Source organism: Nycticebus coucang, chromosome 20 (assembly GCF_027406575.1).
Source record: "Nycticebus coucang isolate mNycCou1 chromosome 20, mNycCou1.pri, whole genome shotgun sequence".
Lineage (NCBI taxonomy): Eukaryota > Metazoa > Chordata > Mammalia > Primates > Lorisidae > Nycticebus > Nycticebus coucang.
The window spans coordinates 32,441,033-32,543,383 of record NC_069799.1 but is presented as its reverse complement, the minus strand read 5'-3'; the positions used below and the strand labels follow the sequence as shown (position 1 = coordinate 32,543,383).

Below are 102,351 nucleotides of genomic sequence, written 5' to 3'. Positions count from 1 at the left end.
ATAGTGTCATCTGCCCCAGTCTCTCCATAGCCCTACTAACAGGATAAATACATCTTTAAGGCTTTGAGACATGATTGACATTTGTAGAGTATTTCTTCCATATCGATTATGATTAGGAAAGCATGAAAAATATTTAAAGATACTGTCAGTCTTCACATATATAGATTTTCTCTATGAAATCTGTTATGTCCTAAAACGTGTAAGTACAGGTTATAGGATTCGACACTTTCTTCAGATTTGCATGGGTTTTCTCTGTTACAAATTTTTCATTTATAGAATGCTTTGAGAAGTTAAACATTTGTGAAATTCTTCATATTCATAGTTTCCCCTCAACGTGAATTCTATTGTTTACAGAAAACTGTGCCTACTGACACAAAGCTTTGCCACATCTTCATATTGTTACCATTTCTTTTCCTGGTATTATTTTGTCTTACTTTTACTAACAGCTAAAGAACAGTGAAATGCTCTACCACATTATTCACATTTGTAAGATTTCTCTTCAATATGAATTTTCTTATGTGTAGTAAGGTTTGAGCTCTGGTTAAAGGCACTGCCGCACTGTTCACATTAGTAAGATTTTTCACCAATGTGAATTCTTCTATTCTTACTAAGTTATGAACACCAGCTAAAGGTACTTCAACTTTCTTCATATTTGGAGCATTTCTTTCCTGTATGATTTACGTACAATGAGGTTTGAATGTGAGTAAAATGGGTTGCCACTCCATTAATATTTATAAGGTTTCTCTCCAGAATGAATTATTTTATGTTTAGAAATGTTCACATACTGATAAAAGGCTTTGCCACATTGCTGACATTTGTGGTGTTTCTCCTCAGAATGAATTCTTTCTTGTACAGAAAGGTGTCAGAACTGGTTGAAGGCTTTGCCACATTTTTCACATTTGTAGGGCTTCCCTCCAGAATGAATTATTTGGTGTTTAGTAAGGGTTCAACTACTATTAAAGGCTTTCCCTTATTATTGACATTTGTAGGTTTTCTCTCCAGAATGAATTCTTTCATGTACTGAAAAATTGGAGTTCTAGAGGCTGGGCCCAGTAGCTCATGCCTATAATGCTAGAATTTTGGGAGGCCGAGGCAGGTGGATTGCCTGAGCTCACAGGTTTGAGACCAGCCTGAGCAAAAGCAAGACTTCATCTATAAAAATAGCCAGATATTTGGTGGGTTCCTACAGTCACAGCTACTCAGGAGTCTGAGGTAAGAGAATCTTTTCTTTTTTTTTTTTTTTTTGCCGGGGCTGGGTTTGAACCCACCACCTCTGGCAAATGGGACTGGCGCCCTACTCCTTGAGCCACAGGCGCCACCCGGTAAAAGAATCTTTTGTGCCCAAGAGTTTGAGGTAGCTGGGAGCTACGATTCCAGGGGACTCAACGGAGGATGACAGATAGGAGTTCTGGTTAAAGGCTATGCCACATTCTTGACATTTCTAGGGTTTGTCTCCAGAATGATTTTTTTTTTTTGTCCCTTTGTCACCTGTCACCCTTGGTAGGACGCCATGATGTCACAGCTCACAGCAACCTCAAACTCTTGGGCTTAAGCAATCCTCTAGCCTCAGCATCCCAAGTAGCTGGGACTACAGGCACCCGCCACAATGCCTGGCTATTTTTCATTGTTGTTGCTGTCATTGTTTAGCAGGCCTGGGTAGGGTTTGAACCCACCTGCCTGGGTATATGTGGCTCATGCCCTAACCACTGAACTGTGGGTGGCGAGCCCAGAATGAATTCTTTTATGTCTAGAAAGGAGCGAGTTCCGGTTGAAGGCTTTGCCACATTCTTGACATATGTAGGGTTTCTCTCCAGAATGAATTCTTTTATGTACAGACAGGAGTGAGTTCCGGTTAAAGGCTTTGCCACATTCTTGACATTTGTAGGGTTTCTCTCCAGAATGAATTCTTTGATGTCTAGAAAGGGTTGAGTATTGGGTAAAGGCTTTGCCACATTCTTGACATTTGTAGGGTTTCTCTCCAGAATGAATTCTTTGATGTCTAGACAGGTGTGAGTTCCGGTTAAAGGCTTTGCCACATTCTTGACATTTGTAGGGTTTCTCTCCAGAATGAATTCTTTGATGTCTAGAAAGGCCTGAGGTGTGGTTAAAGGCTTTGCCACATTCTTGACACTTGTAGGGTTTCCCTCCGGAATGAACTCTTTTATGTACAGAAAGTTCTGATTTTCGGCCAAAGGCTTTGCCACATTCTTGACATTTGTAGGGCTTCTCTCCAAAATGAATTATTTGATGTCTAGTAAGGTGTGAGCACTGGTTGAAGGCTTTGCCACATTCTTCACATTCGTAGGGTTTCTCTCCAGAATGAGCTCTTTGATGTCTAGAAAGTGCTGATTTATGGTTAAAGGCTTTGCCACATTCTTCACATTTGTAGGGTTTCTCTCCAGAATGAGCTCTTTGATGTCTAGAAAGAGCTGATTTATGGTTAAAAGCTTTGCTACATTCTTCACATTTGTAGGGTTTCTCTCCAGAATGAGCTCTTTGATGTCTAGAAAGTGCTGATTTATGGTTAAAGGCTTTGCCACATTCTTGACAATTATACCGTTTCTCTCCAGAGTGAATTCTTTGATGTACGGAAAGATTTGAGTTCTGGTTGAAGGCTTTGCCACATTCTTGACATTTGTAGGGTTTCTCTCCAGAATGAATTCTTTTATGTTTAGAAAGGTGTGAGTATTGCTTAAAGGCTTTGCCACATTCTGCACATTTGTAAGGTTTCTCTCCAGAATGAGCTCTCTGATGTACAGAAAGTGCTGATTTACGGTTAAAGGCTTTGCCACATTCTTCACATTTGTAGGGTTTCTCTCCAGAATGAATTCTTTTATGTCTAGAAAGGTATGAGTACTGGTTAAAGGCTTTGCCACATTCTTGACATTTGTATGGTTTCTCTACAGAATGAATTATTTGATGCCCAGATAGGTGTGAGTACTGCTTGGTAAGTTTGTCCCATTCTTTATCGTTGTAGGATTTTCCCGCAGTATCAATAGTTTTATAGTTACAATATTTTGATCTGTGGCTAAGACATTTGCCATAATTTTCACACTTGTAGAGTTTCTCCACAGTATGAAATCTCTTATGCTTAGACAGGCTTGAGCAAAATTTGAAGACTTTGCTACCTTCTTTACATTTATACTGTTTTTCTCCAATATAAATTTTCCTATGTTGTGTAATGTGTGAGTATAGGTTAGAGGTTTTTCCATACTTTCTACATTTAAAAGTTTTCTCTACAGTATATACTGTGTTATGTTTATTTAGACTTGACAATTGTCTGAAGACTTGCAAACATTTACTACATTGGAGGACTTTGCCACAGGCACCTGTTAAACATTGGTCAAGTCCACTGGAACACACTTTCTGCTGCTTACACTCATACACACTTTCACAGTGTTTTGTTAAGTTTAAATTCTCAGGGCCACAGCTTTGATTTCTTCTCAGGATCATCTCTGAGAATAAAATATTTGTGTCCACCTCTTGCAAATGGTCCTGGATGGAATGATTACATACAGCTGAAAGAAATTTAAACAATAACAATTTTAGCCAGTGACTTTTTATCAGAATTGAGTAAATATACATTACACATTTTACCTGCAAAACCATGGCAAGAACATTAGGAAGATGGCATAATACAGTACAAAGGCAACAATTAACTTTTTGTTTTAAATTATTTAATCATCCTTACATTTCCCAAATATCTTACAGTATTATCTTATTTTCTTCTTCTGTTTTTTTTTTTTTTTTTTTTGCAGTTTTTGGCCGAGGCTGGGTTTAAACCTGCCACCTCTAGCATATGAAGCCAGTGCCCTACTCCTTTGAGCCACAGGCGCCGGCACTAATTATCTTAAATAAATGTTCCATGTATATGCTGCATTTTGGGGAATTCTACACACCAGGTAAGGATTTACATCAGAGCAGACAAGCTTAAGTTATAGAGCCAACATAGATGCTGGGCACATTGGCTCATGTTGGTAATCCTAGAAACCTGGAAGACTGAGGTGAATGGATCAATTGAGCACAGGTGTCTGAGATCAAGCTAAGCAAGAGTAAGACACCAGGCTGGGCGGGGCAGCTTGGTCCATGTGGCTTACACCAGTAATCCTAGCACTCTGGGAGAACAAAGCAGGTGGATGGATTGTTTGAGCTCAGGAGTTCAAGACAAGCCTGTGCAAGAGAGAGACCCTGCCCCTGAAAATATCCAGGTGTTGTGGTGAAGATCTCTATTTCCAGCTATTTAGGAGGCTAAGACAAGAGAATCACTTGAGCCCAAGAGTTCTAGGTTGCTGTGAGCTGTGATGCCACAGCACTCTACCAAGGCCAAAAACTGAGAATCTGTCACAAAGACAAAAAAGAGTGGGCTCAGTGCCTATAGCATATTGGTTATGATGCCCGCCACATGCACCAAACCCAGTCCGGGCCAGCTAAACAACAATGACAACTGCAAGAAAAAATAGCCAGGTGTTGTGATGGGCACCTGGAGTCCCAGCTACTTGGGAAGCTGCGGCAAGAGAATGGCTTAAGCCTGAGTTTGAGGTTGCTGTGAGCTGTGACACCACAGCACCCTACCAAGAGTAACCAAGACATAATAACCCTGTCTGAAGAAAAAAAGACAAAAAAAAAATGATACCCCATCTCTACTACAAATTCAAGGATGGTGGCACATTCAGTCCCAGCAATTCATGAGGCTGAAGCAAGAGGATCTGTTGACCCCAGAACACTGAGGATGCTGTGAGGTATGACAACACAGCACTCTACCCAGGGTGATAGAAACTCAGTCCAAATTAAATAAATAAATTTGTGTGTGCATACATTTACATACATATATATGTAAAAAAAATTACAAGGAAAAGTGTAGTAAAAAATAATTTAAAAGTCCAAATAGAAAGAAAAGTTTGTCATATTTACCCACCAAAGACTTTACCCCATTTTTGACAGCATGGTGCGTATCCAAGTAAAATTATTAACTTCAGCTTTGTCCCCATAAGAAAAATAGCATCATCAGGTTTAATCCTTCTTGTTTTAGGGTCTTTCCAAAAAGATGTTGGTGTCTCCCATGAATGAGAGTGATGAAAGAAATGGTGCTTTAGTTTCAGAGGTGCTGAAACCAAAGGGAAAATATCATTACAGCAGCAGAGAGACTCCAATACAACAGACAGATTCAGGTTTAGCAAGTGATGACAAGCTCTTAGGAGGAAATGTAGGAAAATGCTTCAACTAAAAAAAAAAAAACCCACACGATTCCACAGGCAAACCACCGTCCAAATGTAATGGTCCTCACTTTCTTAGTACAGTGTATGTCAGCATGTTGCAGGATAAAGCCATACCATAAAGTTTGTAAACGGTGGTTTTTATAATTCTCAAAAATAAATGAATGATTGTAACATGTACAAAATATTAGGATGACATAACCCAAAGAAATAAAATAATGTAGAATCATCCATAAAAAGACTTCAAAATTACTTGAAAACTTTATCTGAATAATGCTAAATGGGTGAAATTGGTATGATATAGACAAATAAGTAAAATCAGAAAAATGAAGATATCAAAAAAAAAAAAAAGGATAAGCAGAAATTCTGAAGCTGAAGAACACAACAAAGCCCCAGCTAGCTGGCGTCTGCCGCACCTCTCGGCCCAGACTTCAGGAGACCTCACCAAAATGCCATCTCAGATGGAGCATGCCATGGAAACCATGATGTTCACATTTCATAAATTTGCCGGGGATAAAGGCTACTTAACAAAGGAGGACTTCAGAGTGATCATGGAGGAGTTCCCGGGATTTTTGGAAAATCTAAAAGACCCTCTGGCCTTAGGCAAAATAATGAAGGACCTGGACCAGTGCCAAGATGGCAAAGTGGGCTTCCAGAGCTGCTTTTCCCTAATCGGGGGCCTCATCATTGCATGCAACGACTATTTTGTAGTACACATGAAACAGAAGGGAAAGAAGTAGGCAGAACCGAGTAATTACTCTGCCCTGAAAAGTGTTCTCTCAAAGGATTGCTTCAAACATCTGTCCCACAGCTTCTCCCTATATAAGGATTTCGTGAGCAGATCAGGATCCTTAGAATATATACAAATGAAATCCAACTCCCATTTGTCAAGCAGAGAAGAAAGTTAATTAAATGTCAGATGAGCTTTTGTTTTTTACATTGTTTGCCTCTCCTTGCCCCCAATAAACATAATCCTTTTTTTAGTTCAAAAAAAAAAATAAATAAATAAAAACCACAATGAAAATGACTGAGAAGTCTCAAATGTAAGAAAGAAGATATAAAATATCAAGAAGTTCACCATACTTCAGCTAGGAGAAGCACAAAGAGACCCACAAGTCAGATGAACATCAGGACTTGAAAGTTACATACAAGAAGAGAATCTTGAAAGCAGCAAGTGAAAATAGATGTGTCATCTCTAAGCAAGCTCCTGTGAGATTATTAGGAGATTAATCAACACAAACTTTTTACATCAAAAAAGAGTTTGGTGATATAGTCTATCGAAAGAAGAAAAACATCAAAGAACATATATGAAAGTGCCCTTCTAAATGAATAAAAAAAAAATGTTTATCAATAGAAATATATGCTGAAAGCTGCCACACAAGATATGTTAAAGGAAGCTCCTTTCACTGACAATGAAATGATGCTAGACAATAATACTAAATTACATAAAAATAAATAACTCTGGGAAAATTATGTACACCCACACGAAATTGTGTATTGTTATAATGATGGTGCACAGATGACTTTGAATCATGCTTGAGAGTTCAAAGACAAAAAGAGAGAAGTTAGCACTAAATCTCTGGTAATGGGTCTACATGTACAATATAACAAGATGTAATTGCTGATGTCAATAACAAAACTGACCACAGAGGTAAAAATAAAAACTTAAAAAAAAAAATAATAATGACTGCTCTTGCCAGTTTAAAACGTATTTTAAAAATGTATAATTGCCATGGTAATGACAATAAAAATAATTATAAATACACACAAATAAAAAAGCTTGTTACTACAAAAATCAGTGAGACACAAAGGAAGATGGGGGGAATAGATTCAAGAATCATAGAAAACAGGCAATAAACTGTCAACAATAAGTCCTCTTTCAAAAATTATGTAAATATTCATGAACTAAACCACGTTCAAATGACAGACATTAAAAAAGACAGGGTTTTACCCAACTATATACTACCAAAATGATACTCATCTTACATGTAATGAAAAAAAAAAAAAATTTGCAGGACAAGGCTGGGTACCATGGCTCCTGCCTGTAATCCTAGCACTCTGGGAGGCTGAGACAGATAGTTGGAGCTTATGAGTTTGAGACCAGCCTGAGCAAGAGTGAAACCCCCATGTCACTACTAAAAATAGAAAAACTGAGGCAACAGGATCACTTGAGCTCAAGTTGAAGGTCGCTGTAAGCTATGACACCATGGCATTCTACCCAGGGCAACAGCTTGAGACTCTGTCTCAAAAAAAAAAAAATTTTTTTTGTAGGACAGAAAAATATTTGGGCCAGGTTTATTGGCTCATGCCTGTAATCCTAGCACTTGGGAGGCCGAGGTACATGGATTGCCTGCGCTCACAAGTTCAAGACCAGCCTGAGCCAGAGTGAGACTGTGTCTCTATAAAATAGCTGGGCGTTGTGGCGGGCACCTGTAATCCCAGCTACTTGGTAGGCTGAGGCAAGAGGATCACTTGAACCCATGAGTTTGAGGTTGCTGTGAGTTAAGGGGATGTCATGGCATTCTACCAAGGGTGACAAACTGAGATTCTGTCTCAAAAAAAGAAAATAAAAATTCTGATTCTAATATTAATCAAATGAGATGAAGAGAAATTATAATAAGGAGATATGTATATATGTGTATATGTGTGTTTGTAAGTGTTATATACATACACATGTGTAGAAACAGAGTATCACACTATTACCCAGGCTAGAGTATCATAGCATCAGACTAGCTCACAGCAACCCAAAACTCCTTGGTTCAAGCAATCCTCTTAAATCATCCTTCTGAGTAGCTGGAACTACTAGTGTTCATAATAATGTTCAGGTAATTTTATCTTCTAAATATGTTTTGAGGCAAAACTGGTCTTATTTCATAAAATATACTTTAAGTATATTTTATACAAGAATACAAAATAACAATATAATTGGCTTATTCGTTAAAATCCTATAATTCATTTTTATTATTTTCAATATATATAAAATACATAATGAAACAAAATGTAGGACAGATATACAACGCTCACGTACATGGTCAAATAAAGAGCTATTTGCACACATATTTATTGCAGCATTACTCACATAATTCATTAGGTGAAAGAAATCCACATGTGCCTCAAAGAATAAATGGAGAAATATAATTTAGGATATAAAAATAACATATTAATTACTCAGCTTCTACAAATCAGGAAATCTTCCAACATCTCTAATAAAGTTAAATCTTAACATTATGGTAGATGAAATATCCAGGTCCTCTCCCAAACTAGATACATTTGAGTCCAATTATATAAAATAATGAAAGTAATGCATGGGATGATTCTTGCCTATAATCCTAGCACTCTAGGAGTCTGAGTCAGGTGGACTGCATTAGCTCAGGAGTTCAAGACCAGCCTGAGCAAGAGTAAGAGCCTGTCTCTAAAAATACTCAGGCATTGTGGTGGATGCCTGTAGTTCCAGCTACTCAGGAGGCTGAGGAAAAGGATTGTTTGAGTCCAAGAAACTGAGGTTGCTGTGAATTATGACATCGTGACACTCTACCAAGGATGACTGAGACTCTGTCTCAAAAAAAAAAAAAAAAGGAAAGCAATTAAATTGTAGAAATAAAAGAAAAATAGAGTATTGTTTGTAAAGGACCAGAAAATGGAAAAATGTTCTAGACATCAATATTTTTAACACAACTCAACTATGTAATTAAAATATTAAAAATTGTCAAATTTATGTGTTTTTATTTATTTTTTTGAGACAGAGTGTCACTTTGTCACCTCAGTAGAGTGCCATGGCATCATAGCTCATAGCAACCCAGAACTCTTGGGCTCAACCTTCCTGCCTCAGCCTCTTGAGTAGCTGGGACTATAGGCACCCACCACAACACTTGGCTATTTTTAGAGACATGGTCTCACGCACAGGCTGGCTTGAACTCCTGAAGTTATGCAATACACCTGCCTTGGACTTACAGAGTGCTATGTGGTTTTTACAAGAAAAAAAAAAAAAAAGAAAAACAATACCAAAAAGAGAGTTACATAGAGTTATATGGCCTTTCAAAAATTATCTTCAAGTTACACAAATGTTTTGCACAAACATACTATGTGTGTTCAATATATGTTAAAATTTAGAGAGTTTTCAGTCACCTGCAGGATAAAATAACCATTGGCCAGCAACCAAAAGAAAATGTATTATTCATAAACTAAATATAAGTAACAAATAGGCAAATGAACAGAAAGGAAATGAAATTGCCAGTAGACACATGGTTGATTTATATTTAACTTTTGTTCTCAATGTCTTAAAGTGTACAGAGTTGAATACTGTCATACAAAATTATAATATACAAAGTGTCCCAAAGTTACTCATGGATAGGAAAATGATATTATATTTTACATTTTTAATATTTAATTTTAACACTAGAAAAATATGATGGAAAATTATATAATGAATATTTTATAAATAATGGCACATTTAACTTTAATTTCTCATTTTCCCTATGCATGTTTGTCTGCAAATTTTGGGATACCCTGAAGAGGTAAAAACTACAAACAAAATTGACTGAGGTGACCTACTTTAAAAAATAAAAAAAGGCAGGGAACAGTAGCTCACATCTGTAATCCTAACTCTCTGGGGGAAGAACCAGGTGGATGGCAGGAGCTCATTAACAGTTTTCAAGGAAATACAAATGGCCATTAAGTAGTTGGAAAGATGCTCAAAGTACTAATTATTGGAGAAATGCAAAGCAAAATGACAAAGTGTTACATCATACTCATAATGAACACTAAAAAAATTTGTCAAGGATATAGAGAAATTGGAAACTTTTTGAAATGTTGGTGAGGAAAAATGTTTTAGACAGCATTAAAATGTATGAAAGTTTCTCAGAAGAGTAAAATTAAAAGTTATTTCATCCAGCAATCTCACATCTGCGTATATATCCAAACTATGCACTGCAGAACGGGGAAGATACACATTTTTACATTCATTGCAGCATGGTCATAAAAGCCAAGATGTGGCTGGGTGCAGTGGCTCAGTCTGTAATCTTAGTACTTTGAGAGGCTGAGGTGGGAAGATAGCTGGACCACAGGAGTTCAAGCCCAGCCTGAGCAAGAACAATATCTCATGTCCACCAAAAGTAGAAAAAGTAAACTCCCAGGAAACTCAAACTCCTGAGGATACTGAGGATCACTTGAGCCAAGGAGTTTGAGTTTTCTGGGAGCCACTGCCACCACAGTCCTTCCAGGGTACTTCTACCTAGGGCAACACAGTGACGTTCTTTCAAAAAAAAAAAAAAAGTCAACAGGTGGAAGTAACACAGATGTCAAAATATGTGGCATGTACAGACAGTGGAGTATTATCCAGATTAAAAGAGAACATCTTGCCTCATCCAAGCATAAGGGCAAACCTTAAGACTATGGTGTTAACTAAAATAAGCCAGAACAATGTGACAGCAAACAGTTACACTTCATATGCTGTATCTGAAGTAGTGAAATTCACAGAAACATAAAGCAGAACAAAGTATGTCAAGGACTGGAGAGAAGGTAAAATGAGCAGAGGTTATGGAAAAGGTACTGAGTTTTATGTTTCCAGGATGTAAACATTATAGAGTTCTTGTGCATAACAACGTAAATACACTAAATACTACAGAAATGCACTTAGATTGAGGTTGGTAAATTTTGTTTTTGACAAAATTAAAATTGTAATGGGATAACTAAAATAGTTACAAAGGTTCTCAAATACTACCTGAAAATTACAGAAGTTTTTTCCTCTTAAAAAGAGAATATAGATTCATCAATAAACACATATCAAGATTAAGACTATTGGGCATGGCTTGACGCCTGTGGCTCAAGCGGCTAAGGTGCCAGCCATATACACCTGAGCTGGTAGGTTCCAATACAGCCTGGGCCAGCCAAAAAACAATGATGGCTGCAACCAAAAAATGGCCAGGTGTTGTGGTGGGTGCCTGTAGTCCCAGCTACTTGGGAGGTGGAGGCAGGAGACTCACTTGAGCCCAGGAGTTGGAGGTTATTGTGAGCTATGATGCCATGGCACTCTACCCAGGGTGACAGCATGAGGCTCTGTCTCAAAAAAAAAAAAAGACTATTGGGCAGTGCCTATGGCTCAATGGGTAGGGCGCTGGCCCCATATACCAAGGGTGGCTGGTTTGAGCCCGGCCCCGGCCAAACTGCAACAAAAAATAGCGAATAGCCGGGCATTGTGGTGGGCGCCTGTAGTCCCAGCTCCTCAGGAAGCTGAGACAAGAGAATCACCTAAGCCCAGGAGTTGGAGGTTGCTGTGAGCTATGGGACGCCTTGGCACTTTACTGAGGGCGATAAAGTGAGACTCTGTCTCTACCAAAAAAAAGATTAAGACTATTTCCATGACTATTAGCCTAGATGGGACAAAACAACTACTGAACATCATTCAGAAAAAGAAATATTCAAGACAAGACATAAACAAATTTGGGGTAATATTTATAGAAAAATACATAGCTATCAGTAGTAGTATACATACAGTTAATTCATTTTTTAAATGAACTGCATATTAAAGTATATATAAGAATTGAGGTTTCATCAAAAATTGTAATACACACAAAATTGTAAAACAAAACAAAAACCTACCCTAATAACATACACACTAACATGGAATTGCAAAACAAAAACAAAAATAGTAGACATTAAATTCTGCATACAACATTGCTATATCATTTTTAAAAATTTCAAGGTCACCTGTTGTGGGTCACACCTGTGATCCTACCACTTTGGGAGGCCAAGGTGGGAGAACTTCTTGAGCTCAGAAGTTTGACACCAGCCTAAGCAACAGTGAGACACAGTCTCTACTAAAAGAAGGAAAGTATAGGAGTTGTGGTGGTCACCTGTAGTCCCAGCTATTTGGGAGGTTGAGGCAGGAGGATCACTTGAACCCAGGCTTGGGAAGTTGTTTGAAACTGGGATGATGCTACAGCATTCTAGTCCAGGCAACAGAGTGAGGCTTCATCTCAATCAAAAATTCTCTTTTCTAGATAATAACAATGTTCCACTGTGACTGTGGACTGATTGATCCAAAGCAGGTATTTTTCTTAATATTAGTTAATATTTTATTGAATGAGAGCAGATATACTGGATATTTTACGCAGCATGTGGCAATTAAATTTCATGGAAAATGTCCAATTTATTAAAATGAGGTATTTAACAGAAAATGTTAATAAATCAACATTTAAAAACAGCTAAATTCATTTTTATTATGTTATTAACATATTGCTGCTATTCTTACAAAAAGTGAAAAGGTTTATTTTACCCTTTAGAAGAAATCAAAAGCTTTACATTTATAAATAAAATAAAAATATAAACTTTGTAAAATACAGTAAGTCATAGTATGTAAAATAAGCATTAGGGAAAAATTAAAATATATTTAGATACAGGTTGAGAAAAGTAACGACAATTCTGCTGATTTCTTTTTGCCCACAGTAAACTAGAACTTTCAAGTGATCCTTTTGATAAATATGAAATGCCTACTCATTATCTAAATTACTTGTTACATAAGGTGATATTCTAACACATAGTTCTAAACATTTAAATCTAAAGTTACAGCAAATTTAATACAGAATAAAATGGAATATGAAAACATATATACAGAAAAGCAGAAATTCAGTAGCACAGAAGTCTCATGTTCACGTATTCCCCTCATGGTAACAAAAATTTGGGAGCCATCTATGGGGGAAAATGCTTTAATGATACCCCAGCACAGTGACTCACACCTGTCATCTCAACTACTTAGAGGATGAGGTGAGAGGATCACTTCAGTTCAGCAGTTTGACACAAACCTATTGCTATGCAGTGAGATGTCATCACAAAAAGTGATTTCATGAGAGCTTTGGTATCCAGGGAGGAGGTTGTGAAATTTTTCTATGCCCTTAAGGAGGTCATTTATAGAAGGCAGATCACATAAACATGGAAAGTTCTTTTATTCTCACTGTAACCAAGAAAAGCTATCACTGAAAAGTAAAGTCCTTTTGGAGATTAAAACCAAGAACAGGCATAGTGGCTCACAACTGTAAACCTAGCACTCTGGGAAGCCAAGGTGGGAGAATCGCTTCAGCTGAGAAGTTTGAGACCAGCCTCAGTAAGTGAGAGACCCCCTCTCTACCAAGAAAAAATAGAAAATCATTAGCCAGGATCATGGAGAAATCTATAGTCCTGGCGATTGGGAAGCTGAGACAGAAAAAGCACTTAAAGCCAGTAGCTTGAGGTTGCTCTGTAGTATGCTTATGCCATGGCAGTCTAGTATGAGGCAAGAGAGGAAGACTCTGTGTGAATACAAAAATAAAAATTAAAAAATAGGCTCAGGAGCTGTACATCAGTCGTTATGGTGCCAGCCATAAACACCGAGGCTGGCGGATTCAAACCCAGCCTGGGGCAGCTAAACAACAATGACAACTACAAGAAAGGTATAGCCAGGAGTTGTGGTGGGCGCCTGTAGTCCCAGCTACTTGGGTGGCTGAGGCAAGAGAATCACTTGAGCCCAAGAGTTTGAGGTTGCCGTGAGCTGTGACGCCAAGGCACTCTACCAAAGGCGACATAGTGAGACTCTGTCTCAAAAATAAATAAATAAATAAAAATAAAAAATAAAAACAAGAACAGAGGTGCCCTTAAGTAAAAATAATAGAAAGAGGCACTGGCCCCAAATACCGAGGGTGGCGGGTTCAAATCCAGCCCCCGCCAAACTGCAACAAAAAACAGCTGGGCGTTGTGGCAGGTGCCTGTAGTCCCAGCTACTTGGGAGGCTTAGGCAAGGGAATCGCCTAAGCCCAGGAGTTTGCCGTGAGCTGGGACGCCACAGTATTCTACTGAGGGTGCAAAAATGAGACACTGTCTCTTAAAAAATAAATAAATAAATAAAATAACAATAATAATAATAGAAAGAAACCTAGGCTTTAAAAAATCATTTCCACTGGGGCTGAACTTCCCTTATCACACTTTATTATTTGGTTTTCTCCTTGAATTTTGGACCTCTCATCAGTGTTTTCTGCTCCATTCCCTCCAACCTACCTGGGGGCTTGACTACTGTCTGGTGTATCTTCACCATCCAGGGTTCTTTGCTTTGCTCCAAACAGGTAATGAGGTCTGGTTTAGAGACAGCTAGGCCTGTTTTATTAGAAAAAAGAACATGATTCTTGTTAGATTCTCTCATTGAACATCTAGTAGTACCTTATTAAAGTAGAGAAAGGAATATTTTAGAAGATCCTGAAATACTAATCCCCAAATAGAGCTTCCTAAAAGAAAATTTGGAATATATAAAAAACATTTAAAGATGGAGAATTCTTAACTCCCCTACACAGTACTACTGAAATAAAATTTGGTGCTAGAAATCAGACTTACAGGTATAGGTAACAATCTATGCCACTAAATTTCTGAAATTACCATTAATCTAGTGAAGGATATAAATAAGCTCAAAAATGAGTAAGATTAATGCTAAAACAAAATGTAGCCAATACTTTCTTTTCTGTATCAAGAAATTTTTAAGTTTTCCTCAGAAACAAGAATCTGAAACTAATGCAATCAAAGAAACTCAGCTCAGCGCCTATAGCTCAAGCGGCTAAGGCACCAGCCACAAACACCAGAGCTGACAGGTTTAAATCCAGCCTGGGACTGCCAAACAACAATGACAACTATAACCAAAAAATAGCCAGGTGTTGTAGTGGGCACCTGTAGTCCCAGCTACTTGGAAGGCTGAGGCAAGAGAATCGCTTAGTCTTAACACAATAACTAAGAAAATGCCAGGAAGGCTATGTTAATCAGTTTGATGAAAATATTTCAAATTGTATATAAAAACAGTGCATGGTACCTCATGATTGCATTAATGTACACAGCTATGATTTAATTGAAAAAAAAAAAAAGAGAGAGAGAGAGAATGAGAATCGCTTAAACCCAGGACTTGGAGATTGTTGTGAGCACTCTACCCAGGGCAACAGCTTGAGGCTCTGCCAAAAAAAAAAAAAAAAAAAAAGAAGAAGAAGAAGAAGAAACTCTATAAAAACATTCTGCAAATAGAGAATATAAAATGCTTAATGTAGACCAGGAACTGAGTATTAAAGTTATCCTCACCAAGGAAGACCAGGTTTCTGTAGTTCTCTAGCATGATATCCTGATACAAAGTCTGCTGAGCAGGGTTCAGGCAGGCCCACTCATCCATAGAGAATTCTATAGACACGTCCTTGAATGTCAACATTCCCTGAAAAACAAACATATTTACCAAGAAGCCAGGGGGAGACTGAATTTCACGTTTAGTTAAATGAGTGAAAAGAACTGTTGCTCATTTATTTGAGTGACTAGAATTACCAAATAAGATAATAAGTATAGAAGAGATATTCCCTCATGTGTTATCTAACTGAAGAAAGGGGATGGCATAACATCCACAAAACACTATAGTGTAGACACTATACTTTTCTGGCTGACACTAGAAATAAAAGGCCAATAATACAGGCATGTATATTTTTGTGCCTTATTTACAGGATACAGTATAAGTTGCATATATTTTTATACGAAAATGTCATGGTGAGTTAAAAGGTACCTTAAATTTTTTTTTCCTGGCTATAAAGCTGAGAAGAAATAAAGTTTCTTTGCTACTTGCCACCAAGAAAGCTGGTTAGTCACTCCTTATTCTATAATATTTCAAGTTAGCAGGTCTATGTTCTGCATCACCAACCACCAGTGAGGAACCCTTATGCAACATTTCCAGAGACTCAACCACAATGGGATTCTTGGGTATTCACATTTTCCCATTTTCAAAAGGCAGAAAAAGAACATTTTTGGTATTGCAAAACAATTTTTTTTTTAAATGGTAGAACATGAATTTACAGTGGAAATTCTGCAAGGCACATGTGACCCTGTTTAGAGAGAATGGAAAGAAGACTTTACTGTATAGATAGGGGAGTATGATTTTTCAGAGCCTCTTGACTATTATAAGAAAAGGGCAAAAAAGTATGTGAAACAAACTCATTAGGCAGGAACATCATAAGTAGATGTAAAGGTGTGTAAATTCTAAGAACATGATATTGCAGGACAAAATGTGGGCACAGCCCTGGACCTTCGACACATTTACCCAAGAAGCAATCATTTCTTTCTCCTTCTTCCCTTGATTTCCTTCTCAGAAGAGATTACCTGCATATATTCCACCTGCATCTTGATAATATGCCTTTAAAGACATATTATCACTACCCCTTCACCAGCTACCACCATATCTACAGGCAGAGGAACCTCGAAGTACAAAAAAAATTTCACTCTTTTTGATTGTTTATAACAGGAGAAAGTGAGGAAGAAGGAGGCTCCACATAAAGACCAAAGTATGAGTTTCATATTTCTTGGCCTCCAGTGCCATCCCCTGCCAGCAATTTCTGCTATGCAAATGGAAATATGGGCCCTGTGACCTCTTTCTGGAAAAAAAAAAAAAATTCAGGTGTCTTAAATTTATCTGGAAACCATCATGCTTGACACAGGCCTAACCTTAGCATCACATGGGGGCACTTAATTAAAACCACATGGATGACACAACCTAGACTAATAGAATCTGTGGGCAGGCAGAATCACAGATGATGGTACTCCTTCGAACTGGCCATGGAATCCTAACTGGAAGCCTGGGCAGAGGACTACTTTGCTAATCATCACTTCTCAGGCTTTAATAAGCATACAAGTTATATCACATTATGCCTCCTCTATGTATCTGATTCGAAACAGCAGCAGTTTATCTTCAAGTAAATAATCATTTTTTTTTTTAATTGAGACAGAGTCTCACTTTGTCGCCCTCAGTAGAGTGCTGTTACATCTCTGCTCACAGCAACCTCAAACTCTTGGGTTCAAGCAAATAATCACTTTTTTTTTTTGAGACAGTCTCACTATGTCCCCCTCTGTAGAGTGCTGTAGCATCACAGCTCACAGCAACCTCAAACTCTTGGGCTTAAGTGATTCCCTTGCCTCAGCCTCCAAAGTAGCTGGGATTATAGGTGCCTGCCACAACACCTGGCTTTTTTTGGTTATAGCTATCATTGTTGTTTGGCAGGCCAGGGCTGGGTTTGAACCCACCAGGTCCTATATATGTGGCTGGCACCTAGCTACTAAGCTACAGGCACAGAGCCAATAATCACTTTTTTAAAACAATACTCACTTATGTTCTTGCTTATGAATTTCAGAAAGTAGACTGGCCCATGGCTTGTGCCTCCAGCATTCTGGGAGGCGAAGGTAGGTGGATTGCTTAAGCTCACTAGGCTGAGCAAGAGTGAGAATCTGTCTCTTAAGATAGCTCAGTGCTGTTGTTTTGGGCACCTGTAGTTCAAGCCACTGGGCAGGCTTAGGCAAAAGGATGGCTTGAGTCCAGGAGTTTGAGGTTGCTGTGAGCTATGATGTCACCACACTCTACAGAGGATGACAAAGTGAGACTCTTTCTCAAAAAGAGAGAAAAAAAAAAAAAGAATTTCAGGAAAGGTTTTGAGCCATTAACTATAGAAGCAAGATTGCAGAACTCCCCATGAAGGAAAAGAGTGAGCAGCTAACCCCCATTTCTGTTTCAGTCTACCTCATGGCAGTCAGACTGCCAGACTACTAAGAAACCATTTCATGAGACAGCTATACCTACACATAGAAAGCTCCTACACATAGTTTCCCAAGCTCCTTTCCTCTTTCACCACCTTTTGTTCAGCTGAGGAACATCAGGTTCTCTTTGCAATAGTCAGCCATCTCCTCATGTTGCTCTGAAATAAACTGCTTTTTCTTCCACCACCAACTCCTTTATTGTGATTTTGACTTTTCAGGAGAGAATAGTCAACCTTGGGTTTTGTTAAAATTTTGCAGGTTTTGAGTGAGTCTAGGAAGTGGCTTCTTTAACAATCCCCCCTATTGCTACTGTTACTCCTTCTAGACGATAGCAGCACTCAGGTGAAGAAAGGAAACACAGCACACAGTCCCCTCTGCTCAACACAAATACATTTGGTTCAAGGAAGACCAACAATCACAGTCTTGAAAAATGACAGTTTGCTGGCACTTTACAGTTTCCAGTTATCAAAGAAGGCAGCAGTGTCTGAGGAAGGACCTAGACTCAGAATTAGGACCTACAGATTTGGGTCTTGCACACGTGAGGATTCAGTTAGTGCCCTGTGTACATTCATGAGACTTTCAGAAACAGAAAAATGGGAATGGGGACATTCTCAGGTGTACTCAATGCACATCTGTGATCCAGGTTGAGCTTCTGGCCTCCCAGTCTCTGGATCAGTTTTAGGTCTAAAGATATCAGGATAATTGAAAGACAGAGAGAGAATGCCTGACTGCTGCCCTATAAAGGTAGTTGGTAAAAATTTACAGGTTGTCCCTAAAGTCACCATACATACGAAAAATTGAAAATTGTAGCTGAGTTTACATTCACAAAATATTCATTACAGAAATTTACAAAGAGATGGCAACACATAGAGAATAGTTTGCAAATGTTTTCTAAACTTTTCTTGTAAATAAAAGTACATGTAGCTACAATTTCCCATTTTCCCTATGTATGATGATCATAGGGACACCATGTACTATAAATGCTCAAGAAGAGAGAATGACCTTTGTAGCTTCATTATTTCAGACTGCATGCACTCTGCTATACAACTGTGTGTTGTGACTCGAAGGTTGAGATGGAAAAGCACCATCTGGACTTACACTCGGTGGGCATCATCTATGTTTATGTCATATCTGGTAATTCTGGATGGCTTGTAAAAACACTTTATAATTAAAAAGAGTCATTTCCAATTTCAGAATAACCCACCACAATAGTAGACCAGAAAAGAACTGTCATATTACAGAACTAAACCATAATATGATGTGCATCTCAGACAATCTAAGAGATTACAAGGATGAATTAAGTCACCATAATTAGTCCTCAATAAGAAGACTTGACAGCACCATCATTCCTACAAGGTATCCTTAAAGTTCATGTGCAATTTAAAATAGTAAAACCCAGGATGGTAGAGTTAGACTCTGTGTCAAAAAGAAAAAAATAGTCTGGGTGCGATGGCTCACAACTGTAATTATAGCACTCTGAAAAGTGAAGGCGGGTGGATCATTTGAACACAGGAGTTTGATGCCAACCTGAGCAAGAGTGAGACCCCCGTCTCTAAAAATAGCCACATGTTGTGGCAGGCACTTGCAGTACCAGCTACTTGGGAGACTGATGCAAGAGGATCACTTGATCCTGAGAGTTCGAGTTTGCTGTGAGCTATTATCCCACAGCACCCTACCAAGGGCGACAAAGTGAGACTAACTCCATCTCGAAAAAAAAGAAAGAAAAAAGAAAGAAAAAAGGAAAAAAAAAAAAAGACACAAAGAGGGTGGCACCTGTGGCTCAAAGGAGTAGGGCGCCAGCCCCATATACAGGAGGTGGTGAGTTCAAACCCACCCCCAGCCAAAAACTGCCAAAGGGGGAAAAAAAAAAAGACACAAAGAAGACAGACAAAGGGCAAGAGGATAGTGGTGGGAGATGTTTGGGTACATAATTTATCCTGGGAAGAAGCTCTGATTAAAAAAAGTCCCTATGCTCTGTGTTCTCAAGATCAGCCCACTGCAAAAAGCAACCCTTCCCATGATGACTTAGGTGACACTCTGTTTTACGTATTGTAATAGACCAACAGCCCCCTAAAAGACCCAAGTTTGTCTCAGCCTGTCTCAGTCTTAATTCCCTGCATGCTCCCTGCCCCGCCCCCCCAGATTAATTCCGAGAACAGTTTTCAGAACAAGGAAGTTCCCAAGAAGTCCAAGTCCCTGATAACCAAACAATGGGAATGTACCCAAGCTGAGTTTCCGAAGCTGTCCCTGTGCCAACTGCCACGCTGTAACCCCACCCCGAGCTAACCATAACGTTCTGCTTCTGTACTTACTTGCTTGCCATGCAGCACAAAAAGGGTATAAAAATCAGCCTGCTCCTCACTTCGGGGCCACCTTCTCTTTAGAGTTGCAGTCCCCTGCGCAGGTGTAATAAATCACCATCTGATTTTACCTAAGTGGGTCTGAGTCTATCTTTACAGGCTGCAATGGGTACAACACGTATATCAAGACCACACACAGACTCTGCAAATTCCCATTTACTGCTCATAAACAATTAGCTGAACAGTTCTTTCTTCAGAAGTCAGAATAAAATACTTCTTCATCAAATTTTGCTGAAGTTACTCTTCTTCCCCTGGGCTCCTGATCTTTGCCCAATTCTAAGTCTGACTTCAATATCTAACCCCTCTTTATGCCCCTCCTAAGAACTGTCTGACTGCAGTATGAAACATCTCCTGACCTGGCAGATTATTTATTTACTCTCCATTCTGCCCTCATTTCCCACTTTGTTTCTAAACTTGTGTGCTCCTCTCTATGAAAAAGAGATGACCCCGACAAAACAGATGCAGTGACTTTACCCAAAGTCATAGCTCAGGGAGCACAGTGAGGAAGTTGTGAGCTGGATACAGTGTATGACCCTCTGTGATGGAATTCTGATGAATTAGGTAAGTCATTGCAACAGGTTGAGATCAGCTGCCCCCCCAACAGAGGTCTGGGATGGGAGTAAGCCTTTCAGGAGTTTTCAGTGGTTGGAGGAAGCTGAGTATTGAGTGGAAAATTTGGAAGAGTGGGTGGTCTGGAACAGCATACAGTAACCAGATTTGAATGCCCATTGGAGTAAATTTGCCATATGTTTGGTGGTTGGCAAGGCAGACATACTGAGGTCTCAGCAGCCCGGGTACTGCCACTTTGGGAAAGTCCTGAGAAGGTCTTAGCAGGGGCCTAAAGCACAGCTGTCTTAATTCCACCTGCTGGGATCAGAACTCTACTCTTGGGACAGGCTGTGGGACTCCCACACTACATAGGAACTGGAGTCAGGGGGTACTGTGAGACCTGCACTGAAAAATTCTTGTGAGTTTTAAGATCCCAACCCAGCAGGGTCTGAATCCTGGGGAAATAATCAGGCAATCACAGAAAGAAACTAAGTTTGTAATAAGGACCACAGAGTTTTCTGGCTATGTTCTCTTACTCTAAAAAAAAAAAAAAACACCATCCAGATGACATATTGCAACATACTGTCATCAAGACTTCTGTTTAGGCTCAGCACCTGTACCACAGTGCTTACGGAGCCAAGGCTGGCAAATTCAAACCTGGCTCAGGCCACCTAAACAATGACAACTGCAACAAAAAAATAGCCAAGTGTTGTGGTGGGCACCTGTAGTCCAGGCTACTTGGAAGGCTGAGGTAAGAGAATTGCTTTAGCCCAAGAGTTTGAGGTTGCTGTGAGCCATGAAGCCATGGCACTCCACCGAGAGTGACATAGTGAGACTCTGTCTCAAAAAACAAACAAACAAAAAAGATAATAAAAGGAATAGACAAAAAAAAAAAAGGAAAGACAGAACCAACAGTCAGATGAGAGATATGTAGAATGTAGAAAGGATATCGTAGAGCTTAAGGAAATAAAGGAGACAACCAGGAATGTAAAGATGTAGTAGAAAGTATCAAAAATAGGTTAGACTATGGAGAAGAAAAGCCTCAGAGATAGGGGATAAAATTTTTGAGTTAACTCAAAACAGGCAGTTAAAGAGGCAGAAAAGAAGAGAGCAAAAGCAGAACAGGTGCTTAGAGAATGAGGGGACTCTAAAATCCCGAAAAATAGAGATTCCTGAAGGGGAAGAAGACTGTTCCAAAGGTATGGAAGCCCTACTGGAGACTGTCATAAATGAAAACTTCCCAGGTCTTACCAAAGATACTGACACATTCCTTTCAGACGGATATTGAACCCTGGGTAATTTCAACTCAAGCGGAGCCTCTCCAAGACACATTGTACTAAACCTGTCCAAAGTCAAGATGAGAGAAAATTTTGCAAGCAGCCAGAAATAAGCACAAACTGACCTACAGAGTCAGAGAGAGCCATTAGGATGACAGCAGACTTTTCAAGTGAAACCTTCCAAGCCAGAAGAGCATGGTCATCCACCTTCAACATTCTTTTTTTTTTTGGTTGCAATTTGGCTGGGGCCAAGTTTGAACCTGCCACCCTTGGTATATGGGGCTGGCGACCTACTCACTGGCCCACAGGAGCTCCTCCACCTTCAACATTCTTAAACAAAACAATTTTCAGCCTAGAATTCTGTATCCTGCTAAACTAAGCTTTAAAATGGATGGAGAAATCAAAACTTTTACAGATATACAAGCACTGGGAAATCTGACACAAGACCAGCTCTACAGGAAACACTTAAACCTATTCTCAACACTGACCACCACAATGGACCACCAACAAAGTAAACACCCAGAAGCTAAAGGTCAAAACATAGCTTCCACAATGGTGCAAAGGATAAAACTACACAATGGACTTTCACAAAACAAGATGACTAGAACTCCATTACACTTATCAATTCTCTCAATAAATGTAAATGGACTGAGTTCACCACTAAAGAGGCACAAGTGGACTGAATGGATAAAAAAGCACAAGCCACCCATATGCTATCTCCAGAAAACACACAAGACTCAGGGTTAAAGGATGGAAAAAAGTATTTCAAGCAAATGGAAATCAGATGAAAGCAGAGGTTGCAATTTTATTTTCAGATACAAGAGTTAAAGCAACTAAAATTAAGAAAGACAAAGACAGACACTTTATACTGGTCAAAGGAACAATAAAATACAAAGACATTTCAATTTTAAATATTTATGCACCCAACTTAAAAATTGTCCCAGGTTTATAACACAGACCTTGATGGGTCCGAGAAATATGATATTCCATAACACCATAATAGACAGGGACTTTAACATCACTTTGACAGAACTGGACAGATACTCTAAACACAAAATAAACAAAGATACAAAGGACTTAAATGCAACCCTAGAACAAATGGGATTAATAGATATATACAGAACACACCATCCCAAAGCTATGGAATATACATTTTTCTCATCAGCTGATGGTATGTACTCCAAAGTAGACCACATCCTAGGATACAAATCAATCCTCATCATAATTAAAAGAATAGAAGTTATAACTTGTATCTTCTCAGACCACAAGGCAATAAAGGTAGAATTCAACTCCAACAAAACATTCATCCCCACACAAAAATGTGGAAATTAAAAAAACCTCTTGCTAAATGATAGTTGGGTTCAGGAAAAAATAAAAGAGAAAATTGTCGAATTCCTCAAACATAACAACAATGAAGACAAAAGTTACCAAAAGCTCAGGATAAAGCAAAAGCAGTCTTAAGAGGGAAATTTATTGCATTAGATGCCTACATTTAGAAAAACAGAAAGCACATAAACAAACTCATGAACCATCTTATAAAATTGAAAAAAGAACAATCTAATCCCAGGCCCAGATGAAGAAAAGAAATAACGAAAATTAAAGCAGTGATTAATGAAATTGAAAGCAAAAGAATCATTCAGAAAATTAACAACACAAAAAGTTGTTATTTTTTCAAAATAAATAAAATTTACAAACCTTTGGCCAGATTAACTAGAAACAGAAAAGTAAAATCTCTAATAACCTCAATCAGAAATGATAAAGGGGAAATAACAACAGATGCCACAGAGATACAAGAGATCATCTCTGAGTACTACAAGAAACTCTATGCCCAGAAATTTGACAATGTGGGGGAAATGGATAAATTCCTGGAAGCACACCCTCTCCATAGACTTAATCAAGAAGAAATAGATCTCTTGAACAGACCAATTTCAAGAACTGAGATCAAAGAAACAACAAAAAAACTCCCCCCCCAAAAAAAAGGCCTGATTCAGATGACTTTACACCAGATTTCTATAAACCTTCAAAGAAGAGCTAATACCCATACTGTAGAGATTATTCCAAAAAATTGAGTAGGAAGGAATCTTCCTCAACACATTCTATGAAGCAAACATAACCCTGATAACAAAATCAGAAAAAGACCCACCTAAAAAGAATTTCAGACCAATTTCACTAAAAAATATAGATGCAAAAATTTTCAATAAAATTCTAGCCAACAGATTACAGCAACACATTAAAAAAAAAAAATCTCTCATCATGATCAAGTTGGTTTCATGCCAGGGATGCAAGGCTGGGTTAACATATGCAAATCCATACACGTAATTCACCATATCAACAAAAGCAAAAACAAAGACCACATGATCCTCTCAATAGATGCAGAAAAAGCATTTTATAAAATCCAGCATCATTTTCTAATTAAAAGCCTTCTACAACAAACCCACAGCTAATATTGTACTAAATAGAGTACAACTGAAAGCTTTTCCATTCAGAACTGGAACCAGAGATTATCCTCTATCACCACAACTATTCAACATAGTACTTTGGAAGTTCTAGCCAATATAATCAGGCAAGAGAAGGAAATAAAGGGCATCCAAATGGGGGCAGAGGAGGTCGAATTCTCGCTCTTTGCCAATACCATAATTTATGCTTAGAGAACCCCAAAGACTCAACCAAAAGACTCCTGGAAGTGATCAGGAAATACAGCAATGTCTCAGGATATAAAATCAATGTCCACAAATCAATAGTCTTTGTATATGCCAATAACAGCCAAAATGAAAAGCTAAGCAAGGACACAATTCCTTTCACAGGAGCTTCAAAAAAATTGAATTACTGGCTCAGCACCTATAGCAGTGGTTATGGTGCCAGCCACATACACTGAGGGTGGCAGGTTTGAACCCAGCCTGGGCCAGCTAAACAATGACAACTGCAAACAAAAAATAGCCAGGCACTGTGGAAGGCACCTGTAGTCCCAGCTACTTGGCAGGCTAAGGCAACAGAATCACTTAAGCCCAAGAGTTTAAGGTTGCTGTGAGCTATGACACCACAGCACTCTACCCAGGGTGACATAGTGAGACTCTGTCTCAAAAAAAAAAAAAAAAAAAAAAAAAAGACTGAATTACCTAGGAATATACCTAACAAAAGAGGTGAAGGACTTCCACGAAGAAAATTATGAAATCCTATGAAAAGAAACAGCAGAAGTTATTAACAAATGGAAGAACATGCTCATGGCTAGGAAGAATCAACATCTATACTACCCAAAGCAATCTACTAATTCAATGCAATCCCCATTAAAATACCATCATCATACTTTCAAGATTTGGAAAAAATAATTCTTCATTTTGTATGGAACAAAAAAAAACTCTGCATAGCCATGGCAATTCTTAGTAATAAAAACAAAGCAAGGGGTATCACCCTACCAGACTTTAAGCTATACTACAAGGCCATAATGATCAAAACAGCATGGTATTGGCACAAAACCAGAAACATTGACATTTCGAACCAAACAGAAAACCATGAGATGAAACAAACATCTTACAGTCACCTGATCTTTGATAAAGCAAATAAGAAAACACACTGGAGAAAAGAATCCCTATTCAATAAATCGTGATGGGAGAAGTGGAAAACATGTAAAAGACTGAAACTGGACCCGCACCTGTCACCACTTACAAAAATTGGCTGAAGATGGATAAATGATTTAAATCAAAGACATGAAACAATAAAAATCCTTGAAGAAAGTGTGGGGAAAACTTAAAGATAATCAGCCTGGGAAAACATTTTATGACTAAGACATCCATGCCAATTGCAACAACAAAAATAAACAAGTGGGACTTAATTAAACTAAAAAGCTTCTGTACAGCTAAGGAAACAACAACCAAAGCAAACAGACAACCTTCAGAATGGGAAAAGATATTTCCATATTATGAATCGGACAAAAGCTTGATAACTAGGATCTATTGGGAATAAAATTAATCAATAAAGAAAGACTCAACAATCTCATATATCACTGGGCAAGAAAGATGAATAGAACCTTCTTTAAAGAAGACAGACGAATGGCCAACAAACATGAAAAAATGGTCATCAACCCTAATCATCACAGAAATGCAAATCAAAACCTCCCTGATATCATCTAACCCCAGTGAGAATGGTCCACATCACAAAGTCTGAAAGTTGCAGATGCTGGCATGGATGTGGAGAGAAGGGAACACTTTTATACTGCAAACTAATACAACCTTTTTGGAAGGAAGTATGGAGAATCCTCAAAGAACTCAAATTAGACCTCCCATTATCCTGCAATCCCATTACTAGGCATCTACGCAGAAGGAAAAAAGTCTCTTTGCCATAAGGACACTTGCACTGGACTGTTTATCGCAGTTCAATTTACGATCGCCAAAATGTGGAAACAGCCTAAATGCCCACCAACCAAGGAATGCATTAACAAGCTGTAGTATATGTATACCATGGAATACTATTTAGCCACTAAAAATGATGGAGACTTTACAGCTTTTGTATTAACCCAGATAGAGATGGAACACATTCTTCTTAGTAAGGCATCACAAGAATGGAGAAGCAAGAATCCAATGTACTCTATTCTAATGTGAAGGCATCAGATGAGCTAATAGAAGGGGGTGGATAGGGGAATAAGCAAGTATGAAGAGGGGAGGAGGGAGGCAGATGGGGGTCACAGTGTATGGCACACCTCTTGGGGGTGGGGCAGAATTATAAAAGGAACTTTATTTAACAAATGCAATCAGTGTAACCTAATTCTTTGTAACCGCAATGAATCCCCAACAATAAAAAAGAAAAAATAATCTTAAAAAAAAAAAAAAAAGGCTGGGCACAGTGGCTTATGCCTGTAATCCTAACAGTCTGGGAGGGCAAAGTGGGTGGATTGCCTAAACTCACAAGTTCAAGGCCAGCCTGAGCAAGAGCGAGACCCTGTCTCTATAAACAGCCCAGCGTTGTGGTGGGTGCCTATTCTCAGCTACTTGGGAGGCTGAGGCAAGAGAATCGCTTGAGCCCAGGAGTTTGAGGTTGCAGTGAGCTGTGACAACACAGCACTCTACCGAGGGCAACAAGTGAAACTGTCTCAAAAAAAGAGAAAGAATTTAGGGCAGCGCCTGTGGCTCAGTGAGTAGGGCGCTGGCCCCAAATACCAAGGGTGGTGGGTTCAAACCCAGCCCCAGCCAAACTGCAACATAAATTAGCCAAGCATCTTTAGTCCCAGCTACTCGGGAGGCTGAGGCAAGAGAATTGCTAAGCCCAAGAGCTGGAGGTTGCTGTGAGCTGTGACACCACAGTACTCTACCAAGGGTGACAAAGTGAGACTCTGTCTCTAATAAAAAAAAAAAAGAAAGAATTTAGATATCTAACCCTATCATATGATCTGACTTGGCATGATTTATATGTCATTCAAGCAGGTCTCAACCAGGCCCAGATCTATGTCAAAGATTTATGAAGAACAGACCACACCCAGTTAGAGGGAGCTAGAGCCATCCACCAGGAAGACCCCAATTGAAATTAACAAACTGACACCGCTAAAGTCTCCCTCCGTAACCACATGGTCCAGTGTCTCTTTAAGGGATTTAAAAAAGCAGCACATAAGGCATCAGTTATGACAAACTAAAAGAAATAACTTAGAAATGGGATGAAAATCCTTCCCAGTTTTTAGTTCATCTTAATGAAGCCCTCCATCGCTATACTACCCTATTGTCAGAGAGCAACAAGGGCAGGCTTATTATCAACATGCATTTTATCTCCCAGTCTTCAGCCGATATCCAAAAACAACTCCAAAAATTCCCCCCAGGGCCCTAAGACACCACCCAAAGAGATCTCGTCCACCTGTCCTTCAAGGTCATCAATAACCGAGACGAGGTCTCTATGCCGCAGCACCTCTCAGAGCTCCAGTTATTGGCTTCTGCCATTAGACAAGCCCCAGATACTTCTTGAAACTCCTCTGGACAGTCCAGAAAAAGAAAAACTTCCTCAGGACCATGGTTTAAGTGTGGTAAAACTGGCCACTGGGCTAGGGAGTGGCCAAATCCAAACCTACCACAAGCCATGTTCAGCCTGTGAAGGTCCTCACTGGAAGACTGACTGCCAAGTCCTTCTGAGGATCTGGTTTGCAGTCACTCCCAGGACCTGGCTGAATTCCCCAACCTCTTGGGTTTGGCTGCTGAAGATTGATAGTTCCAGGAGATGCAGAAGGCCCCTTGGATGACCACCAAGACTAAGCTCTGGGTAAATCTAATAGTGGAGGGTAAATCATCTCTTTTCTCATTGATACTGGGGCCACTTACTCCACCCTACCCTCCTAAAAAGATCCTTTACAACAAACAGAGATCTCGGTGGTGGGGATTGATGGCTACACCTTCATGGTACCCCACCCTTGTGGTCCTCACTTTCTGGACACTTTTTTACATTCATACCTTATCATTCCTTCACGCAGCATTCCTCTACTAGGCAGAGATACCCTCTAAAAACTACAAGCAAACCTGATGATTCCTGCCAGCTCCTGACTCTCACTACCCATCCTACTCCTTTCTACCCCCTCCCCTACAACCCTCCTTTCTTTCTCTCAATTCAACCTCCTCGTAGACCCCATAGTGTGGGATACCTCTCTTCTTTCTATAGCCTACCATCTTTCACCCATTCTCATTGCCCTTCAACCCCAACATTCATATCCTTCCCTTAAATAATACTCAATCCCTATGGCATCCCCTGGGTATTCTCAAACCTCCTAAATCCCCTACAACACTCCCATCCTTCCTGTAAAAAAAAATCTAATGGTTCATATCAGTTAGTGCAAGATTTACAGGCCATAAATAAAACTGTTCAGCCTGTTCACCCAGCAGTCCCCAACCCTTCTATCTACCATTCCTTCTAATACTTCCCATTATATAGTTTTAGATCTTGAAGATGCCTTTTTTACTATACCCATCCATGAGCTTTCCCAACCCCTTTTTACCTTCACATGGACCGACCTTGATTCCTCCACCAGCCAACGATTCACCTAGACAGTTCTCCCACAAGGATTTACAGATTACTCATTACTTTGGTCAGACACTTCAGGCTGAGCTCCAGCAGTTAACTTTACCAGAAAATTCCACAGTTCTTCTGTGAGCAGATAACCTTCTCTTATGCAGCCCGGCCCCAACTGCATCCCAGCAAGACACTATTCACCTACTTTCTTTCTTTACCACCAAGGGGTACAGAGTGTCTCCTTCCAAAGCCCAGTTAACATCACTGATACTTTGATATTCTCTTGCAAGAACGAGAAAAACTCATTCCCTCTGATCACCTTCAAGCCATCTCCTCCTTAACCCCTTCCCCAAACAAAAACTGACCTCCTCTCCTTCCTGGGCATTCTAGGATATTTTAGAACCTGGATTCCCAATTTCACAGCCTAGGCTAAAACTCTATACACCGCCAGTAAAGGCCCCCAACCAACCTCCTAGACCCACACCAGCTTTGGTCAAGTTCCTTCTTCCCCTTACAATCCTCTCTGTCCCTAAAACTCTCCCTCTATTCCCTGAACCCCACTGTCCATCTTACCTCTCAACGTCAGAACACCAAGAATGTGTAGTAGGAGTCCTAACACAGAAATCTCACAATAATCACCTCCCAATAGCATTCCTCTCATTATAGACAGAAATCACAGCCCTAGGCTGATCCCCTTGCCTTCAAGTAGTGGCAGCCATGTCTCTCCTTTTCCTGGAGATCCAGAAACTTACCTGCCATGCCCCCACATATCTACTTACCCCTCATAACATTCCATCCCTTTTAAAACACCAACACTTATAATCTTTACTTTCCATGCCTTGTTTACTCTAGATTCTAATCTTCTTTACAGAAAACCCAAACCTTTACTTTCTCCCTTGGCCTGCATATAATCCCTCATCTCTATTAGCTGTCCTCTATTCACACGACCCTTATACTTTTCAGAACTCATTCCATGATTGCTGGCCTTTAGTCATGGTAACATTACCCACATTTCCTAATATCTTCCTCTTTCCCTTATCTAAACCTAAAGACACCTGGTTTATCGATGGCAGTTCTTCTAAGCCCACTGCTCACTCCATTGCCAAGGTAGGCTTTGCCATTGTGTCTTCTTCCCAAATTATTCCTCTACTACTCTGACTCCCAACACCTCACAACAGGCAGAACTCTTAGCTCTCACTAAAGCCTTACAACTTACAAGAGATCACTCCATTAACATATACACCCATTCTAAGTATCCTTTCCACATAATCCATCACCATGCAACCATGTGGCAAGAAAGAGGATACATTACTGCTCAAGGCTCCTCTGTTGTAAATTCCGTACTCATTAAAAACCTTCTGAATGCGGCCACACTCCCAAAGGAAGTAGCCATCATCCACTGTAAAGGCCACTGGAATAAAACAGATTCAATTTCCAAAGGCAACCAAAAACCCGATATAGAAGCCAAATGGGTAGCTCAATGCCCTTACACTCCCCCAGCCACCCCAGAAGGCCAGTACTTGTCCTTCAGTAAATTCTTTCCAGTATATACATCCGAAAAATGGGACAATTACCGGCACTTTCCCACATGGGGAGAATGGTTCTTTTAACAGAGAAAACTTATTTTTCCTTACTCCCAAGCAGAAAATATCCTCTCTTCCTTCCACAATAGCTTTCACATTGGCTTCAAGCCTCTTTATACCTTTCTTTCTCTGCTCCTTTCTCACTCACGACTATCTTCCCTTTTAAAACACATAACCCAGGATTGCACAATCTGCACCCATGTCTTACCCCAGAGGGCCCTAAAAACACCCTATTTTCCCACACATCAGGCCCAGGCAGATTGACTGGCAGATTGACTTGACCCACATGCCTCCTGTGTAATGATATAAATTTCTTCTACTTTGGGATCGATACCTTCTCAGAGTGGGTTGAAGTTTTCTCCACGACAGGCAAGAAAATCATGAAGTTGTTTCCACATTCCTCCACCACATTATTTCTACATTTGACCTGCCCAACTACATTCAGAGCAAACAACGACCCAGCTTTCATAATGAAACCTCTTCCAAACCTCACAAGCCCTAGAAGTTCACCAGTGCTTAGAAGTGCCTTACTGGCCCCAGTCATCAAGATAAATAGAACAGGCTCAGGCTCAGAATGCAGTGGTTATAGCACCAGCCAAATACACTAAGGGTGATGGGTTTGAACCCAGCCCAGGCCAGCTGAACAACGACAACTGCAACAAAAATACCCAGGCGCTATGATGGGCATCTGTAGTCCCAGCTATTTGGGAGGCTGAGGCAAGAGAATATTTTAAGCTCAAGAGTTTCATGTTGCTGTGAGCAGTGATGCCATGGCATTCTACTGAGGGTGGCATAGTGAGACTCTGTCTCAAAAAAAAAAAAAAAGAAAAAAAAAGAAAGAAAGGAAAAGAAAAGTAGAACAACTGAACAACATTCTTAAACAACATTCCACCAAATTAGTGCTCCAACACAAGCAAGATTGGATTAAGATCCTCCCCACTGCTTTACTCTGCATTTGTTCTACCCCTCGCAAACCCCTTTTATAGCCCTTTTGAAACAAAGTACAGCAGAACTATTATTCTGGGCCCTGGAACTCCTCCAGACTTTATCATAGGGAAGTATTTTCCTATTCTCCAGGAAACCAGGGACAAACTTAGAAAAGCAATAAACCAGCTCTCACCCCACCTCTCAGCTGAGAAAGTCAGGGACCAGTTGGCAGAATGACCAATTGGCAAGTTTTCCTCAAATCTCCCTAGACTACAGAATGCTATCCCCTTTCTGGATAGGCCCTCACCATTCTCTACAGCATCGTCCCCTCAGCCATTTACTTCTTGGATCCCCCAGTCTGGATCCACTGATCCTGAATAAAGCTGTGTCCTACAGAAAACCTTTCAACACTGAAAGACCCCCACTGGAAATTGCAAGTACTATCTACCCCCCACCATCTTAAAACTCACCAGAATCCCCAAAGAGTCCACTTCCTCATAAATGTGTAACATTCATCCTCAATTCTTCCCTTTTCTCCATAATTTTTCTCAAGATGCCTGGCTAATCTCACACATTCAAAGTCAAGATGCCCTCTTTGAAGCCTTTAAAGTTCTGTTTGTATAAGACACCTTACAAGACTTTGGAATTTTCCTCTTCCTACTCCTTTTCCTCTGGCTACTCCTCCTGTCAATTTTGGCCCTTCATCCCTTACCATCAACCCTGATGGAATGCACAGGTTGTCTTAAAACCCAAATCTTGTATCTTCGTGACTACCTTATAAACCCTTACTCTCATGTCAACTATGCCAGACTCTTACCTCAGACTGCCTCCTTGACTAGCCACACTTATATGTCAGTGCACTCTTATGATGTTACCAAAGCCTCTGAATGTTCTTATGGAAGAAAGAGGTACTGGATTGGCAAAAAAATGAGCACTGGATACTCTGGAAGTGAAGTTGGGAGTATTGTCTGCTGGACATATCTCACACATGTAGGATTATCAGATAGAGTTGGAACCCAAGACATAACACATCAGAAAAAAACAGGACAACTCATAAAAACACTCATCTCAGCAGTGCTTGTGGCTCAGTGAGTAGGCCGCCGGTCCTATATACTGAGGGTGGCAGGTTTGAACCCAGCCCCAACCAAACTGCAACAAAAAATAGACAGGCATTATGGCCTGGAGTCCCAGCTACTTGGCAAGCTGAGGCAAAAGAATCATCTAAGCCCAAAAGCTGGGGGTTGCTGTAAGCTTTGATGCTATGGCATTCTACCCAAGGCAACACAGTGACTCTGTCTCAAAAAAAAAAAAAAAAACACTCCTCTCTTGCAGAATAAACCCTCCACCCTATAAAGAATTAGATCTCAGCTCAGTGCCTGTGGCTCAAGCGGCTAAGGCACTAGCCACATACACCTGAGCTGGCGGGTTCAAATCCAGCCCAGGCCCGCCAAACAACAATGACGCTGCAACCAAAAAAATAGCCAGGTGTTGTGGCGGGTGCCTGTGGTCCCAGCTACTGGGGAGGCTGAGGCAAGTGAATCACTTAAGCCCAGGAGTTGGAGGTTGCTGTGAACTGTGATGCCACAGCACTCTACTCAGGGCGACAGCTTGAGGCTTTGTCTCAAAATAAATAAATTAATTAATTAATAAAGCTGATTAAAGAAAAAAAAGAGTTAGATCTCACTGAAGGGGCACAGTCCACTGCACCCTTGTAGGTGAATCAGTCTCATTTGTGCTCCTTGAAGTTACGAGACCCTGAGAAGAGACATTTCCAGTACTTGGGCTAGGTGTGAGTTTTGGGGGATATTCTTCCCCAGCTAACATAAGTGGCTTTGCTGAAAAATGCAGGTAGTCATGCCTTAAAGGAAAGAATATCCTGGATGCTCTCACCAAGTCATAGCTGGAGACAGAGCGTCTGCCTCAGGCAATGGACAGTTGCACTTAATCCCCTACCTCTATTTACACAAAAACTTTCAGTTAATCATATAGAGAAGTAGGCAAACAGAACTAACAACCCAGCCCTTTGTGATTCATCTCTATTGTTATTTATCTCTAGATATTCTTGGTTTAGAATGGTGTGTATGTACTTTGCTGGATTAACTCTGATAAGGCATCTTTACCTTTTGTCTTCCTTGTTCTTGGATTATTTCTATCTGATAATTTTGGGTATATAAGAATGTGAATAAGAATGGCAATTTGCTGCTGTGCCTGAGCAAGCACCAGCCATCCCTTAATAAATCATTTGTTTCATCTGCAGTTTCTGCCTCCATGTCTCTGACTAGGCCAGTGGACAGCAACATCTGGCGCAGAGAGCAGGGTACAGCTGGACTGAACCTGGTTGACTGTCTACTGAATCTCTGGTCTCTGACCTTAAGGTAAGAACACTGAGAACGGGTGAAACTGTGAGGACACGACTGAGCTGAAGGTACTCTGGACTCCCAGCAAGGCAAAATTAAGGGATCATAATGGGAAGTACAGCTTCCACAGAGGAGGAATATGTTCAGTTATTGAGATCTTTGTTAGTTTCCATGGGAGTGTCAGTTAAGACTCAGTCTTTTCGCCATCTCTTTGACACCATTCGAAAATGTTGTTATTGGTTTTCTCCTGACTCGAAAAATCAGTTAAATTTGTCTGTTTGGGAAGATACTGGACAGGATATGAAAAGCTTTCATTAGCAAGGGAATATTATTAAAAAAGATGGGACTATCAACATTCTCCTCATGTCTGTGATGAACCATAACCTGATATTGGTAGACTCACTGTTAATGATGAATCAAACCCATTAAAATCTAATATTGGTAAACTCACTGTTAATGATGAAATAAAACCATTTTAGCCCCTGAGATTGAATCGGGTGAACCAGACAAGGAAGAGTGCCTCTTTCCTTTTCTGCTCAGTCTTTACAAGACAAAATGACCAATTTGAAAAGTTTTTTAAGGGAGTGTAATGAACTTCTTGATAACTTAAAGCAGAAACCTCTCAAATCACCAACATCACCTATTTCAACTGAGATGCTGTTTCCTCCTCCACCTGAGGAATCTGAGCCTTTGTGCTCTCATCCCCCATCTCCGGAGGGACTAGCAGGAAACTTTTATCCTGTTACCAGTGGTCCTGTTCCAAATGCTCCTCCATATGAATATAAGAGCTTGCTGGCAACTAGATTAAGTAGACGAGTGGTAATTCCTAATCCAAAAGACAACAAAATTCTTATTGAACCTGAAATTTCTATGGAGGGCTCTGGTTCTCACAGCCAGGACCTTGAATTGATCATGCCTGTCTCTACTAACCTAGAAGGTGAGAATGAAATACAGTATGCTGAGGTTGATTTGAAATTTCTTAAAACTTTGAAAGATGCTGTTACCGCCTATGGCCCTAATGCTCCTTATGTTCAAGGACTTTAAAGATCATACGTGGGGATCGATTTTTAACTCTAGAGATTGGGAAAGAATTACTGAAACTACCTTATCCCCTGCTCAGTATCTCCAATTTTGTTCATGGAGAAATGAAGCACATAAATGACATGAAAGTAACCCTAATGTTGCTTATGATCATCTAACTGGGACAGGAAAATTTCGCTGCCACCAGAGGGAAATCAATCTTCCTGATAAGGTTTATCTTCAAATCTGAGATGTTTGCATGCATGCTTGGGCTCAGCTTGAAGAGCCTGGCGGTGAACGATTTTTTACCAAAATTTTACAAGGAGCAAACGAGCCATATGCCGAGTTCCTTGTACGGCTCTACTCTGCCATTAAGCGTTCAATTCCAGGAATTGCCATGCAAGACATGCTCTTGCTTTCCCTTGCGTATGAAAATGCTAATGATGACTGTCGGCGTATTTTGGTTGGCATTAGAAATGAAGAAAATGCATCTATTGATAAGTTCATTCGAGCTTGCAGAAATGTGGGCTCTAGTTCTTTTCAGGCAGCTTTAATTGGAGATCAGATTGGAGTCCACATGGCCACTGCTCTGAAACAACGCAGCTCCCCTAAATGCTATAACTGTGGACAATTAGGACATTTTAAAAAGGACTGTAGAAAGGGTAAGGAAGAGAAGGTTAATGACCCTCTTCCACTGAGGATTTGTCGAAGGTGCAAAAAGGGGAAGCATTGGATTAATGAATGTAGATCCACAAAGATAAAGATGGTAACATTCTTCCTCCTTGAATTCGGGAAACTCCTCAGTGGGCCAGACCCGGGGCCCAGATTCAAACAACACAGGGAAACAGTCAGATTTATCCAGTGAGCCGCGGGATAGTTCAGGCTCATGCTCAGACTCAGGAACCTTTCGACCTATAAGGTCTGTAAAAGTTGATTTTTCACTGACTAAAAATCCTGAAAGTTCACCAGCTAAAAATACTGAAAGCCTTTTTGTCTCAGACTTATTTTATGCTACTTATAATAGTGCTACTTTCGACTTACCTCTTGTTAATATGTTTCTTTGGTACCCCGTGACCTCCCATACTTTTGGCTACTGGAGTACAGGGGCCTATCCCTGAGGAAACTGTTGAAATTATATTAGGATGAAGCAGTTCCTCTCTAAAAGGACTTTACGTCCACGCGGGTGTAACTAACACTGATTATCATGGTGAAATTTCGGTCATTGCCTCTGTTACTAAACCTACGTCTTTGACCTCTGGACAGCGTATTGCCCAGCTGTTAATTTTACCTTATCACAAAGGAAAAGCCACACCAATTAAAAGAGAGGGTGGCTTAGGCAGCACTGGAACTCATGTTTTTTGGCATGCCTTTTTAAATGATTTCCGGCCCCGATGCCAGGTTACATGTTTTGATGATACTAAATTAGAGGGTCTAATCGACAGTGGAGCTGATGTATCTATAGTAGCTTCTTTTGCCTAGCCTCAACAGTGGCCAAACAATGCATTAAAGCTACCTTTGTCAGCCTTGGAACCATGTCAGATATTGAACAAAGCACTGAGACATTGTCATGTCGGGGACCTGACAGGCGGATAGCTAAGACCATATGTGGCTCTCATTGCCATTACTTTATGGGGAAGAGACATATTACAACAGTGGGGAGCCATGTTATCTATCCCAACAATCTCTTCCGCTGCAAGGAACATGATGTTTGATATGGGATTTGATTCTTCTCTACTCCAAAGCCACCAGAAACTGTTAGAATGGGAAAAGACTGTTCAGGTCTTGGCTTTCCTGTTTTTCCACAGGATTTACCATAGAAGCCATTGTAGAGTGCCTCACCATTCCACTTGCATCGAAATCTGATACCCCTATTTGGGTTGAGCAGTGGCCCCTCCCTAAGGAAAAGCTAGAGGCGCTTCATCAATTAGTTGATGAGCACTTAAAACTTAATCATATAATCCCATCTGTAAGCTCCGGGAATTCACCTGTATTTGTCCTTAAGAAAAAGTCAGGACAATGGAGGATGTTAACAGACCTGAGAAAATTCAATTCAATTATCCAACCAATGGGACCCCTTCATTCGGGACTGCCATATCCATCCTTAATCCCTCATGATAATTTTTTAATTATTATTGACTTAAAAGATTGCTTTTTTGACATTCCTTTAACTCCCAAGGATTCTGAAAGGTTTGCATTTACAGTGCCTAGACTAAACAATAGTTCTCCTACCTTAAGGTATCAGTGGCAGGTTTTGCCACAAGGAAACAGTCCTACTTTATGTCAAATGTATGTACAACAACCCTTACAAAAATTAACTTTGAAATTTCCTGATGGAATTTTTTATCACCATATGGATGATATATTATTTGCTTGTCCAGACCAGTCCATTTTAAATGATATTGTTAAACTTGTCAACTTTTTGATACTTATGGGCTTCACATTGCACCTGAGAAAATTCAGAATTCTGACCCATGGAGTTATTTAGGTTATAAAATAACAGCTCAAAAAATTATACCTCAAAAAGTACAAATTAGGAGGAATTTTTTAAAAACCTTGAATGATTTTCAAAAACTGTTAGGTGATATCAATTGGGTCCACCCCTCATTAGGAATTCCTACTTATTCCTTAACACATTTGTTTTCTATATTGGAAGGGAATCCTAAATTGGACAGCCCTTGAACATTAACTAAAGAAGCCGAAAAGGAGCTTCACTGGTTAGAGAAACATATTCAGGACACACAGTTAGATCGAATTGTTACTTATCAAAACTTAATTTTCTATGTCTTTCCTCTGACCACTCCCCTACAGGATTACTAACATAAGAATCTACTTTTATGGAATGGTGTTTCTTACCTCATAAAGCTACCAAGAAATTGCAGACTTATGTCCAAAAGACTGCTAGTCTAATTATCCGAGGTCGCCATAGACTTCGTCAATTAGTTCAACAAGATCCTGAAAAGACTGTAGTGCTTTTAACAAATAAACAGATTTCAGATCTATTTGTACTATTCCAAGATGGGCAGATAGCTTTGGCTGACTATTTAGGTTCTATAGATAATCATTTCCCTCCAGACAAACGTTTATAGTTTTTAAAGAAGACATCATGGATTCTTCCAAAAAATATTTCTCTTCATCCAATACCTAATGCTCAGAATTTTTTCACAGATGCTAATAAGCTTGGTATGAGAGGATATACAAATGGTCATATTAACAAAGTACAACAATCCCCTTTTAAATTGGTTCAAAAGGCAGAATTATATGTTGTCATATTAGTATTACAAGATGTCCCTAGTATTCCTCTCAACATTATTACTGACTCAGTGTGTTCTACTTATACTGTCCAAAATATTGAAACTACCACCTTGTTTAATGATCATACAGAATTATTTCATCTGTTTTATATTCTTCAGAATTTAATTCATAACAGAAATGTTCCAATTTTTATCACCCATATTCGAGCTCATTCTAATTTACCTGGTCCTTTAACTGCCGGTAATGAATCTATTGATCATTTGATTGGCACTGTTCAAAAGGCACAAGAGGAACATGCAATCCATCATAATAATGCTTCATCTTTAAAACAGAGATATTCTATAACTTGGAGAGATGCTAAACAAATTATTCACTCTTGCCCACTTGTCAAGTAATTACAATTCCCCATTTGCTTCCTGAGGACAAAAGCCTAATGAAATTTGGCAAACGGATGTAACACAATTTCCTGAATTTGGTAAATCTAAATATATTCATCATTCAATTGATACTTATTCTAGTTTCTCATGGGCTACTGCCCTTACATCAGAAAAAGCTGATTCTGTTATTACCCATTTATTAGAAGCATTTGCTGTAATGTGTGTGCCATTGACTATTAAAACAGACAATGGCTCTGCATATGTTTCTTGAAAATGTCAACAATTTTTTCAAATTTACAATATTAAACCTATAACTGGAATACCAGGTAATAGCACTGGTCAAGCAATTATTGAAAGACATAATCATACTCTTAAAGAAATGTTGCTTAAACAGAAATGGGGAATGGCATATAATGGGTCCCCCAGAAATAGATTACATTCAACGTAATTCACATTAAAATTTTTTAAATTCAGATACTGAAGATGATACACCTGTTTCTAAATTATGGGTGAAACAGCCACCTTCTCCAATTAACCAGCCTGTTTACAACCACTTTTCGTGTGGTTAAAGGGCAATGTTGTTTGGAACAAAGCAACAAGTGAATTGTTTTGTTCAACTTGTACTATGCATATATGCATTAACAATTTTGGTCAGTTTGATGTTTCCAGAGAACAGTTGTATCTTTTTTTTTAGTATTCCATTGTGCTTTTTTTTTATTATTATTTTTTATTGTTAAATAATAGCTGTGTACATTAGTGCAAGTTATATCTTTTAAGAGCAAAAATGGGTGTGTAGTTGCCAGTGAAGCTGACCCACCCATGACAGGAGTCCTGCCATCTGAGATAGGCCAGGAACTTGGCAGTATGAATGTCCTCCCTGACACTGGAAGACAGGGAGATCCAGCAAAGCCAACAACCTGTCTGGAGGATGTGACACAGGAGAGAGCAGACCTTGTTCCCTCAGATGACATGGAGAGGACTTTCTCAACTAGGCAGGGAAGCACGAGCAATAGTGACGGTGAGCAACCATCCAGCAACTCCCCGGGCACTGTTTCTCACAATGATAGCCATTCTTAATGTTCAGGTAAGTGCTAACCCAAATTATATTTATTGGAGCTATGTCCCTAACCCTCCTTTACTAAGAGGGGTCTCCTAGTTTGAGCCTTCTGTTTCCATTTATGTTAATGAAACTTCTTGGCTTCCTGGGCCATATGATGATTGCGGTCAATTTAAACCTGAGGAAGAAGGCACAACTCTTAAGAATTACTCCACAGGAGTTACAGGACCTCCTATTTGTGTTGGGCCCGAGCCCCCTTGTTTATCTTTTGGGGCTCAGCAATGGGTCAGTTTCAGTAATACTTCCAGAAATAAAGACATGTACATGCTTTCTACTATGACTTTTACTAAATTAATAGTGACACAACATTCTTTGTTGCCTCATCTGCCTCACTGCAAGCATCATGTGTTTACTGATATTGCAGATTGGACTCATTGGTCAAAATGTCAAGGGTCTCATTTGTATGCCTTCCAGCAAACTAAATTTGAATCTATTGTTGACTGGAGACCTTCTGCTTATTATGCTAAGGGAGGACTTTAAACTGGTGACAGTTATCTTACTACAAGTGAAATGCAACTGGTATTATGTACTCATCCTGAAAGGAATTAGTGTGGTAAGAGAGTGGTTTTTCGCCACCAGCCCCAGGCCTTTCTGGATATGCATCCCAACTTGATTTATGGAAAATTGGACTCTTTTTGGCCTTCATGCCTGGAGGGGCTTTGACATTTATAAACCGCACCATCATTCCCAACATACTTTTCACTTTAAATTGCAAGAAGTGCATTTCACTCAGGCTTGTGTAAAACTGCCTTTCGTTTGGCTTGCGGGCAACATTTCATGGAATGAGAAAACTGGAGAGATCTATTGTCCACGAACTTGTCAATTTTTTACTTGTCTTAATGTTTCTATGAGATTTGATTTTTCCCAAGATAGGATCTTTCTTCTGCATGTCTGGCCTGGGGTCTGGCTGCCAGTGAAGATGATAAGACCTTGGGAAGAATCCCCCATGATTTTGATTCTCGAGAATCTGGATCGAAAGCTGATAAATAAGACCAAGCGGTTTATCGGTCTGCTGATAGCAGCAATTCTTGGAATTATAGCTGTCACTGCTTCTGCAGCCGCTGCTAGAATAGCCCTTACTGAATCTATTAAGACTGAAAAATTCGTATCTAACTGGCATAAAGATGCAGAAAGGTTGTGGGTTACTCAAAAACAAATTGACACAAATTCATAATGAGTTAGCTGATTTAGAACAAAGAGTAATTTTGTTAGAGATCAACTGTATAGTCTAGAAAAACAAATGAAATTGAAATGTGATTGGAATGTTTCCTCTTATTGTATTACTCCTGTCTTTTGTAATGAAACTTTATTTCCTTGGCATAAAGTCAGGAAACAATTGTGAAACCATGAAAATTTAACTGCCGATATTGTTTAATTACATCAGGTATACAGCACGTTTGAACAAAAATTAGAACAAATGAATGGAGATGAGATATTATAGACATTTCTGATGGAATTGCACAACTTAACCCATTAGATAAGATTCATGCCTTGTTTGAGGGTACTATGTTCTTGTTTTGCCTCATAATTTTCATACTTCATATCATTTGCAAAAAAGTCCAACAGATAAAGAAAACTAGTGATCATAATGCTGCTGTCTTTTTGGCAATGACAGCAGTGTAATTAGAAAGGGGGAAGTGAAGGGGCACAGATAAAGAAAACTAGTGATTATAATGCTGCTGTCTTTTTGGCAATGGCAGCAGAGTAATTAGAAAGGGGGGAGTGAAGGGGCACAGTCCACTGCACCCTTGTAGGTGAATCAGTCTCATTTGTGCTCCTTGAAATTACGAGACCCTGAGAAGGGACATTTCCAGTACTTGGGCTAGGCGTGAGTTTGGGGGATATTCTCCCCCAGCTAACATAAGCGGCTTTGCTGAAAAATGCAGGCAGTCACACTTTAAAGGAAAGAATATCCTGAGGGCTCTCGCCAAGTTGTAGCTGGAGACAGAGCATCTGCCTCGGGCAATGGACAGTTGCCCTTAATCCCCTACCTCTATTTACACAAAAACTTTCAGTTAATCATATAGAGAAGTAGGCAAACAGAACAGACAACCCAGCCCTTTGTGGTTCATCTCTATTGTTGTTTATCTCTAAACAAGATAGTCTTGGTTTAGAAAGGTGTGTATGTACTTTGCTGGATTAACTCTAATAAGGCATCTTTACCTTTTGTCTTCCTTGTTCTTGGATTATTTCTATCTGATGATTTTGGGTATATAAGAATGTGAATAAGAATGGCCATTTGCTGCTGCATCTGAGCGAGCACCAGCCATCCCTTAATAAATTATTCATTTCATCTGCAGTGTCTGCCTCCGTGTCTGTGACTAGGCCAGTGGACAGCAACATCTCACTGTCCTATAAAACCTACAACAACACTCCCTTATTGCTCAGCCTTTTTTTTTTCCTTAGAGACAGAGTCTTACTTTATTGCCCATGGTAGAGTGCTGTGTCCTTACAGGTCACAGCAACCTCCAGCTCCTGGGCTCAGGCAATTCTCTTGCCTCAGCCTCCCGAGTAGATGGGACTAAAGGTGCCCGCCACAATGCCCAGTTATTTTTTGTTGCAGTTTGGCCAGGGCTGGTTTCAAACCCACCACTCTTGGTATATGGGGCTGGCACCCTTCCCATAGAGCTACAGGCACTGCCCTTACACAGCTTTTAAACACCTCCTTCTAAGCTGCCCTGAACTCTTCCTCTCTCCTCTCCCCTTCAGGATGCTGAATGTGCCTTTCTTTCTTTCTCTCTCTCTCTTTTTTTTTTTCAGACAGTCTCACTATGTCACCCTTGGTAGAGTGCTGTGGTGTCACAGCTCACAGCAATGTCAAACTCTTGTGCTTACACAATTCTCTTGCCTCAGCCTCCCAAGTAGCTGGGACTACAGGTGCCTGCCACAATGCCTGACTATGGATGCACCTTTCTTCATGCCAACATCTTTTCAATCATACACCCACACCTGACACATATAACTCTTCCTTTCTGGCAGAAAATAGCATAGCTCTGTTCAGCCCCAAAACTATGGGCTTTCCACTCCTAGCTACCCACATTTAACCTGCTCAGTCTCACTGGTACAGGATATTCTGTAGGCTTTATAAAACCTGATCACTGTTCCCTCAACTCAATTTTTTTCTTCATTACCTCCTCCTGTGCCCCTGAGGGAATAGTTTTCTTCTACAGCCACTCCATCTATTTATTGGTGCTTGCACAGTAACCACTCCAGTCTTTGCACCCACATTTTCCTCACACCCACGTCTCTTTTGTGGATAATTCCTCCCTAACTCAGTCCCCGAGGCATTCCCCTACTTCCAGACAAAACAGAATCCTTTTCCTCCCTGTACTCCTTACAACAGGCATAGTGGCTGGACTTGGTATGGGCATTGCAGGCATTAGTACATCAACCCACTTTTACCACCGACTCTCTTTATAACTTAATGAAGATATGGAAAAGGTAGACTATTCTTTAGTCACTCTACAATCCCAAATTAATTCTTTAGCTGCAATAGTCCTCCAAAATCACTGAGTCTTTGATTTACTTACAGCAGAAAGAGGAGGCACATGCATTTTTCTGAGTGAACAATGTTGTTTCTTTGTCAACCAGTCAGGAATAATCACAGGCAAAATAAAAGAACCCTAAGAATGATCAGAGACAAACAAATCTTGAATCATCTAATCCCTTGTCCTTATTCAATTCCTGGCCTCTTCAGTTACTTCCACTTTGGGACCACAAATTATGATCTTTCACATTCTCAGTTTCAGATCAGTAGTCCTCCACCTCATCTCCTGATTTATTGACCAGGCAGTCACCCACAAAACAACCTGTTATCGCCTTGCCCTAGACAGATATCAACCAGTTCGGATTGAAGACACTTCCCTTAAACACCACCTTCTCCCTCCTTCCATTTTTTCCTTATACGCAGCCCATGCCAACTCTCAACCCATAGGAAGCAAAGAGACACCATACCCATCACTCCACCTCCTTTTCTTTCTTTCTTTTTTTTTTTTTTTTTTTGAGACAAAGTCTCACTTTATTGCCCTCAGTAGAGTGCTGTGGTTTCACAATGCTCACAGCACCCACCAATTCCTGGGCTTAGGTGATTCTCTTCCCTCAGCCTCCCGAGTAGCTGGGAGTACAGGTGTCTGCCACAGCCCACTTTCATGCAAGTGAACAAAGGCCACATTGCCCACACAGAATCTGGACTCAGTTTTCTTTGTTCACATCTTGGAATAACCTCTCGTCCAGCAGCTGGGATTACAGGTGTCTGACATGACCTCCCACTCATTTTTCTATTTTAAACTAGACATAGGTCTTCTTTTATTTTTTTGAGACAAAGCCTCACTTTCTCATCCTGGGTAGCGTGCCGTGGTGTTACAGCTCACAGCAACCTCAAACACTTGGACTTAAGCAGTTCTCTTGCTACAGCCTCCCAAGTAGCTGGGACTACAGGCACCCACCACAATGCCTGGCTATTTTTTTCTTGCAGTTGTTTACCTGGCCCGGGCCAGGTTTGAACCTGCCAACTCAGGTGTATGTGGCTGATGCCATAACCACTATGCTACGGGCACCATGGGTCTTGTTCTTGCTCAGGCTGGTCTCCAACTCCAGAGCCCAAGCAATCCAACCACATTGGTCTCACAGAATGCTAGGATTACAGTCATTGTGGTAGAGAAAGACAATTCTTTTTTAAGGTTTTTGTAAACTTAGAATGCACTTTAAAACTTGTAAAGTATTAATCACTGGCCAGGATGTTCATAAATGCCTAAATAACACAATATTAACACTGAACCATTTTGCTGAAAGGTGCTACTGGGTATAAAAGTAAAAAACTCATTGCTCGGTGCCTGTGGCTCAAGCAGCTAAGGCTCCAGCCACATACACCTGAGTTGGCAGGTTTGAATGCAGCCCAGACTGGTTAAACAACAATGTAAGCTGCAACCACAAAATAGCCAGATGTTCTGGCAGGTGCCTGTAGTCCGATCTACTTGGGAGGCGGAGGCAGGAGAATCCCTTGAGCCCAGAAGCTGGAGGTTGCTGTGAGCTCTGATGCCACAGCACTCTACTCAGGATGACAGCTTGAGGCTCTGTCTCAAAAAAAAAAAAAAAAAAAAAGAAGTAAAAAGCTCAAATGTCAATGCAGAAAATGAAATTTCTTGTGTTGCAGGAAGACAAGGCCCAATGCAGAAAGAGCACCCAAACATCTCATTTATAAGAGGAAGGGCTTTATTCACGAGCCCGGAGCTTATGGCATAGAATTCCAAATGTCTACACTACCTGACTGCCTTGGTCTTTCCCTTTTTATTGACAGTCAAAAAGTTTCACCCCACAGGTACCCTTCTCATTGGCCAGTTTGAATCAAGTGAGAGATACTATTCCAGCCCCTACATAACTACAGGATTTCACAGAACTTGGAAATTTCCAAGTTTCAGGAAGTTAAGTTTATAAATTCCCAAGAGCTGAGTCACCATGGAGAGGACTCTGCAGGTGTATCATTGTGGTCTCCTTGAGAAGACCTGTTCTAGACCTCATCCTTCTTGGGTATCCTCTCTTATTCCCCCATTTTGAGACTCCAATATACTTTAATTTGGGGTCTCAATATCAGCTTGTTTCTGCAGGTGCCAATATTAATTACTTTTTAGCACTGAGGTTTTAAGGTAGAGACTGTGACTTTTCTTGGGTTCTCTACTCAGGTCTTAGTAGTACTGCAGTGGTGGGCTAATATACATACAAGTTTTTACTTTTTCCTGTGACATTTTCCCCCCGTTTCCCAAAGTTCCAAGTCCAATTAAGACAAGTCCCTCGAGGAGTTTCCTCAGGCTTCAGCCATGCATTGACCAGTTAGCTTCCAGTATGTGGCTGGAGCAGGGCATGTTGATTGTTTTAAAAGTTACCTTTACTTTCCAAAGGGCAGTGAAGCCTTAGTCAGCCAGCCATGATGACTCCAGGTGAGTATTCCTTTTATCTTCACTGCTGTGCATGTGGTCAAGATGATGGTGTAAAGTCCTTTCTACTTTGGTTTCAGGGGGACCAGATTCTGATTCTGAACCTAGACTTGGTCCCCTTGATCCTCCCGAGAGAAAGGATGTATAGACACAAAAGACTAAACAGAACACAGCTAATTATCCCAGTGGAGATTTTCCTTGTTACTCTTTCTAGGGTTCAGTCTTTCCCAGTTCTTTCAGGAGTTCCTGCTAAAAAATTGCAGAGAATTGACAAGAGGCCTCTTTGAACACCAGTGGCAAGGCCTGCATCCAGTTAAGCTTTGCTTCCTGGCAGAGTTTACCAATTTCTGCTCTTATGGTTCTGTACATGCACTTTAACCTGTCCAAACTTTGAGGCCTATAAATTATTCAAAGCTTTAGCTTATTATTTGCACTAGTTTTGCTGTGAAGGCTAGCCCATTGCCAAATTTAAACCAGAGGGGCAGCCTAAACCATGGGATGATTTCTCTGGGCAATACTTTTACTATTTCAGGAGTTGTTTTTATCCCAGTGCAGAAGGCTTTTACCTATTCTAAGTCTGATAGACTATTACCAGCAAGTACTTGTTCCCTCTTAAACCTGGGCATTTCAGTAAAGTCTACCTGGAAGTCCTTGAAGGGCATTGCTCCATATGACTGGATTCCTGGTGGGTACCATTGGTCCTTAGCATGTGTTGAACTGGCTGCAGGTGACACACTGTAGACTGAGAGTTTTGTCCAGGGCTACCAAGTGGGAGATGTAGAGGTACTGGCACAGCAACTTCATCAAATATTCCTGTCACCACAGTGGCTCCTAGAATCTGGGAGGCTGCTACTTGTCCACCTGGCATCTTTATTTATCCTTCCTCTGCTTCCTGGATGCCCTGCTGCCAACCATTCCTTCTCCTCCCAGGACAAGATAAGGGTGAGCTCCAGAACCCACAGGATGTGGGGAGCCACTCGTGACACCTGGTACAGTTTTGGATGCAGTCCTTTTTGCCTCAGTATTGACCCTAGTGTTCCCTTTAGTGATGGTGGAAGCATTTCCTTGATGTCCATGACAATGCATCACTGCCACCTTCTGGGGTTTTCATACTGCCTCTAGTAACGGAATTATCTCCTGCTGATACATAATGTCCTTTTTCCCAGAATTTAATAGTCCCTTCTCCTTACACAATGTCCTGCGTACTTGGAGAGTCAGAAAAGCATACTTAGAGTCAGTGTAATATTTACACTTTTTCCTTGGCTTAATTCTAAGGCTCGGGTCAAGGCAATTAACTCAGCCTTCTGAGCAGATGTTCCTTGAGGTAGGGGCTTACCCTCCACAGTCTCTGTTAAGGTGACCACTGCATACCCAGCCTGCCACTCACCTTGTGCTGTCATGTAACTGCTTCCATCTACATACAAGTCCCAGTCTGCATCTGTCCAGGGCTGGTCATGCAAGTCAGGTCTGCTAGAGTACACATTATCTATGACTTCCACACAGTCATGCTCAATTTCTCTTTCACTGACTGGAAGGAGTGTGGCTGGATTCAGGGTGTTATATACTTCTACTGTTATGTGCGGGTTACCACACGTTAAGCTTTAGTACTTAGTTAATCTTGCATTAGAGAGACAGAAATGTCCCTTCATGTTCATCAAAGTGACCACAGAATGGGGTACTTTCACTCTGAGATCCTGCCCTAGAGTCAGCTTATTGGCTTCTTGCACAAGGAGAGTAGCAGCAGCTAGAGCCCATAAACAGGGTGGCCTTCCTTTTGCCACTCCATCCAACTGCTTAGAGAGGTAGGCTACAGGCCTTGGCCAGGACCCAACCAGCTGGGTTAACACACTCACAACCATTTTATCTGTTTCTGAGACATACAGAGTAAAGGGCTTTGCCACATCTGGCAGTCCAAATGCAGGTGCAGTCATCAGCCTCATCTTTAGCTGGGAGAAGGCATGTTGCTGTTCTCATCCCCACTCCAAGGGCTCTCCCTCCTCTCCTTCACTTGCCTCACACAAGGAATTAGTCAAGACAGCAAAGTTGGGGATTTAAAGATGACAAAAAACGACTGCACCTAGGAATTCCCGAACATGCTTTCGGCTCTTGGGGGTGGGGAGGTGATTAATGATCTACCTCCGTTCCATACCTACATTCTTCTCCTCCTGCTGAATAGTAAGTCCTAGATAAAGTACTTGCTGCTGGCAAATCTGGGCCTTCCATTTGAATACTAAATAGCCACGTACCACTAGATGTCATAAAAAGACAGTCCATGCCTCGGGTGCAGCCCTCCTGGGTAGGGTGTCCTGAAAGGAGGTCATCGACATATTGGAACAGCACACATTCTAATTCCTCAGCTGGGAATTTCTGGAGGTCACAAGCCAGCACTTCTCCAAAAATTGTGGGTGTTTTGAACCCCTGTGGCAACCTGATCCATGTGTACTGCATCCAAGTTTCCATGTCTGGTCTCTCCCACTGGAAAGCAAACAGCTCTGGCTTCCCAGAGCCAGCCTTATACTGAAAAAGGCATCTTTTAAGTTCAGGCAAATGGGCCACTTGGTTTCTGCTGGCAGCAGACTCAGCAGAGTATATGGATTAAGCACAGTAGGATGCAGTGTTACAGTTACAACATTTACAGGGAAATTCTTATTTTAGTTTTTAATTTTTCCTGAGGTATCTATAGACACAGTAGATAACATTTAATACAGTGCAAATTTTTTCAGTGTAGCCAACAGGCAACCTTTGTGGAATCTTAAGGCTTCAGAGTAAATGTAACTACTGTATATAATTCTATACTTTTTGGCCAGTCTCTTAGTCCCATTTACCAGAAGAATTTAGTGAAACAGTTATGTCTCACTTTATGAGTTGACAGGGTAGTATAGGCTGGGTTTTAATACAGATAAGCTACAGTCTTTTTTCTCTTTGAATCATTTTTCTCTCTCCAATTTCTCTCTTTACTAAAGGCAAATTATAGTAGAACTAACTTATTTGCCAAAATAAACTGTATCTTCAGTATACGAGGTCTGATTATTTGCATAAAGTGCAGTAAAAATAACTGATTATTAGTCATCTAATTCTTCTTTTCTTTAAAATTGGCTTTGCTAGAATCTTTTATAAGGAATATCAGGCTGGACTTTCTGAAAGCCTTTCAGAGCCCAGGTTTCATCTGTGCCAGTAGATACCTGTATGCATTGGGTAAATCCCTCTTGAGGTCCCCAAGCACAATTCGATTCCCGGACCTGTCAGCAAGCGGACCTTCATTACTTACCACAGATCAGGAAATGTTACTGATGTATCCGGCCAGTTTTTCAAAGGGCATTTTTTATTGGCTTTATAAAGTCAACCTTAATTCCTTAACACAGTCTGGACACCTCTAGAGGTGCTATTCCAGCCAAAGCCTTGGTAAAATAATCAGTGCCTTCATCATGTCCTATAGAACAAAACAGATTCTTAATGAACTTATGCAAATAACTGTATTGTCAGAAATTAAGAATACTTATAAATGGCTTTCAAATTCTGGACAAATCAAGGAGAGAGAAAAGTAAATGTTTCAAACTCTGCTCATAAGTACATACATTGCTTGAAAAGCTACAAATAGCTCAAAAGACAGAAAATTATTTTCTTGACTTCTAGAAAACAGAACACAGAAAGAATCAACAATATTTTGAACAAAAAGCCATTACAAACTAGCCCAGATCGATGTAATTGATTTCTGTTCTGTTGAAGTTAGGTTAGCATACTCATAGACATGTTAACTTTCCAATGAAAGTTCTAAAAATCTGCTTTTTACTCCAAAGCTATTAAAATTTCAAAGACATCAGAAATTTGAATTTGAGAGAATTCATTAGCCTCTCTTAATATTACATTTTCTTTTTAGGATAAATTTTGGACTCAGCCAGTTACATAAAAAAACACTTTCTTTTTTAGATGAATTAAAATTATTACTGACAATATATGTTAGGACAGACCAAATGCTTTATACTATTGGAATACATAAATATCCATAATCCATACAAAATTAATTACCATTTTATATTTGACAATGTTTCCTATATATTTTTAATAAATCAAATAAGTTTAATGTGTTTTCCCATGACTTTCAGTGGTCTTAATATTTTAAGAAGACCAAATTTAGAGTTGTGGTGTTTTTTGTTTTTGTTGTTGTTGTTGTTGTTGTTGCTCTTGTTGTAGTTCTTGGCCTGGGCCATGTTCGAACCTGCCAGTCTCAGTGCATGTGGCCAGCATTGCAACCACTGCCCTACAGGTGCCAAGCCTCAGATTCAGAGCTTTTTATTTTGGAAGGTTTATCAAATATCAAAGGCCTAAAACATTTGTTTAAAATAAGTTACAAGCCAAAAGATTTTAAAGAAAATACATAGTTAACTGTATCACATGTAAATTCTTTCACAAATTCTCTTTTATGAGCTTCATTTAACCTGCACTGATCATTTACAAATGTTCAAACTTTAACTTTTGCCCTGCCTTCCACTTTCTTACACAACCATTCTGTTTCAGGACAAAATTTATCACACAAGATTCTTTCTTCACACAATGCCATTCTCCTTTCTGTCTAATTTTCCTTACTCTCAAAAACTCACTTTCCACAAAACAGGAGCTCAGTTCACTATGAAGTCACACATTCACTCAGCCAAATTGATAATAAGAAGTTTTAAAAAGCAAGAATCTTATACTTTGAAAAAAGACTCAGTTTCCCCAACAATTTAAATAATCAAATTATTACATTTTAGAAATGAGAGATGTTTTATGAGATGTAACATTGATACAGGATTTTCCCACTCAGTGCAGGACAGGAAACCCCCATTTTTCAGGCTCAGGTTAGCTCAGACGTCAGATTCCCATCTCCAGGTACAAACCCTCTGATCCCCAGCAAGGTAATGGACAAAGCAGCCCAAAACCTTTTGGATGGCTCCACCCTAAGAAGCACACACCCTAATCCCCTCCTCAGACAAAAACTGCAGCAAAGACCTAATAACCTTGTCCAAGGTGAGGCACTGCATTCATTCATTCATTTGCTAGAACAACCCTTCAGTTTGTAAAGGTATTTTTCCATCTACCAAATCCTTGCCAAAATATCTCTCAGGGCCAATTATTTACCCCTAGAAAAAGCACTTATGCAGGAAACCTCTGATCTGGGCCTCCTCCTCCCTTTCAGAGGCTGTTCACCTTGGAGACCTGTTGCTTATATGGATACAGCCTTGTCCAGCATGAGATTTACACTCTCTTCCCCAGATTTTCAAGGACCATCCACAGCTCACTGGACTGCCTGAACCACAACACTTTTCAAGTCATAACCACTCTGCCAATAGCTCTGGCACTCTCCACTCTCTCTGCATGCCCCTCAATTCAACAAAATGCCATTTTATCACTGATCTGTGGCCCGCAAGCTCAATTCTCAAATTCCTGAGACCAAACACTCAGTGAACAAATTCTAGTAACAAAACTACAACAACATCCTTTCTAATGTCTTTTCATTTTCCCCTAAGTCCCACAAGGCCACGTGGCCACCACCAAAGACAGAAAGTGGAAAACCTGGAACTTTCAGTTTCTCTCAGAATAGCCAGGGGGCAAAGTTGGAGCAGGGAAGAAGGGCACACTCACACATTCGTTTCACCACATGAATAGGGAGGGGGCGAAACCCCAACCTTTTATTACCCATCGCAATCATTCTCAAAGCACTCATATGCACACAATTCCAACCATTTCTTAACCTAGGCAGCCTCAATTTCCCACTGGAGCGGCCACTTAGCCATAGGAGGCAAACCAACACTCCCCTAGGCCCTGTGAAGGGAGGTCCAACTCCACCCTCGGAGTCTCTCAGTTACACCACATCCACATACTGTCACACACCTCTCAACAGACCTGCCGGCGATCTAATGCCCAAGGAGTTGATCAAGCCCAGATCAAGCCCAGATGGATTTGATGCCCAGATCCATCATACCTTGCCTTAGACATCTCCCTGTGTAGATACCCGTTCCTGCATACCAGTTCCTCCTGGTGTTTACCTCCTTGAAGATCCACTGCTGGGGTCCTTTCTCAGCCCAGTCGAGGCATCCACACAGGGAGGCCAAACTGTCTCCCTGGCATGCTCAGTGGTTTATGTCACCCAGGCTGATGAAGGGCCCCCACATAGGTGTCCAGAGGATTGAGGGCAACTACCAAGTGCTTCGCTTCCTGGTCAGGGAACCAAAAATGTTGCAGGGAGACCAGGCCCAATGGAGAGAAAGAGCACCCAAACACCTATCTATAACAGGAAGGGCTTTATTCACCAGCCGAGAGCTTACTGCATAGAATTCCAAATGGCTGCACACCCCAACTGCCTTGGTCTTTCCAATTTTATAGATAGTCAAAAAGTTCCACCCCACAGGTACCCTTCCCATTGGCCAGTCTGAATCAAGCGGGAGATGCTATTCCAACCCCTACAGAACTACAGGATTTCACAGAATTTGGAAATTTTCAAGTTTCAGGAAGTTAAGTTTACAAATTCCCAGAGCCAAGTCACCATGCAGAGGACCCTGCAGGTGTATCATTGTGCTCTCCTTGAGAAGACCTGTTCTTCTAGGAACAGGATACCTGTTCTCAGGTATCCTCTCTCACTTGGTTTTGAGCTACATCCTGGACAAGGTAGCCTATGAAAAAAATATTATATTTTCCAATCCCTGCAGCAGCTTTGGGGATTTCTAGGTACGACAATTTTCTATCAAGTATGAATTCCTAACTAAGGTTTAATTTCTAAACCCTTATATTAAGAGAGGATACCTGGGAAAGGTGAGGTCTAGGAGAACAGGTCTTCTCAAGGAGACCACAAGGATACACCTGCAGAATCTTCTCCATGGTGACTCAGCTCTTGGGAATTTGTAAACTTAACTTCCTGAAACTTAGAAATTTCCATTTCTGTGAAATCCTATAGTTCAGTGGGGGCTGGAATAGCATCTCCCACTTGATTCAAACTGGCCAATGAGTTAGTTACCTGTGGCTTGGAACTTTTTGATGGTCAATAAAAAAGGAAAGACCAGGTGAGGCCTGTGGCTCAAAGGAGTAGGGCACTGACCTCATATGCCAGAGGTGGTGGGTTCAAAACTATCCCCAGCCAACCCCCCAACCCCCGGCAAAAAAAGAAAAAGACCAAGCCAGTCGGGGAGCTTGGCCATTTGAAATTCTTCTATGGTGTAAGCTCCCGATGGTGAATAAAACCCTTCCTCTTATAAACATGCTGTTTGGGTGCTCTTTCTCTCCGCTGGGCCTCATCTTCCTGCAACAATATGAGGCCTTGAAAATACAGGAAAATGGGTGGCGCCTGTAGCTCAAGTGGCTGAGGTGCCAGCCACATACACCAGAGCTAGTGGGTTCAAATCCAGCCCAGGCCTGCCAAACAATGACAACTACAACGAAAAAATAGCTGGGTGTTGTGGTGGGCACCTGTAGTCCCACCTACTTGGGAAGCTGAGGCAAGAGAATTCCTTAAGTCCAGGAGTTTGAGGTTGCTATGAGCTGTGACATAGGGCACTCTACCCAAGATGATAGCTTGAGGCACTGTCTCAAAAAAAAAAAAACAAAACAGAAAATACAGAAAAATTCACCTCTGTATCAAACTAAGGAGTGCACTAAAGCCTTGTAGAAACTAAGGCCTCGGCTTTTGGCCTGTCTAAGCTATTTCTGTATGTGCATAAAAGACAGAGACAGGGGTTTAGTCTTGGAGTACTGATAGAAAAACTTGGCACTATTCCCAGACCAGTAGATGTGTTGTCTAAACAATTAAACTTCTTTTTTTGTTTGTTTGTAGAAACAGAGTCTCACTTCATTGCACTCTTTAGAGTGCCATGGCATCACATAGCTCACAGCAACCTCCAATTCCTGGGCTTAGGCAATTCTCCTGTCTCAGCCTCTGGAGTAATGGGGAATACAGGCACCCACCACAATGCCTGGCTATTTTTTTGGTGCAGTTTGGCTGGGGCCGGGTTTGAACCTGCCACTCTCGATATATGGGGCTAGCATCCTACTTACTGAGCCACAGGTGCCACTCTAAACAGTTAAACTTTACAGCTACTAGGTAGCCTGCCTGTCCTAGAACCCTTGCTGTGACTTGTGATCTTTCAAGTGAAACTGAAAAATTCACCTTGGAAGAACTATGGTTCATATCCCTCATCAAGTCTTGTTTTTTCTTAAGCAAAAAAGAAATTTCTAGTTAACTGCAGAGAGCATGAAAAGTTACCAAGCTATTGATAAAACCAAGGAAATTTCACGCCAAAATATCACTCCTTGGTATAAAGATTATTTTGAATTAAAGGCCATTCATGTTCAGAAAACATTCAAAATTTTCCTCTATCTATAAAAACTGATTCACCTGATTGGGGAACAAAAGGAGCTGCAGACTTCCTTTTCTGAATGCTAAGGGACCTGTCCCAAATCCTTTAAAATACAATACTATCTCTCAGGTTAATTTACATGTGAATCTGTTTACCCCCATCTACATACCCACTCCCTAGCAACCACTTGCTGCACCTATACTTTGCACAGTATCCACCCTCCCTTCTAAAAGGCATCTATAAAAGTCTCTGACCATCATTGAGCCACTGGGTAATCATTCTTGCAGTTCACCTCTTCTGCATAGTATTTGGAAATAAACCTTACTCTTAATAATCTGCCATAATTGTGAACTGATCTTTCAGTGAAAAAAACAAGGGAAAGGGCAAGTTTTGCTGTGCTCCCTACACTATATTACTTACTATCCCCGAAATACAATTACAAGTGATAGGTGGACTGAACCCAGCCACTCTAATTCCTAACATTAATCAAGAACCAAAAGAACATGAACGTCTAGAGTTAACTGAACAAGTCTTTTCTAGCCAAAGAGATTCTGTCAGACAACCCTTCCAAAGAGGTAGACTGGACTCCATGCATATACAGAAGCAGTTATATTGAAAAAGAAACATGAAGGGCAAGTAATACAGTAGTGATTGCAGAAAGGTTGGTAGAAATGAAAGCCCTTGCACCAGGGACATCAGCCCAAAAGCTGAACTAATGGCCCTAACCAGGACATTAGAACTGTCAAAAAGAAAAACATTAAATATTTACATGGACTCCAAATTTTCTTATCTAATTCTTCATACTCAATATACCATGTATAAAAAAATAAAAGGAGATTACTAGGGCAGAGAAAAATACATGTTAAAAAAGTTTGCTTTGGCAGTGCCTGGTGGCTCAAAGGAGTAGGGCGCCAGCCCCATAAGCCAGAGGTGGCGAATTTAAACCCAGCCCTAGCCAAACAAACAAAAAAAGTTCAGTTTTACAACTATTAGAAACTGCTTTGTTTCTCTGCACAGTGACAGTCATGCACTGCACAGGACACTAGAAAAGACTTAATCCTGTGCCAACAGAAAACCAGAGGGTGACACTGCACCAAAGCAAGCTGAAAGACTGAAAATAACAGCCCCCTTAATGCCACCTCTAAACCTGTCTGATTTCGATCCCACCTATAAAAAAAAAAATAAAAACTAAAACAGAAAAATTCATTGATGAAAAAATAGTTGATCCATCCACAGCCAAGGACGATTCATGCTACCTAGAAATCTAACACTTCAGGTAATAAAACGACTTCATGCCATGACACATTACTGCAAAACAGCCTTAACTGAGTTCCTTCCACAGTAACTTGTAAACAGGCAACTCGCCCAGACAATCAAAAACAAATACTCAGTGTTTGCTTTGTATAAGAAAAAAACCCCGAGGTGGGAGCAAGATGGAGGCCGAGTAACAGCTTTCTTGCATCTGGGCACCATGAGTCTGGGGAGATAAGACTCCAGGCATTTCTGGCTGGTGGGATCTACCGATAATCATCCCTTTGAGGATACAGGGAGTCAGCAAGAGACTTCTGGACCCAAGAGGAGGACAAAAACAGTAGAAAACTGGCAAGTAGTTGCGTGTGTTCAATCAACCTAATCCTGCCAGCAGGTGTGAGTACAGTCGCTGTACTGCAAACTGGAAAGTCCTTACCTGTGAACTATTTTGGTGTTTTTGGACTTGGCACTCAGTTGAACTGCCTTGGGGAGAGCTTGAGCAGGAGCATGGAGAACTTTGGGCATAGTCTAGGGTCCCAGACTGAGCCGCTGACTTAGACAGAGGTAATAGTGTTTGGCTGTGGGCCACAGGGAGCCATTAGGAGAGAACTGCCCCAGCAAAGTCCGCCCTCAGGGTTGCACAGCAAGGATCGGGTGGGAGCTAGTAATCTAGTGATGAGCAGCCTAAAGGCAGGGACTGAGCGGCCTTACAGCCCTAACCCTACAGCAGAGTAGACCAGTTTTGGCACACTGGGTAAGTGGATAGCCACTTCAGCAGTGATTCCAGCAACAAGAACTTTACTGGGAAAGTTTCTGCTTAGCAAGTTTAGAAGTTTAAAGTGCCTTTTAAGAGAGCTGAAGAGAGATTTAGGGTATCTACCCTGTGGGGTTTGAGAAATCAGCAGAGGCCTCCAGACGTATCAGCATTGTAATTAACATCTCATACCCCAGAAGACCACCTGTTGCCCAGACAGTATTCAACAAGATATATATATTGCTTTGTTCCTGGTTGGTTTTCTGTTTGTTTGTTTTTTGTTTATTTTGATGTTGTTGTTTTGTTTTTTAATTTCAACTTTTTCAAGTTTAAATACAATTTCCCATTGTTGCCCTTTTCAATAACTAGAACTTCATTTTTGCTAGTGTTTCTACCCCTATTATTTGGTTTTTCACCCAATTTTACCCCATAAAATTTTCTGTTTGCTTGTTTTGGTTTGATTTATAGCATTTTTCTCTTTCCTCTCTAATTGCTGGAGGTGGGGTACTGTGTCTGATCAGGTTAGCAAAGAGTTATTGACCTCAAGGGAACCACCCAATCGGGCTCCCCCAGAGGTTGGGGTTTTTTAAGGTTGTGTCAAAGTACCCTACTGTACACCTATATTGCTCTGTCTCCCTCTTTCTGTGCCTCTCTTCTTTTTGTCAATATTTCTTTTACCCACCACCTCTCCTTTCTCTATTTTCTTTTCATTCTTTCCTTCTTTCTTTCATCCCTTATTGCTCTTCAAACTTGTCATCCTTCTAGTCCTGTACCAAAAGGACTCCGAAACCTTATTTCACAGACACGGAAACTTAAAGAGCAAGAGGAAATAAAAGAAAAATTAGGGCAAAAAAAACAGATAAAACATAGAGCAAGAATCAGCAGAAAACTCCAGGCAACATGAAGAACCAGTCCAGAACAACTTCTCCAAGGGACCATGAAGTAGCTACTGCAGAGGATTCCACCTATAATGAAATGTTAGGAATGACAGAAAGGGAATTTAGAATACACATGATGAAAACAATGAAGGAAATGATGGAAACAATGAAGGAAACTGTTAATAAAGTGGAAAATAACCAAAAGGAAATCCAAAAACAAAATCAAATAAGAGATGAACGATATGAAGAATATAGAAAGGATATAGCAGAGCTGAAGGAACTGAAACAGTCAATTAGATAACTTAAAGATGCAATGGAAAGTATCAGCAACAGGTTAGACCATGCAGAAGAAAGAATTTCAGAGGTAGAAGACAAAGTTCTTGAGATAACTCAGATAGTAAAAGAGGCAGAAAAGAAGAGAGACAAAGCAGAACATTTACTGTCAGAATTATGGAACCTTATGAAGCGTTCCAACATACGAGTTATAGGAATGCCAGAAGGGGAAGAAGAATACCCCAGAGGAATGGAAGCTATACTAGAGAATATTATAAATGAAAATTTCCCAAATATCACCAAAGATTCTGACACACTGCTTTCAGAGGGATATCAGATCCCAGGTCGCCTCAACTCTAACCAATCTTCACCAAGACACATTGTGATGAACCTGTACAAAGTCAAGACAAAAGAAAAGATTCTGCAAGCTGCCAGGAGTAAATTCCAGTTGACCTACAGGGGCAAATCCATCAGAGTGACTGCAGACTTCTCTAATGAAACTTTGCAAGCAAGAAGACAATGGTCATCTACCTTTAATCTACTTAAACAGAACAATTTCCAGCCCAGAATTCTGTACCCTGCTAAGCTAAGCTTCAAAATTGATGGAGAAATCAAATCATTTACGGATATACAAACATTGAGGAAATTCGCCACAACAAGACCAGCTCAACAAGAAATACTTCAACCTGTTCTACACACTGACCATCACAATGGATGAGCAGCAAAGTAAGAACTCAAATAAAATGACAAAACCTAAACTCCACACTGATGCAAAAGATAAAACTAAGCAATGGACTCTCACAAAATAAGATGAATAGAATACTACCACACTTATCAATTATCTCAATAAATGTTAATGGCTTAAATTCCCCACTGAAGAGACATAGATTGGCTAACTGGATTAGAAAACACAACACATCCATTTGCTATCTGCAATAAACACACATGGCTTCAGAAGACAAATTAAAGCTCCAAGTTAAGGGTTGGAAGACAATTTTTCAGGCAAATGGAATTGAGAAGAAAAGAGGAGTTGCGATCTTATTTTCAGATACATGTGGATTCAAAGCAACTAAAGTCAAAAAAGACAAAGATGGTCACTTTATATTGATCAAGGGAAAATATTTTTAAATATTTATGCACCAAATTTAAACGCTCCCAGATTTTCAAAACAGACCTTACTTAGCCTGAGCAATATGATATCTGATAATACCATAATAAGAGGGGACTTTAACACGCCTCTTACAGAGCTGGACAGATCCTCTAAACAGAAATTAAACAAAAATATAAGAGATTTAAATGAGACCCTACAACAACTGTGCTTGATAAACACATATAGAACAGTCTATCCCAAAGATAAAGAATATACATTTTTCTCATCACCCCATGGAACAGTCTCCAAGATTGATCATATCCTGGGACACAAAACAATTATCAACAGACTCAAAAGAATTAAAATTTTACCTTGTATCTTCTCAGACCATAAGGCACTAAGGGTGGAACTCAACTCTAACAAAAACGTTCACCCCACACAAAGGCATGGAAATTAAACAATCTTCTGTTGAACAGATGGGTGCAGAAAGAAATAAAACAGGAAATCATTAACTTCCTTGAGCATAACACAATGAAGACACAAGCTACCAAAACCTGTGGGATACTGCAAAAGCAGTTTTTTCTTTTTTGTTTTTTTTTAAATCATAGCTGTGTACATTGATATGATCATGGGGCATCATTCACTAGCTTCACAGGTCATTTAACACACTTTCTTCACACTAGTTAAGATAGCCTTCCTGGCATTCACTCAGTTACTGTGCCAAGACACTTACATTCCACATTTACCAAGTGCAAAAGCAGTTTTGAGAGTAAAATTTTTCACTTTAGATGCCTACATTGAAAAAACAGAAAGAGAGCACATCAACAAACTCACAAGCCATCTTATGGAATTGGAAAAAGAAGAACAATCTAAGCCTAAACTCAGTAGAAGAAAAGAAATATCCAAAATCAGATCAGAGATCATGAAATTGAAAACAAAAGAATCATTCAGAAAATTAATGAAACGAGAAGTTGATCTTTTGAAAAAATAAATAAAATAGATAAACCATTGGCCAGACTAACGAGAAATAGAAAAGTAAAATCTCTAGTAACCTCAATCAGAAATGATAAAGGGAAAATAACAACTGATCCCACAGAGATACAAGAAATCATCTCTGAATACTACCAGAAATTATATGCTCAGAAATTTGACAATGTGAAGGAAATGGATCAATATTTGGAATCACACCCTCTCCCTAGACTCAGCCAGGAAGAAATAGAGCTCCTGAACAGACCAATTTTAAGCACTGAGATAAAAGAAACAATAAAAAATCTTCCAACCAAAAAAATGCCCTGGTAAAGATGGCTTCACACCAGAATTCTATCAACCTTCAAGGAAGAGCTTATTCCTGTACTGCAGAAATTATTCCAAAACATTGAGGAAGAAGGAATCTTCCCCAACACATTCTATGAAGCAAACATCACCCTGATACCAAAACCAGGAAAAGACCCAAACAAAAAGGAGAATTTCAGACCAATCTCACTCATGAATAGAGATGCAAAAATTCTCAACAAAATCCTAGCAAATAGATTACAGTTTATCATCAAAAAAGTCATACATCATGATCAAGAAGGTTTCATCCCAGGGATGCAAGGCTGGTTTAACATACACAAGTCCATAAACTTTATCCACCATATTAACAGAGGCAAAAATAAAGATCATATAATTCTCTCAATAGATGCAGAAAAAGCATTTGATAAAATCCAGCATCCTTTTCTAATTAGAACAATGAATTCAAATCTAAAACTGATTGAAGCTATCTATGACAAATTCACAGCTAATATTTTACTGAATGGAGTAAAACTGAAAGCTTTTCCTCTTAGAACTGGAACCAGACAAGGTTGTCCTCTGTCACCTTTACTATTCAACATAGTGCTGGAAGCTCTAGCCAATACAATTAGGCAAGACAAGGAAATAAAGGGAATCCAAATGGGAGCAGAGGAGGTCAAACTCTCCCTCTTTGCTGACGACATGATCTTATACTTAGAGAATCCCAAACACTCAACCACAAGACTCCTAGAAGTCATCAAAAAATACAGTAATGTTTCAGGATATAAAATCAATGTCCACAAGTCATTAGCCTTTGTATACACCAATAACAGTGAAGATGAGAAGCTAATTAAGGACACAACTCCCTTCACTATACTTTCAAAGAAAATGAAATACCTAGAAATATACCTAATGAAGGAGGTGAAGGGAGAAAGTTCTATAAAGAAAATTATGAAATCCTCAGAAAGGAAATAGAGGATTTTAACAAATGGAAGAACACACCATGCTCATGGATGGGAAGAATCAACATTGTTAAAATGTCTATACTTCCCAAGGCAATGTACCTATTTAATGTCATTCCTATCAAAGTACCAACATCGTACTTTCAAGATTTGGAAAAAAATGATTCTGCATTTTGTATGGAACCAGAAAAAAACCTGTATAGCTAAGGCAGTTCTTAGTAATAAAAATAAAGCTGGGGGCATCAGCATACCAGATTTTAGTCTGTACTTCAAAGCCATAGTGGTCAAGACAGCATGGTACTGGCACAAAAATAGAGACATAGACACTTGGAATTGAATAGAAAACCAAGAAATGAAACTAACATCTTACAACCACCTAATCTTCAATAAACCAAACAAAAACATACCTTGGGGGAAAGACTCCCTATTCAACAAATGGTGTTGGGAGAACTGGATATCCACATGTAAAAGACTGAAACTGGACCCACACCTTTCCCCACTCACAAAAATTGATTCAAGATGGATAAAGGACTTAAATTTAAGGCATTAAACAATAAAAATCCTCCAAGAAAGCATGGGAAAAACACTGGAAGATATTGGCCTGGAGAAAGACTTCATGAAGAAGACTGCCATGGCAATTGAAACAACACCAAAAATAAACAAATGGTACTTCATTAAACTGAAAAGCTTCTGTACAGCTAAGGAGACAACAACCAAAGCAAAGAGACAACCTACACAATGGGAAAGGATATTTGCATATTTTGAATCAGCAAAAGCTCGATAACTAAGATCTATAAAGAACTCAAATTAATCCACATGAAAAAAGCCAACAATCCCATATATCAATGGGCAAAAGACATGAATAGAACCTTCTCTAAAGAAGACAGATGAATGGCTAACAAACATATGAAAAAATGTTCATCATCCCTATCTATTAGAGAAACGCAAATCAAAACCACCCTGAGATACCATCTAACCCCAGTGAGAATGGCCCACATCACCAAATCTCAAAACTGTGGAATGTAAATATCTTAGCACAATAACTGAGAAAATGCCAGATAGGCTATGTCAACGATTGTGATAAAAGTGTGTCAAATGCTCTGTGAAACTAGTGTATGATGCCCCATGATCATATCAATGTACACAGGTATGATCTAATAAAAAATAAAAAGAAAAAGTTTGCAAGAAAAGAAAAAAAATCTCAAAACTGCAGATGCTGGCATCGATGTGGAGAGAAGGGAACACTTATACATTGCTGGTGGGACTACAAACTAGTACAACCTTTCTGGAAGGAAGTATGGAGAAACCTCAAAGCCCTCAAGCTGGACCTCCCATTTGATCCTGCAATCCCATTACTGGGCATCTACCCAGAAGGAAAAAAATCCTTTTATCATAAGGACACTTGTACTAGACTGTTTATTGCAGCTCAATTTACAATCGCCAAAATGTGGAAACAGCCTAAATGCCCACCAACCCAGGAATGGATTAACAAGCTGTGGTATATGTATACCATGGCATACTATTCAGCTATTAAAAAAAATGGAGACTTTACATCCTTCGTATTAACCTGGATGGAAGTGGAAGACATTATTCTTAGTAAAGCATCACAAGAATGGAGAAGCATGAATCCTATGTACTCAATTTTGATATGAGAACAATTGATGACAATTAAGGTTATGGGGGGGAAGGAAAAGCAGAGAGGGGAAGGAGGGAGGGGGGTGGGGCCTTGGTGTCTGCCACACCTTCTGGGAGCAAGACATGATTGCAAGAGGGACTTTACCTAACAAATGCAATCAGTGTAACCCGGCTTATTGTACCCTCAGTGAATCCCCAACAATAAAAAAAAATTAATTAATTAATTAATTAAAAAAAAAAAAAGAAAGAACCCCTAAACAGAGAACATATATAAAAAAATCCCGCTGACCCTACCATAAGATAATGCTGTTTGAAACCTAGCTGATAGACTTCACTCAAATATCCACATCCAAAGCCTGAAGACCTAAATCATTAGCAAAAGTAAAAAGAAAATAAATCATATACTAATAGAAAACATTGCCAAACAATTCCAGGATATCTATTTACATTAAAATCAGGTATTATCCTTCCAATTACTGTGAATAAAGGTAGCCCCTAAAAGCAGGGTCAAATTAAATCCTTACCAAGTTGTTTATCAAAACCCCTTCCAGGCAGTCTCAATTTAAATGTCAGGGGAAGCCAAATATAATCTTAAAGTACAAAAGTATGTACAACAAATGCAGCAAGTGCCCAAATTCTCTCTTCCCAGACCCCAGGTAATACCTACATCCCTTTTATCTTGGTGACCAAGTCCAACTCAAAGCCTGGAAAGACGGGCCTGAGAAAAACAGCTGAAACAAAAGTAGGCTAGTCTAGGAAAAGTTCTGTAGATGACATCACAGCAGTGAAACGTACAAGACCAGAAGCCCTGGCCCACCACACTCCACTCAAGCTGCATCTCCCTTGAGAAGCAGCTGAAGCCCACTACCTCTCCTGGAGGAAACACCACATTAAGACTGGGCAGCGCCTGTGGCCCTCAGAAGGGCGCTGCCCCCATATACCAAGGGTGGCAGGTTCCAACATGGCCCTGGCCAAACTACAACAAAAAAATAGCCAGGCATTGTGGCAGGCACCTGTAGTCCCAGCTAGTTGGGAGACTGAGGCAAAAGAATCGCCTAAGCCCAAGAGCTGGAGGTTGCTGTGAGCTGTGATGGCACAGTACTCTACTGAGGGTGCCAAAATGAGACTGCGTCTTTTAAAAAAGGGCGGCGCCTGTGGCTCAGTGAATGGGGCGCCGGCCCCATATGCCGAGGATGGTGGGTTCAAGCCCAGCCCCGGCCAAACTGCAACAAAAAAAAAGAAAAAAAAAAATAGCCGGGCATTGTGGCGGGCACCTGTGGTCCCAGCTGCTCGGGAGGCTGAGGCAAGAGAATCGCGTAAGCCCAAGAGTTAAGAGGTTGCTGTGAGCCGTGTGACGCCACGGCACTCTACCCGAGGGCGGTACAGTGAGACTCTGTCTCTACAAAAAAAAAAATAATAATAATAAATAAATAAAAGAAAAAAGAAAAAAAGACTGAAGAAATACAATCCCTAGTCATCTTCCTATTAAGACTTGTCATAGACAGCTGTGCTTACCCCAGAATCCTGTGCCATTTCAATGAAATAAAAATGTATAGATTGATTTAGCCCAAAATGTCATAAATATGTCTTATTTCTGTCTTACTAGAAGTACTTATGTAGAACAGGTATTTACTTCATGCCTAATGGAGTTGTGTACCTGCTAGAACTAATCAGAAATGTCACAATAAGGCTCGGCCTGTGGCTCCAGCAGCTAAGACACCACCCACATACATCTGAGCTGTAGGGTTCAAATCCAACCCAGTCCTGCCAAACAACAATGATGGCTGCTACCAAAAAATAGCTGGGCATTGTGGCAGGTGCCCATAGTCTAGCTACTCGGGAGGCAGAGGCAGGAGAATCTCTTGAGCCCAGGAGTTGGAGGTTGCTGTGAGCTGTGATGCCAGAGCACTCTACCGAGGGCAACAACTTAAGGCTCTGTCTCAAAAAAAAAAAAAAAGATTTGTCTCATTTCTCCTATATATCCACAAGATTATCACATACTCAAATATTTACAGTTAAAATACAAATACTACTGTTAAGAAAAAAAGATGTATTTTCTATAAAACTGAAAACTGTAACTACTAATCATAAATACATTAACTTTAAAAGGTGCCCCTTCCGTTATCTTAATAATTCCTTATTTAACTATAACTTGACTGTCTTTGTACCTTGTGCCAATACACACTCCATCTTAACCTGAAGATAGTTCTTATTACATGGCACCCAGGCTTTTTCTCATATCTCTGCTACAACATAGGAAAACCTTGTTCGCTAAGATTAACTCCTTTTCTACCCTGGGCACAAAACTTTAAGTCTAACCAGCCTAAAGTAACTTAAGATATTAACCTCCCTGAAAACTATCATAGCCAACTACATCTTTTTAACCCTGCTAAATACACCACTTTACCCATTTGTGTCATATTAACACTAGTTATTGGATTCAATCTGAAAACTAATTAATTTGCCTACACCATCATCGAGGTCCTCAATACAACTTCTCAAGCCAAAAATGCTGAGCACTGAATTAAAATAAGTACAAGAAGCTACACTAAAAAAATCAAGTAGCCATTATTGATTATCAAAACACAATTGTAGATGTAAAAGTGTTAAAAAATATAGACTGCAAGGGAGGTGCCTGTGGCTCAAAAGAGTAGGGCGCCGGCCCCATATGCCAGAGGTGGAGGGTTTAAACCCAGCCCCGGCCAAAAATTGCAAAAAAAAAAATATAGAGAGAGACTGCTTCAATTTATCTAACAGTTACCAATTCATTAAAAACAAGGTAAAATGGGCTCAGCGGTAGCACAGTGGTTACAGCGCCATCCACATAAATGGAGGGTGGTAACTTTGAACCCAGCCCCAGCAAGCTACACAACAATGTTAACTGCAACAAAAATAGCTGGGCATTGTGGTGGTCGCCTGTAGTCCCAGCTCTTCCGGAGGCTGAGGCAAAAGAATCGCTTAAGCCCAAGAGTTTGAGGTTGCTGTGAGCTGTGACACCAGAACACTCTACCAAGGGTGACAGTGTGATTCTGTTCAAAAACAAACAAAAACATTGGCTCGAGGCGGCACCATGGCTCAAAAGAGGGGGGGCGCCGGCCCCATATGCTAGCGGTGGCGAGTTCAAACCTAGCCCTGGCCAAAAACTAAAAAAAAAAAAAATTTAATTGATTAATTAAAAAACAAAAGTGGCTCGGCACCTGTAGCTCAAGTGGTTAAGGCGCCAGCCACATATACCAGAGTCGGGGTTGGGGAGAGTTCGAATACAGCCCCAGCCTGCCAAACAACAATGACAACTACAAACAAAGAAAAAAAAAAAAAAAAGCCGAGCATTGTGGCAGGCGCCTGTAGTCCCAGCTACTAGAAAGTCTGAGGCAACAGAATCGCTTAAGCACAAGAAGTGGAGGTTGCTGTGAGCTGTGACACCCCAGCACTCTACCCAGGGCGCCATCTTGAGGCTCTGTCTCAAAAAAAGTTAAAATATATAAAAGATGTAGTCCAAATAATACAATAAATAACATTTTTCAGAATATCCAACACTTCCTACCTAAAGTATTCTCATAATAACCCAACATTACTTAAATCCAAACCTTTATTCTGTAAGTTGCAAGCTTTTTACTATGTTACAAAATATTTGCATACCATTCGTATGTACCCGCTGTTTCACAAATTTCAAAAAACAAAATTAAAAGCACAGCACGCATGTGAATTTAACTAACCATAACAATTATTGTGGGGAAGGGTCTGTGAGGGGCCCTGGGGGCTGTGAGGTGGCAGTGCCAGGGGAAGCCAGGGGAAGCCTTTAGGGAACGACCCCTCACCCCACCCCCCAGCCACTTCTCCTCCTAGATTAACATTCTTTTCTTTTTTTTTTGTAGAGTCTCACTGTACCGCCCTCGTGTAGAGTGCCGTGGCGTCACACGGTTCACAGCAACCTCTAACTCTTGGGCTAACGCGATTCTCCTGCCTCAGCCTCCCGAGCAGCTGGGACTACAGGCGCCCGCCACAATGCCCGGCTATTTTTTTTTTGTTGCAGTTTGGCCGGGGCTGGGTTTGAACCCGCCACCCTCGGCATATGGGGCCGGTGCCCTACTCACTGAGCCACAGGCGCCGCCCGATTGACATTCTTTTCAACTGCCAGAAGTCACATAGCCCCTACATACTTTCCTTATTACACCTTTTCCTCTTTAAAGTTAATCCTTACCCCAGATGTTAATATTTACCTTGTTAAAGATACTTTATAAAAGCTGTTTCCACAGTTCCGTGCTGGCTGCAGACAGACCCTCCGACCTCATCCTATCTCTATCCTCGTGTATGTTTTATATATTTCACTAGTATATTTCTTGCGTGTCTTTCTTTCTAATTTCCCACCATTTCCACTCAGGTTATCTCCTCTTCCTCACACTGGGTCGCCAGAAATTATTTCCATTTGAAATCAATTTCATAGACATGAAAATAAAATAAATAAAAATAGAGAATGTGGTAGACACAGACACCCAGACAACCTTTCTTAGCTATTCCTGAACTGAGAATGCACTTGAAAATATAGGAGCAGTAAGTCAGTCAAACAGGCCAAACCAGAAATAGGGAATAAAGATTAAAAAAAAAAACTTAAAAAAAAACCCGAGGAAATAATGAGGCACTATAGAACAAGTTCATAGCATGTTTAATAATTTTTTGATGCTGATTTTCTTCGATAAGTTTTTAATTGTTACATATTTTAACTGCCTACATGCTGTTAATCACATAAGTATATTTTTAATATACTCTGGAAATTGTCCCCTATACAAATTCTTAAAATGTGTTACATAGACAAACATTTTTAAAAATTACTCTCGCTGCTTTCCAGAATTGCCGGCCTTTCCGATAATGAACGCTTTTCACTTATCAACTTCCTGTCTCTGTGTTTAACTAGAATTACAGGCAACCAAGCCACTTTTGGTTTGGCAACAGCTTGACCCACCGTGCCCGGCCCTAAGTTTATTTTTAACAGAATGGAGGGATTGGGGAACCCACAGACTACAGCCTCTCCCAGGAACAAGCCCCACACACCCAGTTGGGATTCTTCCTGAGGACCCTGAGGACCCTTCCACTGTCACAATATGGAATGAATACCCAGCGCTCCAAGCACACAATTGTTCAAAGAGAGCTCTGGGCCGTGGTCTAATTAACCGATCTGGGAAGGGGCTGCAGCAACGGAGTCCCCGCTGCCTGCCCCACTCCACCTTTTCTTCACAGGGTCTGAGGGCCAAGCGTGCCAGTGGCAAACTTCACTCTGAAGACTGTAAAACTGAAGTGAAATTGCCCGTCCGGCCACAATCACTTCTGGCCCCAACCACGCCCCTCCCCCTCTCAGGACACCCAGTCTCCTGTACTCACCATTTCCCAGCTTCCGGGATGTCCGGTGTCGTCCCTACAAATCTCCCGGCACCTGCAGAGGCGGCTCTAGAGACACCTGGATTCTCCAGTACACTCAAAAGCTGAAGAGGGTACCTCAAATCAGTGCCCAGTGAAAGAGAGGAATGAGGCTCCGGATTCCCAGAGACGCCTTCTTCTTTCTGGCTGTGCATCTGATTGGACAGTTCATTTTGGAGCATCTCTGATTGGACAGGTTCTCAGGCCCCACTTCTCTAACCTTGAATGACAGGAATGCCGTCCAACAAAAGGCTGGAAATAGGCAAGAACGCTAACACTTTCTTCCCCACCCCCCCCTTTTTTTTTTTTAATTAAGGACACAGACAATGACTTTATTCATCTCTACATTACAGGGACACCATACTTGCCACAGAGTAGCTATTTAACAAATTTCACTAAAGGGATGAAAAACTACTTACTTAGTGTTTACTCTGTGCTAGGCTTGGGCACTTATTTCAATAGGAGCTAGAGTATGCTTTGAAGGCTTTTCAATATACATTGATGTCTAGCTAAAAACATGCACATGGCTGGGCGCCTGTGGCGCAAGCGGCTAAGGCATCAGCTACATACACCTGAGCTGGGGGTTTCAAATCCAGCCCGGCCCGCCAAACAATGACGGCTGCAACCAAAAAATAGCCAGGCGTTCTGGCGGGTGCCTGTAGTCCCAGCTACTTGGGAGGCAGGAGAATCGCTTGAGCCCAGGAGTTGGAGGTTGCTGTGAGTTGTGATGCCACAGCACTCTACCCAGGGCGACAGCTTGAGGCTCTGTCTTAATAATAATAATAATAATAATAATAATAATAATAATAATAATAAAAACATGCACATAAGTCACTTAGTAACCTAATAGATTAAGGACCTTGGGAATCACAAAAGCAAAGGCCATGACGGTTCAGAGCAGGATGAAATTACCTCTAGTCTCGGATCAGGGGGGTGGCATTGCAGGAGCCTTCATGCAGGAGGTGGTATATGCTCTTAACTCACAGGCACAAAATAGGGGTACACAATGCAACTCCCCGGTGAAGGGCTCAGCTACAATGTGGGCTTTAGCTAAACAACTCTGTACCTCTTTTTACACAGAGCTTTGTGCTATCTCTGGGTTGCAGCTCTACCTGGGGGATATTTGTATTTAATCCTGAATATAAATTATATCCATTTATCAATTTTAATTATATACACATATGTATGTGTTTATATATACATGCACAATAAATACAGGGTTTCCACTCATGGAAACAAAATATTAACAATTATATATGTATTTTTTATGGTGAAAACTTATGTACAGGGAGGACATAAAGTTTGTGTGCAATTTAAAATATTTTCCTATTTAAACTTAAAACTTTACTATTTAAATTTAAAAGTAATTATTATTTTATTTTTAATTTAAAAGTTAATTATGGGCGGCGCCTGTGGCTCAGTGAGTAGGGCACCGGCCCCAAATGCCGAGGGTGGCGGGTTCAAACCCAGCCCCGGCCAAACTGCAACAAAAAAATAGCTGGGCGTTGTGGCGGACTCCTGTAGTCCCAGCTGCTCGGGAGGCTGAGGCAAGAGAATCGCGTAAGCCCAAGAGTTAGAGGTTGCTGTGAGCCGTGTGACGCCATGGCACTCTACTCAAGGGCGGTACAGTTAGACTCTGTCTCTACAAAAAATAAATAAATAAATAAATAAAATAGTTAATTATATAAATTACACATGAACTTTAAGCCTACCCTGTATTTAGAACTATCCAGCTGCACCTGATATAGATGATCCCAATTTGGTGGGCAATATCCAAAGCATCATAATCAGTAGCCAATGGAACATATGTCTTCTTCTCTCCGTCAGGCCTGGTCAGGGTGTTGACCTTGACCACAGCAATGTCACAGAGCTTCTTCACAGCCTATTTGACCTGGTTCTTGTTGGCTCTGACATCCACAGTGAACACAAGTGTGGTGTTTTCTTCTCTCTTCTTCACAGTGAACTCAGTGGAGAGGGAGAACTTGATGATGGCACAGTGGTCAAGCTTGTTTCTCTTGGGGGAGCTCTTCCTAGGATATTTGCTCTGCCTCCAGAGGAGCCACAGTGTCTTCAGCCACCAAAATGTGGGTGATGTACAAATATTATTTTTTGTGTGTCTGTGGTTACCTTTCAGGACTGATTTTTGGCCTTCAATGCCTTTACTTGGTTTTGGCTTTGGGAGGGGCAGGAGCTTCCTTCTTCACCTTCATCCTCATCTTATGAAAAGCAAAATTATTTAAAGTTTGAGATTCTGTTTAATTTTTCTGAACTCTAGTCTGATGATGAGGCAGCCTGAGCTTTGAAAGGGGAGGTAGTCCTCTAAAGGACCTGTCCAGAAGAAATAAAATGAGAGACATGTGTGTCTTTTTGAATTTTCTAGAAGCCACATAAAAGAAAAGATAAAGAAATAGGTTAAATTGACTACCATTGTTTACTTAACCCAATATATCCAAAAATAGTTTTGTTCTCATAATTGATCATTAAAAAATTAACAAGTTACTTTTGTTATATAACTTTAAAATTCATTCTATGTGCTAAGTGTAGAGCACAGCTAAATTCAGAACACCATGTGGCCAGTTGCTGCCACATTGCAGTGCAGCTCTAAGGGCTCTGACTCTACTAACCTCAGAGACATGACTGTAGGACCCTACGTTTTGTTGTCAGAAATAAGGGAACATTCTACTCCCTATCATCTCTCCTCAAGGCCAAAGGTGGGAGAATTATTGTCTCAAAGGAAAGAAGGGGCCTCAGTGCAAAAAGTGTCTACTGGTAGACACACGCTTCATACACTGCTTAATGGATGCCTATCTGTCTTCCAGAAATCATACACTGAACTAATGTTAGTGACACTCCAAGAAGGAATCTCAGTAATTTGGTTACATAACTCTGCAAATACACTACAAAGCATGGGTTATACACATAAGACTTGTGATCCCTGTGACTAGAGGGCAGGTTGGGGGTGAGATCTAGGTTTCTGAGAGGTACTTGAAGTCTGATAAGTGCATCCACAACCTCCAGGAATTAGTCACCTTCACTAATTAATCCAACCTTCGAGGCTTTGTGTCTCCAAATTGACTACTGATGGGAACAACAACAGATTCTTCTCCTCCTGTGGATGGCACCAAGCAGCAGACACTCGGGGGCTGAGCTGGCTAAGCAGGGCTGGGGAGCCAGGAGAAATGACAGGTAAAGGCTGGGCTGGCCCTGCACGTGGGCAGGACTCAGCACCTCGGTGTGCAACTGACCCATCACAGGAGTCCTTCTACTTTAATTTCTAGAAGACACACTGTTCTAACTCAGAGATTCTTTTTTTTTTTTTGTTTGTTTGTTTTTTGAGACAGAGCCTCAAGTTGTTGCCCTCGGTAGAGTGTTGTGGCATCACAGCTCACAGCAACCTCCAACTCCTGGGTTTAAGTGATTCTCTTGCTGCAGTTTCCCAAGTAGCTGGGCATACAGGCACCCACCACAACACCCAGCTATTTTTTGGTTGTAGTTATTGTTTGGCAGGCACGAGCTAGATTCGAACCTGCCAGCTCTAGTGTATGTGGCTGGCCCTTTAGCAACTCGAGCTATAGGCACAGAGTCTAACTCACAGATTCTTAGGAAAATATAATGAGTCATCATGATAAGAATGATATTTCTCAGTACCACCCACATAGACAATCTTTCCTCTCAATGCTAATGCCAAATTGTCTCCTACTCATTCACCCTGATGAATTGTCACACCCTGATCTGGTGACAAACCTCAAAATTTACTATTACAATGTTCTGGAAAAAAAATTATTGGTAAAAGGGATGATAAGCACTATGTTACACTTTTTTATTAAAACACTTTATTTTCTTTACTTGAGCATTATGATAGACCTACACACATTTCCACAATAGTGGAAATAATTATATAATAAACCCATCACAACTAATACCAATCAAGATGCTTCCACAATTTTTTTTTTGATAGAGTCTCACTATGTTGCTCTCAGTAGAGTACTGTGGAATCACAGATCACAGCAACCTCAAACTCTTGGGCTTACACAATTCTCTTACCTCAACCTCCCCAATAGCTAGGACTACAGGTGCCCACCACAACATGCGGCTATTTTTTTGTTTCAATTTTATTGTTGTTTTAGCTGGACCAGGCTGGGTTCGAACCCACCCGCCTCGGTGTATATATCCAGTGCCCTACCCTCTGAGCTATGGGTGCCACCCATGCTTCCACAATTTTTATCATCTTGCCTTTAATTGGAAACACCAACTTCACTCATTCTAGTCACATTTTAAAGTAAATATAATATGTAGGTATTTCACTAACTATATCTAATGATTTCAAAAATACTCATGGGAAACAATGTTATTATGCCTAACAAATATAAATAATTTCTATTTCTTTTTAAGACAGAGACTCACTCTGTCACACTTGGCAGAGCACTGTGCTGTCATACCTCACAGCAACCTCAAAGTATTGGCCTCAAGCTACCCACCTACCTCAGCCTCCTTAGTAGCTGTAACTCTAAGTGTACAACACTATGCATGACAAGTATTTCTATTTTTAGTAGAGACAGGGTCTCACTCTTCTTTAGGCTGGTATTCAACTTCTAGGCTCAGGCAATCCACCAGCCTCAGCCTCCCAGAGTGGTAGGATTATGGGCATGAGCCACTGTGCCCAGCCTAAATAATTTCTTCATATGAAATAAAAACATATTTTCATTAATTTTTGTGATCAAAATTCTAGAGTTCTACAAAGAAATTACATGATCCACCTAACGTAAATAAATAAATTTAGCTTACAATTTTAAACTGATAAAATTGAAGTAATTTATTTCTGATAAAAGTTCATAGACAATGATTATTTATTTTATTTATTTATTCATCTATTTTTTGAGACAGAATCTCACTTTGTCAGATTCGGTAGACTGCCATGACATCATGGCTTACTGCAGCCTCAAACTCCTGGACTTAAATGATTCTCTTGCCTCAGCCTCCCGAGTAGCTGGGACTACAGGTGCCCACCACAATGCCCAGCTATTTTTTTTGTTGTTGCAGTTTGGCCAGAGCCGGGTTTGAACCCATCACCCTCAGTATATGGGGCCGAAGCCCCACCCACTGAGCCACAGGGGCCACCCTAGGTCTCCAGCCTTAAGAGTTCATCCAAACAATGGGGTAGGGCAGTTGGAAAGCACTAAAAGGGAAAAAAATCATCATGAACCAATGAGCAGAGGGACTATATTTATTTATTTATTTTATAGCAGAGTGACTTTAGAGCACACAGGTGGTTGTATTTTACCTTCAATTCCTAAGTCAGATACAGGAGGGGAAAACAGAGGTCTTGAATATCCAGGGAGAGCAGAGGAGAGGCTCTAATGTTATTAACATCAGTTTATTTGCTGTGACAGAGAGACAGCTACCCAACAATCAGCCATCCCAGCATCAAAAAGTAGACCTTGTTCTGAAGCAAGAGTGTGTCCGTCACATTGGAAAGTTCCAGAAGGACAGTGCTAGTCCAGGGATTTCACAGGGTCTGGAAGGTGAATATGATCCCCTGTCTCCAGGAGAGGCAATGTCACTTCCAGTAAATTTCTCTAGTAGTGAGGGTGTGGTCCTAGAAGATGCCCATTCCTGAGCCATTTATTTTGTTTTGTTTTGCTTTGTTTTGTTTTGAGACAGAGTCTCAGCCTTGGTACAGTGTTGTGGCATCATAGCTCAAAGCAACCTCAAACATCACCTGTTGGCTAACCTGGGAAAAATGTGTGTAGTATCTGCTATGTCTATTTGTGTATTATCTGCTAAGATAATAGTATCTGCTGTGTCTATATGCAAACCTCAGGAAAAATTGAAACCTGAATGAGAATTTCCCAGTAAATGGTGTGACTGTAAAACAGCTTTATAAGTGGCCCCACAGCCAACTGATGTTCAGGAATGTTCACTTGCATTGCCCAGAACTTTGGATCAGTCTGGTAGAGACTCTTAAAGCTAAGTATTATCTTAAGAACTGTGCTAAGTCTATAAATAGTAAGAATAATGTTCTCATTGTGTGAACCTTTGCCTTGAAATCCAGAACTTGCAGATATTTGTAGGTAACTGCTAAATGGTTTCATTCTCTTACCCTAGACCTAATCTTGACTTCGTCCCTGTCAGTGTAAGAGAGACAGAAAGCCACAAACGTGAGAAGGTCGATGAGGTCATGCAGAAGCCAGAGGAAAGACCTGGGGATTTCTCTAAAAGGCTGTGTGAAACGTACAGACTGGCCTAACCATTGTATTAAGGTACTAAAGTGGGAGAAAATGGGCTAATTGAGTAGAAATCTGGCCAACCAAATGCCTTCAAGAGGCTAAAAGAAAAACTGTGGGCAGTCCTGTTGCCAGGCCTCCCTCATCTGGCCAAGCCTTTTGAATTTGTACGTTATCCGGAAAAAACAAACTTGTTCACATTATGAACAGCTGGGGGAGTGCTCACCAAGAATGTAGCATCCTTGGCAAGACCAGTTGCTTATCTCTCTAAGCAACTTGATGGAGTCTCAAAAGGATGCTTTCATGCCTAAGAACACTTGTAGCCACTGCCATACTGGTGCAAGATGCTGATAAGTTGAATTTGGGACAAAACTTAAGATTCTGGGTACCAAATGCAGTGATCACAAACTCCAGGGCTTAGGCAATTCTCTTCCCTTAGCATCCCGAGTAGCTAGGACTACAGGCATCTGCCACAATTCCTGGCTATTTTTTTTTCTTTATCATTGTTGCAGTTTGGCGAGGGCTTGGTTTGAACCTGCCACCCTCAGTATACAGGGCCAGAGCCCTATTCACTGAGCCACAGGCACCACCCCCAGTGCTCACTCTTCTGAACACCAAGGGGTATTATTGGTTGGCCAACTAATGCCTCACCGAATATCAAAGCTTACTGTGTAAAAATCTGACGTTGATTATAGAAGTTGTATGCATGAGGCCATGCACTTAGGACAAAGGCAAAAGAAAATTAAGAGGCTTTTAGGGAGATACTTCTATATTCCCCTGTTGGCCACCCTTGGCAAGAAAGTCAGCAAGCATTGTGTGGCATGCAACCAACACAATGCTAGACAGGAGCCATCCCTGCCACCTACAATTCAGTCTTACAGGGAAGCCCCTTTTTACAATGTGCAAATGGACTAAACTGAGTTGTCCAAATGTGGAGGAAGTTGGTACTTATTAATTTTGGTCTGCACATACTCAAAATAGTATAAGCCTTCCCCAATGGGCTGGAAGTAGCAAAAGTATTGCCCAGAGAAACCATCCCCTGGTTTAGGTTGCCACTGTGGTTTAAATTTGACAATGGGGACAGTGCCTGTGACTCAGTGCACCGGACCCATACACCGAGAGTGGTGGGTTCAAAGCCAGCCCTGGCCAAACTGCAACAAATAGCTGCAACAATAGCTGGCGTGTGGCAGATGCCTGTAGTCCCAGCTACCTGGGAGGCTGAGGCAAGAGAATCACCTAAGCTCAGGAGCTGGAGGTTGCTGTGAGCTGTGACACCACTGCCATCTACTGAGGGCAATAAAGTGAAACTCTGTCTCTAAAAAATAACTAAATAAATTTGACAATGGGCTAGCCTTCATAAAAGCAATAGTGAAAATGATAGCTAAAGCTTTGAATATCACCTGGAAACTATATAGGCCTCAAAGCTTGGGTAGGGTACAGTCATGAACAGGGCCATAAGATCAGGAATCAGTAAAGTCTGCCAGGAAGCAAAGCTTAATTGGATGCAGGCCTCTATCAATCCTCTGCAACTTAGCAGGGTCTCCTAAAATAACTGGGAGAGAATGAATTGAACAGGCAAAAGCCCTAGGAAGACTAGCAAGGAAGATCTCCACTAGGTTAATTAACTGTATTCTTTTATGTCTGTATATCTTTTTCTCTAGGGAATCAAGCGTAGGTCAAGGATCAGAACCCAGTCCCTCACAAACCAAGATAGGAGGGACTCACACCATCATTCTGACCACATGCACAGCAGTGAAGGTGGAAGAGAACCTAGCCTGGATTCATCACAGCCAGCTGAAGAGAGCTTCACTGGCCCACGGAAAGCAAAGGTTAACTTTTAACGTGGTCAACATACTCTGCTTCAGCCACATACTGAGAGCTGACTGGTCGACACATGGCTGAAGCCTGAGGAAACTCCTGGAGGGACTTGTCTAAGTCCAATTGTGAAAAAATTGTATCTAATTGTGGGAAAAGTACAGATGTGATCTGTACACCCACACCACTAAGATAGGACAAAAGGTGAGTCCTTCATATCTTTTATGAATGCAAAGGCACCCAGAAGGGAGCTTGTGCTCATAATCAGACACAGTACTTAATATGTGACACAGGGAAAAGTAAAGACCCATATGTATATTAGACCCCCAGCACAGTACAATTAAGGCCTGGGTAAAAAACCCAAGAGGAGTTACGGTCCTTGAAATCTGAATGCTAGTCCAGACCAGGGAAATAGGAAACTCCAGAGAGTGGGCGGCGCCTGTGGCTCAGTGAGCAGGGCACCGGCCCCATATACTGAGGGTGACGGGTTCAAACCCGGCCCTGGCCAGACTGCAACAAAAAAATAGCCGGGCGTTGTGGCGGGTGCCTGTAGTCCCAGCTACTCGGGAGGCTGAGGCAAGAGAATCGCTTCAGCCCAGGAGTTGGAGGTTGCTGTGAGCTGTGTGATGCCACGGCACTCTACCGAGGGCAATAAAGTGAAACTCTGTCTCTACAAACAAAAAAAGGAAACTCCAGAGAGGTGACTCTGAAGTTTACTGCCTATAGTGCCATACGAAATGCTGCAGGAGTGGGGGAAGAAACCATAGGACAAATCAGAAATACCTCTATGCCTTAGATTTTATACAAAAGTGATGTAAAGTCGAATGTGAAGAGTGAAAATGTATTAATAAAGAGCACTTGGCACAGTGAGGACTGCAGCAAAAGAAATGTGCTCAAAAGAAGGAGTGAAGGCAAATTTCTCCACAGAGTCAGTGTAACCCCTGGAGCCAGTCTTGCAAATGAATACCAGCTCCTGCGTAATCAAGCTGATATTGAGACCCCAAATTAAAATATATATGGAGTCCCAAAAGGGGGGAATGAGAGAGGATACCCAGGAAGGGTGAGGTCTAAGAGAACAGAGGTCTTCTCAAGGAGACCCCAAATATACACCTTCAGGGTCCTCCGCATGGTGATTCAGCTCTTAGGAGTTTGTGGAAACTTAAGTTCCTGGCACCTGAAAATTTCTGCTTTTTGAAATCCTGTAGTTCTGTAAGGGCTGGAACAGCTTCTCCCACTTGATTCAAACTGACCAATGAGAAAGGTACCTGTGGGCTGGAACTTTTGGCTGGGGATATAAGAGAGAAAACTAAGCCCACCAGGGAATGTGGCCATTTTGAATTCTTCAATGCTTTTTGCTCCTCCAGCTGAAATAAAGCCCTCACTCTTATAAAAATGGTGTTCGGGTACTCTTTCTTTCCACTGGGCCTGGTCTTCCTGTAACAGTAGTAACCATTTCAAAGCTCCTTCTGCTCTTGGGCCCTGTGGCTGTCCTGGCTTTCTCTCACTGTCTCCTCATCCCCATTCTGGTTAACCAAAGCTTAAAAATTTGATTTAACATTCTGCTTGTACAATATTTTTTAAGCTTTTAAATATCAGGGCTAACTGGATGATGAAATGGATTGTAGTGATGAAGAAGAAAAATGGAGATGAGGCAGGGGTAGGTAAGGAGCTACATTACCTGGAAGTGAAGACATCAAGAGAGATGTAGGTGTAATAAATAATCTGCAGCAGGCAGAGGGAAATCAGAATGTCTACTATACTATTAATTTATCTTGCTGAAGGTATATATATTTTTTCCAGACTTTGGTACCATAAGTTCACATGTGGGGACCAGATGTCAGGTATGTGTTCCCTGTGCAAAAGAATGGTTACTAGTATCAAGACAGTGGAACAAATAGATACATATATGGAAATTTCAACAATAAATGTGACTATATGCTTCAGAGAAGCACATCTACAATTTCAAGTGGAGAAGACCATGGCTTTAGTAAGATGTTTCCCATTTATGCTGATTTTCCAATTCCATGTTAACTGGTGTGGAGGTAAAAATTCATGATTTTTCCTGGAGAGCAGGCAAACTTTCAAAGAGAGTCCTCTGATTTTCTATCTCTGTCAGGCAATTTCCAGAAGTTATCATTGTTTTTATAAAGTGTGATAGAACTGATGTAAATTGTACTATGTCAATTAAAATAGGTTACTTCAGCCTACTGTCACTTAACTTGTATGCACTCTCCAAAGACATCATTTTGTGGTCTTGGCCATGTCTCCACACTGTGGCCTCTCTACCTCTGAGACTCATTTTTGCAAAGCAAACATCAGTTCAATTTTTGGAAGCCTTCTTCAAATGCCAACTTTTCTTTCTACGAAAGTCCCTCTGGTCAATTTGTTCCTCATACTATGGACAAAGGATCTCCTAGTATCATCTGCCCCATCTCTCCCTGCCCAACTAACAGGATAAACACAACTTTAAGGCTTTGAGATATGATTGACATTTGTAGAGTATTTAGCCATATGAATTCTGATTAGAAAAGCATGAGAAATATTTCTCTATGAATTCTCTTATGTACTGAAATGTGTGAGTAGGGGTTATAGGATTTGATACTTTCTTCACATTCGTAGACTTTTTTTGTTATGAACTTTTCACATATAAAAAAGTTTGAGCACAAGGTAAACACTTGTCAAATTCTTCATATTTGTAGAGTTTCCCTTCAACATAAATTCTACTGTGTACAGAAAATGTGACTACTTCCATAAGACTTTCCCACATCTCCATATTGTTACAATATTTCTCTTGTATGATTTCTCAAGGACTCAAGACCAGTTAAAATCTTTGCCAAATTATTCACTTCTGTAAGATTTCTCTTCAATATATTTTTCTTATGTGTAGTAAGGTTTGGGCTCCAGTTAAAGGCACTGCCACACTGTTCACATTTGAAGGATTTTTCTACAGTGTGAACTCTTTTTTGCTTAGCAAGTTATCCACACCAGGTAAAGGCTCTTCCACATTCTTCATATTTGGAGGGTTTCTCTTCTATATAATTTCTTTTATGTACAGTGAGGTTTGGATGTGAGTTGAATGTTTTTTCATGCTGTTTGTATTTATTAGGCTTCTCTCCAGAATGAATTTTTTTTTTTTTTGGAGACAGTCTCACTTTGTCGCCCTCAATCGAGTGCTGTGTCACAGCTCACAGCAATCTCCAGCTCTTGGTCTTAGACAATTCTCTTGCCTCAGCCTCCCAAGTAGCTGGGACTATAGGCACCCACTGGAAGGCCTGGCTATTTTTTGTTGCTGTTTGGCTGGATTCAAACCCACCATGCTTGGTAGATGGGGCCGGTGCCCTACTCACTGAGCCGCAGGCACTACCCCGAAATGAATTATTTTATGTCCAGAGGTTCATGTACTGATTAAAAGCTCTCCCATCTTGTTAACATTTGTAGGGTTTTTCTCCAGAATGAATTCTTTGATGTACAGAAAAGTGTGAGTACTGGTTAAAGGCTTGACCACATTCTTGACATTTGTAGGGTTTCTAGAAAGAATTAATTATTTTATGTACAGAAAGGGTTGGGTTCCAGTTACAAGCTTTCCTACATCCTTGACATTAGTAGTGTTTCTCTCCAGAATGAATTCCTTGATGTTCAGTAACGGTTGAACTATAAGGTCAATGACTTTGCAAAATTGTTCACATTTGTAGGGTTTTGCTTCAGAATAAATTTATTTATGGCTAGACAGGTGTGAGTAAATTTAAAGGCTTTTTCACATTCTTGATATTTGTAGAGTTTCCAGAATGAATTATTTGATGTACAGAAAGGTATGACTACTGGTTGTTAAGTTTATCACATTGTTTACAGTTGTAGGATTTTCCTTCAGTGTCAATACTCTTAGAACGCTGAAAATATTTTGATCTGTGGCTAAGACATTTGCCATAATTTTCACACTTGCAGAGTTTCTCTATAGTATGAAGTCTCTTATGTTTAGACAGTCTTGAGCAAGATTTGAAGACGTTGCTGCCTTCTTTACATGTGTACTGTTTTTCTCCAATTTGGATTATCTTATGTTCAGGAATGTGTGAGCATGGGTAACAGGCTTTCCCATACTTTTCACATTTAAAAGTTTTTCCTACAGTATATATCATCTTATGTCTATTTAGATTTGAAAATGTCTGAAGGTTTTCAAACATTTTCTACATTGGAAAATGGCTATGGGTATCTGTTAAACACTGGTCACATCAACTGGAACATGCATTCTGCTGCTTACACTCATCCACACCTTCCCAGTCTTTTTTTAAGTTAAAATGTTCTGGGCCACACCTCTGATATCATCTTAGGATTGTCTCTGGGAATAAAATATTTGTGCCCAGCTCTTGCAAATAGTCTTGGGTAGAATGGTTAGATACAGCTGAAAGAAATTTAAATAATAACAATTTTAGCCACTGACTTTTTATCAGGATTGAGAACATATACATATCACATTTTATCTGCAAACCATGCCAAGAACATTAGGAACAGGTACACAGGCACTAATTATCTTCAAGATAAGTAAGTGTTCCACGTATATGCTGTATTTATGGGAATTCTAAAAACCAGGTAAGAATGAGTAATAGTTATAGTTCAACATAAATGCTGAACGGGTTGGCCCAGGTGTGTAATAGCAGAACTCTGGGAGACTGAGGTGAATGCATCACTTGATCACACGTCTTTAAGACCAACCTAAGCAAGACTAACACTCCAGGCTAGGTGTGGTGGCTCATGAGTGTAATCTTTGCATTCTGGAAGTCCAAGGCAGGTAGATTCCTGGAGCACAGGAGTTCAAGACCAACCTGAGCAACAGTGAGACCCTGTCTCTAAAAATAGCCAGACATTGTGGTGGGCACCTATAGTCCCAGCTGCTTGGGAGGCTGAGGCAAGAGAATCACTTGAGCCCAGGAGTTTGATGTGGATGTTATCTGTGACACCACAGCACTCTACCAAGGGTGACAAAGTGAGACTCTGTCTCAAAGGTTAGAAAAAGGAAAGAGTAAGACCCCATGTCCATCACCAATATAAAAATTAGTTGGGCATGTTGGCACATGCCTATAATCCCAGCAATTTATGAGGCCAAGACAAGAAGATCTCTCCAGCCCAGGAGATTGAGGAGGTTGTGAGCTATGACAACACCTTTGACAAAACACTGTACCAAGTGTGATAGAAACTCTATTCCAAATATATAAATAAATAAATATTTTTTGTGCATATATATATACTTTTATGTGTTTATGTGCATATATATATATATATATGTAGCTCACAGCAACTTCCAACTATTGGGCTCATGTGATCCTCTTGCCTCATATATATATGCACACACACATATAAAAAGGAAAGGAAAAAAATAGTAAATAGTAATAAAATGAGCAAAATAGAATGAAAAGGGAAGTTTGTCATATTTCCACACCACAGACTTTACTCTATCTGAAGACATCATTGTGTATATACAAGTAAAATTATAAATTTCAGCCTTGTTCCCAAAGGAAAATTGTGACACCAGAGTTAATCCTTCTTGTTTCAGGGCCTTTCCAAACAAAGGTTGGTGTCTCCCATGAATGAGGGTGCTGAAAGAAATGGTGCTATAGTTTATAAGACAGACCAGAGGTGCTGAGACCAAAGGAAACATATTGTTATAGCAGCAGAGAGACCCCAAGACAACAGACAGATTCAGGTCTAGAAAGTGATGACAAGCTCTACAAAGGAAATATGGGAAAATGCTTCACCTAGAAAATAACAGCACAATTCCACAGGCAAAACACTGCCAGAATATAATGGTCCTCACTTTCTTACTATAATGTGTGTCAGGGTCTTGTAGGAGAAATCCATATCCCAAAGTTTGTGAAAGGTGGCTTTTCTAATTCATAAAAATCAATGAGAGGTTACAACATGTACAAAATATTAGGGTGACATGATGATCTTGTTCAGGCTGGTCTCAAATCCATGAGCTCAGGCAATCCACCCACCTCCAAATCCCAGAGTGCTAGGATTACAGGCATGAGCCAGCATGCCTGCCTGGCCTTTCAAAAATTATCTTCAAATTACACAAATTTTCCATACAAACAAAATATGTGTTAAAATTAAGACAGGTTGCATAACTGTTAACCTACAGGATAAACAACCATTGTCCAAAAATCATGAGAAAATGTACTATTCATAAACCAAATATGCATAACACATAGGCAAATGAAGAGAAAAATAAAATTCCCAGTAGACATATGGTTGACTTATATTGAACTTTTGTTCTCAATGTCTTAAAGTATACAGAGTTGAATACTGTCATAAAAGATTATAATATGTAAAGTGTACCAGAGTTACTTATAGATGAGAAACTGATACTATATATATATATATATATATATATATATATTTTTTTTTTTTTAAGACAGAGCCTCAAGGTGCTTCCCTGGGTAGAGTGCTGTGGTGTCATAGCTCACAGCAAACTCCAACTTTGGGTTCAAGTGATCCTCTTGCCTCAGTTTTTCTATTTTTTTTTCAGTTTTTCTATTTTTAGTAGAGATGGGGTCTCTACTTTTTGCTCAGGCTGGTCTGAACTTGTGAGCTCAAGCAATCCATCGTAGGATTATAGGTGTGAGCTACTGCACTTGGCCTATATTATATTATATTATATATATATATATTTTTTTGAGACAGAGTCTCACTATGTCACCCTAGGTAGAGTGCCGTGGTGTCACAGCTCACAGCAACCTCAAACTTTTGGGTTTAAGGGATTCTCTTGCCTCAGTCTCCCGAGTAGATGGGGGTATAGGCACCTACCACAACACCTGACTATTTTTGGTTGCAGTTGTCATTGTTGTTTAACAGGCACAGGCCGGGATTGAATCTGCCACCTTCAGTGTATATGGCCAGCGCCATACTCACTGAGCTACGGGAGGTGAGCCTGTGTTTTATATTTTTAATATTTTTATTTTAACACATAAAAAAATACATAGGAAAATTATATCATGAACATTTTCTAAATAATAGTACAGTTAGCTACAATTTCCCATTTTTCCTATTCATGTATGTCCAGCAAATTTTGTAATATCCTGTATAGATAAAAACTACAAATGAAATTGAGGCAAGGTTACCTACTTGAAAAAGTTAAAAGGAGATAGGGAGCAGTGGCTTGTGTCTGTAATCCTAACCCTCTGGGGGGAACAACCAAGTGGATGGCAAAAGCTCACTGACATTTTTCAAAGAAGAAATATAGATGGCAAATAAGCCATTTATTTGAAAAGATGTTTAAAGTACTTATTATTGGAGAAATGCAAAGCGAAATCACAATGAAGTATTACATCATACTCATAATGAACACTAAAAAAAGTTTGTCACGGATACCCTGAAAGTGGACACTTTGGGTGGTGGGGGCGGGAACAGAGTCTTAAGCTGTTGCCCTGGGTAGAGTGCTGTGGTGTCACAGCTTACAGCAACCTCAAACTCTTGGGCTTAAGCGATCCTCTTGCCTCAGCCTCCGAAGTAGCTGGGACTACAAGTGCTTGCCACAACACCTGGCTGGGGTTTTATATATATATATATATATATATATATATATATATATATATATATATATATATATAGTTGGAACTGTTATTTACAATTACAGGGGGCCCAGGCTAGATTCAAACCCACTAGCTCCGTATATGTGGGTGGTGCCTTAGCCACTTGAGCTAAAGGCGCTAAGCTGAAAGTGGACTCTTTTTAAAATGTTGGTGAGGAAAAATGTTTCTGACATTATTAAAACGTATAAAGCTTTCAAAGAAAACTAAAGTGAAAGGTCATTATTTGATCCAGCAATCTCATGGCTGGGTACATATGCAAAATACACACTGCAGAACAGGGAAGATCCATGTTCTCACTCACAGTCATTGCACCATTATTCATGAAATGGAAGACATCGCCAGGTGTACTGGCTCACACTGCAATCCTAGCACTCTGGGAGGCTGAGGTGGGTAGATAGCTGGAGCTCAGGAGTTTGCCACCAGCCTGATTAAGAGCAAAACCGCGTCTCTACTAAAAGTAGAAAAAGTAGCTGAGTGTTGTGGGCCTGTAGTCCGAGTTACTTAGGAGGCTGAGGCAAGAGGATTGCTTGAGTCCAGGAATTTGAGATTCTTGAGAGCTATGACACCAACACATTCTTTCCAGGACACTCTACCCAGGTCGACAAAGTGAGAGTCTATATGGAAAAGAAAAAAAAAAAAAGCCAAGAGGTATAAGCAACACAGATGTCAAAATATGTGGCTTGTATAGACAATGCAGTATTATCCAGCATTAAAGCAGAAAATCTTCCCACATCTAAGGATAAGGACAAACCTTAAGACTATCGTGTTAACTGAAATAAGCCAGAACAATGTGACAGTACACGGTTACACTTAATATGATGGATCTTAAGTAGTGAAACTCACAGAAACAGAAAGCAGAACAAAGACTGACAAAGACTGAAGAGGGGGTAAAATGAGCAGATGTTCTGGAAAAAGCACTGAGTATTACTTTTCCAAGATGTAAAGATTATAGAGGTCTTGTGCCTAACAATGTAAATATACTTAATACTACATAAACACACTTAGATAGATTTAAAGTGGTATATTGTGTTTTTGCCAAAATGAAAATTGAAATGGGATAACTAAAATAGTTACAAAGCTTCTCAAATATTACCTGAATGCTAAAAAAGCTTTTTCCTCTCAAAAAGGGAATGTAGATTCATCAATAAACACGTCAAGATTAAGGCTATTTCCATGAGTGTTAACCTAGATAGCACAAAACAACCACTAAATCACCCAAAAAAAGAAATATTCATATATGCCATAAACAAACTTGGGACTTGGCAGAGCCTGTGGCTCAGTGGTTAGGGCACCAGCCCCTTATACTGAGGGTGGCGGGTTCAAACCCGGCCTGGGTCAAACTGCAACAAAAAAAATAGCCGGGCATTGTGGAGATCACCTGTAGTCCAAGCTACTTGAAAGCCTGAGGCAAGAGACTCGCATAAGCTGAAGAGCTGGTGGTTGCTGTGAGCTGTGATGCCACAGCACTCTGCCAAGGGTGATAAAGTGAGACTCTGTCTTAGGAAAAAAAACAACATTTATAAGTAAAATAAAAATATGAACTTTGTTAGTGCATCCCACAATGGTACATGTGAAACTTAGAAAATGTAGAATATAAATATCTTAACACAATAACTAAGAAAATGCCAGGAAGGCTGTGTTAACCAGTGTGATGAAAATATGTCAAATGGTCTATAAAACCAGTGTATGGTGCCCCATGATTGCATTAATGTACACAACTATTATTTAATGATAAAATAAAATTAAAAAAAATGAACATTGTAAACTGTGTGTAAGTCATAATATGTAAAATAAACATTTTTGAAAAATTAATATATAATTTAGATATAGGTTGAGGAAAGTGATGAAAAATTGGCTGATTTCTTTTTGCCTGCAGTAAACTACAACTTTCAAGTGAGCTATTTATGTATTTATTTATTTATTCATTTATTTTGAGACAGTCTCACTCTGTTGCCCTCAGTAGCCTGCTGTGGCATCATAGCTCACAGCAACCTCAACTCTCAGGCTTAAGTGATTCTCCTGCCTCAACCTCCCAGTAGCTATGACTACAGGTGCCTGCCACAATAAATAGCTATTTTTTGTTACAGTTGTCACTGTGGTTTTAGCTGTCCTTGGCTGGATTTGAACCCACCAGCCTCTGTATATGTGGCTGGCGCCATAACCACTGTGCTATACGTGCCGAGCCTCAAGTGAGCCTTTTAATAAATATGGAATGCCTACTTATTCTCTAAATTACTTCTTCCAAACGTTCTGAATATTTAGATTTAAAATTTTAGAAAATTGAATACAGAATAAAATGGAATATGGAAAAAATATACAGAGAGACAGTAAAATCTGCAGGATGGTAAAATAGAAGTCCCATGTTCAAGTATTTGTCCCATTGTAAAAAAATTGGGGAGCCATCTATGGGGAAAAATACTTTAAGGACACCCAGCACAGTGAGTCATGCCTGCCATCTCACCTACTTATAGGATGAGGTGAGAGGATCACTTTAGCCCAGCATTTTGACACCAGTGAGATACCATCTCACTAAAAGTAATTTTATGAGAGCTTTAGGATCCAGGGAGGAGGTTGTGAAATTCTCCTAATGCCCTCAAGGAAGGTCATTTAGAGAAGGTGGACCCTCATTGATTTGGCAAACTAGAGGACCCCTGGTCTTGGTTACTGACTAGAGGATGACCTGCTCAACTTTGTCTCATTGAGAATTCTAAAGTGACTATGTGGGCCTCTGCAACCCATCCAGAGACCTGGAGCGAGATGCACACTCGTGACTTAAAGAACCAGACCAGTGCCATCTTGGGAGTTAAGTTTCGCTCCTCCCACCATTTCACTCAGTAAGTTCACTTTCCAGACAAGCCCAGGCAAGCCCAGGCAATTCCCTGAAATCATGATTCAAATGCCAATCAATCAGGGACCCCCCACCTAACCAATACAGAAGTGCCCCCTTTGTTTCAAGCTGTGCACACCCACCTGCTGCGTGGGACCATAAGAACCCCCTGCTCCAGAGTTCGGGGCTCCTGGCTTGGATCCGTTGTAGCGGAGACCCCGGGAGCCTAAGCCCGAGCTTGCAATAAAAAGGCCCTTTTGCTTTTTGCATTGGACTCAGCTCCTTGGTGGTCTTTGTGGGGGATTTCAAGATCTGGGCACAACATTTGGTGCATTGGCCGGGAAGTCCCCCAAGACCCCTTGAGGATCCCAACCCGAAGGGCCGCTATGTGTTAAGTGTCTGTCTGTCTTGTCTGCCTTGTCTGCCGTGGTTGTTTTTGGAAATCTGGAATCTGTAAAGGTGGTTGGCATAAAGTCAAAGTGGACGTGCTGGAGGCTGCCGGCCAGGGGACGAGGAGACGTCCCAGCCCCTTCTGGAAGGGACCTTGTCCCCCACCCCTGAGATGTGGAGTCCTCGGGGCATGGTGTGGACTCAGTCCCTCTTGCAGTTTTTCTGGGTGGATGAAGCAGGTCGCGCCCACAGCACGGTCAGAGACCGTCGTCCTATTGTTTCTGCTGGCCATGGATTTGTATGTATTCAGTGTGTATGTCTCTTGTATTACATTGGAATCTTAATGTGGCTGAACTCAGAGCTCAAAATTTGGGACTTATGGTGGAAAAAAAAAGAGCTAAACTGATTACTTTTTGCAGGACCAAGTGGCCAACCTTCAATGTTGACTGGCCTCTAGAGGGAACTTTTCATCCCCCCCCCCGGCTGAAAGCACTTCCTGAGCAGTTTGGTTCTCACAGTGTGCGAGAATCTTCTAACTCCCCTAACAACAACAACAAAAAAACACAAACCTTCTGCGCTGCTTTACTCCGTTTTGCAGGCTAGTGCAGACCAAGATTTACTTTGCCCTCCTCCGTATCACCCCTTGCTAAACCCCCCCCCGCCCTGTGGAGGTTGCGACGGTACTCTCCTGGGGGGCCAGGCTGCCCTTCCCATGGCACAACTGCTCCCCCACCCCCTTCATGTTAATCCTCCATCCCTGCCATGATGGGGTGGGGACACAGTGAGGGTGGAGTCAGGTCACACCTTTGGGCCTGGAGGACTTTTTTTCTCTCCATGGGCCACGCAAGAGAAAAGCCAAGGGAGCGCATGGGGTTGGTGGCCATGTTGGCTACCCACACAACCTGTCTTGAAACACGGACCAAGAAGTACAACACGTGCACGAGTCGGGGACTCACATGAAAGCCACAGTGGGGGATTGCTCCTTGGTTGGTCACTGGCTGCCGCCAGGCGGCTCCCATGCAAGTCAGAGAATCGCATGAAAGCGGCAGTGGGGGACCACCCCCCCAGCTGGCAACCGGTCACCGCTGTGTGGCTCCAGGATGGCTGATACGGCCTAGCGAGGAAAGTGGCTCAGGGCCCCCACCCTTCACCGGGCAGGCCCGCCTCTTGAGTGTTACAGCCTCCCAGCGTTATCTGGATGCCTGGGTAAAACTTAGAACTTTTATTATTGTCCCTTTGCCATTAGTAATTTGTATAAATAGAAAAATATTTTTACAAACTGAATCTTTGTCAAAGGATAATATTCTTGCCTTTTAAACCTTCTAATTATCAGTTTGGCTAAGTGAATGGGTGACTTCATGGTAAACTGGGATCCTGTTTTGTAGAAAGTGAGTTTTTGAGAGTAAGAGAAATTAAACAGAAAGGAGAATGGCATTGTGCAAAGAAAAAATCTTGTGTGATAAATTTTGTCCTGAAACAGAATGGTTGTGCAAGAAAGTGAAAGGCAGGGCAAAAGTTAAAGAAAGTTTAGAATGTTTGTAGATGGTCTGTGCAGGTTAAATGAACCTCATAAAACTTTTTGTGAAAGAATTTACATGTGATCCAGTTGACTATGTATTTCCTTTAAAATCTTTTCACTTGTAATTTTCTTTAAACGAATGTTTTAGGCCTTTCATATTTGACAAACTTTCCAAAATAGAAACTCTAAATGTAGGGCCTGACGCCCGTAGGGCAGTAGTTGCAATGCTGGCCACATGAACTGAGACTAATGGGTTCAAACTTAGCCCAGGCCAACAACAACAGCAAAAAAAATAAAATAAAAAAACACAACTTTAAATTTGGTCTTCTTAAAATATTAAGACCACTGAAAATCATGAGAAAACAAATTAAACTTGTTTAATTTGTTAAAAATATATAAGAAACATTGTTAAATATGAAATGGTGATTAATTTTGTGTGGATTATGATTATATATGTTCCAATATTATAAAGCATTGATCTGTCCTAATGCATAAGACATTGATCTGTCCTAACATATATTGTCAGTAATAATTTAATTCATCTAAAAAAGGTATTTTTTTATGTAACTGGCTGAGTCCAAAGTTTATCCTAAAAAGAAAAGAAATATTAAGAGAGGCCAACGAACTCTCTCAAATTCAAATTCCTGATGTCTTTAAAAATTGAATACCTTCGGACTAAAAGCAGATTTTTAAAACTTTCATTAGAAAGATAACATGTCTGTAAGTATTGCTAACTTAACTTCATGAAAAACAGAAATCAGTTACATGGAACTTGGCTAGTTTATTATGACTTTTTGTTCAAAATATTCTTGATTCTTTCTGTGTTCTGTTTTCCAGAAGTTAAGAAATAATTTTCTGTCTTTTGACTATTTGTAGCTTTTTGAGCAATGTGTGTACTTATGAGCAGAGTTTGAAACATGTATTTTTTTTTGTCTCTCCTTGATTTCTCTGGAATGTGAAAGCCATTTGTAAGTATTCTTAATTTCCGACAATACAGTTATTTGCATAAGTTCAATAAGAATCTTTTGTTTTATAGGACATGATGATGGCACTGGTCATTTTACCAAGGCTTTGGCTGGAATAACATTTCCAGAGGTGTCCAGACTGCATTAAGGAATTCAGGTTGACTTTATAAGGCCAATAAAAAAAAAAAAAAAGCCTTTTGAAAAACTGGCCAAATACCCGTCAGTAACATTTCCTTATCTGTGGTAAGTAACAAAGGTCACTTGCTGACGGGTCCAGGAATCGAAATGTGCTTGGGGACCTCCAGAGAAGAGGGATTTACCCAATGCATACAGGTATCTAATGGCACAGATAAAACCTGGTCTCTGAAAGGCTTTCAAAAAGTTCAGCCTGAGATTCCTTATAAAAAGTTCCAGCAAAGTCAATTTTAAAGGAAAGAAGAGCCTAGATGGCTAATAATTAATTATTCTTACTGCACTTCAAATAATCAGAGCCCATATATGAAAAGTACAGTTTATTTTGGCAAATAAGTTAGTTCTACTATAATTTGCCTTTAATAGAGAAATAGGAGAGAGAAAAATAGTTTTAAAGGAGGAAAAAGAGGCTGTGGCCTACCTGTATTGAATCCCAGCCTTGTCTGTACTTTCAACTCATAAAAAGAGACATAACTATTTTACTAAATTGTTCTATTAAATAGGACTAAAAGACTGGCCAAAGAACATAGAATTATATATAATAATTATATTTACTCTGAAACCTTAAGACTTGACAAAAGTCACCTGTTGGCTACACTGGAAAACTTGTGCAGTACTAAATTTTATCTAGAATTTCTTAGTAAATGATATAACTGCATTCAACTCTGCTGAATCTGCTGCCAGCAGAAGCCAAATGTCCCACTTGTCTGAACTTAAAAGAGGCCTTTTTCAGTGTAAGGCTGGCTCTAGGAAGCCAGAAGATGTTTGCTTTCCAGTGAAAGAGACCAGACATAGAAACAGTACACATGGACCAGATTGCCACAGGGGTTCAAAACACCCATGACTTTTGAAGAAGCGCTGGCTTGTGACCTCCAGAAATTCCTGACTGAAGAATCAGAATGTGTGCTGTTCCAACATGACGATGACCTCCTTTCAGGACACCCTACCCAAGAAGGCTGCACCCGAGAATGAACTGTCTTTTAGGACATCTAGAGGCATGTGGCTATAAAATGTCTAAGCGGGAGGCCCAGGTCTGCCGGCAGCAGTACATTATCTAAGATTTACTATTTAGCAAGGAGAAAAAAATCTAGGCATAGAATGGAAGCAGGTCATTAATCACCTCCCCACCTCCAAGACCTGAAAGCAGGTTCAAGAATTCTTAGGCTCGGTCGGCTTCTGTCGTCTTTAGATCCCCAACTTTGCTGTCATAACTAAGCCCTTGTATGAGGCAACTAAAAGAGAAGAGGGAGAGCCCTCAGAGTAAGAAGGAAAACAGGAACATGCCTTCTCCCAGCTAAAGATGAAGCTGATAGCTGCACCTGCATTGGGACTGTCAAACTTGACCAAGCCCTTTACTCTGTATGTCTCAGAGAAAAATAAAATGGCTGTGGGTGTGTTAACCCAGCTGATTAGGTCCTGGACAAGGCCTGTAGCCTACCTCTCAAAGTAGTCAGATAGAATGGCAAAAGGATGGCCACCCTGTTTACAGGCTCTAGCTGCAACTACTCTCCTTGTGCAAGAAGGTAATGAGCTGACTCTGGGCAGAATCTCAGAGTAAAAGTATTGCACTCTGTGGTCAATTTAATGGACATTAAGGGACGTTTTTGGCTCCCTAATGCAACACTCTGAACTAAGCTACACACCTTCTAGTCAGTGGAAGAGAGACTAAGCATGACTGTACAGAAGTTATAGATAATGTGTATTCTAACAGACCTGACTTGCGTGACCAGCCCTGGACAGATGCAGACTAGAACTTGCATGTACGGGGTATGCAGTGGTCACCTTAACAGAGACTGTGGAGGCTAAGCCCCTCCCTCAAGGGACATTGACTCAGAATGCTGAGTTAATTGCCTTGACTGGAACCTTAGAATTAAGTCAAGGGAAAAATTTGAATGCTTTTCTGACTCTCCAAGTACACAGGACATTATACAAGGAGAAGGGACTATTAAATTCTGTGAAAAAAGAAGACATTAAGTATCAGCAGGAGATAACTTCAGTTGTTAAAGGCAGTATAGAAACCCCAGAAAGTGGCAGTTATGCACTGTCGTGAACATCAAAAAAATGCTTCCAGCATCGCTAAAGGGAACACCAGAGCCAATACTGAGGCAAAGAGGGCCACCTCCCAGCCATACCAGGTGTCACCAATAGTTCCCCTCATCCCATGGGTCCCAGAGCTCACCCCTATCTACTCCTGGGAAGAGAAAGAATGGATATCAGTGAAAGAGAGCCAGGAAGCAGAGAGAGGATAAATAAAATGCCAGACGCATGAGTACCAGTCCCCCAGATTCTAGAAGCCCCCGTGGTGACAGGAATGTTTAACGAAGTTGCTAGACAAGTACTTCTACATCTCCCACCTGGTAGCCCTGACCAAAACTGTCAGTCTACAGTGTGTAACCTGCAGCCAGATCAACGTGTGCCAAGGACCAACGGTACCCCCAGGAATCCAGGCGTATAGAGCAAAGCTCTTTGAAAACTTCCAAGTCAAAGGACCAAGTTTAGGTCTGGAATCAGAACCTGGTGACCCTCAAACCAAGGTAAAAAAAGACTTTACACCATCATCCTGACATCTAACATGCCCTGCTCCAGTCACATACTGGGAGCTAGCTGGTCAATGCATGGCTGAAGCCTGAGGAAACTCCTCGAGAAACTTGCCTTAATTAAACTTTGGACTTTGGGGAAAAAAAAAGAGGGTTATGCGCTGCTCTATGTAAAAAATGCTGTTTTTACACTGATCACTCGGGAATAATAAAAAAACCAATGGCCCTTGTGCGGGAGAGCTTGCACAAATGTAAATTAGAAAGAAAAAATAATCAGTGCTGATATAAGTCTCTCTTGGCTAACAACTCTGATACCAGCCCTGGCTAGTCCCCTAGTGTTATTATTCCTACTCCTGACTGTGGGCCCTTGCATTATCAATAAGCTCATCATTTTTGTACAGGACCGTGCAAGAGCTGTACAACTGCTGGTCTTAAAAGACCAATATTTGACGCTTTTAGACAGAAAGCTAGAGACGACACACATGGTACCGGAACCATAATTGGGTCCATGAATTTACAAGCAGAGGATGGAATGAAAGAACCAGACCAGCACCATGTTAGGATTTAAGTTTCGCTCCTCCTGCCATTTCACTCAGTAACTTCACTTTTCAGACAAGCCCAGGCAAGCCCAGGCAATTCCCTGAAATCATGAGACAACCGTCCACCAATCAGGGACCCCCCCCCCACCTAACCATTCCAGAAGCACACCCTTTGTTTCAAGCTGTACACGCCCACCCACTGCGTGGGACCATAATGACTCCCTTCTCCAGAGCTCGGGGCTCCTGGCTTGGATCCATTGTAGCGGAGATACCGGGAGCCCAAGCTCAAGCTTGCAATAAAAAGGCCCTTTTGCTTTTTGCATCAGACTCGGTTACTTGGTGATCTTTGTGGTGGATTTCAAGATCTCGGCACAACAGTGACCATGCAGACAGGCCTTCAGATCCTGGCACTGTGTGTATGTATGTTTTTGTTTTTGTTTTTTTAAGAATATTTAATTACCTTTTTTTTTTTTCCTTTTGAGACAGAGTTTCACTTCTCACCCTCAGTAGACTGCCTTGGCATCAAAGCTCACAGACAACATCAAACTCTTAGGCTCAAGCGATTCTCTTGTATTTGCCTGCCACGTAGCTGGAACTACAGGTGCCCACCAGAATGCCCAGCTGTTCTTTTTGTTTGTTTGTTTTTTGTTTTAGAGATGGAGTCCTGCTCTTGCTCAGGCTGATCTCAGAACCTGTGATCTCTGGCAATCCACCTTCATTGGCCTCCCAAAGTGCTAGGATTATAGGCGTGAGCCACAGTGCCCAGCTGTGTGTATTTGTTTATAAAACTATTTGTGTGAATTTACACATATATGCACACAGTAGATCCTCCATAGTTGGCCATCTCCCTACATTGACCACCTCCTCAAGTTGACGTGATTTTCATAGACCAGACATGCATCACATGTGTGTATTTCTACAGCAGGCCTAGTTCCTTATGCTAATCACCTCTGTACATTCACAAGTTTCCTCAATGTTTGTATATCAGTAAATGTTTCGATTTTTCTGTCAATTTTAAACCTTAGCTTAGCAGGATATAGAATTCTGGGCTGGAAGTTGTTCTGTTTAAGTAGATTAATGGTAGATGACCATTGTCTTCTTGATTGGAAAGTTTCATTAGAGAAGTGTGCAGTCATCCTGATGCATGTGCCCCTGTAGGTCAATTGGGGCTTACTCCTGGAAGCTTGAAGAATCTTTTCTTTTCTCTTGACTTTGGACAGGTACATCACAATGTGTCTTGGAGAAGCTCAGTTAGAGTTGAGGCAACTTGGGGTCTGATATCCCTCTGAAAGGAGTGTGTCAGAATCTTTGGTGATATTTGGGAAATTTTCATTTATAATATTCTCTGGTATGGCTTCCATTCCCCTAGGGCATTCTTCTTCACCTTCTGGGACACCTATAACTCATGTGTTTGAATGCTTCATAAAGTCCCATGATTCTTTCAGTGAATGTTCTGCTTTCTCTCACTTCTTTTCTGCCTCTTTAACTATCTGAGTTCTCTCAAAAGCTTTGTGCTCTACCTCCAAAATTCTTTCTTCCGCATGGTGCAATCTGTTGTTTATAATTTCTATTGCATCTTTAAGTTCCCTAATTGCTTCAGTCCCTTCAGCTCTGCTATATCTTTCTATATTCTTCATATTTTTCATCTCTTATTTGATTCTGTTTTTGGATTTCCTTTTGATTATTTTCCACTTTATCAGCAGTTTCCTTCATTGTTTCCATCATTTCTGTCATTGTTTTCATCATCTGTGTTCTAAATTTGCTTTCTTTCATTTCTAACGTTTCTTTATAGGTGGAATCCTCTGCAGTGGCTACCTCACAGTCCCTTTGGGTTGGGGGGCTTGCTCTGGACTGGTTTTTCATGATGCCAGGAGTTTGTTGCTGGTTCTTCCACATGAGTGATTTCTTTTATCTGTTTCCTTGCCCTAATTTTCCTTTCACTTCCTCTTGATCTTTAAGTTGCCATGCCTCTGGACTAGGGTTTTGATGAATCCTTTTGGTACAGGACCAGAAGGATGAAAAGATTGAAGAGCCAGAAGGGAAAAATGAAAGAAAAAAGAGAAAGGAGAGGAAGCGCATAAAAGGAAATATTGACAAAAAGAAGAGAGGCACAGAAAGAGGGAGACAGGAGCAATAAATGTGTACAGTAGGGTTGTTTGACCCAACTTTAAAAACCCCCAACCTTTGCTAGGGCAGTACCCCACTTCCACCAAGTAGAGAGGAAAGGCAAAAATTCTATAAATCAAAACAAAATAAGCAAACAGAAAATTTTAAGGGATAAAATTGGGGAAAAAAACAAATATTAGATGTAGAAACACTAGCAAAAATGAAATTCTAATTGTTGAAAAAAGCAACAATGGGACATTGTATTTAAACTGGAAACATGAAGAAAGAAAAGAAAGGAAAAAAGAAAGAAAAGAAAAATCTATAGGGAAAATGTTGAAATTAAAAAAAAAAAAGCAAAAAACAAACCCCAAAATAAAGCAGTATATATATCTTGCTGCATATTGTCTGGGCAACAGGTGATTTTCTGGGGTATGAGATGTTAATCACAGTGCGAATACAGCTGGGTACAAGATGGAGACTGGAGGCCTCTGCTGATTTCTCAAACACTGCAGGATGAAGAGCCCAAATCTCTCCTCCGCCCCCTTGCAAGTCACTTTAAACTGCTAACCTTGCTAAGCAGAAACTTTCCCAGAAAAGCACTTGTCACTGGAATCACTCCTGAAGTGGCTATCCACTTACCCAGTGTGCTAAAACCGGTCTCAATATGCTCCTGAGGGCTAAGGCTGTAAGGTGTCTCAGTCCCCACCTGTAGGCTGCTCAGTCACTAGATTACTCACTCCCACCTGATCCTTGCTCTGTGACCCTGAGGGCAGAGCTTGCCAGGGCAGTTCACCCACAATGGTTTCATGCAGCCCATAGCCAAACACTATTAGCTCTGTCCAGCTCAGAGACTCAGTCTTGGGCCCTAGACAACACTTGAAGCCCTCTGCACTCTCACCCAAGTTCTCCCAAGGTCATTCAACTGAGTGCCAAGTCGAAAACAAAAACAAAATAGCTCACAGGTAGGCCTTTCCAGTTTGCAATCTGACTGCCACTGTACTTACAGCTGCTGGTGGGATTAGACCAAATGAACACACGCAAACACTTGCCCGTTCTCCAATGCTTTTGTCCTCCTCATAGGATCCAGAAGTCTTGTGCTGACTCCTTGTGTCCCCAAATGGATATTTCTGAGCAGATCCCGCTAGGCACAGTTGCCTGGAGTCTTGTCTCCCCAGACTCATATGCCCAATTGCAAGGAAGCTGTTACTTGGCCACCAAATTAACATGCTATAACCTGTAGAAAAATTCATTTCCTTACCTTTTCTAGCTTCAAGAGGAGGCCTACATCCCTTGGCTTGAGGCCCTCTTCTTCCATCTTTAAAGCTAGCAATGGAACATCTCATTCATTCTTTTCTTCCCCTTCCTCTCTACAACCCCCCCTTCCTTCTCACTTCTTCTTATCATATCTCTCTGGTATCAAAAAAATATTAATCAAAATACAGCTCTCTCTATACTTTTTTTGAGACAGACTCACTTTGTCATCCTCGAAAGTGCTGTGGCGTCACAGCTCACAGCAACCTCAAACTTTTGGGCTCAAGCGATTCCATTGCCTCAGTCTCCCATGTAGCTGGGACAACAGATGCCTGTCACAACTAGCCTGCCCAGCTAGTTGTGGGTTGTAGTTGTCATTGTTCTTTGGCAGGCTTGGGCTGGGTTCAAAACCACCAGCTCTGGTGTAGGTGGCTGCAACACTAGCCACTGAGCTATAGGCCCCAATCCTCCTCTATACTTTTAATATTGGTCACTAACAAAAAGAAAAGAAAATCCTCTACCTGGTTAATATTATTTGCCTAATTTTCAACTTCTTTTTATTTTGATGGATCTTATTTTATTATATGATGTTAAATTCAATATACATATTGACCTTTGTGTGACATTTGTTGCATTTTTTTTTTAGATAGACTCTCATTCTGTCACCCTGACTAGACTGTTTTGGCATCACAACTCAACCTCAAATATTGACAAAGAGCAATCCTCTTTCCTCAGCCTCCTGAAGACCTGTGATTACAAGTGTGCAGCACCACTCTTGGGAAGTTTTTTCTATTTTTTTGAGACAGAGTCTTACTATGTCACCCTCAGTAGAGTACCGTGCCATCACAACTCAAAGCCACCTCCAACACTCTTGGGCTTCAGCGATTCTCTTTCGTCAGCCTCCCAAGTACCAAAAACTACAGGCGCCCACCACAATACCCGGCTATTTTCTTATTGCAGTTGCAAATGTTGTTTAGCTGGCCCAGTCTGGGCTCAAACCTGCCAGCCTCCGTGTATGTGGCTGATGCCGTAACCACTGTGCCATGGGCGCCAGGGTTAGTTACTCTATTTTTAATAGAGACCGGGTTTCACTCTTGCTCTGGGTGGTCTGGAATTTGTGAGCTCAAGAAATCTTTCTGCCATAGCCACCCAAAAAACTGGGATTACAAGTGAGAGCTACTGGCCTGCCTGGCCACTTTTGCTGAATTTCATTGGCATTTTACACTGGGATCATGCAATATTTTATCATATAAATGTACTAAATTTCCATATTATAGAGCATAAGAAAACATTCATGGTTTTGAGTATTTTCAATTTTAGATAATTTTCCATTTTATCCAATAAAATTCATTTTAACTGCACATGTGAATAACAGGTCAGATTTGTGTTTAATTTTTCATCCCAACCTTGAGCTTCCCAAACTCACAGTTCTCATTGTAGTTGTAACATATCATTTTATTATTCCACCAAATGAAAATAATTTAATGATGATAAACTAGAAATCGGTTTAAAACCAGAATATGTCTTCAATGACAAGTACCTACATATGCGCTAAAATTTTTAGTTTACATGTTTCAGTTGTTTTCAACCTGAATTTTACAGTAAGAATTTACCTAAAATAGACACCAGTCCTGAGAATTTATGAGACAAGCCTCAGAACTGATCTCAAACTGATATAAATACATGTCAATTAATCATAGTTAGGAAAACAGTAAAGAAAAGAACAATAGAGAATGATATAATTTATTCTTTAAAAAGTGTGTATTTATAAACTCATAGGAAGTATTCAGAAGAATAAACACTGTTAATAGTTTCTTCTATGAATCACTGGAGGAAAGTAAAGATTTTCTCCTCATGTACATCCGTATAACTTGACATATTTATTGTATCAGGACTCGGCTACATACCTCATTCCTGAATATTACTATGGTCACATTTAAAGTACTCCACTTGGAAACCTATGTACTGAAGCCGGTGCCTAATCTACTCTATAATGCAATTTTGTAAGTCTTTAGTTTTCTCTGAATGTCCATCATGGCTGCTGTTGTATTCCCTTGACATTCACAATGTCAGTAAAATATCTTTAAAAAATATATATATATATATATTTCCTGCTCAGGTGGTGCCACCAGCTCAGTGGGTAGGGCCCCAGTCACATACACCAAGGCTAGCAAGTTCGAACCTGGCCCTGGCCAGCTAAAACAATGACAACTGCAAAAACAACAACAGAAAATAGCAGGGCATTGTGACTGGCACCTATAGTCCCAGCTTCTTGGGCAGCTGAGGCAACAGAATTACTTGAGCCCAAGAGTTTGAGGTTGCTATGAGCTGTGTTACTAGGCACTGTACCCAGGGCAACAGCTTGAGCCTCCGTCACAAAAAAAAAAAAAAAAAAAAAATTGTTCGGCTCATGCCTGTAATCCCAGGACTCTGGGAGGCTGAGGCAGGTGAATTGCCTGAGTTCCCAGGTTTGAGACCAGCCTGAGCAACAGCAAGACTCTGTCTTGAAAAATAGCCAGGCATTGATGTGTGCAGTAGTCCCAGCTACTTGGGAGGCTGAAGCAAGTGAATAGCTAGAGTACCCCAAGAGATTGAGGTTGCTGTGAGAAGTAAGGCCACAACACTTTATAGAGGGCAATACAGTAAGACAGTATCTCACACAATAAAAAAGAAGAAGAAATTTCAAAAAGTTTATTCATTGCTGAGTCAAACTCCCAAGACATTCTCCCAAGAACACAGAAAAACACACAGTAATAAGAAAAAAAAAAACTAAATGCAGCAAGATACGAAACATAAGTCAATGAGAACACAACTGTGAGACACTGATACACCAAGATTATGGAACCTTGCTGAGAGGTTTGTACAGGGTTGCCGCTGTAAGCGCACAGTGGTAAGTTAACAAACATAATTCTCAGATCTCAAATAAATTTCTTTAAAAGTAAAAAAAAAAATAAACATTAAGAAAATCACATTTCAAACACACACCCTCGCCAACATGGCGGCGCCCATTTGGGGCCGGTTCATCCACTGCATATTCTGGCTGGGGCTGGAGCTGTGCCTTAGCCAGGTATTATTTAGTTGTACAATGTTTGGGGATCTTTTTGAAGTGGATTATTCCAGTGTGACAAATAATCAGTATGGACAAGGGAAAAAATTAAACACTAAAGTTTTGGAGGCACCTGCTCCTAGAGAATTCACCAATTTAAGCAGAATCAGCAATCTGGGTAAATTCTATCATCTCCATTCCCTTCTTGGGACACTTTATTTCACACTTCAATTCAGAGGTTTATTTTCCCTTCATCCAGAAGAGCTTGGTTTATTGAGAGATAAGGATAATCGTGATGCAAAGCATTGAGTTATAGTTTGCAGTCACAGCGCTTATTTGCTCAGCTTCTGGTCCTGAACCGGGAAGCTGCGTCCACACACCTCACTGATGGCTCTGGGGAGACCAGCAGTGATGTGAGGCAACATGATGCTCTGCCCGTGACCTCATCAATCGTCTGCAGCATGGAACCATCATTAAACAGATTGTTTGTAAATAACACAAGAATGGCAGAAGAAGCAGGTGAATATGCCAGAGTCTTTTAGTCATAAGTTATATCATAAATTACAATGCTTGTAATTAAACCCGTGTGCTATACCAAATGAGACTAAAGTGTTTATTAGTAGAAATATTTTATTTCATTTTTACTCTTACTGTACACCTAAGTCATGAAGTGTATAGTCTGGAGTTCTCCTTGTGAACTGAAGGAAACAAATATCTTGAAACTTAATCCTTGATTCAGTACTTTCTTTTTTTTTTTTGGAGAGACAGAGTCTCACTGTACCGCCCTTGGGTAGAGTGCCGTGGCGTCACATGGCTCACAGCAACCTCTAACTCTTGGGCTTACGCGATTCTCTTGCCTCAGCCTCCCGAGCAGCTGGGACTACAGGCGCCCGCCACAATGCCTGGCTATTTTTCTGTTGCAGTTTGGCCTGGGCTGGGTCCGAACCCGCCACCCTCGGCGTATGGGGCCGGCGCCCTACTCACTGAGCCACAGGCGCCGCCCTTGATTCAGTACTTTCATACTTGAAAAATGGATTTGGAGAATTTTACAAATAGAAGACTGTAGCCTCAGGATAGAACCCAATGTCTTCATAGTTGGAATATTGTCATGAAGGTTAATTAGGGAACTAATAAAAATAAAAAAGTATTGAAGAATCTTCAAATTAACACATATATAATTAAATTTTATTTTTTTGTATTTTCCATCATTGCTTTACTGTAAATATTGGCCCAGTAAGGATGACATCACTTTAAAAACCTTATTTTGAACGTCTGTTTTATATCAGATCAAACAATTTTAGAGTATCGGGTTCAAAACTGATTTTTTTTGCTATCCCAAAATACTCAGCAGATAATCTTCTTCAAGGTAAAACTCTAGTAAATATTTGCTGAATGAATGAATTAGTCTTCTCTGACATACTTTTTTTTTCCCCTTTACATATACATGTGTTTATTAGGTTTCTACCCTTCGCCTTCACAAAACGAAAAAGGCTAAAAATTCAACAACCATAACAATGTTCAAGACAAAGATCAGAAACAAAAACCTTGCAAAGAATGACGATAAATACATTCAGAAATCAGATGATTGCTACATCAAAAGTCAAGCAATAATAATAACAATGCCAAGAAAGCAACATTCACATTGTCAAATAAGAGTATGTTCACTATAGAATACTTTGACTCTGAGGTTCAGCATGTTAAGGTATAACCATATAATTAAATCATAAATTCACCTATAACCTAATAATTAAATTTTAGATTTAGTTTATTACTTTCGTTTAGAAAAGTCATTGATATGTGTATGCTTAGGTATATTGATTACATCTAAATCATACGTATTATACACAAAGTTATTATAAACATATTTTAATTAGTATCACCTTCATTGTTTTCTAATGACTACCCATTGAATCTAACCAGATGTTGGAAATGAGAATTAGATATTAGAAATTTGCTCATGTAGGGGTGGCACCTGTGGCTCAGTGAGTAGGGCGCCGGCCTCCTATGCCAAGGGTGGCGGGTTCAAACCCAGCCCCGGCCAAACTGCAACAAAAAAATAGCCGGGCATTGTGGCGCGCGCCTGTAGTCCCAGCTGCTCGGGAGGCTGAGGCAAGAGAATCGCGTAAGCCCAAGAGTTAGAGGTTGCTGTGAGCCGTGTGACGCGACGGCACTCTACCCGAGGGCGGTACAGTGAGACTCTGTTTCTACAAAAAAAAAAAAAAAGAAATTTGCTCATGTAAATATAATAATCTCTGCTTGCCCTACAAATCTTATACACCCAGTGGTTTCACCACTGAACAGTAATCCTTTAGTAAAAATTGTCTATTCAGGCAATAGTAAAAAAATGTTTCTGTGTTTTACTGTATAAGTAGAAAATTAAATGGTATTTTCTGAACTTGTTAATTGATGTTTGGAATTATGTATTTTTATTTTTTAATTTTCCAAGAAAGCGCTGGGGACAAAAAATACTTTTTGGCCCCACAGGCTGTGCAAATGAAAGCTTTTTTTGGTCAGCTTAGTTTGGAAATACATGGTAATTAAGATATTGTGGAAACAGCCTAAATGCCCACCAACCCAGGAATGGATTAACAAGCTGTGGTATATGTATACCATGGAATACTATTCAGCCATTAAAAAAAATGGAGACTTTACATCTTTCGTATTAACCTGGATGGACGTGGAAGACATTATTCTTAGTAAAGCATCACAAAAATGGAGAAGCATGAATCCTATGTACTCAATCTTGATATGAGGACAATTAATGACAATTAAGGTTATGGGGGGGGAAGAAGTAAGAGGGATGGAGGGAGGAGGGTGGGGCCTTAGTGTGTGTCACACTTTATGGGGGCAAGACATGATTGCAAGAGGGACTTTACCTAACAATTGCAATCAGTGTAACTGGCTTATTGTACCCTCAATGAATCCCCAACAATAAAAAAAAAAAAAAAAAAAAAAAAAAAGATGTTGTGTCTCTCTTGGAGGTACTGTATGACTGACTTAGGTATAATAAAATAATTTCAAAACAATGTATAAAAGTCATATTATTAATCAAAGACATTAAATTTAAGCAACAAAAAAATATTAAAAAGTGTCATTACCATTTGCTATTTGGGTAATAGATTGACTTTCATCTGTGTTTGTAGCATGTTATTCCACAGCGCAAAGCTGTGAAAGCCATATGTCATAAATTTGTCAATCAAAGGGGCAAGGTCTACTAATGGTTTCTGTTTCAGAGGGTGCAAACATTTCTGGTATTAAGTGAATCTCTACTGGGGTAGTGCTGTTTCCCAGGGGAAAGCTCTTCCCAGATAGAGAAATTTACCTGTATGTTGATTTCTTCTGGCCATTTCTCCTCATCCTCCAGACACTACAGTAAACACCTACCAGGTGTGTTCAGGGAGTACCTTCATGGGAAGGCTATTGTTTCCTAGAGAATCAGTAATCCTGAGTATTTAATTTAGACAATAATTCTCTCCCTAACAATAGACAAGGAAATCAGGCATTGAAAGGAACTGATGAGTCAACTCTTTTTCTCCAATCTAGCATGTAAGAGGTTGAAGAAAGAATTTGTGTTCCAGCTGTTCTGTCACTCCTGCTACAGAACCAGCTTGTTTAGTCAGAGGGGAGAGTAAAGTATTAAGCAATGAATATGTAGCCCCAGTATTTATTAGAAAGCCGTGGCCCACAGCTTTCCATAGGTAAAGAGAGGGTAGAGTACCCTTTGCACTGGGTGTCTCTAGAGCCATTGTACCATATAGTTGGCTGCCCATGAAGGCATCATTGTCATGGACCAAGTATTACCTGTGGACAATGTTGTGCCCATCTCAGGTTGCCAGAGTGGGCTGAGATCTTCATTTTCTCACTCAGAGTCCCAAGCTCAGATTCCAGTGGCAGGTGGCATCTCTTAACAAGCATGCACATACTTCCTACCCTCAATTCCCAAGTTTCAGACTTACCTCTGCCTGGGTACCTCTTTTTAGCCTTTGCCTCACCAAGTCCTCTTGGTCACAT

At 40.5% G+C, this 102,351-nt stretch overlaps 2 protein-coding genes across 4 annotated transcripts; one reads left to right on the top strand and one right to left on the bottom strand.

Moving 5' to 3' along the window:
• Window positions 1-1,343: 1,343 nt before the first annotated feature.
• On the bottom strand, window positions 1,344-67,467 carry LOC128572662 (zinc finger protein 724-like). 3 transcript variants are annotated; one of them, XM_053572687.1, is made up of 5 exons: window positions 67,311-67,467; window positions 15,294-15,420; window positions 14,238-14,333; window positions 4,916-5,104; window positions 1,344-3,518 (listed from the first exon to the last, which is right to left on the bottom strand). In XM_053572687.1, the coding sequence occupies exons 1-5, from the start codon at window positions 67,311-67,313 to the stop codon at window positions 1,693-1,695; spliced, it is 2,241 nt and encodes a 746-aa protein (XP_053428662.1). In that variant the 5' UTR covers window positions 67,314-67,467; the 3' UTR covers window positions 1,344-1,692. The 3 variants fall into 3 exon arrangements, with proteins under 3 accessions (XP_053428662.1, XP_053428663.1, XP_053428664.1); XM_053572688.1 differs by lacking the exon at window positions 4,916-5,104; XM_053572689.1 differs by lacking the exons at window positions 4,916-5,104; window positions 15,294-15,420; window positions 67,311-67,467 and having other exon boundaries at window positions 1,344-3,495; window positions 14,238-14,334.
• LOC128572669 (protein S100-A10-like) lies at window positions 5,642-5,981 on the top strand. Its single transcript, XM_053572696.1, has one exon. It carries the CDS (start codon window positions 5,663-5,665, stop codon window positions 5,951-5,953), a length of 291 nt encoding a protein of 96 aa, XP_053428671.1. The 5' UTR covers window positions 5,642-5,662; the 3' UTR covers window positions 5,954-5,981.
• Window positions 67,468-102,351: the final 34,884 nt, after the last annotated feature.

Coding starts and splice junctions, on each gene's coding strand:
- LOC128572669 (XM_053572696.1), top strand. CDS start 5,663: ATGCCATCTCAGATGGAGCATGCCATGGAAACCATGATGTTCACATTT.
- LOC128572662 (XM_053572687.1), bottom strand. Junction 14,334..15,293: donor CAGAAACCTGGTCTTCCTTG/GTGAGGATAACT, acceptor CTAATAAAACAG/GCCTAGCTGTCTCTAAACCA. Junction 5,105..14,237: donor GACAGTAGTCAAGCCCCCAG/GTAGGTTGGAGG, acceptor CTTTGGTTTCAG/CACCTCTGAAACTAAAGCAC.